At 46.4% G+C, this 139,821-nt stretch overlaps 3 protein-coding genes, 1 long non-coding RNA gene, 3 other non-coding genes and 3 pseudogenes across 9 annotated transcripts; 5 read left to right on the forward strand and 5 right to left on the reverse strand.

The window, feature by feature from the left end:
* Positions 1-4,328: 4,328 nt before the first annotated feature.
* TRNAT-CGU (transfer RNA threonine (anticodon CGU)) lies at positions 4,329-4,400 on the forward strand. Its single transcript has one exon. It is a non-coding gene; the product is annotated as a tRNA-Thr (tRNA).
* A 4,563-nt stretch (positions 4,401-8,963) lies between these two features.
* On the forward strand, positions 8,964-9,035 carry TRNAT-CGU (transfer RNA threonine (anticodon CGU)). Its single transcript has one exon. It is a non-coding gene; the product is annotated as a tRNA-Thr (tRNA).
* Positions 9,036-33,591: 24,556 nt separating this feature from the next.
* LOC120970744 (uncharacterized) lies at positions 33,592-35,420 on the forward strand (annotated as a pseudogene).
* Positions 35,421-36,657, forward strand: LOC109764115 (uncharacterized). Its single transcript, XR_006664925.2, has 2 exons — positions 35,421-35,652; positions 35,754-36,657. It is a non-coding gene; the product is annotated as an uncharacterized lncRNA (long non-coding RNA).
* A 4,705-nt stretch (positions 36,658-41,362) lies between these two features.
* Positions 41,363-41,434, forward strand: TRNAT-CGU (transfer RNA threonine (anticodon CGU)). The gene has a single exon. It is a non-coding gene; the product is annotated as a tRNA-Thr (tRNA).
* A 5,777-nt stretch (positions 41,435-47,211) lies between these two features.
* Positions 47,212-47,634, reverse strand: LOC141025713 (uncharacterized). Its single transcript, XM_073501626.1, has one exon. The coding sequence runs from the start codon at positions 47,632-47,634 to the stop codon at positions 47,212-47,214; it is 423 nt and encodes a 140-aa protein (XP_073357727.1).
* A 1,201-nt stretch (positions 47,635-48,835) lies between these two features.
* LOC109764101 (serine carboxypeptidase 3) lies at positions 48,836-53,645 on the reverse strand. The gene is made up of 9 exons (XM_020322956.3): positions 53,129-53,645; positions 52,751-52,919; positions 51,905-52,024; positions 51,003-51,146; positions 50,761-50,911; positions 50,315-50,403; positions 49,949-50,207; positions 49,495-49,628; positions 48,836-49,242 (listed from the first exon to the last, which is right to left on the reverse strand). The coding sequence occupies exons 1-9, from the start codon at positions 53,434-53,436 to the stop codon at positions 49,102-49,104; spliced, it is 1,515 nt and encodes a 504-aa protein (XP_020178545.1). The 5' UTR covers positions 53,437-53,645; the 3' UTR covers positions 48,836-49,101.
* A 12,118-nt stretch (positions 53,646-65,763) lies between these two features.
* LOC123494302 (uncharacterized) lies at positions 65,764-81,381 on the reverse strand (annotated as a pseudogene).
* Positions 81,382-83,297: 1,916 nt separating this feature from the next.
* LOC109764109 (cysteine-rich receptor-like protein kinase 19) lies at positions 83,298-100,168 on the reverse strand. 3 transcript variants are annotated; one of them, XM_040391700.3, is made up of 7 exons: positions 100,057-100,167; positions 99,853-99,975; positions 98,942-99,132; positions 98,574-98,829; positions 98,234-98,456; positions 98,027-98,147; positions 83,298-84,943 (listed from the first exon to the last, which is right to left on the reverse strand). In XM_040391700.3, the coding sequence occupies exons 3-7, from the start codon at positions 99,104-99,106 to the stop codon at positions 83,522-83,524; spliced, it is 2,187 nt and encodes a 728-aa protein (XP_040247634.1). In that variant the 5' UTR covers positions 99,107-99,132; positions 99,853-99,975; positions 100,057-100,167; the 3' UTR covers positions 83,298-83,521. The 3 variants fall into 3 exon arrangements, with proteins under 3 accessions (XP_040247634.1, XP_073356965.1, XP_073356966.1); XM_073500864.1 differs by lacking the exon at positions 83,298-84,943 and adding an exon at positions 89,727-90,208 and having other exon boundaries at positions 99,853-100,168; XM_073500865.1 differs by lacking the exon at positions 83,298-84,943 and adding an exon at positions 96,679-96,836 and having other exon boundaries at positions 99,853-100,167.
* Positions 100,169-101,353: 1,185 nt separating this feature from the next.
* LOC141025714 (uncharacterized) lies at positions 101,354-113,598 on the reverse strand (annotated as a pseudogene).
* Between the last annotated feature and the right edge of the window lie 26,223 nt (positions 113,599-139,821).

Consider the following 139,821-nt stretch of genomic DNA (forward strand, 5'->3'; position numbering starts at 1 on the left):
CAACATGTTACATCTCCTGTTTATGTCCTTGGCTTACCAATTACTCTATCCTAAGCATAGGAAGTGTCGGGAAGCTCCCAATGATCTATCTCATCCACGATCGGATTCTCATAGACGACATACCGAGGTGTACATGATGATCACGCATTCCCACCAGCGATCTATATGCGATTTGATATGATTCATCGACTCGTCGGTGATTAATGTCTGGTCCTTGGCGCGCTCATGTACTGCCCTGGCCGTTACTGTCGACATCAAGGCACTTTTGCCCTACCAAGCGGATCTGATACGGCTCAGGAACCTCTAGCTGCAGATATTGTTGCTACTCGTTTCAAGGATAGAGTAGGAATCGTGGGATTGTCTAGCTAGCACGCTGCTGTTCGTGGTGTCTCCATGTTCCTAAGCCACATGAGCATGGCCATTTTTGTTCTTTTGAGTTTTTGTAAAAAAAAAACTTGAGCGGATATAAATATGGAGTATTGGATTTTTGTGTTGTTAAATTTTAAAATTAAATCCATCTGCACGTTGAGAAGTAAAAAAAGATAAGGAAAACTGCTCTAGCCTCTAGGAAGTAAGAGCAACTCCTACACGGATCAATAAATCGCCCCGAAATGTCCAAACCAGACAGTCTGGACAGCCTTCAGTCATGCAACACGAGTCACCAAAATTATCAGGACCAGTCCGAACGTCCAAAATCCCACAAACCAAAACCAAAATAAGGGTGGTTTGGGAGAGTCCATGCGTCCACCACGTACACATCGTACAACACGGACTCACCCAAAACCCCTCCATCCGCTTGGTTTCAAACCGTCACTCGGCTCTCCAAACTGAATTCATGACAGTCAGAGTGGAAATGACAGAACACTGGCTGCCGCGTACCGCATTGATGCGGTCTAACCGGTGCGGCATTCACATTTGTGTGGCGATCCAGAAATCCACTCCGGTCGCTAGCCACATTGAAGTTGGGTCGGTCCGTCTGCTGCGGCTGTTTAAGCTAGCCTGTCGCTGCCGAGAAAACCTACATCGCCATGTCGCCCCTCCTCTCCTCTCATTTGCACACCGCAGTGATGGGAAAGTCCGATAGGAGCTCTGAATCATTGCGCCGCCGCCGACAGCCTCTCGGCCCGTTGTCGACAGCCTCTCGACAGCCTCTTGGGTGCTTCCTCTCGCCACCACCGCCAGATTAGCGACCAACTCTCAATTTGAGGCTGGCCAAGTCGAGTGGTTAGCCCAGTCAAGCCGCTAGGCCGGCGGCACAAGCCAGACTCCGCGGTCAACCGTTGACCCAAGGATGTTTTAGTATGAATTTCGACCGTTTTTGAAGATCTCTTTGAAACGGGGCGTGCATTTGGTGACTCCTCCATGATGCGGGACCCGTCATTGACATTTGGTGTGTCTATTTTGATGATTCCAATTGGAGCTGCCTTAACATCTAACATGAACAGTAGTGCTTTAATTAGTCACAACTATTACACTCCATATGATTGTGCCTCTGGTTTTTTTAATGGCAAGCATTTTTCGGATGTTTTCATTTATTTTTGTACTTTTCTTTGTAATACTAGCAAAATAGCCCGTGCATTGCAACGGGAGAAAAAATAACACACACTCTTAACACAATAACCATGATTCAAGACCACAATAGGTCCACATCCTTTATTTTAACAGATTTGTCCCTCATCCTTGATGTATCCAGCCTCATCATCATCAATCCACCACCAGCTTCTATGTGATAGCTTGCTTTACATTTGTTTACTGATTTTGCATTCTGTGGTTTGCTTTTCTACATCTGTGCTAGCATGATGAGCCATGAAGGATGTGCTGAAGTGTGCACGTACTGATTTACTACAAAAAACGAAGAAATTACCATTATCTTAATTCTAATTACATATTTTATTTTGCAGTATCCTTTGGTTTTTGTTTCCATATTCTGTTAGTACACATACAGCCGTGCTAGCTCGTGTATTCAGATGGATTACAAGCTTTGAGCAAGATAAGTAATAAATAAGAGCAATATACATGTTCATGTTGCTTACCCATATTCTTCATTTATGTGTTGTGGTGTGTGATTTGTCATCTATGGGCGGATTAGTGTAATAATGATTAACTATTACTTTGACTCTGCATAAATATTGATGATGGTTTACGTTAATACATTGCCTTTGTAAGGTCACTTGCGCTGTTGCGCATCATATTACATTAATCTATAAGGTGACGCTTGCAGTTTTGTGATGTTTTTGTGTCCTTCTATATGGTTAAGAAATGGTTTTCCCACTTCTCTATTACTGTGAACTGCCTATAAGTTTGCCATGATCATTAGAACTTTAGAAGTACCTATATGTGAACACAATTTGATCATTGCAAACTCATACCTTTGTAAAGTAGTAACACAAATTGGTAGCAAAAAGGATTGTATACTATGTGGTCATGCCTCCATTTTCTCTTCTAAATGGCAAGCATCACAATTGTTGGATGTTCCGTTCATTTTTTCAAACTATTCTCCTCAAACACATGGTGACTTACTATTGATCAGAACTCACTAACTGATGGATGCCTTACCCTTCACCAGAAGGGTTTTGGCGCTCGTCTACACGATTATTGTAGTAGTGTCTGGCTCATGGGGAGTGGAAAATATATCAAAGTATTAATGACATAGACATTTAGTGCGCTAGCATTCATTTATGTTATTCGAAATTATTATTTATATATTTTAGTATTTTTCTATCAACATGAAATCTTGGGCCCTTAAGATGTTTTGTGCTCATCTACCATCATTCATCATTACTCAATCTATTTTTATTTATGATTTTTTAAGGAAAGATTCATCTGGTCACCTACCTCCCATACTACACATTGTTTACACATTGTAGTGTATTTAATTCTCAATAAGATGGTTGTGCTGACGTACACATTTGACATTATCCAATCTATCTATCTTTATTAATGAAAGATGTGTCCCGCCACCTGCCTCCCTTGCTGACTATTATATAAGAGCGTGGTTAATAATACAGTCAACAATCAGCTATAAAGAGTTGCCATGTCATCTAGAGCCAACCTTGTAGCCGGCATGTACAATAGTAACTTCTATATGTGTACTATTTATTAGTAGTTGGCCCACCTTACAACCTCACAAAGCGCCTTGGGGCTTGTGCTAAAGCCGGCTACTAACCAAGAGCCCGCTTATCTTCTCTCCTCTCTTTTCTCTCCTCCAACTAAGCAAAGATATAATATTGTAGTTCTTATAGCCTGCTTATGTCATCTTATTGTACTTGCTCTAAGGGAGATGGTACACATCCTTAGCTCTGTACGTAGATACCATATATACTTCCTCTTCCCGTGCCACCAGTCAATGTTCCGCTCAAGTAAAAGTCTACTCCTCATCCATACAACATGTTACATTTCCTCGGCTTACCAATTTCTCTATCCTAAGCATGGGAGGTGTCAAGAAGTTCCCAATGATCTATCTCATCCAAGACCAGATTCCCGTAGCTAATATGCCGAGGTAGACAAGACAGGGACGCACGCTCACCAACCATCTCTATACGGTTTGATATTACTCATCGACTCGTCCGTGATTGTTGTCTTGTCCTTGGCACGCTCATGTACTGCCCTGGCCGTTAGTTTGGACATCAGGGCTCTTTCTGCCTACTTGGTCGATCAGTCATGGATCATATGGCTTGGGAATCTGTTGCTGCAGAGATTGCTACTTGTTTCAGGGATAGAGTAGGAATCCTTGGATTGTGTAGCTTTGTACGAGGTGAACAAAAATATTCAGCAATTGCGCCTTGTATTAGAAATCACACAATCGGTGTACATTCCTGTGATACGAGCTGATCGATCTTTATACATAGCATATAGCATTGTGGTGCCCGATCAAGAGGATGCTAGTGGCATGGGCGTCCAAGCGATAACATGTCTACAACTAGCACGCTGCTCCCTTGCTGGTTTATGGTGTCTCCCGTGTTCAAACATTTGAATTTCGTTTTGAGTGATTCGCAAAAAAAAAAAAAGAATTTCATTTTGAGTGGACCGAAATAATGGACTGTTGTGTTGTGGAACTTTATAAACTGAACTAAATCCATCTGCATGTACAGAAGTGAAGACAAAAACAAAACATCTGCTCTAGCCTCTAGGTAGTATAACACTCACATGAACAGTGTACTTTGATTGGTCACAACTCATAGAAAAAAAATCGCCTTTATGTATTCAAACCTGCGTCCGCGTTTATAATTTTTCGGCACATGCTGCAACCTTTCCGCATTCACTCAGGGGCCCCCATTGCTAAGAGCTATAGTATTAATAACGTAACATGATTTCCGTGAACTGCCAAAGCCTCCGTAGCATAGTGGTAGTGCGTTCCCTTCGTAAGGGAAAGGTCGTGAGTTCGATCCTCACCGGGGGCTCCAATTTTATTTTCTTACCAGTCTATTTCCCTCTTCATGCAATATGAACTTGCATTTTTTTTCATGTCACAACAGTTCCATTACCATGTGTTCTCATCTCACTTGGATGACATTGTACCAACGCGTTATTAACCTTTGTTGGCAAATTTGAGAACCACTTTTGTTTGAAGTTCTGAACATCGATTCAATTTTTTTCCCAAGGATACATGATGGAAAGAAGTATCAGAAACATAGAAGGGGTGGCAAGAGAGCCAGTACAAAGCTGCAAGGGGCTACAACATCGATTCACTGGTTTGCATTTTGTTTGGAAGAAAGGGGCGATGAGCCTTTGCGTGTAATTCACCGTCAGTAATCATGCAGATATGCAATAGATTGCACAAGAAAATCTGGTCCTTTCCAAGACGAATCTAAATCCAAAAGTATTTCTTTTGCCAAATCAGAGAGAGAGAGAGAGAGAGAGAGAGAGAGAGAGAGAGAGAGAGAGAGAGACATGGACAAGATTAAAAGCATCAGGCAAGGCTCTGAAACATCATCACCCCCATGGTGTCATCCATCACCACCATCAAGCATACATCATGCAGTTATATTTCAGGGCCAACATTGTTGTTATTAGGGCTATACATATCCAGCTGAAACGGTAAGGGGGGAAAGGAGGGCACATGGAAGGAAAACAGGAAGAAGCTGCAGACAGATCCTCCTTGAGACCTCAATGGCAATGCGCGCATGCAACCTAGCGAGTTTTCCCTTTTTAAGAGTCAGTGTTGTTCACATTGCGGCGTAGAACATCATCGATGGCTCCTCTTCCGGAACCGCCTATTTATTTTTCTCTTGCGTGAATCTCCTCAGCATTTCGATGGCAGCCTTCGGCTGATAAATCGGGACCATGTGGCCAGCATTGTGAACCTGCATTCGCACGGGCAGAAACAGATTACTTGTCGGTAATCTGACCGACTATGTGTATCTAGACTCATTTTTGTTCATCCTTGATTACTATTTAAGTAGTAACACAAGTATCAAAAACAATTGTACGCTATGTGGCTCGTCTATGTGATTTTTGTAGTAGTGTCTTGCTCATGGGGTAGAAGAAAACCATATCAAAAGTATTAACTATAAACATTTTTGTGCTAGCATTCATTTGTATTATTCACGATTATTGGTTGTGCTCAACATGAAATATTCGGCCCCTAAGATGGTTTGTGCTCAAGTACCACCATTCGTCATTAGTTATTTATGAAAGATTCATCCGGCCACCTACCTCCCATACTACACATTATTTACATATTGTAGTGTATCTTTTCTATCACCATTGAAATCTTGGGCATTTAATACTCAAGATGGTTTTTACTGACACACACGTTAGATATTATCCAATCTATCGATCTTTATTAATGAAAGATTTATCCAGCCACTTGCCTCCCTTAGTAAAGCGTTATATATGAGAGATGATACACATCCTTAGTTCTGTAGATGCCATATATACTTTCTTTTCCGTGCCACCAGTCAAGTATTCCGCTCACATACAACTCTCCTCTTAGCCCAAACAACATGTTACATCTACTCCTCATGTTCTCGGCTTACCAATTAATGTATCCTAAGCATGAGAGCTGTCAGGAAGCTCCCAACGTTCTATCTCATCCACAGTCGGATTAGTGCTCGTTGTCTACGTGGTCGGTCTATCGTGGATATGGCTTAGGTTCCTGTACCTACAGAGATCGCTACCACTCTTTTCTGGGATAGAGTAGGAATGGTGATTTTCTGAGGCGCTGTAAGTGTAGATTTTTTTTGTTGCAGCAATTACTAGTTATCATGATGCTAACAAAAGTCGATATGGTTGGTGTTCATTCCTGACAGGCTGATTGATCTTTATAGATAGCATTGAGGTCCACGATCGAGTGTGCATATAGTGTTCTAATCATGATGCGAGTGGCATGTGTGTCCTGGCGAACGTCTAGCTAGCACCCTTGTTGGTTCATGGTGTCTCCTGTTCCTAGGCCACATGAGCAGAACCATTTTTTTCCTCTGAACCTTTGAATTACTTTTCGAGCGGATCAAAATAATGGATCGCCGTGTTGTGCAAAAATAAATTCTTTCAATGTCTTCTAACTCGCGTATACGATCTACGTTTGGAATTTCTGGTACATGATGTAACCTGACCGCATGTATGGTCCCCGTTTTGTGAAGTGCAATATTTTGGGATACTGTAACTTGATGTGCGCTTCTGGGTGATCCAACGACTTTACAAATCATGAGGCAATCGACCGGACAGGGTTGGGCAGGTGCTTGCTCCCGCACCTGTGTGCCCCTGCGAATTTTAGGCAAGAGAACAAGTACAACGTCGCAAGCAGCTGCAGCATCAATTCACTGGTTTGAATTTTGTTTGGAAGAAAGGGCCGATGAGCCTTTGTGTGTAATTCGCCATCGGTAATCGTACAGATCATGCAACAGATTGACAAGAAAATCAAACACGATGGTCCTTTCCAAGACGAATCAAAATCCAAAAGTATTTCTTTTGCCAGATCAAAGCAATAAAGAGAGAGACACACACGTGGTGATGATTAAAACATCAGGCAAGGCTCCGAAACATCGCACCCCTCCCCTCCCTATGGTGTCATCCATCATCACCATCAAGTATACATCATGTAGTTACATTTTTCAAGGCCAACGTTATTGTTACTAGATGATGCCCCGCCCATTGTTGCGGGAATCTTGCTAAACAAATGTATAAATAGTTGCCAATAAAACCTCTAAGTAATGAAACACAAATGTAAGCTTAAAAACTAAACATACGAAACATATAAAAAGAAAAAAAAACTACAGTTAGAAGAATATCATTTCTAACAAAATATGAAGGATGAACTCTAATGCAAAAAATAACTTATGACTAATATGCATGAATCGATGATGTGACACCATTGCATGCATAGAGTAATGCAAAAAAAATGTAATTTATGTCTTAAATGAATGACTTGCTTATTGTCATGGTTGCAAAGAGGTAATGGGTTGTAGCTATTTAGGAATAGAAGATTAGGGCTATACATATCTAGCTGAAATGGTAAGGCCTAAGGGGAAAAGAGGGCACATGAAAGGAAGACAGGAAGCTACAGACAAACACTCCTTGAGACCGCAACAGCAACGCGTGCAGGCAACCTAGCAAGTTTTACCATTTTCAGAGTCAGCGATGCTTAGATCGCGGCGTAGAGCATCGTCGATGGTCCTCTTCCGGAACCACCTCCTTGAGTTTCCCTTGTTTGAATCTCCTCATCATTTTGAGGGCGACCTTGGCTGATCCATCAGAACCATGTGGACAACATTGTGAACCTGCATTCGCATGGGCAGAAACAGACTACTTGTCCCCCGCAAAAAAAAAAGAAACAGACTACTTGTCGGTAATCTAGACCGACCATGTGTATCTATACTCATTTTTGTTCCTTGATTGCTATTTAAGTAGTAACACAAGTATCAAAAAGAATGGTACGCTATGTCGCCATGCTTTTGTTTTTTTTTTTGAATGGCAAGCGTCATAATTGTGTTGGATGTTTCCTTTCACTTTCCGGAATATTCTCCTGAACTACACGATGATTCACTACTAATCGGAAGTAGCTGACTGCCGGATGTCCTAACCGTCACAGTAGAGGGTTTTTGGCGGCTCGTCTATACAATTTTTGTAGTAGTGTCTGGCTCATGGGGGAGAGGAAAACCGTATCAAAAATTATTAACTACATAAACATTTTTTTGTAGCATTCATTTGTGTTATTCATGATTATTCACGCACCACCATTCATCATTACCCAATCTATCTTTATTTATGAAGTATTTATCCAGCCACCTGCTTCCCATACTACGCATTATTTACATACTGTAGTGTATCTTTTCTATCAACAATGAAATCTTGGGCATTTAATTCTCAAGATTGTTTGTGGCCACACACACGTTGGACATTATCCAATCTATCTAGCTTTGTTATTGAAAGATTGTCCCGCACTTGCCTTCCTTACTGCCATTATATAAGAGAGGTGATACACATCCTTAGCTCTATAGATGCCATATTTAATTCATTAACCCGTGTGACTAGTCAAGTGTTCCACACACACATATATATACAACTCTGAACTCTCCTCCTCGCCCAAGCATGTTACATCTCTTCTTCGTGTCAACCACTCTATCCTAAGCATGGGAGGTGTCAGGAAGCTCCCGACGATCTATCCCATCGACGGCCGGATTATCGTAGCTAGCATACCAAGGTAGTCAAGATCGTCGCACACGTACAGCCCTGACCGTCGCCATCGACATCAGCCCGCTGGTTGTCTACGTGGTTGGCCCATTGCAGATGTGGCTTAGGTTCCTGTACCTGGAAAAATCGCTGCTACTCGTCTCAGGGATAGTGTAGGAACCCTGCATAGCAACTCGTGGCAAAAAAAATCGCCTTTTTGTCTTGTAGCTCCCGTATACGATCTGCATTTGGAGTTTTTCGTACATTCTGTAAGCTTTTGACGTTGACACTCACCGGAGAACGTATGCACATACCACTGTTAAGTCAGGTTGTTTTGCGCTCCATTCGTCTAAGCCTCCGTAGCATAGTGGTAGTGCGTTCCCTTCGTAAGGGAAAGGTCGTGAGTTCGATCCTCACTGGGGGCTTCTGTTTTTTGTTTTTCATTTTTTGCTGCGTATTTTTTCATCTATCTTCAGACCATTCTGTTATCTTCTTCATCTGCATCCAAGCACCGACTTCTCTGATCTCGCTTGGATAACATTGTGCCAACCCGTGGCAAATGTGAGGACCACTTTGCTTCCCATGGTATATCTGAAGTTCTGAACATCGATTCACCGATCTGCATTTTGTGTGGAAGAAGGGGATGATGAGCCTTTGCCTGTGAGTCTTAGTTCAGTAGTCGTGCAGATCAGGCAGCAAACTGCCCAAGAGAATCAAACAGGTTGTGGTCCTTTCAAACATGAAATAAGACCCGAAAGTGTTTCTTTGGCCAGATCAAAAGGGGGGACACACACACATGGACACGATTAAAACATGAGGCAAGACTCTGAAACATCGCCCCCCCATGGTGTGGTGTATTCCATCCTTCGTCATCTTCATCATCAAGAATACATTGTGCAGTTACATTTCAGGGTCAACGTTCTTGTTATTAGTGCTGGCTATACATATCCACCTCAAACGGTAAGGGGAAAAGGAGGGGCACATGGAAGGAAAACCGGAGCTACAGCAAACACTCCTTGAGACCGCACGCAACGCGTGCAGGCTACCTAGCAAGTTTCTTTTTTTTTTTTGGTCGGTGCTGATCGCGGCACAAAAAGGTCGATTGCTCTTCTTCAGGAATGGCTTCCTTGAGTTTCCCCTGCGTGAATCTCCTCAGCATTTCAAGGGCGGCCTTCGGCTGGTCCATCGGAACCATGTCGCCAGCATTGTGAATGGGTTACTCGTCAGTAATCTAGCACCAGTACATTGTCTTTTTTTTTTCTTAATCTACACAGGCCATGTACCTACTAGACTCGCTTCTTCTGAAGTAATTTTAGAACAGTACCTATCGAGATGAAGTGAAAAAAAGGTGCTTGACCACAAACCTTGAAGAAACTGAGTGCCCCGTGGCTCTTCAGAACTCCAACTTGGGCATTATCTACCAAAAACAAGATGCTAAACGCGTATGCTAGTTATTTCTTGGGGAGTTGTCATGGTAGAAAACTGGCAATGCCAGTTATGTAGCAATACAGTACAGGTGCTAGAATGATGTCTTTTATTATTTTGCGGGTAGGTGCTAGTATGATTTCGAGGAAACATCCCAGCTATGTGCGTCTACTTACCAATGGAAGGCACTGCAGTAGTACTTAATTAGTCATGACGAAAGAATCATGCAAAATGACTCTAAAAACATATTGACGCCAACACATCCTTATAAGTATGTGGTAGCATTCATTTATATTATTCGCAATTATTATTTGATGTAACATATTTTGCTATCAACATTAAAATCGTTGGCATTTGGTTCCTTTTTTTCTTTTGGAAAAGGAGGATTGCCCCCGGCCTCTGCATCTGAGAGATGGATGCGGCCATATTATTAAAAAGTTCAAAGCAACACGAAGTCTTAGATTCATTACAGATCGCAAACGGAGCAAAAAGAAAAAGAAAAACTCATTCCACACCCGGCAGGTATAATAGGACAAGAACCCTAGACTCTTATCCTATTATGAGACCACAATCCAAACCGTTTGAATATAGTCCATGCTACCATCTCCCACTAGTTATAGCCAGTAACCAAAGGCTCCCTGGAGTTCATACGAGTGAGTAAGGACCACGTACGGATCCATGCCGTAGCTCTAAAGATGACCTGCAAGAAGTTTAAAACATGTTGTCTGTTAAGAATCACATCGTTCCTGCAGTTCCATATAGCCCAAATAAGTGCACATATTCCAATTCGAATACGAGACGCGCTAATATGTTCTACTCCAGCTAACTGGAGGAGTTATGTTAAAGGCTATATGAATTGTTCGCCAAAGTAATTTCGCGAGAGGGCAACCTATGAATAGGTGTTGTATTGTTTTGTTATGATCACAAAAACAACAACGTTTACTGCCTACCCAACGCCACTTTAGTAAATTGTCTTTCGTGAGGACCACTTGCTTGTGAACAAACCACATGAAGATTTTAATACGCAAGGGAATCTTCACTTTCCAGATATGAATAGATCTCGGGATTGCACCAGTATTAATCATATCCATATACATAGATTTGACCGTAAACACTCTGTTTCTAATTAACTTCCAGTGAAAGGAATCAGGTTGGTCGGATAATTAAATCTCCATCAACCTCCGTACCAAATGTAGCCAGAAGTTTCAACGCTCCCCAACTAATGATCTCCTAAACTGAATATGTAAGGGTACCGATTGTAATATTGTGCCCACGTAATTCTCCCTACGTTGTACAATATTATAAAGGGTAGGGTTTTGTATGGCTAGAGGCGTCTCCCCTAACCACGTATCCTCCTAAAATCTTGTTGTCATTCCGTTGCCAACAATGAATTTGGCCCTACGAAAGAACATATCTTTCGTTCTCATAAGCCCCTTCCAGAATGGCGAGTCATTAGGTCTTGTGGTAACTTGGGCAAGGGATTTAGATTGCAAATATTTGTTGTGTAATATCTGTGTCCACATACCATCAGCCTCTACTGATAACCTAAAGAGCCATTTACTGATAAGGCTCTTATTTTTAATTTCCAGATTTTCAATTCTGAGACCCCCTTGGTCCTTAGGTCAGCAGATGATATCCCATCTTGCCACGTGATACTTCTTCTTAGCCTCATCTGACTGCCAAAAAAAATCTGGATCGATAAAAGTCCAACCTCTTCCACGCCCCTTTGGGTATTTGGAAAAAGGATAACAGGAACATCGGCATGCTAGTTAATACTGAATTAATGAGCACTAACCGACCTCCATAAGACATTAGCTTGCCCTTCTAGCAGCTAAGCTTTTTTTCAATTCGATATTCGATGCATTTCCATTCTTTGTTAGTAAGTTTACCATGATGAATCGGATACCCAAATAACTGAAGGGCAGATATCCTAATTCACATCCGAACAATTGTCTATATGCGTCTTGCTCCTCTTTAGCCCTACCGAACAATTGTCTATATGCGTCTTGCTCCTCTTTAGCCCTACCAAAGCAGAACAATTTGCTCTTGTGAAAATTAATTTTTGGACCCGACAGTTGTTCAAAGAGGCATAGCACCAGTTTCATATTCCAAGCCTTTGCAAGGTCATGCTCCATGAAAAGAATAGTATCGCCGGCATATTGTAAGATGGAAACCCCCCTCCCCCCCTCCCCCGTCTACCAGATGAGGAACGAGTCCACTGACTTGGCCATTCTCCTTAGCTTGTCCTATAAGAATGGTCAACATATCCGTCACTATATTGAATAAGAGAGGAGACATCGAATCTTCTTGTCACAAGCCCTTATGAGTCTGAAAATAGTGACCGATATCATCATTGACCTTTATTCCGACATTATCTTTTGGACTAGGGAACCCACCTGGTTCCTTCATGTCTCATTAAATCCCTTCGTGCGCATTGCCTGCTGAAGGAAAGGCCATTTTGATTCCTAAGATGGTTTGTGCTGACATATATCTTTATTTATGATTTATTTATGACAAATTCATTCCGCCACCTGCCTCCCTCCCTAGAGAGAGAGATGGTACATATCCTTAGCTCCTTAGATGCCATATATACTTCCTCTTCTCATTCCACGAGCTAAGCATTGTGCTCACATACAACTCCCCTCCTCGTCCAAACAACATTTTATATCTCCTCCTAGTGCGTTTTGGCCAATTAATTACCCTATCTTGAGCATGGGAGGCATCAAGAAGTTCCCTATGATCTATCTGGTCCTCACTCATTTTGCCCACCATTCCACGACCCGATTCTGACGGCTCACATACCGTGGTTTACGACTAACTTGTACATGCCCACCCACCATCAACATCTGACCTGCCATGAGTCGTCGACTCATTTGTGATCAATTTCTGGTCCTTGGCGCACTCATCTACTTCCCTGACCCCCACCAGCGAGGTTCGAACCCCACTTGCCTATGTGGACAATCGGCAGGAGGAGCTCCCTGGAGGCGGATATGGCTTCAATTTCTGAAGCTGCTGAGGTCGCTGCTACTTGATACTGGGTTGGGATATGAAACTACGAATCATGGGACAAAGCTGCTCTGTAAAAATGCAGAAAGAAGTCTGCCTTTATGCCTTGTAACTACACTTCCAATGTTCAGAAAAATACCAACACCGCACATCGGAGCCTAAAGGCCGTGAGTTCGATCCTCATCGGGGGCTTTCAAACATCGATCTTTTATTGTTCTGGTGGTGTGCTTCTTCTCAACAGTAGTTTTTTTCTTCTTCTTCATCCGCATCCAAGCAAACATCTTACATTTTGTTCATGTCAACAACACTTCAACCATCATCATCCAACTCGATTACATTTTGTGCTTTGGTCTCGCTTGGATAGCATACCTTTTCTTCCCTGTTGCATCAACATGGATATGAATGTAGCCCAAGGATTTTGCTGTTCCATGCCATCTGTCAGTCATCTTGTTTACAGATCTAAACATTGATCTGCATTTTGTTTGGAAGAGGGGATGATGAGCCTTTGTATGTGAGTCCCAGGGAATATGTCCTTCCCAATATGAAATAAACCAGAAAGTATTTCTTTTTTGCTAGATCAAAGCGAGAAAGAGACTCACATACATGGACATGGACATGGACATGATTAAAACATCAGGCAAGGCTCTGGAACATCAGCGCCCATGGTGTAGTGTATTCCATCCTTCATCATCATCATCATCAAGCATACATCGTGCACTCACATTTCGGGGCCAAAGTTCTTGTTATTAGGGCTATACATATCCGGCTGAAACACTGGGGAAAAAAAGAGAGGGTACATGGAAAGGAAGCAGGAAGCTACAATCCCTTTTTGAGTCAACGCCGATCACATTGCGGCATAAATCGTCACGGGCTCCTCTTCAGGAACCACTTCCTTGAGTTTCCCTTGCGTGAATCTCCTCAGCATTTCAAGGGCAGCCTTCGGTTGGTCCATCGGAACCATGTCAGTAAGCTACACCGGGCCATGTAAGACTGGCTTCTTCCGAATTAATTTGGAGCAGTAGGCAGTCAGATAATAAAGTGGAAAAAAGAGGTGCTTGTAGAGAAACCTTGAGGAAACTTATGCGAGCTTGGGCTTTGTTTTCCAAAAACAATGCCTCTGGAGATTCCACAAAGTCTTTCTGGCCAGACCACTCCATGGAGTGAACCCAGCTTGAGTTTCCTGCTCAAACATAATCGTGATAAGTTGATATATTAACTGCAATGCATCGAATAATCTGAGGACGATGTGTACGACAGTGAAGAACATGAGGCTAAGAATGAACTGTTTTTTGTTACACATGTTTCATAAAATGGGATGTAGTCTTTGTGTCTTATTAACCGAAAACTCAACGTACTGATATTCTCAAGCTTCTCCCAAGGCAACGTCTTACTACCATGTTTTTTTCAGTCTCAAAACAGTTATGCTAGTTATGGGTTGGGGAGTTGCGATGGTAGCAATACAGTACTGGTGCTAGTACCGTCCTGTGGAGGAAACATCCAGCCATGTGCCTCTACTTACAAATGGAAGGCACTGCAGTACTTGATCAGATATGAGAAAGCGATTACGCAAAGGGTTTGTCTAGGTCTCAGTCGACTCAGACTTGACGAAGTCTCAATCGACTGACGTCAGCACATATAAAATTGGATGTTATGACTTATCCTCACGGACGTAGTACTACTGCATCGTTTAGTTTTCTGTTTTAGGTGCGTGACTGGTTTGCTACTTTGGGCTGCATCTGTTCTCGTTGGGTTTTGTTCTTAGCTTGTCTTCTCTTTTTGTTGGGCTGGCTCCCTTACTTGGGCTTTGTTTTTTTCTTCTACAACAGCAAAATATACTAGTAAAAGATATATAAAATAGTTCCATGCCACAAAAAAGGTACTATGTTGCGCATGCGTTTCTTACAGTCAGCAAGACAGATGCCTTACATAGGCTGTTCTGCCAGCTCATGTCCTTTTTCAACTTCTTTTTTTCGTAGATCCAAAAGAAAAGTATGAAAAATTAATTTTAAAAAAGAAAAAAATCTAGATTGTGTAAAATTAAAATTCTTCGTGTTTTTGTTTGTGTAAATGGCCGTCCTATATTTGTATCATCTCGTATTTATAAAAAATATTTGATGGTGTATTAACAAAAAAATTGTTGTATATTCTGAAATGTGCATCGCACATTTGTCTAATTTTCACCGCATAATATAAAAAAGTTCATCGCGTATTTGAATAAAAAATTATCATCTATTTAACATAAAGGTTCACCATGTATTTATGAAAATAATAATTAATGTATTAAAAGTAAATCATGAAAAAAATGAAGAAACATAAATAAAATAATGATACGATGGTTGACCCCCTCCTAGTGGTAGATAAGCAACTGCCGCACCCCCATAAAACACCACGGAGTTGCAGTATGGACGCCACTTGCAGTTGTGGCCAGACATGTAGTTGCAGTCGAGGGCTATGATTGTAGTTGCATGCCTAGTGTCACACATGCAATTGTCCCCTCTCTCACCGCCCTCTGATAAAACAAAGGTCACTTGCAGTCGGATGGGTAGACATGCAATTGCAATCGCGGGTCACACTCGCAGTTGCATGCCTAGTATTAGACATGCAATTGCCCCCCCCCCTCCACGACAAAACAATGGTTAGTTGCAGTCAGATGGGAAGACATGCAGTTCCAGCTCGATGTGACAATTGCAGTCGCATGTCTAACATACAATTGCAACTGCCCCATCTCCCGCCTCCATTTGACAAAACAAACTCCAGTTATATCTGTGTTAGGGGACATATAGTTGCAATTGATGGGCTACACTTGCAGTTGTATGCCTAGTGTCAAACATGTAATTGCCACCCTCTCCTGCCCCTATCAGAGAAAAAAAGTCCAATTGTGTTTGTGTTAGGGGGACATGCAGTCGTAGTCAAGGGCTACACTTGCAGTTGCATGCCTAGTGTCAGACATGCTACTGCCCCCTTTCCTATCTCCATCTGACAAAACAAAGGTTAGTTGCAGGCATGATGGAAGACATGCAATTGCAGTCAGGGGAGACACTTGTAGTTGCATGCCAAGTGTATGCATGCAACTGCCGCCGCCGCTCTCCCACTGTCCTCCGACAAAACAATGTTCAGTTGCGGTCATGATGGAAGATATGCAACTGCAGTTGGGGCACGACACTTGCAGTTGCATGCATAATGTACACATGCAATTGCCCCCCTTCTCGCACTGCCCTCCAACAAAACAAAGTTTAGTTGTGGTCGTGATGGAAAATATGCAATTGCAGTCGGGGCGCGACACTTGCAATTGCATGCATAATGTACACATGCAATTGCCCCTCCCTCTCCCACCGCCCTCCAATAAAACAAAGTTCAGTTGCAGTCGTGCTGGAAGACATGCAGTTACAACCGGGGCTGACACTTGCAGTTGCATGCCTAGTGTACACATGCAACTTCAGTTGCGGTCAGGGTGCTACACTTGCAGTTGCATATCTAGTGTACACATGCAACTGCTCCCCCTTTCCCGCCGCCCAAAGACAAAACAAAGCCCAGTTCCAGTCGGAGGTGACACATGCAGTTGCATGGCTATTGGAAGACATGCAACTACCCCTCCCCGCAAAAACCACTAAGTTGAAGTCGCCTTGAAGACATGCAGTTGCATTCGAGGGCGACATTTGCAGTTTGTGCCTAGTGGCAGACATGCAAGCCCCCCCTCCACACACACAAAATAGTAAGACATGCAGTTGCAGTTGGTGACGACACTTGCAGTTGCACACCTAGTGGCAGACGTGCAAATCCCCACTCCCAATCACCGAACAAAACAACAGAAATTATAGTCGAAGCGGATATTCGCAGTTTCGCACCTAGTGATAGACATGCAACTTCCCCCTTGACAAAAACACCACTAGGCACTAGGTTGCAGTCACGCGGGGTAGATATCACATTCTCCCCCCCCCCCACCCCGCCTTGATCCTTTGGCTCTGAGACAAACCACGTCCGGAGGAAGAGAGGAAAAAGGTGGAGGAGTACCATGATCCACTACTTCCACACTTCTTCCACACTTAAAACTTGGTTAGCAATGCTTTAGTCAACAAGAACAATTACAATTATAACTTTAAAAGAAATAAAAATAGGAAGAATAAAATGATGCAGCAGACAGACAAAAATGAAAATGCATTATTATTGAAACAAAAGGGTAATGCATAATAAATAAAAGTAAAAATATATTATTGATTTCCTAAAAAGAGAGGGAAAACAAAACAAACGGCAGAAACTAAACCAGGAAAAAAGCATTAAAATAGAAATAGAAATGTAAGACAAGAAAAATAAAAAAGAATACAAAAAACAATACCAATTTCAAATGCTTTAGTAAAAACTGACCGCTCATATAAGAGCAAAAGGCCTGTGTGCATCCCTCGCAACTACAGGGCCGCAATAGAAAAGAAGGACAAAAGAGCATAGGCCAGGCCTGGCGTATTGATCACTCGCCCACAGAAAAAAAGGCTATCATCCATTGTGTACGGCACGTCCGCCCGTCATCGTCAACAAACAGGAAAAATGATACACTGCACGAATCTTTGCGTCAAGATCTTATGACTACCGAACGACCAAGACTTGACCAATCCTCATTCGATTGAGAATTAGCAAATCCCGAAAAAAGAAAGCTAGCAAGAATCACACTGTTAGAAATGGAAAAAAGTTTTAAAAGATAAAAGGCAAACAAAAAAATAGAAAAGAAACAACAATAAATGTGAAAATAAAATTCAACTTTTTTAGCAATAAAAAAACAGCTCATGCCATATGGAACAGAAATGGCAAGAAACAAAAAAAAGAAAAAAAATCCCACAAGCCGAACACAGGTTTAAAAAGTGAGATTCACTAGACAAGAAAAAAAGAAGAAGGGGAGACCAACACGTTTTTTTTTTTGAGAGAAGACCAACACGTACCTAAGGCCCAGAGAGAAGAAAAAGAAAGAAAGAACAAGGCCCAGGTAGAAACGGCAATACGGGTGCCAGCGACCTGTACTTGAATAGATACATACAAAAGACAAAAGTTCCAGTGGGAATCTTAGCACAAAATCTGACGATGGAAGACTCGACTGAGACTTTGTTAAAAATAAGTCGACTGTGTTTTAGCGCCTCCGTTACGCAAAATGACTTCAACATTAAAATGTGCATTTAATTCCTAAGATGGTTTAAGTATGTGCTAGCAGTCATTTATATTATTCACGATTATTACTTGGATATTTAACATTTTGCTATCAACATTAAAATCTTGGCCATTTAATTCGTAAGATGGTTTGTGCTGATGTACTATCACCATTGGACATTATCCCGTACATCTTTATTTATGATTTATTTATGACAGATTCATTTGGCCACCTGCCTCCCTCTCTCCCAAGAAAGAGATGATACATATCTTTAGCTTTTTAGATGCCATATATACTTCCTCTTCTCGTGCCACAAGCGAAGCATTGTGCTCAAATACAACTCCCCTCCTCGTCCAAACAACATGTTGCACCTACTCCTTGTGTGTTTCGGCCTATCAATTACTCTATCCTGAGCATGGGAGGCGTCAAGAAGTTCCCTATGATCAATCTCGTCCTCACTCATGTTGGCTACCATTCCACAACCCGATTCTCACGGCTCACATAGCGTGGTATACGACCAACTTGTACACACCCACCCGCCATCTATATCTGAGCTGCCATGAATCGTCGGCTCATCTGTGACCTATCTCTGATCCTTGGCGCACTCATGCACTTCCCTGACACCTACCATCGTGATTCTGTCTCTGCTTGCCTACGTGGACGATCGGCGGGAGAAGCTCCCTGGAGGCGGATATGGCTTCGATTTCGGTAGCCGCTGAGATCGCTGCTACTCGTTACTGGGATGGGATGGATACGAAACTACGAATCATGGGACAAAGCTGCTCTGTAAAAATGCCAGAAAGAAATTGGCCTTTATACCTTGTAACTACATTTCCAATGTTCTGATAAGTACCAAAGCAGCACATCGAAGCCTCAGTAGGATAGCCAAATGAATTTTTCTGCCCTTTTGCTTCCGGCCATTCTGTTTTCCTCTTCATAAGCATCCAAGCAAACACCCTTCGTCATCCAAATCAATTTCCTTTTGTGTTCTGATCTCGCTTGGTCAACCTTTTCTCCCCTGTTGAAACTAACTAAGAATGGTGAATTCTCGGTGAAATCCATGTATTTGGATGTTATCAACTCTAGTGTGCTTCCTAGATCGAAACATGTTTGGAAAGTTAAAGTTCATTTGAAAATCAAAGTGTTTATGTGGTTCGTGCATAAACAAGTTATTTTAACTAAGGATAATTTGGCAAAATGTAATTGGACAGGATTTACCAGATGTAGTTTCTGCGACCAACACGAATCAATCAAACATCTCTTTCTGGATTGTTCTATGGCAAAAATTATGTGGTGGTCGGTCCACATAGCTTTTAACATTACTCCACCGAATTCTATCAATACGTTATTTGGGACGTGGCTTGATGGGATAAATTATGATACAATGAGACACATTCATGTAGGAGTGTGTGCTTTATTATGGGCAGTCTGGAATTGCAGAAATGATTTGGTTTTTAACAGAACAACAAATATCAACCTTTTGCAGATTATCTTCAGAGCCACTGTGTTGACCCGTATGTGGTCGCTACTCATTTCGACGGAGGCCAGGGAGCGTTTGGTTACTGGGTCTACCCGATGGGAGATGGTAGCACGGGATATTTTCAACCGGTTTGGATGGCGGTCATGTAATAGGATAGGCATGTACTGCTCTTATCTTCTTATGCCAGCCGGTTGTGGCTTTGCCTTTTTTTATCTTAAGCTCTTATGGAGCCTTTTTTTTTCTTTGTTCGAGACTTGGAGACTTATGTTGGATATTTTGCTTATTAGTAATATTGGCCGTATGCATCATTCAGATGAGCATGGATACGAATGCAGCCTAAGGATTCTGCTGTTGCATGCCACAGCCTATCAATCATCTTGTTGGCAAATCTGAGAACCATTTTGTCTCCCATCATACATCTAAAATATTGATCTGCATTTTGTTTGGAAGAAGGGGATGATGAGCCTTTGTGTGTGTGTCCCAGGGAATGGTCCTTCCCATGATGAAATAAACCAGAAAGTACTTTTTTGCCAGATCAAAGCGAGAAAGACAGAGACGCACATACATGCACATGGACATGATTAAAACATCAGGCAAGGCTCTGGAACATCACCCCCCATGGTGTAGTGTATTCCATCCTTCATCATCAAGCATACATGGTGTAGTGTCTCTGGAACATCTCTCTTGTTATACATATCCAGCAGAAACTGTGGGAAAATAGGGTACAAGGAAGGAAAACAGGAATCTAGAGAGTCACTCCTTGAAACCGCAACGGCGACGCGTGCGGCTACAAAGACAGTAACCATGTGGCCAGCATTGGGAACCTGCACCTCGCACCGACAGAAAAACTAGGTTACTCATCCGTAATCTACACAGGTCACAGGCCATGTATGTTGGGGAAGGTAGCAGAAATTCAAAATTTTCTACACATCATCAAGATCAATCTATGGAGTAATCTAGGTACGAGGGGAAGGGGAGTGCATCTACATACCATTGTAGATCGCGATGCGGAAGCCTTGCAAGAACGCGGATGAGGGAGTCGTACTCGTAGCGATTCAGATCGCGGTTGATTCCGATCTTAGCACCGAAGAACGGTGCCTCCGCGTTCAACACACGTGCAGCCCGGTAACGTCTCCCACGCCTTGATCCAGCAAGGAGAGAGGGAGAGGTTGGGGAAGACTCCGTCCAGCAGCAGCACAACGGCATGGTGGTGATGGAGGAGCGTGGCAATCCCGCAGGGCTTCGCCAAGCACCGCGGGAGAGGAGGAGGAGGGAGAGGGGTAGGGCTGCGCCGAAAAGGAGACGTTCTCATGTGTCTTAGGCAGCCCAAACCTCAACTATATATAGGAGGGGAGGGGGCTGCGCCCCCTCTAGGGTTCCCACCCCAAGAGGAGGCGGCCAGCCCTAGATCCCATCCAAGGGGGGCGGCCAAGGGGAGGATAGGGGGGGCGCCACTAGGGTGGGCCTCAAGGCCCATCTGGACCTAGGGTTTGCCCCCTCCCACTCTCCCATGCGCTTGGGCCTTGGTGGGGGGCGCACCAGCCCACCTGGGGCTGGTCCCCTCCCACACTTGGCCCACGCAGCCTTCTGGGGCGGGTGGCCCCACTTGGTGGACCCCCGGGACCCTCCCGGTGGTCCCGGTACATTACCGATAACACCCGAAACTTTCCCGGTGACCAAAACAGGACTTCCCATATATAAATCTTTACCTCCGGACCATTCCGGAACTCCTCGTGACGTCCGGGATCTCATCCTGGACTCCGAACAACATTCGGTAACCACGTACATACTTTCCCTATAACCCTAGCGTCATCGAACCTTAAGTGTGTAGACCCTACGGGTTCGGGAACCATGCAGACATGACCGAGACGTTCTCCGGTCAATAACCAACAGCGGGATCTGGATACCCATGTTGGTTCCCACATGTTCCACGATGATCTCATCGGATGAACCATGATGTCGGGGATTCGATCAATCCCGTATTCAATTCCCTTTGTCTATCGGTATGTTACTTGCCCGAGATTCGATCGTCGGTATCCCGATACCTTGTTCAATCTCGTTACCGGCAAGTCTCTTTACTCGTTCCGTAACTCACATCATCCCGTGATCAACTCCTTTGGTCACATTGTGCACATTATGATGATGTCCTACCGAGTGGGCCTAGAGATACCTCTCCGTTTACACGGAGTGACAAATCCCAGTCTCGATTCGTGCCAACCCAACAGACACTTTCGGAGATACCTGTAGTGCACCTTTATAGTCACCCAGTTACGTTGTGACATTTGGTACACCCAAAGCATTCCTACGGTATCCGGGAGTTGCACGATCTCATGGTCTAAGGAAATGATACTTGACATTAGAAAAGCTCTGAGCAAACGAACTACACGATCTTGTGCTAGGCTTAGGATTGGGTCTTGTCCATCACATCATTCTCCTAATGATGTGATCCCGTTATCAACGACATCCAATGTCCATGGTCAGGAAACCGTAACCATCTATTGATCAACGAGCTAGTCAACTAGAGGCTTACTAGGGACACGGTGTTGTCTATGTATCCACACATGTATCTGAGTTTCCTATCAATACAATTCTAGCATGGATAATAAACGATTATCATGAACAAGGAAATATAATAATAACTTATTTATTATTGCCTCTAGGGCATATTTCCAACAGTCTCCCACTTGCACTAGAGTCAATAATCTAGTTCACATCACCATGTGATTAACACTGACAGGTCACATCACCATGTGACCAACATCTAAAGAGTTTACTAGAGTCAACAATCTAGTTCACATCACTATGTGATTAACACTCAATGAGTTCTGGTTTAATCATGTTATGCTTGTGAGAGAGGTTATTAGTCAACGGGTCTGAACCTTTCAGATCCGTGTGCTTTACGAATATCTATGTCATCTTGTGGATGCTACCACGCGCTATTTGGAGCCATTTCAAATAATTGCTCTACTATACGAATCCAGTTTACTACTCAGAGTTATCCGGATTAGTGTCAAGGTTCGCATCGACGTAACCCTTTACGACGAACTCCCTTTCACCTCCATAATCGAGAAAATTCCTTAGTCCATTAGGTACTAAGGATAAGTTCGACCGCTGTCATGTGATCCTTTCCCGGATCACTATTGTACCCCTTGACCAACTCATAGCAAGGCACACTTCATGTGCGGTACACAGCATAGCATACTATAGAGCCTACGTCTAACGCATAGGGGACGACCTTCGTCCTTTCTCTCTCTTCTGCTGTGGTCAGGTCTTGAGTCTTACTCAATACTCACACCTTGTAACACAGCCAAGAACTCCTTCTTTGCTGATCTATTTTGAACTCTTTCAAAATCATGTCAAGGTGTGCGTTCTTTGAAAGTATCATCAGGCGTCTTGATCTATCTCTATAGATCTTGATGCCCGATACTTAAGCAGCTTTATCCAGGTCTTCCTTTGAAAAACCCCTTTCAAACAACCCTTCATGCTTTCCAGAAATTCTACATCATTTCGGATCAACAATATGTCATTCACATATACTTATCAGAAATGTTGCAGCGCTCCCACTCACTTTATTGTAAATACAAGTTTCTAATAAACTTTGTATAAACCCAAAAATTTTGATCACTCCATCAAAGCGTATATTCTGACTCCGAGATGCTTGCTCTAGTCCATGGAAGGATCGCTGGAGCTAGCATACCTTTTAGCATCCTTAGGATCGACAAAACCTTTCTGATTGTATCACATACAACCTTTCCTTACGAAAACTGGTAAGGAAACTTGTTTTGACATCCATCTGTCAGATTTCATAAATGCAGCTAATGCTAACATGATTCCGACGGACTTAAGCATCGCTACGGATGAGAAAATCTCATCGTAGTCAACTCCTTGAACTTGTGGAAATACTCTTTGCCACAAGTCGAGCTTCATAGACGGTAACATTACCGTCCATGTCCGTCTTCTTCTTAAAGATCCATTTATCTCGGATTTCATGGCTTCTAACCATTTGTCGGAATATGGGCCCACCATCACTTCTCCATAGCTCATAAGTTCATCGTTGTCCAACAACATGTCTTCCAAGACAGGATCACGTACTACTCTGAAGTATTACGCATCCTCGTCGTCCTACGAGGTTTGGTAGTGACTTGATCCGAAGTTTCATGATCACCATCATAAGCTTCCACTTCAATTGGTGTAGGTGCCACAGGAACAACTTCCTGTGCCCTGCTACACACTAGTTGAAGTGACGGTTCAATAACCTTATCAAGTCTCCACCATCCTCCCACTCAATTCTTTCGAGAGAAACTTTTCCTCGAGAAAGGACCCGTTTCTAGAAGCAATTACTTTTGCTTCCAGATCTGAAATAGGAGGTATACCCAACTGTTTTGGGTTTTCTATGAAGATGTATTTATCCGCTTTGGGTTTGAGCTTATCAGCTTGAAACTCTTTCACATAAGCATCGCAGCCCCAAAATTTTAAGAAACGACAACTTAGGTTTCTCTAAACGGTGTCGTCTCAACGGAATTGCGTGGTGCCCCTTTTAAAGTGAATGCAGTTGTCTCTAATGCCTAACCCATAAACGATAGGGGTAATTCGATAAGAGACATCATGGTATGCACCATATCCAATAGGGTGCAGCTATGATGTCCGGACACACCATCACACTATGGTGTTCCAGGCGGTATTAGTTGTGAAACACTTTCCACAATGTCTCAATTGTGTGCCAAACTCGTAACTCAGATACTCATCTCTATGATCATATCACAGACATTTTATCCTCTTGTCACGACGATCTTCAACTTCACTCTGAAATTACTTGAACCTTTCAATAATTCAGACTTGTGTTTCATCAAGTAAATACACTCAGCATCTACTCAAATCATCTGTGAAGTAAGAACATAACGATATCCACTGCATGCCTCAGCACTCATTGGACTGCATACATCAAAATGTATTACTTCCGACAAGTTGCTCTCTTGTTCCATCTTACTGAAAACGAGGCTTTTCAGTCATCTTGCCCATGTGGTATGATTTGCATGTCTCAAGTGATTCAAAATCAAGTGAGTCCAAACGATCCATCTGCATGGAGTTTCTTCATGCATATATACCAATAGACATGGTTCGCATGTCTCAATCTTTTCAAAAACGAGTGAGTCCAAAGATCCATCTACATGGAGCTTCTTCATGCGTTTTATCCCAATATGACTTAAATAGCAGTGCCACAAGTATGTGGTACTATCATTACTTTTGGCATGAACATGTGTATCACTACGATCGAGATTCATTTTAGGTGCAAGACCATTGAAGGTATTATTCAAATAAACAGAGTAACCATTATTGTCCTTAAACGAATAACCGTATTGCGATAAACATAATCCAATCATGCTCAACGCAAACACCAAATCTCGATGGTAGAGGGAGCATGCGATGCTTGATCACATCAACCTTGGAAACACTTCCAACACATATCGTCATCTCACCTTTAGCTAGTCTCCGTTTATTCCGTAGCTTTTATTTCGAGTTACTAACACTTAGTAACCGAACCGGTATCTAATACCCTGGTGCTGCTAGGAGTACTAGTAAAGTACACATTCATATAACGTATATCCAATATACTTCTGTCGACATTGCCTGCCTTCTCATTTACCAAGTATCTAGGGTAGTACTGCTTCAGTGACCGTTCCCCTCATTACAGAAGCACTTAGTCTCGGGTTTGGGTTCAACCTTGGGATTCTTCACTAGAGCAAATGACTTGCTGTTTCATGAAGTATCCCTTTTGCCCTTGCCCTTCTTGAACTAGTGGTTTTACTAACCATCAACAATTGATGCTCCTTCTTGATTTCTACTTTCGCGGTGTCAAACATCGCGAATAGCTCAAGGATCATCATAACTATCCCTGATATGCTATAGTTCATCACGAAGCTCTACTAGCTTGGTGGCAGTGACTGTGGAGAACCATCACTATCTCATCTGGGAGATTAACTCCCACTCGATTCAAGTGATTGTAGTACTCAGACAATCTGAGCACATGCTCAACGATTGAGCTTTTCTCCCTTAGTTTGCAGGCTTAAGAAACTTGTCAAAGGTCTCATACCTCTTGACGTGGGCACTAGTCTGAAATCCCAATTTCAGTCTCCGGAATATCTCATATGTTCTGCGACGTTCCAAAACCGTCTTTGGTGCCACAATTCTAAACCGTTAGCAATACGCACTGAACTATCACGTAGTCATCAAAACGTGTGTGTCAGATGTTTCGCAACATCTACAGACGATGCTGAGGTTCAGCACACCGAGCGGTGCATTAAGGACATAAGCCTTCTGTGCAGCAATGAGGACAATCCTCAGTTTACGGACCCAGTCCGCATAATTGCTACTACCAACTTTCAACTAAATTTTCTCTAGGAACATATCTTAAACAGTAGAACTAAAGCATATGATATAATTTGCAAACACCTTTTGACTATGTTCATGATAATGAAGTTCATCTGATTATGAACTCCCACTCAGATAGACATCCCTCTAGTCATCTAAGTGATTCATGATCCGAGTCAAACTAGGCCGTGTCCGATCATCACGTGAGACGGACTAGTCATCATCGGTGAACATCTCCATGTTGATCGTATCTACTATACGACTCATGTTTGACCTTTCGGTCTCTTGTGTTCCGAGGCCATGTCTGTACATGCTAGGCTCGTCAAGTCAACCTAAGTGTTTCGCATGTGTTCCGAGGCCATGTCTGTACATGCTAGGCTCGTCAACACCCGTTGTATTCGAACGTTAGAATCTATCACACCCGATCATCACGTGGTGCTTCGAAACAACGAACCTTCGCAACGGTGCACAGTTAGGGGGAACACGTCTCTTGAAATTTTAGTGAGGGATCATCTTATTTATGCTACCGTCGTTCTAAGCAAATAAGATGCATAACATGATAAACATCACATGCAATCAAATAGTGACATGATATGGCCAATATCATATTGCTCCTTTGATCTCCATCTTCGGGGCACCATGATCATCTTTGTCACCGGCATGACACCATGATCTCCATCATCATGATCTCCATCATTGTGTCTTCATGAAGTCGTCACGCCAACGATTATTTCTACTTCTATGGCTAACGCGTTTAGCAATAAAGTAAAGTAATTTACATGGCGTTATTCAATGACACACAGGTCATACAAAATAATAAAGACAACTCCTATGGCTCCTGCCGGTTGTCATACTCATCGACATGCAAGTCGTGATTCCTATTACAAGAATATGATCAATCTCATACATCACATATATCATTCATCACATCTTCTGGCCATATCACATCACATAGCACATGCTGCAAAAACAAGTTAGACGTCCTCTAATTGTTGTTGCAAATTTTACGTGGCTTGTATAGGTTTCTAGCAAGAACGTTTCTTACCTACGTAAGACCACAACGTGATATGCCAATTTCTATTTACCCTTCATAAGGACCCTTTTCATCGAATCCGTTCCGACTAAAGTGGGAGAGACAGACACCCGCTAGCCACCTTATGCAACTAGTGCATGTCAGTCGGTGGAACCTGTCTCACGTAAGCGTACGTGTAAGGTCGGTCCGGACCGCTTCATCCCACAATGCCGCCGAAACAAGATAAGACTAGTAGCGGCAAGAAGAATTGGCAACATCTACGCCCACAACTACTTTGTGTTCTACTCGTGCATAGAAACTACGCATAGACCTAGCTCATGATGCCACTGTAGGGGAACGTAGCAGAAATTCAAAATTTTCTACGCATCACCAAGATCAATCTATGGAGTAATCTAGGTACGAGGGGAAGGGGAGTGCATCTACATACCATTGTAGATCGCGATGCGGAAGCGTTGCAAGAACGCGGATGAGGGAGTCGTACTCGTAGCGATTCAGATCGCGGTTGATTCCGATCTTAGCACCGAAGAACGGTGCCTCCGCGTTCAACACACGTGCAGCCCGGTAACGTCTCCCACGCCTTGATCCAGCAAGGAGAGAGGGAGAGGTTGGGGAAGACTCTGTCCAGCAGCAGCACAATGGCATGGTGGTGATGGAGGAGCGTGGCAATCCCGCAGGGCTTCGCCAAGCACCGCGGGAGAGGAGGAGGAGGGAGAGGGGTAGGGCTGCGCCGAAAAGGAGACGTTCTCATGTGTCTTGGGCAGCCCAAACCTCAACTATATATAGGAGGGGAGGGGGCTGCGCCCCCTCTAGGGTTCCCACCCCAAGAGGAGGCGGCCAGCCCTAGATCCCATCCAAGGGGGGCGGCCAAGGGGAGGAGAGGGGGGGCGCCACTAGGGTGGGCCTCAAGGCCCATCTGGACCTAGGGTTTGCCCCCTCCCACTCTCCCATGCGCTTGGGCCTTGGTGGGGGGGCGCACCAGCCCACCTGGGGCTGGTCCCCTCCCACACTTGGCCCACGCAGCCTTCTGGGGCGGGTGGCCCCACTTGGTGGACCCCGGGGACCCTCCCGGTGGTCCCGGTACATTACCGATAACACCCGAAACTTTCCCGGTGACCAAAACAGGACTTCCCATATATAAATCTTTACCTCCGGACCATTCCGGAACTCCTCGTGACGTCCGGGATCTCATCCTGGACTCCGAACAACATTCGGTAACCACGTACATACTTTCCCTATAACCCTAGCGTCATCGAACCTTAAGTGTGTAGACCCTACGGGTTCGGGAACCATGCAGACATGACCGAGACGTTCTCCGGTCAATAACCAACAGCGGGATCTGGATACCCATGTTGGTTCCCACATGTTCCACGATGATCTCATCGGATGAACCATGATGTCGGGGATTCGATCAATCCCGTATTCAATTCCCTTTGTCTATCGGTATGTTACTTGCCCGAGATTCGATCGTCGGTATCCCGATACCTTGTTCAATCTCGTTACCGGCAAGTCTCTTTACTCGTTCCGTAACTCACATCATCCCGTGATCAACTCCTTTGGTCACATTGTGCACATTATGATGATGTCCTACCGAGTGGGCCCAGAGATACCTCTCCATTTACACGGAGTGACAAATCCCAGTCTCGATTCGTGCCAACCCAACAGACACTTTCGGAGATACCTGTAGTGCACCTTTATAGTCACCCAGTTACGTTGTGACGTTTGGTACACCCAAAGCATTCCTACGGTATCCGGGAGTTGCACAATCTCATGGTCTAAGGAAATGATACTTGACATTAGAAAAGCTCTGAGCAAACGAACTACACGATCTTGTGCTAGGCTTAGGATTGGGTCTTGTCCATCACATCATTCTCCTAATGATGTGATCCCGTTATCAACGACATCCAATGTCCATGGTCAGGAAACCGTAACCATCTATTGATCAACGAGCTAGTCAACTAGAGGCTTACTAGGGACACGGTGTTGTCTATGTATCCACACATGTATCTGAGTTTCCTATCAATACAATTCTAGCATGGATAATAAACGATTATCATGAACAAGGAAATATAATAATAACTTATTTATTATTGCCTCTAGGGCATATTTCCAACAATGTAACTAGTAGACTCACTTCTTTTTGAATTAATTTTGGAGCAATATGTATCGAGATGCAGTGAGGAAAAAAGAGTAGGTGCTTGATCACAAACCTTGAGGAAACTGAGTGTCCCGTGGCTCTTCAGAACTCCAGCTTGGGCATTATCAACCAAAAACGATGCCTCTGAAGATTTTGCAAAGTCTTTCTAGCCAGACCATTCCATGGAGTGGACCCACCTTGAGTTTCCTGCTCAGACCTAAACAATGTTACGCTTGATAAGTTGATATATATCTTTAACTGCAATGCATCTAATAGTCTGACGATGGATGTCATACAACACAAGGAAGAACATGATGCTAAGCATAAACTGTATTTTAAGTGTCACACATGCTTCATAAACTGGGATGCAGTCTTTGCGTCTTACTCGCCTATGAAGGATCCATACTGAAGTTGTAATTTGCAGTGAAATCTCAACGTCTTGATAGTCTCAACCTTTTCCCAAAGCAACATCTTATTAGCACGTTTTTTCAGTCTCAAAACAACAAAACAGGATGCTAAACTGTTATGCTAGTTATTGGCTTATGGCCTGGGAGTGTGATGGTAGAAACATCCAGCTATATAGCACTGGTACTAGTATCCTGTCGAGGAAACATCCAGCTATGTGCGGCTACTTACCAATGGAAGGCATTGCAGTAGTACTTAATTAGTTATGACGAAACAATTATGCAGAATGGCTCTAAAAACATATTGACTTCAACATATCCTTATAAGTATGTGCTTGCATTTAGTTATAATATTCATGATTATTGTTTGGACATTTCACATATTTTGCTAGCAACATTAAAATCTTGGGCATTTACTTTCTGAGATGGTTTGTGCTGATGTACCACCATAGGACATTATCCAGTATATCTTTATTTATGATTTATTTGTCACAGATTCATTTGGCCACCTGCCTCCCTCCCTCCAGAGAGAGATTAGACATATCCATAGCTCCATAGATGCCATATATACTTCCTCTTCTCGTTCCACAAGCTAAGCATTGTGCTCAAATACAACTCCCCTCCTCGTCCAAACAACATGTTACATCTCCTCATGTTTTTGGCCTACTAATAACTCTATCCTGAGCATGGGAGACGTCGGAAGTTCCCTATGATCTATCTCATCCTCACTCATTTTGCCCACCATTCCACGACCCGATTCTCACAGCTCACATACCGTGGTTTACGACCAACTTGTACAGGCCCACTCGCCATCTACGTCTGAGCTGCCATGAATCGTCGACTCATTTGTGATCAATGTCTGGTCCTTGGCGCAGTCATGTACTTCTCTCACCACTACCATCGACATTCCAAATCTACTTGCCTACATGGACAATCGGCGGGAGGAGCTCCCTGCAGGCGGATATGGCTTCGATTTCTGAAGCTGCTGAGGTCGCTGCTACACGATACTGGGAGCGGGTACGTAGGAAACTACGGATCATGGGACAAAGCTGCTCTGTAAAAATGCAGAAAGAAATCTGCCTTTATGCCTTGTAACTATGTTTGTAATGTTCAGATAAATACCAACACCGAACGTCGAAGCCTCCGTACCATAGTGGTAGTCCCTTCCCTTCGTAAGGGAACATCCAACATAATTACCTTTTGTGTTCAACAATCAACATTGTCCCAACCTTTTCTTCCCTGTCACATCTCACTCAAAGATCACAAGACATGTATACGCATGCATGCAGCCTAAAGGGATTTTCCTGTTGCATGCCAGTCTGTTTGTTATACCATGATTAACCTTTCTGAGGACCACTTTGTTTCCCATCGTACATCTGAACTCCTCAACATCGATTTACTGACCTGAATTTTGTTTCTGACGAAGAGGTGAGTGATGAGCCTTTGCGATGCGAGTCGCAGTCAGTAATCGTGCAGATCAGGCAACAAACTGCCCAAGATAATCAAACAGGCTGTAGTCCTCTCCAAGGATGAAATAAAATCAGAAAGTATTTCTTGGGCCCAGATCAAAGCAAGAAAGAGAGAGGCACACACATGGACATGATTAAAACATCGGGCAAGGCTCTGAAACATCGGCCCCCATGGTGTATTCAATCCTTCATCATCATCAAGCATACATTTCGGGGCCAACGATTCTTGTTATTGGTGGCTATATACATATCCAGCTGAAACGGTAGTGGAAAAAAGAGGGATACATGGAAGGAAACCCATAATCTACAGCAGACACTCCTTGAGAGTGCAACGGCAACGTGTCATGCGTGTAGGCTACCTAGCAAGTTTCTTTTCCTTTTTTGGTTAGTGTTGACGATCACATCGTGGCATAAAACGTGATCGTCAATTGCTCCTCTTCCGGAACAGCTTCCCTGAGTTTCCCCTGGGTGAATCTCCTCGCCATTTCAAGGGCGGAGTTCGGCTGGTCGATTGGAACCATGTGGACAACATTGTGAACCTGCATTCGCACGGGCAGAAACAGGTCACTCGTTAGTAATCTACATAGGCCATGTACCTACCAGACTCGCTTCTTTTGAATTATTTTTGGAACAGTAGGTACTGAGATGAAGTGAAAAAAGGTGTGACCACAAACCTTGAGGAAACCGAGTGCCTCGTGGCTCTTCGGAACTCCAGCTTGGGCATTATCTACCAAAAACAAGATGCTAAACTCCAGCTTGGGGAGTTGTGATGGTAGAAAACTGGCAACGCCGGTTATGTAGCAATACAGTAGTGGTGCTATAGTATCCTGTCGAGGAAACATCCAGCCATGTGCGGCTAGCTACTTACAAATGGAAGGCACTGCATCACTTAATTAGTTATTATGAAGAAACAATTACGCAAAATGACTTCAACATTAAAATGTGCATTGAATTCCTAAGATGGTTTAAGTATGTGCTAGCATTCATTTACTATATTGTTCACGATTATTATTTGGACAATTAACATATTTTTCTATCAACATTAAAATCTTGGGCATTTAAGTCCTAAGATGGTTTTTGTTGTACCACCACTGGACATCATCCAATATATATCTTTATTTATGACAAATTCATTCTGCCACCTACCTCCCTCCCTAGAGAGAGATGATACATATCCTTAGCTCCTTAGATGCCATATATACTTCCTCTTCTCGTGCCACAAGCTACGCATTGTGCTCAAATACAACTTCCCCTCCTCATCAAAACAACATTTTACATCTCCTCCTTGTGTTTTTGGCCCATTAATTACTCTATCCTGAGCATGGGAGGCATCAAGAAGTTCCCTATGATCAATCTCGTCCTCAGTCATTTTGCCCACCATTTCACGGCCGGATTCTCACGGCTTACATGAGGTGGTATACGACGACACTGTACATGCCCACCCGCCATCTATATCTGAGCTGCCATGAATCGTCGGCTCTTCCGTGACCTATGTATGGTCCTTGGCGCACTGATGCACTTCTCTGACACCTACCATCGACATTCAAACCCCACTTGCCTACGTGGACGATCGGTAGGAGGAGCTCCCTGGAGACGGATATGGCTTCGATTTCTGAAGTTTCTGAGGTCGCTGCTGCTCGTTACTGAAATGTGGTACGGAACTACGGATCATGGGACAAAGCTGCTCCATAAAAATGCAGAAACAAATCTGCCTTTTAGCCTTGTAACGACATATCGAGTATGTAGATAAAGACTATCATCACTCGCCAACAAAGTTTTAGATAGCGCGCTATAGCGGCGCTACACGCATCCTGACTGTGGTGCGCTACGCGAAGCTCGATTTCACGTACGAAGAGTTAGCGTGCTAATAGCGCGCTAGATGTCACTTAGCGCTAAAATTGGGCCTCTAGCGTTAGCGTCCCGCGTCTCTGACCTAAAATTTTCGGTCCAAAATGAAATCGCTGCGCGGGCCAAAGCCCAAGCCTACCAATAGTCGAATACCCCCAACCCTCCTCTCGAGCCAAACCCTATCCCCACTCCCGTCCTCATCTCAAACAGGAACCATGGGGGCGGCCGACCAACGACCAACCATGGCGACGACCTTGAGCTGCCACTCCGGCGACTGACCTTCCTCGCCACTCCCTCCCAGCGATGGGGTATTCCACCAGGTGACGCAGCTCCCGGACGTTTCCTCTCGGCTGCTTCCTCCTGGCCACTTCCTCTGCTGACGGCGACGACCGCATCCACAAGGCGACGGAGCACCCCGCGGCGACGGTGTCCACCAGGCGACCATGAGCCAGCAAATCCCGTCAGCAGGTAAGCTCATCTATCCTCTGTTATCTCTTCTTGTGGATGCTTGTACTGCTACAGGAAAATGGTGAATAGCTGAATGCTCAAGATTCGCAATAAAAATGAATCTGCTGAAGTTTTCAGTTATATACAGAATACAGATACATTGAAAGTTTATTTGCTACTGATGTACATTTTTCTATCACGTACTTTGGATTGCCTTAATCTGCCTAAACAATAACTAATTTTATTTTGTTCGCTTCTTTTTGCATAGATGTTGGTGGCTCAAGCACTGCCTCAGTAGCAGCACCTTCACTCCCTCAAGTTGTTGATTCGGATGACCCTGCGTGGAAGTATTGCACTCTTCCAGATGTGAACAAGAAGCATTGGCAGCGATGCAACTATTGTGGCAAGATATGCACAGCTGGCATTACAAGGATAAAGTTTCACCTTTCACAAATAACGAATTGTGGTGTCTTACCATGCAAGAAGGTTCCTAGTGATGTCAGGCTGGAGATGATAGCTTTGCTTCTGAAGAGTGCTGAGCTGAAGGAAAAAAAGGTCGAGGGATTGGAGGCGCTCAGATCTAGTGTTGACTTAGATCACTCCGATGGAGAACAAGAAACTGATGAAGAAGATGGCAATAAGGTTGTGATTTTGAGGTCAAAACCAGGCACAAGCAGCTCAATGGGTGGCCCTATGGACAAATTCTGCAAGCCTGGTATAGAAGAAACTGTCAAGAGGAAGCAAAAAAGAAATTGTGAATCCGAAAAGGTTCAGTCGAAGGTGTCAACTCAGCAAAGACAACAAAGGAGGGATAGAGCTTGTGGATATATATGTCAATTTTTCTATGAAGCTAGCATCCCACATAACACTGTCACACTTCCTAGCTTTGCATGTATGCTTCAGGCCATTGGAGATGTTGGCACAAACTTCGATGGGCCTACTGCATATGAGATGAGTGGACCATTCTTGCAGAAAAGGAAGAAGAAGGTGTTAGATTCATTCAAACCACATAAGCAAGCATGGGAGCACACAGGTTGTACCGTAATGACAGATGCATGGACAGATAAAAAGGGCAGGGGAGTAATGAACCTAGTTGTGCATAGTTCTCAGGGAGTCATATTCTTGAATTCAGTTGATTGTTCATCTGTCCAAAAAAATGGCAAATACATCTTTGACCTCGTTGATAATTGCATTGAAGATATAGGGGCAGACAAAGTCGTTCAAGTGGTGACCGACAATGCTAGTGTCAATGTAGCAGCAGCAAGTCTAATGAAAGCAAAGCGGCCTTCCATTTTTTAGAATGGATGTGCAGCCCATTGTATTGATCTCATGTTGGAGGACATAGGGAAGCTTGGATCGGTTGACAGAATAATTGCCCAAGCAAGACAAGTAATGGTGTTCTTGTATGCTCACACAAGGGTGTTAGCTCTGATGAGGAAAACACTTGGGAAAGACTTGGTACGGTCAGGTGTTACTAGGTTTGCCACGGCTTATCTCAATCTTAAAAGCTTGCAAGATAACAAGAAGGAAATGCTTAAACTATTCAGATCAGATGAGCTACATGAAATGGGTTACTTAGAGAAGGACAAGGGGAAGATGGCTCACAAAACGGTGCAATCGGAAGCCTTCTGGAAAGGTGTTGGCGTTGCTGTCAACTACTTTGAGCCAATGGCTAATGTGCTAAGAAGAATGGATAGTGATGTGCCCGCAATGGGATTCTTATATGGTTGTATGTTGGATGCAAAAAAGGAAATTGCTGCGAGTTTTGATAATGATGAGAGTCGCTTCAAATGTGTTATTGATATCATTGACAAGAGATGGGACAGCAAACTCAAGTCGCCACTACATTTGGCTGGGTACTTTCTGAACCCCTACTATTATTATCCAAACAAGGTTGTGATAGAGAGGGATGGATCATTTAGAGCAGCCGTGGTCCATTGCATCACAAGGATGATTGAAGATCAAAAAACTCAAGATGAGCTTATTGATGAACTCGACAAATATGAGGCGGAGGAAGATTCATTTGGAATGGACATTGCTGTACGACAGAGAAAAAGGAAAAACTTTTCTCCAGGTGAGTGTTTGCTGAAATCTTGTGATGTTATTTCATATCACTTCCTCTGTTTCCCCTCTTTGTACTTGCCTAACTAATATAATGTTTCAATGTCTTAATGCAGCAAAATGGTGGCTGAATTATGGCACATGTGCACCCCTGTTGAAGGACTTGGCAATGAAGTTTTTGAGTTTGACATGTAGCTCCTCAGCTTGTGAGAGAAATTGGTCAGCATTTGAACAAGTAAGAAAGACAATTACAAGTTCACAAGTACAAAATATAGTTCCTTGCACTTCTCAAATTGAGGCCATGTGTTCCATACTTGATTTTGTTCACTTACACAGGTTCATACAAAGAAACGCAGCAGGCTACTCCATGATAGGATGAGTGATCTTGTATTTATCAAGTTCAACTCTAGGATGAAGCATAAGAGAGAGAACAAGAGTAGAGACCCAATAGAGAAGACAATCGTTGATGTTCTTGAGGACGAGGATAACGAGTTCATCACCGGCATTGTTGGAAATGATAATGTTGTTGAACATGTTGGTGATGAAGATCAAACTCAACAAGAGAGAGCTTCAACATCACAAGAACAAGGGAAAAAGAAGAAGAGGCCTACTGCGCCCCCTAGAAAGAAGAGGAAGAAGAGCTTGCAATCTCTCCTTAATAGTGTCGATGAGGAAGCTATACTTTCTGCCTCTTCCAATTCTTCTTCGTCGGAATCAGAAGATGAGTCTCCCTCGGCCCTTGCTGACTCGGATTAATTGCATGGTTGGGTGTACCACTTTTGTTGTTTCAAAGTGTGCTGGCGGTATGTCGTTATGTTGCTATGTCAAGTTAGTTGGCTGAACTTATAAACCGGACCATCTCATGTTGTTGATGTACCACTTTTGTTATTCAAAGTGTGCTGGTGGTATGTTGCTAGTTGCTATGCCAAACTTTGCTCTGTTATGTAATGAATTGAACCATCTCCTGATATATGTCCTTATTATGTATTGTACTATATGGAGCTGTTCTTTGCATTATGACTATGAGTTTAGGACTTGCTGCTATAGTTTATGAACTGCACTATGTTATGTGGCTGTTTGCATGAGTATGGTAGGAACTACATAATACAGTATCATTTTTCTATTAACTTGGCTGTATGCTAGTTGATATATGTCCATTTTCAAGTATATATATGTCAAGTTGATGACTGATTCTATGTTTATTTTTTCATTTTTTATTGATTTATACTGAAACGCTAAATGGGGCTTAGGCAGCTATAGCGTTTCATAGCTTTTGGTCAGGCCGACGCTAAGAGGCTTAGCGCGCTATCTAAAACTTTGCTCGCCAAAGCCTCCGTAGCATAGTGGTAGTGCGTTCCCTTTGTAAGGGTCGTGTGTTTTCTTCTTCATCCGCATCCAAGCTGACTTCCATTTGTTCATGTCACCACGCTTCATCATCCAAATCAATTTCTGGTCTCGCTTGGCCAACCTTTTCTCCCATGTTGCATCTCAAGACCACCTTGGTTGGAGCATGGATACGAATGCAGCCCATGGATTCTGCTGTTGCTTGCCACAGGCTGTCGGTTATCTTGTTGACAAATCAGAGGACAACTTTGTCTCCCATCATACGTGTAAATAACAGGAAGCTACAGACGGTAACCCCTTGAGACCGCAACGGCGAGGCGATGCGTGCGGCTACCTAAAGAGTCGGTGTCCATCATAGCGGTGTAGAACGTCTGTCGATGGCTCTTCTTCAGGAACGGCTTCCCTGAGTTTCCCTTCCTCGAAATAGGCTTTCGCCCCGCTTTATAAATAAAGCCACGGTCCGTACAATCTCAGTTCCACATCACTCGACATACAACGGCTGAGGCCACAGCACAATCAAGCCCAAGAAAGCATAAAAGAAATATGAAAAAAAAAACACCTAGTGGCGGCCGCAAAGCGGCACTAAGAGGAAGATAGTCGACGCGCCGAAGCCAAAAGCTCGTCCATCATCAAGCCAAGCCGGTCGCGATCACGCTGCCTCGAGAGCGGGTGCCAGTGCTGCAGGAAAGCAAGGAATTTGAAGGAGTCGGATGCCTTCCTCCGAAAAACCTTCTCTATCACCATCTTATTCCTAGTCGTCCAAAGAGTCCACGACATCGCCGCAAAAATAAGACAAAATAGGCGGCGATGACGTGTGGGCTGAAAAGCTCTAAGTTGGAGAAATTCAGTGAGATTTAGGGCCTGCCATTCAGGCCCCAACGCCTCGCGGACAAACGTCCAAAGAACCCTCGCCGCGGTACACGAGAAGAGGATATGGGTCCCGGTCTCTGGTACCGCACAGAGAGGGCATAGACCGTGCCGCTTAAGTACCTCTGTCCCCGAGGGGAGGCGATCCCGTAGTAACTGCCACACAAAGATCTTAATCTTCAAAGGGACGGGGGCTTTTGGCTGGTTCCCTTGTGTGATCTCCTCAGCATTTCAAGGGCGGCTTTTGGCTGGTTCATCGGAACCATGTGGCCAGCATTGTGAACCTGCATTTGCACGGACAGCAACAGGTTACTTGTCAGAAATCTAGACAGGCCATACCTAAACTTGCTTCTTTGAATTGTTTTGGAACTAGGTTAGGTATCGAGATATGAAGTGGGAGAAAAAGGTGCTTGATCACACACCTTGAGGAAATGGAGTGCCACATGGCTCTTCAGAACTACAACGTAATGGCATTATCAACCAAAACTGATGCCTCTGGAGATTTCGGTAAGTGTTTCTGGCCGGACCATTCCATGGAGTGGACCCACATTGAGTTTCCTGCTCAAATATAAACAGTGTTATAACACGCGATGAGTTGATATATTAACTGCAATAGATCGAATAATCTGACAATGGATGTATACAAGACAATGAAGAACATGAGGCTAATCATAAACTGTATTTTAAGTGTCACGCATGGACTTTGAGTTACTTCGAGACTTTTTAATAAGCACTTAATAAGATGGTTGCATGCATTATCATGATGCAGAGGCGGGGGGTACGCCTCCATTTCCAAAAAAAAAGGGCGTCACGCATGCTTCATAAATTGGGATACATTCCGATCATCAGATGTCATACAAGACAATGAAGAACATGATGCTAGCTAAGCATAAATTGTATTTTAAGTGTCACATGCTTCATAAACTGGGATACAGTCTTTGTGTCTTATTCACCTTTGAAGCATCGGGCTTCCTCTCTCAACCTGACTCACCCCTTCAGCCCGGTGGCTGACACACTTTGGGAACAAACCAAGCCCCCGCGTCGCCTCCTCTGGCGACTCGGAGGAAACCCTAGTTGCGCCGCCGCCGGCCACTTCCCACCCCTCCCCCTGCTTCGCCGCCGCCGGAGGGAACGCAGGCGAAGCCGTGCGTGACCCAGGGAAGGCGGCGGCGGGGCTCTCTTCGTCGGCTATGTTCCCGCGCCGGTGTCGCAGTCGCTAGGTGGTTCTAGATCCGCGCCGCTCCGGGGTGGCGGCCTCTCGTCCTGGCGGGAGGGCCGCGCGACAGAGGGCGTCGGTGGCGGTGCTGCTCGGCGGCTGTTGCCCTGTGGCGGGCTGCGGGGTCAGATCTGGATCCCTCAAGGTGCGGCGCCCTGCGCGAGTTCGTGGCAGCGCTGGGGGCTCTCCACGGCCATGGGGGCGCGGTGCATGCCGCCCGTGCTCCGGTGGTGCTGCCCAGGGCGCGTGCCGGCGTCGCCCTGTGGCTCGCGCTGGGGATCCGGGCAAGGCGTGCTTGGCGGCGGGGATGGATCTGGCTGGTGGTGGTCGGGGTGAGATGGTCAGGATACAGCATGACTGGATCTCCACTCTGGTCGACGCTGGTGCTCGCGGTGAGCGGTGGCGTCACCAGAGGTACCTTTTTGCTTGCTCCGGCGGGGACACTCGTCGACGAGTTGCAGGAGGTGGTAAGGTCTCGTGCTCTTTGCTTTGCCAGACTGGGCGGCCGGCGTAAGCGGTGAGGTTCGAGGTGCGATGCTTCAGGCGAAAGCCTGGTGTCGGCCTTGTGTCGACAGCGGTGACGGTGACGCCTTTGGGCGCCATTTTTTCCTTCTTGGAGGAGTCATTGTGAAGCTCCCGCGGCTCATCCTTACAATGTGCTTCGGGCGAAAGCCTAAGATCCACGGTTGGATCGGACTACGACGATGTCATTGATGTCGTTACCCCCTTGGGGGCGCAGTCTTGGAGCCATTGATCCGTTGTTGGTCGTTTCTAGTCTTGGCTCGAGCACGATTGGTCAGGCTGGGGATGTGGGGTGTCCGGTGGTGGTGGTGGAAGCGATCTATGGGTATGGCTACTGCCTTGGTCATCCTGGTGCTATCTGCTGACCTCTCTTTTGGGGGCTCGTGGCCGGTGAAGTCTCGGAGCTCAGTGCCCTTCGGCGACGCATGAGGTTTGGTTGCCTCGCATAGTGTTCTGGTTCTCTCTATTTGTGATGGTGGCCGTGGTGTGGCTCAGAGGAGGTGAAGGGCTGTCTCGGCGAAACATTGCCCTTCGGTGCGGTCGGCGGCTCTCTCTATCGCGTCGTGCCTCGGCAGTGGGATGCCCTTCGACGGTGGTTGCGACTCTCCTAGCTCTTCAAGGTGCAGAGTGATCGCAGTGCAGCAGGCAACTTCTTCTCTACGTCTACTCGGTGTTGATTCTCCCTTTGACTGATCCAACAATGCTAGTTTCCCATTTCTTCTCGGCCTGCTTAATGGTGTTGGGTGCTAAGTTCTTGGTGTTGGCTAATTGTCATAGCTTGTTTCTGGTTCTTCTCTGTTGTTCCTTATTCCTTCTTGTGTGTGTTTGGGTGCTACTTCCTGTAGCCGTTGTGTTGTATCTCAGTCCCTCTTATGATAATGAAAATGGTTCAGGCAGGCGTAAGCCCGCCGTAGCACCGTCAAAAAAAAAACCTTTGAAGCATCTATATGGAAGTTGCAATTTGCAGTGAAATCTCAACGTCTTGATATTCTCAACCTTTTCCCAAGGCAACATCTTATTAGCATGTTTTTTCAATCTCAGAACAAGATGCTAAACTATTATGCTAGTTATTATGGCCTGGGAGTTGTGATCGTAGAAACATCCAGCTATGTTCGGCTACTTACAAATGGAAGGCATTGCAATGACTCTAAAAACATATTGACCTCCACTTCAACATATCTTCATAAGCATGTGCAACCAATAGCATTCATTTATATTATTCACGATTATTATTTGGACATTTAACATATTTTGCTATCAACATTAATATCTTGGCCATTTAATTCCTAAGATGGTTTGTGTTGATGTACCACCATTGGACATTATCCAATAAATCTTAATTTATGATTTATTTATGACAGATTCATTTGGCCACCTGCCTCCCTCCCTAGAGAGAGAGATATGGTACATATCCTTAACTCCTTAGATGCCATATATACTTCCTCTTCTCATGCCGCGAGCTAAGCATTGTGCTCACAATTACAACTCCCCTCCTCGTCCAAACAACATGTTACACCTCCTCCTTGTGTTTTTTGGCCCATTAATTACTCTATGCTGAGCATGGGAGGCATCAAGAAGTTCCCTATGATCAGTCTCGTCCTCGCTCATTTGGCCCACCATTCCACGACCGGATTCTCACGGCTCACACACCGTGGTATACAACCATGTTGTACAAGCCCAACCGCCATCTGTATCTGAGCTGCCATGAATCGTCGACTTGGCTGTGACCGATGTCTGGTCCTTGGCGCACTCATCTACTTGGCTGACCCATACCATCGCCATTCTGAGTCTGCTTGCGTACATGGGTGATCGGCAGGAGGAGCTCCCTGGAGGCGGATATGGCTTCGATGTCTGAAGCCGCTGAGGTCGCTGCTGCTCGTTACTGGGATGTGATAGGGTACCAAACTATGAATCATGGGACAAAGCTGCTCTGTAAAAATGCAGCCTTGTAACTGCGTTTGTAATGTTCCGATAAATACCAACGCAGTACGTCAAAGCCTCCGTAGCATAGTGGTAGTGCGTTCCCTTCGTAAGGGAAAGGTCGTGAGTTCGATCCTCACCGGGGGCTTCACTTTCTATTGTTTTTTTGTCCTTTTGCTTCTCCTCATTCTGTTTTCTTATTCGTCCCCATCCAAGCAAGCATCCTACAGACTTCCATTTCTTCATGTCACAACGCTTCATCATCCAAGCAAGCATCCTGTCAGTTTTCTTGTTGGCAAAATCTGAGGACAACTTTGTCTCCCATCATAGGTGTAAACATTGATCAGCATTTCGTTTGAAAGAAGGGGATGATGAGCCTTTGTGTGCGAGTCCCAGGGAATAGTCCTTCCCAAGATGAAATAAACCAGAAAGTATTTCTTTTTTGCCAGATCAGAGCGAGAAAGAGAGAGACGCACATACATGGACATGGACATGATTAAAACATCAGGCACGGCTCCTTGAGTTTCCTGCTCAAATATATGGACATGGACATGATTAAGACATCAGCCAAGGCTCCGAAGCATCATGTCCACCTTGAGTTTCCTGCTCAAATATAAGCAATGTTATTACACGCGATGAGTTGATATATTAACTGCAATAGATCAAATAATCTGACGATGGACGTATACAAGACAATGAAGAACATGAGGCTAAGCATAAACTGTATTTTAAGTGTCACGCGTGCTTCATTAATTGGGATACATTCAGATGTCATACTCCCTCCGTCCGGAAATACTTGTCGGAGAAATGGATGAATCTAGACGTATTTTAGTTATAGATGCATCCAATTTTATCCATCTATCCGACAAGTATTTCGGGACGGAGGGAGTACAAGACAATGAAGAACATGATGCTAGCTAAGCATAAATTGTATTTTAAGTGTCACACATGCTTCATAAACTGGGATACAGTCTTTGTGTCTTGTTCGCCTTTGGAGCATCTATACGGAAGTTGCAATTTGCAGTGAAATCTCAACGTCTTGATATAATGATATTCTCAACCTTTTCCCAAAAGGCAACTGTCTTATTAGCATGTTTTTTCATCAGTCTCAAAACAAGAAAGCAAGATGCTAAACTGTTATGCTAGTTATTATGGCCTGGGAGTTGTGATGGTAGAAACATCCAGCTATGTGCGGCTACTTACAAATGGAAGGCACTCTAAAAACATATTGACTTCCACTTCAATATATCTTTATAAGTATGTGCTAGCATTCATTTTTATTATTCACGGTTATTATTTGGACATGTAACATACTTAGCTATCAATATTAAAATCTTGGGCATTTAATTCCAAAGATGGTTTGTGCTGATGTCCCACCATGGGACATTATTCAATATATCTTTATTTATGATTTATTTACGATAGATTCATTTGGCCACCTGCCTCCCTTCCTTGAGAGAGAGAGAGAGAGAGAGAGAGATGATACATATCCTTGGACAGATTCATTTAGCTCGCTAGATGCATATATACTTCCTCTTCTCGTGCCGCGAGCCAAGTATTGTGCTCGCATACAACTCCCCTCCTCGTCCAAACAACATGTTACATCTCTCCCCGCAAAAATAAAAATAAAAAAAGTGTTACATCTCCTCCTTGTGTTTTGGCCTATTAATTACTCTATCCTGAGCATGGGAGGCGTCAAGAAGTTCCCTATGATCTATCTCGTCCTCACTAATTTTGCCTACCATTCCATGATCGGATGCTCATAGCTAACTGTTGGAAACGAATATTTTGGCAATGCTACTCGATGTATTGATTGGTGCATAGCGCACGTATATATGGAGTACAAGGTGGGCCACAACCTCAACTATATAATGACTAGGAGGTGGGCCGGACTATACAATATACATGCACAAACCATATATTCAACACCCCCCGCAGTCGAAGCGTCGCCGGAGACGCAAAGACTGGACCTAAACTCCTCGAAAACAGAAGTAGGCAGTCCTTTTGTCATAACATCGGCAAACTGTTGCGCCTTCGGGACGTGGAGGACCCGGATGTGCCCAAGGGCCACCTGCTCACGAACAAAGTGTATGTCGAGCTCAATGTGCTTCGTTCGTCGATGGTGGACCGGGTTGGCGAAGAGGTACACGGCGGAGACGTTGTCGAAGTAGACGAGCGTGGCCTTGTGAACATCACAAAGCAACTCCTGGAGCAACTGACGAAGCCAAGAGCATTCGGCAACGGCGTTAGCCATTGCCCGATACTCTGCCTCGGCACTCGAGCGGGAGACTGTGGGCTGTTGCTTGGAAGACCAAGAGATCAGAGACGGCCCAAGATAGACACAGTACCTCGAAGTGGAGCGCCGTGTGTCCGGGCAGCCAGCCCAGTCCGCATCAGAGTAGGCGACCAGGTCGGTGGAGGCGGAGGCCGTCAGTGTAAGTCCCATGGACGGGGTGCCGCGTATGTTATGAAGGATACGCTTCACCAAGGTCCAGTGAGAGTCACGCGGAGCATGCATGTGAAGATAGACCTGCTGAACGGCATACTGCAAGTCGGGGCGCGTCAGAGTAAGGTACTGCAAAGCACCCACAATGGAGCGATAGAAGGCTGCGTCGGATGCGGGAGAGCCCTCCAGAGCTAAAACCTTGGCCTTGGTGTCAACAGGCGTGGGAGCGGGCTTGCAGTTAAGCATGCCAGCACGATCGAGAAGCTCATGGGCGTAACGCTGCTGGTGCAGAAAGAACCCATCTGGCCGTCGAACCACCTCAATGCCGAGGAAGTAGTGGAGGGGCCCCAAGTCCTTCAGGGCAAACTCATCGCGAAGACGAGCAGTAAGCCGCTGGAGGAGCGCGACAGAGGATGCCGTCAGGATGATGTCGTCGACGTAGAGCAACAAGTAGGCCGTGTCAAACCCGTGATGGTACACGAAGAGGGACACGTCGGAGCGAGTCGATGTAAATCCGAGAGTCTGCAGGAAGGCAGCGATGCGCTGGTACCAGGCCCGAGGCGACTGCTTCAACCCGTAAAGAGAACGGGAGAGCAAACACACATGGTCCGGATGTGTGGCGTCGACGAAGCCGGTGGGCTGCTCACAGAACACCTGCTCGGCGAGGTGGCCGTGCAAGAAGGCGTTGGAGACGTCCAACTGATGCACAGGCCAAGCTCGAGAGACGGCCAGCTGAAGCACGGTGCGGATCGTGCCCGGTTTAACAACCGGGGCAAAAGTGTCGGTGAAGTCCATGCCCGCACGTTGCCGAAAGCCTCGAACCACCTAGCGAGCTTTGTAGCGCTCGAGAGTGCCATCCGGACAAGTCTTGTCCCGAAAGACCCACTTGCCCGTGATGATGTTGGCACGAGGCGGCCGAGGGACAAGCTGCCAGGTACGGTTCCATTGGAGCGCGTCGAACTCTTCCTGCATCGCAGCGAGCCAATGAGGATCCCGAAGGGCGGCTCGAGCTGACGATGGGAGAGGGGACGACTCGGAGAAAGCAGCGAGAAGATACTCATCGCTGGTGTACCGCGTACTCGGGCGTAAGGTGCCAGCCCGAGAGCGAGTCAACGGGCGGGGCAGCGAGTCCGGGGGGGCGACGGGCGAAGACGAAGAAGAGCCCGCCACCGCCGATGCCACGGGCAAGGCCACGGGTGAGGCCGCCGTGGGTGTGGTCGCGGGCGAGGCCACAGGCGAGGGCGCGGGGGCACCGAGGAGGCCCGCGCGGCAGCCGAGGAGGCCGATGGCGGCGTAGGGGACATCGCGGGCGCCGGGAGGGGTGCAGCCCCTAAGGCAGCCAGCCGGGGAGGAACTTGACCCGTGGCGCGGGGGGCACCCTCAAAGCCGGGAGGCGGCCCGAGAGAAGCTCGCGAGCGGCCGTCACCGGGCAAGTCCGCAACATCCGAAGGTACCTGCTGAAACGGAAAAACCATCTCATCAAAAAGTAAACGTGTCGGGAAGTGATCACCCGATGTGAGATAGGATCATAGCAGCGGTAGCCTTTGGTGTTGGGGGGATAGCCAAGAAAAATACATGCCACGGACCGTGGTGCGAGCTTATGAGGTGTAGTGGAAGCGATGCTAGGGTAGCACAGGCAATCGAAGATGCGGAGCTCGGTGTAGGAAGGTGGCGTGCCAAACAAAAGATGATGAGGAGCAAAATTCCCGCGAGTGCGACAGGGACGGATGTTGAGGAGTAGTGATGCGGTGGCGAGCGCGTCGGGCCAGAAACGTGGTGGCACGTTGGCGTGAAAGAGGAGGGTGCGAACGCAGTCATTAAGAGTGCGAAGCACGCGCTCAGCGCGGCCATTTTGTTGCGAAGTGTACGGGCAAGTGAGACAAAAAATCGTGCCGTGTGTGGCGAGAAGGTTGCGGATCGCAAGATTATCGAACTCCTTCCCGTTGTCTGTTTGCAACGCATGAATGGGGCGACCAAACTGCGTGGAGACATAGGAGTAGAATGCGATGAGAGTGGCAACAGAATCCGACTTTCGCCGCAACGGGAAGGTCCACACATAGTGCGAAAAACCATCAAGTATAACAAGATAATAAAGATAGCCCGTGTTACTTGCAACAGGAGAGGTCCAAACATCACTATGAATTAACTCAAATGGGTATGATGCAACATGCGAGGAAGTGCTAAAGGGTAGACGAACATGTTTGCCGAGACGACAAGCATGACAAGTGTGATTGTCGATCTTATTACACGCGAATGAAAAACTGCGAAGAATATGACGAAGGGTGGCGGTGTTGGGATGACCGAGACGAGCATGCCAAAGGTCCACTCCGGCGGAAAGCGCCATGGGTGCAGCGACGGAGGATGTGGATGAGTGGACCGGGTAGAGCTCGTCGGGGCTGTCACATCGGTGGAGCACCATCCGTACGGGCATCCTTAACAGAAAAGCCAAACATGTCAAATTCAACGGTGACAGGATTTTCACGTGTAAGAGAACGAACGGAAACTAGATTTTTAATGATGTTAGGTGAAACGAGTACGTTAGAAAGATATAATGGCATGAAGTTAGAAGGAAAAGCAGCATGGCCGACATGAGTGATAGGCATAGAGGAACCGTCGCCCACAGTAATGCGAGCAGCGGTGTGAACAGGGTGAGCAGTAAGAAGGTTACCGGGGTTGGCGGCCATGTGAGCCGTGGCTCCGGTGTCCATATACCAGTCGCCACCACTAGTGTACTGCTATGACGTGGGGGCGGTGTGGAGGGCCGCTAGCAGCGCGGGGTCCCAAGGCGCGACGGCAGCGGCTGTGGCGGCGGCGCCACGAACCCACCGGCCGAAGGCAGCCCATAGGCCGCCGAGGGGCCGTGGAGTGGCGCCGGCGGATACGACGGAGGGGCCGCGTACAGAGCCTGATGAGGGGCCGGGCGGGCGCCAAAAAACCCGGGGACGGGGGTTCTGGCCGGCCTGCCAGGGCGCCGGCGGGAGCCGTTGCTGCGGCTGGCGCGGCGTCCCGCCGTGGGCAGACAACGGCTGCTGCTGCGGCTTGCGGCCACCTCGGCCGCGATGCCCGCCCCGGCGCTGGTGCTGCTCGGCGGGGGGCGGCGGAGGGGCCTGCGGCGGCGCCGGGTAGGGGAACCCGGGCGGCGGTGGCACCTGGAAGGGGCTCGGGGCGGGCCGCGGCGGGGGAGCCGGGGCGGTGGGCGGCGCACCGCCGCGGGTGCCGGCGATGAGAGCCGTATGAGTGGCCCGGGTGCGCGACATCCGCATCCTCCTCTCCTCCAGCTTCAGGTACGCGACGATCTTGGGGAAGGTTGGGTTGGTGATGAGAGGGATGTTGGAGGCGGCGTTCCCGAAGTCTTCGTTCAGGCCGGCGATGAGGGTGCTGAGGAGAAACTCGTCGGAGACCTTCTCGCCGAGGTCACGGAGCTCGTCAACAAGCTTCTTGAGGCGCATGCAATAATCGTCAACAGACGAGTCAAGCTGCTAGCACCCAAAAAACTCGCCGTGCAAGAAAACCTTGCGTTGGAGCGCGTTGTCGGTGAAGAGGCCGTTGAGCTTAGTCCAAACGGCGTGAGCGTCATCATCGGCGGAGACCACCGTGTGGAAGAGGTCCTTCGAGATGGTGGTGTAGAACCAGCGGATGAGAGTGGCGTTAATGGACGTCCATTCCTCATCGTCCTCCATGAAGCGGGAGTCCACGGAGCCATCGATGTGATCCCGGAGATTGTGCTCACGGAACACAAGGGAGAAGTACGTCTTCCAGGCATAGTAGGTGGAGGTGAGGTGATCGAGGACGACGGGAACCCGAGCGTGAATATTGAGATCGCGGATGACGACGGGATCGGGGCCTTCGAAGGGGTTGGTGCGGCGGCTGCGGGTGGTACCGGTGGAACCGGGGGAGGCCATAGCCGAGAGGGGGGTGCGGGGGCGCGTGGTGAAGCGGCGCGGCTAGGGGGATGGCGGCGCGGCGGGTGGCGGCGCTGCGGGGTGCGGGCGGAAGCGCGAGGCGGCGGCGGCACACGGGGGGCGGCGGGTGGCGGCGGCGGCGGCGGCAAGGGTTAGGGTTAGGATCGTAGGTATGATACCATGTTGGAAACGAATATTTTGGCAATGCTACTCGATGTATTGATCGGTGCATAGCGCACGTATATATGGAGTACAAGGTGGGCCACAACCTCAATTATACAATGACTAGGAGGTGGGCCGGACTATACAATATACATGCACAAACCATATATTCAACACTAATATACACGCCCACACGCCATCTATATCCGAGCTATCTTGAATCGTCAAATCTTCTGTGATAGATGTCTGGTCCTTGGCGCAATCATCTACTTCCCTGAACCCTATTGTCGAGTATTTGCCTACGTGGACGAATCGGTAGGGGAGCTCCCTGGAGGCGGATTTGACTTTCATAACTGTAGTTGCTGAGATCGCTGCTACTTGTTACATGGATGGAGTAAGACCATGGGATAAAGCTGCTCTGTAAATGTTGAAAGAATCGACTTTATGCCTTGTAACTGCATTTGGAATTTTTTGGCCGATGTTGTAACCCTTTGACGTCGGAGTAGCTATCTGGCGAACGTGAACGCCCCAAAGCCATCTGACGGGGATCAGACGGCGGCAGTTCTACACCAAAAACTCACGTGATTTAAGCAAACTTCCATGACAGTTCTGCAAATTCACCCCCCCCCCCCACCCCCCCTCCTCCACGCTTCAGAAACTGTCATCCTGACTGACAAGTTGGCATTTCTACCATTCTGTTTTCTTCATCATCCAACTCAATTACCATTTGTGTTCTGGTCTCTCCGCATTCATGCCTAAGGATTATCCTGTTGCACGCATGCCAGTCAGTTAGACCATAACTGCTTGTTGGCAAATCTGAGGACCACTTTGTTTCCCATCATACATCTGAACATCGATTCGTTGATCGCTTTTTGCTTGGAAGAAAGGGATGATGAGCCATAATTTGTGTGTGAGTGGCGGTGCTGCCCAGAGGGTATTTCCTTTGGCCAGATCAGAGAGAGAGAGGGACACACACACACACACACACACACACACACACACACACACACACACACACACACACACACACACATCGGCATGATTAAAACATGAGGCATGGCTCTCAAACATCGCCCCCCATGGTGTATTCCGTCCTTCATCAACATCATAAACCATACATCCTGCAGTTACATTTTGGGGGCAACTTTCTTTTCTTGTTATTAGGGACTACATATCCAGTTGAAACAGCGGAGAAAAAGATACATGGAAAACAGGAAGCTACAGCAGACACTCCTTGAGACCGCAAGGGCGACGCGTGCAGGCTACCTAGCCAGTTTCTTTTCCCTTTTTGGTCGGTGTTGACGATCACATCGCGGTGTAAAACGTGGTCGTAGATGACTCTTCTTCAGGAACCGCCTCCTTGAGTTTCCCCTGGGTGAATCTCCTCAGCATTTCAAGGGCGGCCTTCGGTTGGTCCATCGGAACCATGTGGCCAGCATTGTGAACCTGCATTTGCGCGCACACACAGATGTCAGTAATCTAGACATCTATCTAGACTCGCTTCTGCTCATCCTTAATCTAGTGGTTAAGTAGTATCAGTTTGGGTCATGTCGGCGTAACCGTGCTTTACTAGGCCATCTAGGCATGTTTACTGATCAACCAAGTTTCTTCGAAAAATGAAAGGGCCAACTTCTTTCGGATTAATTTTTGGGAGCGGTAGGTATCGAGTTAAAGTGAAAAAGGTGCTTGATCGCAAACCTTGAGGAAGCTGAGTGCCCCGTGGCTCTTCAAGACTCCAGCTTGGGCATCGTCTACTAAAAACGATGATTCAGCAGTTTTGGCAAAGTCTTTCTGACCAGACCATTCCATGGAGTGGACCCACCTTGAGTTTCCTGCTCAAACATAAACAATGTTACACTTGACATATTACATGACATACATCAAATAATCTGACAATGTGTAAGACAATTCAGAACATGAGGCCAAGCATAAACTTTATTTTAACATGTTAGGTTAAGTAGAATTCAGAAACTGGGATGCTGGTGTTCCTATTCATCTAAAAAATGACATGTAAAGATCCTGTCATGAAACAGCGAGCAATATGCAGCTACTTATAAATGGGGGACAACATTGCAGTACGTAATTAGTCATGACGAAGAAAATTTGCAAAATGATTCCAAAAAACATATCGTCTTTTTCAACATATCCTTACCGAGCCAATTGCATATAAGGTCATATTCCCCAGCATATATGAGCACATTGATCCCATCCTCAAGTAGAGCTGGGATGCCGACTTCCAAGTTCCTCATCCAGTCTGTGAGCATTGCTTGATAAACTGAAGTGCTGCATGAGACGAATTCAATGTCACCCACTCCAATCGCCTGTCTGACTGCTTTATCGCCGAAGAACTTCTCCAAGTTTGAGAAGTCGTAGCAGAGTTTCCCTTCGCACTCCTTCCTAACGTCGTAATACTGTAAAGAGGCCATCAACAAGTTTCAGTTTATAACCGCGAATAATATGTTTCTTAGTCTTAGTCTACTTATGCTATTAGCAAAGTTAACATCAATTTCTCACGTACATTCTTTGTACCAACAAGCTTCATGATAGAGTTGAAGATGGTATTGCAGACCATATATGCTGCCATGCAAGATGCTTTCCCATCTGTACCTGAAAACATAAGTATGTCGTCAGGGAGACATTTTCTTTTAACTTGGATAAATCCTCAGGTATCAGGATGTGATTTGAATGTGTTGTTTGGTTGTTAGAAACAAATGTCTTGTTTTTTAGAAAATACTCCTAGATACTGTGTGGACAACTTTATTTTATTTAACCAAAAAAGTGTATGCAACATTAGTTAACCTCATTTACACCCTATAAATGGATGCATTCATCTTTCAAGAAGTTTGACAGTTTAGAAATGTATACATGTTATTCTCAGGCAATGGCATCACAATGCTCTTATCTTTTGCAAATGATAACAAGGAAACAGAGCATGTAGTTCAAAAGCATTTATGTGGTACTGACCACAAAGTTTGATTGCAAATTCACATGGTGGGATGAATTTGTTGATCCTGTCATAGTCAGCTTTCTGAATAAGGTTCATGTCCAATGCATAGTCTGTGTAGGCTTTGTATTGGATTGCTGGATCTGTGAGACCATTACCGATCGCAAATCCCTATAATACAAATAAGAGAGATGCATATCAACAGAGAATCAAATCATCAATAGAGAATTAAAGGCAACACGAACTTCGGTAAGGATCTTACCTTCAAGTTTATGTGAGTGCCCTCATTTTTCTTGTTTCCCTGGTGAACTCGGCTTGCAAATGCTGGAATGTAGTGCCCAGCATAGGACTCTCCAGTTATAAAGAAGTCGTTCTTTACAAACTCCGGGTGCTTCTTGAAGAAGACCTGAAATGGGGGTTAAGAACAGATAATTACTACACAGTACTTCTCTGTTTTTGCTGAAGTCAACAAAATCTAAATAATCAGACCTTAGAACAATACTACAACATGCAGCTATATTACATTACATGATTCTTCTGGTCCGATCTGAGGGCTAAATTTTAGGTAAATTATCGTTTACCACCTCTAACGAAGATATGCAGTCAATTTTAGGGCTATATTCATATTTTTGCGTAAGCAAGTTCCCAATTCCAGCCTGAACAATTTATGCGGTACAGACGCACACTATCAGGCATGGGCATCAATGCACACTACCGACAGATTGAAGAGGACACACGGTTAGGCATATCAGTCGGAGGGTACCTGCCTAACTCTTGGACAGTTAGCCAAAAGAGGTGGATGGGGTACATATTTGTTGTTCTGGTGGATCAAGGGGTGCAGAAATAGCTAGCACTAAATGCAGAGTGTACGGAAAACATCTTGTAATGCACTTAATAAGATAAAAATGGGTTATGCTCCGGTTGGAGTGGGAGTGGGAGTATCCAATCGTAACGGAATTGTTGTGCCTTAAGAAGGTAGAACTGCACTATATATGAGCATATTATTAACTGATACGTGCCAAACTACCATAAATAAAAGAGTCCCCTGAATTGTTGTGCCTTACTGAATGAATTAACCAAGTTTCTACAGTAGCGTATCATCTCGTCACCATCAATTTATAAAGTACAGAAGAAGTAAACTGCATCTTGGACCGAAAACAGTACCTGGAGAAAGTCATACAGGTCGTTGCTGACCCCTGCCTCGTCGTGACGGGTATCGCGGTCGTCGGAGCTGTAGCTGAACCCAGTCCCGGTGGGCTGATCAACGAATATGATGTTCGAGATCTGCAGGCACAACAATAGTCCATGGATATGAGTACCATCAGCACAGGAGGAGGCAGACGAAACCACAGTGGCTTAGTAATTATAGCTGACATAATCCAGGAGTTGACTGTCTGTCTGCAGCCCAAGGACCTCAAACTGACCTTCTCGTCACCGTTAATTTAACCATGGTCCATGGATATATACAGTTACTAAATTCGGAAGCACTAGTCAGGCACATGAAAAACACTTCAGTTCAGAGTTCAGAGCAGTTGCTTTCACCCAGATTTAGGCGACAGTTTCAGGCTTAAAAAATTCCTGGTGACTATCTTTTATCGGTTACGTGCTAGGTGAGCAAAGCATCCGGTTTCTTTCTTTCTTGACGAAACGTATAAGGCATTTTATTACTAGAAGATTAATAAAGTGCACAATCGTAATTAAAGGGGATGAGATTGACTGGTGGATTGCCTACCTTGTCCCAGCCGATATATACAGTTACTAAATTCTGAACCGCTAGTCAGGCACAGGAAAAACACTTCAGTTCAGTTCAGAGTTCAGAGCAGTTGCTTTCACCCAGAATTAGGCGACAGTTTCAGACGTACAAAATTTCAGGTGAATATTTTTTAGCGGTTACGTGCTATGTAAGCAAAGCACTCGGTTACTTTCTTCCTTTCTCGACGAAACACACAAAGCATTTGAAGATGATTAATAAAGTGCACAATGGTAATTAAAGGGGATGAGATTGCCTACCTTGTCCCATCCGAACTTGTTCCAGACGAGGGACATGTTGTTGGCGATGGCGAAGGGCCCGTTCTCGTAGAAGACGGCGAGCTCGCTGCTGCAGCCGGGGCCGCCGGTGAGCCAGATCACCACGGGGTCCTCCTTCTTGCCCCGCGACTCGAAGAAGAAGTAGAACATCCTGCACAAACAAATTTCCTCAATTTCAGTTTCAGAACGCCCGTTCCCATCGCCGGCGCGCCGGGCCGCCGGCCGTTACGGGCTATATAAAAAGCCTTGGAATTTGGCGCAATAACAGAGCGGATTGGCATCAAAAGATCACGGATCCGCCGGAGCTAAAAAGGAGCGGAAACCAAGGCGCGACGGCCGGAGTGTCTCTGACCGACTGACCTGGCGTCGTGGGTGTTGGGGAGGCGGTAGTAACCGGCGTGGTGGCCGAGGTCGCTGACGCCCTCGGGGAGCCCGGGCAGCGTGACCCGGCGCTCCAGCAGCTGCCCGGGCGCGACGTCCTCTGCCCCCGCACCGACCTTGCCGCCGCGGCCGGAGGACGCCCCGGGGAGCAGGTTGAGCGCGCGGATGAGGCGCTCCGCCTGCGCGCCCGGGAAGCTGGCGTCCGGGGGCAGCCGGAGCGCGTCCGCCGCGCCGGCGAGGAGGCAGACGGCAGCGAGGAGGAGCAGGAGACGCGAGGTGGTCGCCATTGTGATGGTGGAGGACGGTTTCGTGGGGATTTGGCGGAGGTTCCGTCCACTCTCCCCGGGAATTTATAGCGTGCGTGGGGAGGAGCTTGCAACGGACTGCGGCTAGTGCTGTGCTCTGTTCTTGACTTGGCTTGGAAGCGCCTCCTGAGATGAGATTCCTCTGCTTTTTAAATTCTTTTTTCCTTTCCTTTTGTATTTGGACACGAACTGCTTTGTATAATGTCAGCGTGTTATTTAGTTGTTAATAACTCTGATATAAAAGTCCTAATCCTGATCCGAATCATGGTGCACGATGGAGTAGATCAGACGGTGCCCGTACCTACCGTGAGAAAGAAACTTCCCAGATCCAGGGAAGCTGGGCATAAATCAGCAAAGCAAAATTATCTTTTCGGACAAACCGGCAAGTTTTATTATTCCTCGAGTGATCTAAACGCTCTTATATCTTTTTACAATAAGAGTACTACGGATTCTTAGTCATGCCAACCTCGAGTAAATACATTCAAATTCTTAGCTATGCCAACCTCTGGTCCCACATCGATCCACGACGCGTCACGAGGAAAACTCGTTGCCGCCCCTGAGTTTTTGTCTCATCGGAGCAAACTTGATTAAACCCATGAGCTTGTACAAGTACCGTACGAGAAGTTGTCAATATAGACCGAAAGGTGCCGGCCGGTAATCTGTGTAGCAGATCACCGTCTCGAGAACAAAAAACGCAACTCTCACCCACTCCCCGGCAAGGTCTAAGTTGGCCAATCTTCATTGGTCGGAACTGGAGCCGATGGACAAAGTCGCGCTATCTACTCCGCGGGATAGCACCACCTGAGACAAACATGTAGAAAAAAAAAAACCCTTGCCTAGAGAACAGATCTAGTGACACACCACCTTTCATACACCTCCCACCAATCCAACACTGACCCGTAAATTTCCTCCCGGCATCTGCTCATGGACAGGGAGATCAGAACATGGACACCAATGCGAGAGCCGGCCATCCAACCGTAGTCGTAAATGTCCGTTTCTATTAATTTAGCTAGCTTCCGCCAAATCTATCTAGCGATTTAGCTAGCTACAAGTCATACCTTCCGCCAAAGCAATCAATGCATTTATGAAAAAACAGAAAAGAGATTAACATGTTGGCGGAAGCATTACTAATGCATGATTAGTAGTTGAAAAAAAAGTGGCTTCCACCAAACATGTTAGGATGTTTCAAAACCCTCCATCAAACGCTAATGCAAGTTAGCAATGGCCTTCGACATAGTAGGGTAAGTGGCGGCTTTTGATTGACCAGACGGATGTCCGGTTTGTCTCGGGTTTGCAGGAAAAAGTGTGTCTGGCCCGGCCTATGGACGGTACAGGACCGCGTTGGAGGGCGAAACACGTCGGGACAGCTCGGTCCAGACGAATGTGGACGGTTTGAGGGTCCGCATTGAAGATGCTTGGTCCTTGCTATCTCTTGGCAGGAGCGGCGTTCCATGGGCCGGAGCAAGGGGGCAGCCTCAACAGTGTGGCGGCCCCTTTCGGAGACGGCTTGGTGTATTCGGTACCGTACGTAGGGAGTGATGGTCTCTCGAGGCGACTCGGCTACAGCCTCGTCCGTGTGTTAGGGGTCGTGTCTCCTGATTTCATGTTTGGTGTTGAGTTCGTGGTACTTGTGCCACTTGTTGGTGCCGTCTTACTTTCTTTGACCTGCTTGTATGAGGGTTTGTGCCTTTATTTAAAGAGGGCCGAAAGCCTACCTGCTTGTATGAGGGTTTGTGCCTTTATTTAAAGAGGGCCGAAAGCCTGTTTCGAGAGAAACTTTCACAAGCTTGACGAAGTATACATAGTAGATCATTAGATTAGTCCGGATTAGAACTTGTGGAAGTGTCTAACTTCCACATACATGTATAAAGCCAAATTTAGCTCATTAGATTAGTTATGGAATATATTTTTATATTATATATACGCTTGATATGGCAGACCTTTGCGTACTATTGATGAACTTGGTCAAATTAAAAAAAAAATCTTAGAACTTCAATTATTTTGAAACGCATGGGGTAGCATGCAGTGTACCACGTCGATATTCATGCCCCCCTCCATTGATTCTGGAACTGTTTTCGTGTCGGCCGCAACAGAATTTTTCGCCATTACGCGCACTAGCATGTGTAGGAAATCGGTTGGGTTTGTTTGGCGGGTGACTGCATCTGCATGGACGGCCGGAGACTCTTGACTGCACTCTCGCTCTGGTCTGTGGATCTCGACCGTTCCGTTCTTTTTTTGGCTGCTGTCGCAAGCTGAGCTGAATCTTGTTGGCCGGGTCGAGAGAAGAGCGAGGTCACCGTCGGTTGTGGCTTGTTGGAGTCTTCTCCTGGCAGCAATAGCACCAGCAGGCTTTGGGTTGAAGGCCGCAACAACCACTGGTCGGTCAGCCGCTCAGCTTTACTGACATACCTACTTGAGTTAACCTGTACTGTACTTGTGTAGTAGACGTGTATGAGCAGCCGTGTGAGCCTGAATCTCTTTCCCCTTTCAGCCTTTCTGAATGTGGGCTGTGGCTTGGACGGCAGGAGAAGCGAGCGATGTGACTCGATCGGTGCTGAGCGCCGAGAGAGACCGGTAGAGCGTGTGGCTAGCTAGCTTCTGAAGGAGAGCAAGTAATCCGGATATCATCTTAGCAGCAAAAATAACACTAGGACGGTGACTGCATGGACGGCCGGAGGGTCTGACTGAATCCTGCGTGCCTCAACTAGCTCTGAATCTCGACGGCTCCACTCTTTTTTATCTGTTGCAAAGTGAGGTGAATCTGTTGGATCGAGGTCGGCGCGGCTTGTTGTTGGAGCCTTCTCTTCCTTCCCTGGCTAAGCAAAGTTTTTGCCTTGAAAGCTCCAACAACCGCTGGTGGCTCGGTGTGGTATAGCAGCAGCAGCAGCCGTGTGAGCCTGCATCTTTCCCCTTTCTGGGTTTGGATTGGAAGGCAGGCATGAGAAGCCAGCGACGCGATGCTCAACGCCGAGGGCTTAGCTTGTGAATATCTTGGCAGGGGAGTTATTAGTGCTATCAACAACAACTGATAATGCGGACGTTATGGTCTGTGAGCGACACGCATGGGTGGATGATGGATCGACGATAATTGATTGATCAATCTATCTATCTATCTGGCGCACGCGGTGGAGTGCACGCACACCCATTGGAGTACTATCTTTCTGTCAGCAGTGGTGCTAGACTAACCTGGATGTTCCTTGCACGCAGCATCAGCGGCATTGATTGATTGGTTGGTCCGGCCGTTCCGATCGGATCGGATCGGATCGATGCGATTGGTTCGCACTGGATTGCAGATTCAGACTTGTCCGGCAAGTTGCAGGCAGCAGAGAAGAGGTTGCTTCGCTTCGGCCACTCGCAAACTCAGGCAGGCAACATGCACACACGGAAAGAAAGAAAGAAGCTGCCCAGCACTCGCCCGTCGCCGTCGCTGCCTAACCAATGTGACCATGTGTCCATGTCCCTCTATGCCTTGCTTTTGCTGCGATAGGCTGCAGCACAGCCCAGGTCTCGACGAGGAGCGCCACTGGTCTGGTAGAGATGGACGGACGGACGGTTCACGCATGGCGGCAGGCACATCCTCCGGATAACTTTCATGTCCAGCATGCACAGATAATTTTTATCTACACTAACGCCCTTGTGGATTTAAAGGGGCTGCAGTCAACGGGACCCATTTACCACATGTTATTTTTTTCTCTTTTTTCGAAATTATATTATGTGAACTATGATCAGCATAATAAATAAATGCTCATGTACTTTTTAATTATCCAGTAACTAGAATAATATTTAACAATTATAAAAAAATTCATGATTTTAAAAGAATTTTCATATCTCAATAAAAAATAACTGGAAGATTTTAACAAGTTTTTTATATTTTCAAAATTTTATTCTAATTTTCAAAGTCTTCATGTTTTAAAAGAATAATATTCACATTGTCCTTTTTTCAAAATATTAGTATTTTTTTTCCCTTTCTCACGTGGCCCTTCCTCATGTTAGTGTTTTCCTATTTTCAGAAATTTGTACATATTATGTAAATTATTTTACTGGTAGTAAAAGTACATTTAGAATGTTACTATCCAATCAATAATATGATACAAAAATTCCTTCATTTTTTAACATTTTAATTTAATGTTTAAAAATATTTACGTATTATTCAGAAACAACCATGTAACTGAAATTAGTTTATGAATTATAAAAATGTATGTATAATTTTATAAGTGCTCATTTGAGGATCTATAAACTTGGGGGAACACTAGGCTATTAATTATTTTTGCACACATGTTTTTCAATTTATGGTTATTTTAAAAAAATGGCAACCACATAAACTTTATTGAAACACATGAACACTTTTTAAAACTAGAAATACATTTCCTAAAATCATGGAAACTGTATACACTACATTTATATTATTTCAAAACATTAAGATCTTGATAATTGTATTATTATTTATAATAAACATATACATACTTTTTAAAAATTTATTACTCCCTCCTACTCATAATGTAGTGAGTATATATTTTTTTCCAAAAGTGAAACATTAAAACTTTGACCATGTTTATAGAAAAAATTATGTACATTTGAAATACCAAATGCATATCATTGATAAACATTGATACAAACATTAAAATTATGTATATATAGAGAGAGAGGAAAGCAAACTTATGAAACTTCGCTGCGGCGGATGCAATCACGAGCGCTAGTGGGGTATCCCATATCTCCACTTTTCCAACCGTTACTTGCCCAGGTTTGTTTCTTCAAGCTGGGTGTGAGGGAGTTAGAAATTGATCCCTTTTCAGTCAAAACTGATTCAGTGAAGTATAGCAGACTGCTTGATGCTTGAAAGCTCTTCCCGCGGATGTCTCAGTTGCTTACCTTCTAGTTCCATGTTTGGCCATGAGATCAATGACAAAAAAATTGCTTCCGTCCTCGGTAAAGTAGTTCTGAAGCATAGTTCCGTGTTCTGTCAAATGCTGCGTGTAGAGTAAGTAAATAAAGGTAACGTGGTGCTAATGATCTTTTTATTGTTTGCCCTGGGAGAGTTTGCAATTCAGTTTATAAGAAAATGGAAGTGCAAGATACTTGTTCAATAGCATCAGTGCCAATAGAAGTGCAGTTCAGTTTGCAATTGTTTCTGTGGGGCATTCTCGCTTGGCTAGATTAAAACGGATATGTCCCAGTTTTACATTTAGTTACTGAAACAAAAATAATGTGTCCTTTAGCAAAAAAGGCATCAATGACAAACATCAATGTTGAATTTACACAATACCACCTTTAGCAAAAAAGGCATGACTGAAACAAAAATAATGTGTACTATGTAACAAAAGTAGGAAGAGAAAAATAAATCTATCTTCTCCTTGCATTCTGTGGTGCGTGTTTTGCCCTGTTTTACCAGCAGAAGAATATGAAGGTTAAGCTATGCCTAACAATCAATATTCCAAGTATCAGGTAGAATACAAAGGAAGAACTCCAAACCTGAATTCACATAGGATGGCTCATATATCAAAGGATCACCCCAAGTTCCATGAATAAATGAGCCCCTTTCTATGTGAAACAGCCACATGCCCATATCATTATTAAAAAATGCCATGTAAAAGTACCCAAAAAATTAAATGGTTATGAACATTAGCTGAGCAAACTTTTCTCCACTACAGCCTTGTTGTAATAGAATTAAGAAAGTAGCTGGAGACATGTACAAGGCTTGTCAGAACCTCTCGAGCACATCTTTCTTGTGCTGCTCTCATGTTCATGGGATGACTCTTGAAGAAATAGTAACATACCCATTAAATATGTCAAAGAAATCAGGTCCATGAATTATATCACCCAATTGGATTAACCTGTTGAGGAATGGAGAAAAGCAACACACAATCATTTGAAAATGAGATTAGGTTCTGAGAGACATTTCAAGTGGATTACAAGAACCTGCAGTACCATGAGCATCTATTTTACTATAGATTCTTAGTTCACTGAAGGATTTATTTACCTCTAGCCGATTTTTTCAAATCACTATAAATGCATTTAACATGTAGATACTGTTTGGATGTAATAACAATTAACTTTGATAATCTAATGCAAGCATTCCCCTAGTGCAGAAGCAATCCAACTGCAATGTTCATGGCAACCAAATGGAAATTATTTTACAGATATTATGTTTTCAATCTTTGTACCAAAATATACTGCAAAAGATAGCAGAAAAAGTGCAGCTGTGCTTTATGAGACATCTTACCTTTCGTTCCTGAATATTTCCTCTATCGGGAACGAGCTCACTTTGATATCCCCAAAAGTTGAATAGTTCTCACATGGCTCAGCCAATCATAAACACTCCAAATACACCAATAAAAGCATATGCATGAAAATACTCATGGATTAATTTATCTAGCTTCTATTCTTGAGATAATAGCTCTGCTCTATTTACTGTTGAAGTTTCTTCAAGATACACGAGATGAACCTGCATGTAAAGACACCGAGTTGAAGTTCTCTTTTTATTACCGAAAAAGGCTTTCGCCCCGCTTTATATATAAAGCAAAGATCCACATCACCCGCCACAAGCGCACGCCACCACCACACACACACCCAAGGCAAGGAACAAAGGCCCTGAGCGCAGCAACACCACCCCTAGCACTACTACCACGAAGAGATGAAACCGCATACGACGAACCGTGAACTCCAAGGCGGCGCCTTCAGGAAGGACACGACACCGGAACGCCGCCACCGCCCGATACAAGGATCAGATTTTCCCCCGGAGCTGCACGATAGGCCGTGAGAGCCACAACAACGCCTTCAAGAAGGGAACGAGCTTCGCCGCCGCCGGTCCGTCCGAAGACAGAACAGGTTTTCACCGCGGCCAACACTCACCGCCAGCGAACACCACACCCCGGCTACCACGCCGCCCACACGGCCATGGCCACCAGGCAGCACCAAAGCAACGGTCTCTGCCCAAGAGCACCGCGCTACCGCCTCTAGGGCCGCCGCCCCGGCATACAAGACCTTGACACCACCTTTCCCGAGACCCGCCGCTACCCCAACCAGAGAGACGGGCGGAAAGGTCCCACCTTTCGCACCCCTAGGCGACCCCCAGCGTCGAGACCCAATAGGCCGGCCAACACAGGCATCCATCGACCCGTCCTGCAACCCCGAGCGCGAGACGAGCTCGGTCTTGCAGCACCGAGAGGGGGACGAGGTCAGTCCTGCTGCACCGTGCGTGAGACGAGCTCGGTCCTGCTGCACCGGGGGCGAGACACGCGATGGACCGCAGCTAGGAGAGGGCCAGCCCTTTGATGGAAGAAGCGCCCGGGCGCCGAGGAGATGGGGTGCAGGCCGAGACGGACCGAATGCAGACGAGCCGACGCCGGAGAAGTCGGCCGCCGGGAAGCCACCACGACCCCGGGAGGCTGCCACCATGCGTCGGGCCTTCCCACGCCGCCGTCCCCGGCCGGAGCAACGGCCACACCAGACTGCTGCCCTACCCGCGTCGCCCGGCGAGCTCCAAGCGCCGGAGCCGCCGGGCACGCACCACCGAAGCCAAGCATCGCCGGCCGACCCCCACTGCCAGATCCGGCCGGATCCAGCAGGAGGCCGTCCGCGCGCCACCTCCCGAGAAGGGAGCGCCGCAGCCACCCGCCGCGTGCGGATCCCAGACGACAGCGCACCGCCAATAGCCAGCCACCCCGCCGCCCCGCGAGCCCGCCGCTGCGCCCCGCGGCCGCCCAGCGCCACAGTTCGAAGACGCCGCCCGCGCCAGCGCACCACGAGCAAAGGGGGAGAAGGGCCCCGCTGCCGCCGTCGCGCCCACCGGGCTTTGCCCGACCGAGCTCGCCGGCGACGGCGGGGAGGAGGGGAGGGAGGTGGGGTCGGAGGGGAGGGGCGGCTAGGGTTTCCCCCCGGCGGGCGCGGGCGCGTCGCGGGAGGGGAGGATGGCAGCCCATTCCCCTGCTCTCATCTCTTTTTATTTGGTCTGACATCCAGGTAAAAGGCGAACGCCATAAACTGACAACCATTAACACGAAGGTAAACAGAAGCAACAACAATTTATCCTCATGTTGAATCCATAGTAGGGAGGAGAGACGAGAGGTCAGGATGTAAATGGACAACTCGCTGGACATTGTGGGACTTGCCCGCTTTGACCACCACATAATACCATATATTTACAAAGCAAACTGACACTGATATACCATTGCCATTAGTAAAGGCCTAATTAGTGCCACCTCCAATGATTCAGTACAGAGCAAACATAGTACAGGAAATTGGGAACATCTCTAGATTCATCATTTATCTACAACATAGATTTTCAAAATTGAACCCAAAGGAGATGATTCTGGCTATGAAGATGTAATGGAGAGCGACGAATCTGCATCAATGAGGTGTCTGAAGCCCGAACCTTTCATCTACCTAGAAGAGAATGGCATGCAATGAGGTGTCTGAAGTCTAAACCTTGCTCCATATTATTCAGTTCTCAAGTTGTTGTAACCTGAATCTGCATCAATCCTCACCGCCTACTACTCCGGCGACGTATGGCATCCACGGGTCCCATCTACCACAGGCCGTGTCGCAGAATAGGCTGGGGAGGCAGATGAGTGCCAGTGGGAGCAGAGCAGAGGAACTGTAAAGTCAGTTGTTGCTCCTGCATCGTGCGGACATCTCAAAAACAATTCAAATCGTCGAAGACGAGGAGGAGAGAGGCGGCCACCTGGCCACCTGGCCAGCGAGCCAACCGCCGCACCCTTCACCGACCCGGCTTGACCAAGTCCTCCTCCACATCCTCGTTGGCGGCGCCTAACACCATCATCCTCCATCGAACCGTCTCCGTACGGCGGCAGTGACTCCGGCGGCTCCAAGAGCTCGAACATGGGCGCGAGCGGTCCATCGGCACCGAATCTCCTCCACCCGACGTCCTTATGGCGGCTCAGTCCCTGTGCTCCTTCTTGAGAGGAGGAGAGAGGGGGTCAAGGAGGAGGGATTGAGTTCAGCTAGAAGAGAAGAACGGGGAAGAGAGAAGACGTGGGAGAAGCAGCGAACGCGGACGCATGAGGGAGGACACGAGCAAGAGATAAAGCTCGAGGTCGCAAGAGGTAAAGAAAGAGAGAAGGGGTCGCGTGCGTGGAGGAGAAACAGAGAACGGAACGGAAGGGATGGCTTCGCAGGGAAGGAAAGGAAAAGATTTTACCAGCGCAGGTGTTATCTCGGCATGGCTCATACCACGCGCAAATCTCTCTCCCCATTGACGCCCTGATGACATGGCTACCACGCGCAAATCTCTCTCCCCATCCGACTCACAGCAGCAAAAGCCTTCCTTCCAATTGGCCAGCGCGGACAGTAGCGCCTCTGCACACGTGGCACGCGTGAGCGACCGCCCATGATGCGTATCTTAATATGTTTGATTGATGAACATCCACGGGATAACGGTGGAACTCCGGCTTCCGTTGCTCGCGCCACCATCTCCCAAACCCTCCATTTTCCAATCAGACGATAGTAGTAGTAGCGGTAAAGGACTGCAGGCCAATCAACCTAGCTAGCCTTACTGCTTAGCGAATCCTTCTTTTCGATTAACTTCAGTTTCCTATTCATAATTCCTAATTTTTAATTAACTATTGGGAGGGATCGTTACTTCCTCAATGATTTGGCCACAATAGCACTTGAGAGTAAAGTGTTGGAGAAGATTATCATTGAAGATTTCATTTCAAAGAATACTAAAAGAATGAGGATGTCCAAATAAATAGCAACCATGAGTTAGATAGGTATGACTTTTTTACATGTTCAATTGTTATGTGAGAGATTATATTATATACGTTACATTTTTTGTATGAGATATATGTACTATAGTTGCTCGTTAGTTCTTTTTTTCTATGAGATCGGGCCTATTTTTTTATTTTCACACAGGGTCCCCATTTTGCCAGCCCGGCCCTGCTGCACACGCAGCCACCACGACCGCCGTCGCCGAAGAAGAGGTCCGGGCCGCCGCCCCGGCGTCCGACCACCACACGACATCAAGCCCGCTGACTCCGCCCCGCCAAAGCAGCAGCACATCCCCACACGAAGGCGACCTGCAGGCAGCAAGACCTCGTCGTTGGACCCCACACGGAGGCATATCCGCCCCGGCTGGCCCCCCGCGCACCTCCCCTAGCTCCCGAGCTACCTGCAACGCCCGCGCAACCGCACTGCACGAAGCCGCCACGAGACTACCGCCGCGCTGCTCCTCCCCTCGGACCTCCGGATTGACACCAGGCTGCGTCGGCTGCTCCATTGATGCTGGAACTGTTTTTTTTTTCTTTTCTTTTTTGTCGGCTGTAACTGATTGTTTCGCCGTTACATACACCGAATACACGTCCGACGAGATGCTACAACGGTCGGGAACGAAATCGGTTGCGTTTGTTTTATCATATTTAAAGGGTTTAGATGAGGATAAATTTAGCATTTGGCCCCCTCAGTTCTGCATGTTTTATCATTTGCCCCCCCCCCCCCCCCCCCCCCCCCCCCCCCCGGAACTTTCTCCCTAGCTCCGCCACTGGAGGGGAGAGTAGGAACTAGGGACTGTCAACTGACGAAGAAGAAGAAACAGAGGGGAGGAGCTCCCACGATTCTCTTCAGCATTGCCTTCGTAATGCTTGAACATATCACAACGCTAATCCATATGATCGGCTTGCATGTCAATGAGGGTCGCACAGCTGGTATCAACGTGCTCCCTCTCTTGTCACGGTCGCTGCTAACGAATGGGTCTGTCTGCCTGCTATATGCTTCTGCCCTGCTTTTGTTTGCTGCAACTGGGCTGCGTACTACAGCTGCGCAAAGTTGGCTCCCGGGTGCATTTGCATCTGATGAACAGTAAAATAAAAAATGATTTAAAAATTCTAATTTTTTTAATAGATGTGCACGAATCCAGGTTCCTGTGATATGCAAATAGTTGCACAAGACCCCCTTTGCTCAGTTATGAAAGTCGCGGAATTAACATGCATCTTATTTGATGCACAGAAAAACATGTCTCCAAAATGTTTTAAAAGATGGTTTTTTTGTAGCATAAGTTTTGCTTTCTTATTTACCCAGAGCATTATGGAAAATAAATGCACAGAAATTTGCAAGCATGTAGAGCATTCAACAATGTTTGTTGCAAAGAGATTCAAAAATAAATAAACTTGCATACTATTTTCTTTACAGTTCACGAGAGGATGCATTTGAGCGAGCTCGTGAGCAGAGCGCGCTCCATGTCCGCAACGACTCTGTTACTAGGAACTCAGTAGCGTAGTAGCAGTGGTAGTATGCAATGTACCATGCCCGCATGTCCATATTCCTGTGCCTCTCCCGTGATTCGGGAACTGTTTTTGTGTAGGCTGTAACAGAATTTTTCACCGTTACACATACACGGCAGACGTGCAACGAAACCGGTTGGTTTTGTTGGCCGGGTGACATGACTGGACGGCCGGAGAATCTGACTCAACTCTCCCTCGACTGCTCTGGATATCGGCTCACCGCTGCTGCAAGCTGAGCCAGATCTGTTAGGCTGAGGTCGCCGCGGTCACGATCGGTTGCGGCTGCTAGCTGATTGGAGCTGCAGCGGCCAGATCGAGGAGCACCACTGGTAGTGGTAGTCTGGTAGAGATGGATGGACGGACGGACGGATCATGCATGCCCGGCAGAGGGCAGACACTTCTGTTTTTGACGCTCAAAGCGGGGAAACGAGACTCTACAAGGTCCTCAGTTTTGGCTCGAAATGGTTTCGATCCATTCATAGGGTTTCTTTTTCCCTTTATTACAGGTAACAGGTAAGTCTGTTTGGTTCAAAAGAAGGGATCTTTCCATGTACCAAGAGCAAGTATGGACTCTGTTTCGAAACAGAGGGAGGGAGCAGGAACCTTGAACTGAAGAAGAAGAGTATTTTCCTTTCCCAGGAGATAGGTGGCAACAGAACATCAGCTTCCATGCATTATTGTCTCCAACATCTCCATCTCAAAGGCGCAATGTTTGCATATCACAACGGTAATCCATCAGAAAGAAACTGCCGACATTTTGCTCAGTCGCCTGCCGCCGTCGCTGCTAAGAATGCGCCTGTCTCTCCCTGTCTGCCCCCTGTTGCATGCTTCTGCCATGCTATTGCTTGCTGCAAGAGGCTGCATGCTGCAGCCGTGCAAAGTTCAGAGAAGCACTAGCCAGTACTAGTCTTACGGAAGAGTGGCATTTTTACAGGAGAGAGGGGTAGAAACAACGAACGGATCGGAAGAACAGTTTCCGTTGCGTATGCCGCTAGGTATACACACGGAATGTTTTATGTCGCCACACGAATTCGGACAAATGGTTCGGTGGCAACGTGATCCGACCTCCATCAGCTTTACCCAAACGCCTATGAACAAACATACTCAGCAGTACACAGTGCAACAAGTAATCACGCTTCCACTAAAGGCCTTGTAGTGCTGCTCTAACATCACAGTGGTGGGCCAGAATAAATGGATACACATATTACCCTCACAAGGTAATTAAGCAAGGCTTAAGCGCCAAAAAAATTAAGGAGAGCGAACAATCTGATAAGCCTTTTCAACACGTCAACTCCCAACTTGTCTACGGGGTCGATATAGTGTGAAAAGGCGCATTGCAACCTCCGTCATTGTCGGTCTTTCGTCCACATCAAGGTTAAGACACTCCACAGCAATTTCTGTCAGATAGTCAAGAAGCTCCAAATCTCCTGCCACTGAAATTTCCTTATCAAACAACTCGGTTGATTTCCTCCTCTGCTTGTGATTATCAAGGAAATTCCTTACTAAGCTGTTATTATCAGCATGTGTAGCCTTCTTACGAGTAAGGAGCTCCAACATGACTACTCCAAAACTGTAGACATCACTTTTTTCGGTCAGCAAGCCTTTTTGGATATATACCGGATCCGTATAAGCCGTGTAAACTGTATCAACGATTATTCCAGTTCGTCCGTAGTCTGCCACGGCCATTCTTGACATGCCAAAGTCTGTGATCTTTGGCACAAACTTGTCATCCAAAAGTATATTTGCTGGTCTAAAATCACCATGTAGGATTTTGCAATTGGCATGTGAATGCATATAAGCTAGACCCTGTGATGATTGTGCAGCAATACTTAAACGCAAATCCAAGTTGAGAGGCACCTTGTTGCTGTGAAGAATGTCATCGAGGCTCCCTCTGGAGACAAACTCATAGACTAGCATTGGGGCGTCAACTTCCAAGCAACAACCTATTAACCTAACGATGTTTGTGTGAATGACCTCACTTTGGATGATGACTTCATTTGCAAATTGTTCTGTGCATAGCACACGACCACTATTCACCTTCCTTACTACGACTTGCACACCACCAACAAGTCCCCTGTAAACTTCTCCAAAGCCACCTTTTCCAATCAAATTCTGCTCCTTTAAAAATGGCATGAGCACTCCCTTTTTGAAAAGTTTAACACTTCTTACATTCTGCAATGCAAGCCCACCGTACCGCACGTAGTTTCTACGTGCTTTTGTGTTGAAGATGTCCAAATTGTTCAACTTGTAAAGCAAACCAGAGCTAGAGCTAGAAATGCTTGCACCTTGTGGTGGGATGAAATTTTGCTTTTTATCTTGCGCTCCCCACTGATCACGTGGAACTTGTTCTCGACCTTGCTGCCATTGATCTTCTTTAGGTGTCCCAACATATTCTGCAAGTTCTTCTGTTTCAGCATGTTCCTTGATGTCCTTTCCAAGGTACTCAGATGAAAGCTTTGTCATTATCTCTTGACAGTATTGTTCCTTTAGAAAACCAGCATGTTGTTCAACTGACGAACCACTGGTGCCAGTTTCGACGATACTTGTCATATTATGAAACCTATTATTTATATGGTGTGCAACTGGTCTCTTCTTTGGGTTCGAGTCAATGCACTCCATCCCTATCTTAATGCATACTCTCACTTGCTCCAACTGTGTCTCCCACTGATTCGATCCCTCCAACCGATTCATCCAAGTCTTAACTACCTACAAAATTGCAACTATAAGTTAAGATCCAGATAGTAAACAATGACGACAAGTGATATATGGCTACTAGATAGATAGATAGATAGATAGAGAGAGAGAGAGAGAGAGAGAGAGAGAGAGAGAGAGAGAGATGCTGGAAATTCTAAAACGGAAAGATATTAGCCATTATTATAACTTGAGCTATGTTGTGAAATGGATGTTATGTTTGTTCAAGCATAAGTACATTTCTCACATGTTCACATAGATTGACCTAATGGGTAAGCTGGGGAAGAACCCGCCCCCGAGTCGCTCCCGCGGGCGACTCCGGGCGGCTACCCTAGCTCCGCCGCCCCAGCTCCTCGCCTCGGCCTGGCGTTGCCGGCCAAAGGCCGCATGGCGCAGGCGGCGGCGGGGCGTCTCCTCCCGCGCGCAGGTGGCCCCCTCCTCTGCTCTGGCTCCCTCCCGCAGGAGTGCCCCCCTCTCCTCCCTCCCCCCTCCAGCGACGGCTTGTGGGGCTCCGGGGAGGCGGGTTGCTCTGGCGGCGGATCTGGGTGCCTCTGCCTAGATCTGGTTGGTGGTGGTGGTTGGTGGCGGCGGGGAAGGCTGGCGGCCTTGCTAAGGTGGGGGTGGTGCCGCCGGTGGCTGTGCTGCTTCGGTGGGGTGGTGGGGCTTCCGGTGGTGTTGGCCAAGGCATGGACGCGCATGTTCTGTGTTGGTGGCTGGCGCTCGGGCGTGTGGCATCGGTGGTGCGTGTCGAGCGGCTCCGACGCTTGGAGCTCGCCGGGCCACGCTGGTGGGCAGCGGCCGGGCGTGGCCGTTGCTCTGTCCGTGGGCGGCGGCGCGGGGAGGTCCGGCGTTGGTGGTGGCCTCCCGGTGTCGTGGCGGCTTCATGGTGGCTCGGTGGCTCTGACTGCGGCGGCGTCCGGCTTCTCCGGCGGCCGGCTTTCCCAGCGTCGGCTCGTCCGTGTTCGGACCGTGTCGACCTTCGCCCCATCTCCTCGTTGCCCGGTCACTACTTCCATCGAAGGGCTGGCCCTCTCCCAGCCGCGGTCCATCGCTCGTCTCGCGCCCGGTGCGGGAGGACCGAGCTCGTCTCGCGCACGGTGCAGCAGGACCGACCTTGTCCCCCTCACGGTGCCGCAGGACCGAGCTTGTCTCGCGCTCGGGGCTGCAGGACGGGCCGATGGATGCTAGTTCTGGCCGGCCTATTGGGTCTCGACGCTAGGGGTCGCCCAGGGGTGCGAAAGGTGGGACCTTTCCACTCGTCTATTTGGTTGGGGTAGCGGCGGGTCTCGGGTGAGGCGGTGTCTAGGTCTTGGAAGCCGGGGCGGTGGCCCTGGTGGTGGTAGCGCGGTGCTCTTGGGCAGAGTCCATGGCTTGGTGCTGGCCATGGCCGTGTGGGCGGTGTGGTAGCCGGGGTGTGCCGTTGGGTGGCGGTGAGTGTTGGCCGGGGTGAAAACCTGTTCTTTCTTCGGACGAACAGGCGGCGACGAAACTTGTTCCCTTCTTAAAGGCGTCGTCGCGGCTCTCATTGCCCGTCATGCGGCTCCAGGGGAAACTCCGATCTTCGGATCGGGCGGTGGCGGCGCTCCGGTGTCGTTTCCTTCCTGAAGTCGCCGCCTTGGAGCCCATGGTTTGTCATATGTGGCTTCTTCGCGGCGGTAGTGCTAGGGGTGGTGTTGCTGCGCTCATCGCCTATGTATCCTGTCCTGAGTGTGTGCGTGTGTTGTGGTGGCGTGCGTTTGTACTGGGTGATTGTTGATCGGTGCTTTATATATAAAGCGGGGCGAAAACCTTTTTGGGTAATGGATAAGCTGGTTGGTGTACGGAACACAACAAGGTACCCGTGTAAAGAGATATCGAGTTCAAGAATGGGCTACCAATTTAAAATAAAAATTGTACCCTACTTTAAGTACACATTAGGCCTAAGAGATCCACAAGTGAGGAGAAGTGTTGACATATATAGAAGCAATTTCCACATTTCCTCATAAGTTTGATCTTTTAAGTGGACTAGTGAGGCGAAAAGTGTAAGACGGATTCTACAAATGCGGTTGCAGTGCAACATCTCAGGCCAACAAGGCATACATGCAATTTTAATTTGTGTTGATAAAGCAAGCAATGTGTTACTAAAGGTGGGTGCTAAAAAATAGAGGATGTTTTAGACTATAACATGCTTGTTCAAGACATGATTTTTACAATTTCTCCTTTTATATTGTAGATATTTATTTTACAATTTCTATAAGGTAAACTAGAATTGAAGATATTTAGTTATTGAAAATTTATTCTTTAACATGGAGCAAATGCTTGAATTGTTCTTACACCCTCCTCCTCTGGATACCCCTTCTCTCCTGTAAGTATCTCCACGATGATAACACCAAGGCTATATATGTCTGATGCGAATGTGAATTTTCCGGCGAAGGATTCTGATGCCGAATATCCCCTATGAGAAGAATCTTAAATCCTGGTCAATGAATCTGCACACAAATATATATTTGTGCCAAACGAAGAAGAGTTTCCAAGCGACTGGCTTACAGTGATACACATGGGTTCATAGTAGAAGTCCGGGTTTGCTCTTTATCAAGGCACCTTGATAGACCAAAATCAGTAATTTTGGGTACCATGTGATCATCTAGCAATATATTAGCAGGCTTCAGATCTAAGTGGAGTATGCGCTTCTCGTGAAGATGAAGTAAGCCCTCACATATTCCCGTGATTATCTGATAACGCTTTATGCATTCAAGTCCCTGAAAAGCATCTGCAGAGGAAATGGGTTTCATATTCCGTCCCTTGGATATTGATAATGTAATGTAAATCTACAAATGCCTAATCATCCAAATCATTTTAAGTGGGTTCTCTTTTAAGCTGTTATAACTTATCATCAAGGAGTTAATTAAGAATAGCGAATCCTGGCATATGCTTTCTTCCCTTAGGTATGTTTCTAGACTATAGTCCGAAGTCGATCGTTGACAGATTTTTTTTCTTATTGTTAAATATGTTGAGTCAAACATATGTCCATGCGGACCTTAACCTGCTATATAGCAGGTTGCCTCTTCTTTCCACCAACTGGATTATTTTTTCTCAAAAACCGCTTTTTCTGCTGAATGCATTTACTTCAAGGAAGAAAAGGAAATTATTGTCCCTATTAGCCTTTTTAGAAAAAAAAATCTTATACGACCGGGTCGCACGCTTCCGAACGTGAGACCCGCTCCAGCGCCTGACACCTGGAGAAACGAATCTCAAAGCAATCATAAATCCCGTTCTATTCCCGACTTGAAGCCTTTCCGTTTACAAATCCCTAATCGCTTTTCCTTCGCCGGCACCACGCTAGCTCACTCGTCATCATCGCCGCCGCCGCCGCGGCTACTCTGCTGCTCCCTCTGTCGCGGAAGCTCCGGTGCCCCGTCCCCGCTACCCTCCCCCGCCGTCCACGACGACGCTCCTCGGCGCCCCCGGGAGCTCGCCCATGGAGGCGCAACTCCTCTGCTCGCTGCATCGCTAACCACCGGTGCTCCTTCGGTCCTTCCACGACCATCCTCCTCATCCGCCCCACTCGCAGCACCACCTACTGCTTGATTCTGTCAGCTGTGGCGTAGCTACTCGGCGTTAGAGTTGTTATCTGTTGCTGTTGGCTGCATCTTGGCACATGGGGCTGAACTGATATAATATGATGACTGAAAGAGTGTGCAATAGCTCTAATGCCATTGTTCTAACAGTTCCACGGATAAATATGCAAACTGTAAGTTCTTGGTGATCAGATAAGTTCTTTTCTGATTACATGCTAGGATAACATTCATTGACCACGGAGCAAAAAGAAAATGCAGGGTTTGATGTTCCGTCGACACTGACCGATGACGGTCAACAGGATGACAAAAGGAAGATCGAAGGATTGAAGGAACAGCAAAACGATCAGCAGATCTCCGGCTCAATCTGCTGTTCTACAATCACATGCCTCGCATGGTAATCGTAAGGTTATGCCCAAATGACAAAGTTGAAGTGTTGATCATATCAATGCAAATGTCACAAGAGTGGACACCGCATACATTACAAAATTCGCAAACTTTCATTCATACGCACATCAAATTCGTTTAGGCCACACAAAAAGAGCTTCCTTTGTTCAGTTTTTTACAGCTTAAGTCAAGCACCAACAATATACAGGGAAAATTCTGATGGAGTCGTCTAGTGAACCCAGGTGGCGAGACGGAGCGAGGCTAGTAACACACTGGCGGCGGGAAGCTTGGCAGCAGCATAGTACGCCGACGGTGAAGTGGAGGTGCCCATGAGCATCGCTATTGCCGGCGGGCACAAGCAACTGAAAATATTCCTTTGGGAATGGAGCACCTCCAGCAAGGGAGTCGCGCCCGACATCGAGGGGCATCCCTGGCGGCGATGTGGCGAGCAGCCAGGATCTATCACACCGGCGGCTGGTAGTCTGGGTCGCTGGAGGGATTTGGAAAGGGGAAAGTGGGGAAGGAGACAGCCGTTGCTTTAGGATTCGTAATCGCCAGGTGTCACAGGCGGAAGAGGGTCTCACGTTCGGGAGTATACGACCCGGTCGCATAGGATTTTTTTCCGCCTTTTTAGAGGATTCTCTCCCTTTGCTAGATTTATTACTGATTAGTATTTTGACCGAAAAGAGTTGATGCAACCTCAATGTGGCTACTTTTGGTCGGCATTGTTGGTTGGAAATCGTTTGGAGCCAGACTGCCGGCCGAAACGTTCCGCCGGACGCATGCGCTGCGTTGATGTCGCAGATCATGCGGCTTCGCGTGCCTCGCGTAAGTAAACTAATCGCCTGGACCCACGACCAACCGTTTTTCTCTCGCGCGTTTTTGTTTATCTTCTTCCCTCTTTGTTCGTCTCTCTCTCTCCTGCAGGTTCTGCAACGTGGCCATGCGTCGTCATGGCCGCGCCTTTCATCATGGGCGCGCGGGATGGGGCCGAGCACCTGCACTACTACGACGGGGGGCCATGGCCCGCGAGCTCACAGGCAGGGCGGCCATGGCTTTACACGGACGGCGAGCTGCGAGCACCAAGGGATACCCTCCCCCCTTCCCGGATGATGCAATGGTATTCTGAAAAGCTACAACCGATGCGGCAAAAAGCTTCAACCAGACACGATAGATGCTGGAACCAGCCACTCCCACAATAAAAAGCTACATCTGATGTCGCACAAAGCTTCAACCGGCGTCGAAAAAAGCTTCAAACAATGAACGACGATGCTAGGGCTAACTACTGCCAACACGGAAAAAGCTTCAACTGACCATGGAAAAAGCTTCAACTGTAGATAACAAAGATTCAACCGCAGTTCGATTTTGCTACCACCAGCATAGTTTTTTGCTACATCCAGCAAGGCGGAGTTGCGATCTTGCGACGGCGGCGACAACGATTTGCTGCAACCATCTGTCATTTTTGCTACGACCGGTGATACTTTTTGCTACATCCATTCAAACGGCGATGTCTGCATGGGGTGCCCATCGCGGATGTCCAGTTGTTGCATGGGTCGTGCTGCTACCGGCGACCGGCACCGGAGCTGCGACCGACACCACCACAGACGCGGCCCGCTCACCGGAGCTGCAATCGTCGCCACGGGAGCTGCAACCGCTGGCGCATGTTTGCTGGCGAGAAACCCAGGAGGCGACCGGTGACAATGACGATCGGTGATGACGACAGCGACCGGCGGCGAGGGCAATGCCAGAGGAGACGCACGGGAAGGTGCTTCGAGGCCCGCGCCTCGTCGTCCATGGCGGCAAGTGGGGATTGTTTCTAATAGAAGAGAGACGTCCAGAGGAGGAAGAGGGAATCATGCGGCTCCTAATCACTAGATCCTACGGTGCTGGTCCGACCGGCCCAAATTCGCCGGCGCCTAGCACTCGCCTTGTTGGTTGCCCCACGTATCGTCCTGGTCCAATGGCCCCTCCTTTCATTTTTCTCTATTTGGTTGCCCAATGGCCCCATGAAACCTAGATCGAGACTAGTTTCCCCCCCAACCCAAACGAGCTTTTTTTGTTGAGGAAAACAGCTTTGCTACACTTACAGGCAAGCTTTCACGGGATTGCAAGTTACTGGATGATGTGACAATAATTGACTGGGCAGCACTGGGCGCAGAGATGCTACATCGACGGAGCCTTACAGGGTTTTACAGGGTTCGTTCAAGGTGGCAAACTATGATTGGACAAAGGGATGGGAGGGGCCCCACCCACCTGAAAATCAGGGGGGGGGGGGGGGGGGGCATGTTTAGTTAGTTAGGAAGGGATCTGTAGAAGCCTGTATTACCCCGTGCGTCTAGCATTTTTGCATCGGGCCCCATAATTGAAATTCACAAAGGAAGAGGGATTATCTGGGGACACGTATGCCTGTAAGTGCAGCCCGTGGGATGCAGTCTGTAAGTGTAGTGTTTTCGAACCCCAAACCTATCCTGCAACCATCTTCCTTGCCCCTTGGCCGCCGCCGCCCCGCAATCCTACCGGCCGACGCCACCGCAAGCTGGTTGCTGCTCCTCCCCTCCTCCCCTGGTTGCTCCTCCCCTCGTTGCTGGCTCCTCCCCTGGTTGCTGCTCCTCTGGTTGTTGGCCTGCTGCTGCTCCCCTGGTTGCTGCTCCTCTGGTTGCCGGACTGCTGCTGCTCCTCCCCTGGTTGCTGGCTTGCTGCTGCTCCTCCCCTGGTTGCCGCCGGCTCCTGCTGGTCTGCTCATGTCAACTAGTCGACCATGAGTCTAGACTAGTCACGACTAGTCAAGAGTGGCTACCCTAGAACGACTCGTAGACTCGAAAACATTGATGAATACAACTGTGAACTAGCAAGATACTAACTTCACGATCTTTAACATGGTGTTGCCTCCAATGAGTAATAGGTCACCTTCCTTGACAGGCCATTGGATCAGAATGAATAGACGGTTAAAACTAGTTTGAGAGCATCTTGAAATTTTTAAATAGCTGTAATGACATTCGATAAAAATAAATAGAAATAGACCGTGCGATCATTACCATTAATATATTTATCGAGGCTTCCATTTGATGCAAACTCAAAACATAGCAACCAGTTCTGCACCTCAGCCATGACAAACTTCCCTTCGTGGTTTGCAGGTATCCCCTGCGTGTCAGAACAATATCCCAGGAAACGCACTATGTTTTTGTGCTTGGCCTTCACTAAGCACTCAACCTCTTTATGGAATTTATTCTCATGCACACCAAATGTTTTGGACAACTTCTTCACAGCGACCATCCCCTTTCCCACCATTCCCTACGGTGACAGCATGTATTACTTGTCTGCATATGTGTGGTGGTGATCGGATCAGGAGTGTGACAACTTATTAGCGGTAATTCGTACCTTATAAACAACCGCAAACCCACCGCTGCCAATTCGCTGATCATCGGAGAAACAGTTTGTGATGTCTTCTAAAAGGGATAACGACAGGTACGTCGGCTCTGCACTTCCATCAAGCAGCATGCGCTCTAGGTCAACTTTGCGTCGGACATTCATTTCGCCATCCATTCGCAATCAATGCCACGGTGCAGTACCTTCAAAAGAAGAGCAATACATGCCATTGTTTTGAGTCCACCAACCATATAACCGATTGCATAAGTAACCATGAAGCAGAGAAGAATAAAGATTACATATATGAGTGCATCTCACCCTCCACATTAGCTACTGAATTGCTCAAGTATCATAACATACAACTACTGTCTTTGCTAATTCGTATGTTTGAATCCTAATAGATTTAGGAAACAAGTCAACACTTCGGGCCGGGAACAGTTTGATTTTAATTGCCTAGCATAATATGGATCAATCCAGCGGATGATTTAATCACGGAAACCTGCAATACAAGGTCATAAATCTGCCGTAGAGCCTAGCAATTTTCTTGTCTGGCTTTGATTTTGTTCAAGGATAATAATTAGTTAGCGATTTAGAAGCACATCAGTCGGGAATAGAGCAGATTATTATATAGCTAGCTAGCCTGGTTTGGAATAAAAAGGAGGTAGGCCAAAGTTACTTCAAGATGAAAGATGAAGCCAAAACACTATGGATGCAGTATGGTGGATGCTGAACTAATAGAGGCAATCATCTCAGAACGGATCTTATCTCAGAAACTAAGAGAGGGAGAAGGGACGAGATGTACTTGTACATAAACATACCACGGCACTGTAGAACCCCGCCGCCGCCGAAGGGTGAGCAAAGCAGAGGAGCGGAGATGGATCAGATCTGGATCACGACGGCCCGAGGAAGAAGACGAGGATGACGACCCCATCCTGGCCATATTAATACGTGCTGCAGTACAGCAAGTTGAGCTGCAATCAAACATGGTGATGGTGATGGTGATGGTGATGGTGGGCCGTTGTATTATGGTTGGAGGTGTTGATACCTTTCCACCAACTTACTACTTACTTTGACTGGGCAGCTCGGCGCCGCTGCCTTGGTTCGCCGTCGGCGTTGCTCAAAAAGAAAAAGAAAAAGTTTTCTTGTGCAATGTGAGTGAAGTAGAAAAATACTTTTGCCAGAAAGCAGGGGAAGGAAGCAAGCACTACAATATCTGAATAGTCATGGTACAGACACGACTACACTGATTGGATTGTGACTACATGCACAGTTCGTGCATTCAAGCTTCTCCGCCATTCTCATGGACTCCGTGGCCGGTCGTCGTCCCGGGCGAGCTCCATGACCTCCTCCTCCTCCCTGTAGAACCGTTCCCCATTTTCCCGTTTTGGCACAGGAGGCAGTAACGTCACCATCTTACCAAAACCCTGCAGAGATTCTGGATGAAGTGAACCTGAAAATCTGGCCATGGTTTGCCTGAAGAGATCGAGTCAACAGTGCACTGAAGCTGTGCACTGAAGCACTAGCTGGTGGTTGTCCTAGGTAACAAGTGGTACTTTACAACATATGGGATAGAAACTATGAACTCAAGTATTTTACAAGGGAGATGCGAGTCCTGACGAAATGGTTATCTCACCACGCAAATTCATACACATGGTTTGGTGGCAGCATGATGTGGACTCCATCAGCATTAACCCAGCCTTATGAATATACTCAACTCCACACAGCACAACAAATAATTACCCTTACTAATTAAGGTCTTGTGGTGCTGCTCTAAATGGATCCACGTACCGAGGCCAGGAAATTAAGCAAGGGTTGAATACTAGAAAAAACCGAACCAGCAGTCCGATATAGCTTTCCATCATGTCAACTCACAGCATGTTTATGAGATTGATTCAGTATGGAAAGGCGCTTTGCAACATCTACCATTGTCGGCCTTAGGTCCGCATCATGGTTAAGACACTCCACAGCAATTCCTGCCAGATTGTCAAGAAGTTCTAAATCTCTTGTCACTGCAGTTTCCTTGTCAAACTCAGTTGATTTCCTACCCATCTTGTGATTCTCAAGAAAAATATTTACCAAACTGTTATTGTCAGAATGTGTGGCCTTCTTCCTCGTAACAAGCTCCAAGAAGATAACTCCTAAGCTGTAGACGTCACTTTTTTCAGTTAGCAAGCCTGTTTGTGCATATACAGGATCCATCTAAGCCCTGTCACCAACGAATATTCCGGTGAGTCTGTACTCTTCCGCAATGAACCTTGATATGCCAAAGTCCGAGATCTTTGGCACAAAGTGGTCATCCAAGAGTATATTTTCCGGTTTAACATTGCCATGAAAGATTTTCCAAGTAAATGGTGAATGCATATAAGCTATAGCACCTACTGATTCTGCAGCAATACTTAAACGCACATCCAAGTTGAGAGGAACCCTGTTGTTGCTGTGAAGAATGTCATTGATGCTACCTTTGGATAGAAACTCATAGACTAGCATTGGGTTGTCAACTTCCAGGCAACATCCTATGAGCCAAACGATGTTCCTTTGAAGGACTTGAGATTGGATGATGACTTCGCGTGCAAATTGTTCATTCTCTAGGACGGTACCACTAATATGCTTCATGATCACGACTGGTACTTTATCAACAATGCCAAGGTAAGCTTCCCCAAAGCCACCTTTTCCAATCAAATTTCAATTCTTCAAAAATGGCTTGAGCTCCCCCCTTTTAAAAAGTTTCACACATTTCTTCTCCAAGATAGGCCCACCGAACCTCGTGTAATTTCTACGTGCTTTTGTGTTGAAGATGTTCAAATTATTCAACTTGTAGAGAAAACCAGAATTAGAGCTAGAAATGCTAGCACCTTGTGGGATGACATTTTTCTTTGTATCTTGTGATCCCCATAATGACCACTGATCATCACCTGGAGCTTCTTCTCGACATTCCTGCTGATGATCTTCTCTAGGTGTCCCAACATAACGAAGTATTTCCATTTCAGCATGTTCCTTGATGTCCTTTCCGAGGTACTCAGATGAAGGCTTTGCATTTTTCTCTTGATATATTGTTTCTTCAGGAAAGTGGTGTACTACTGATGCCAGTTTCAACGGTACTTGCCGTTTTATCAAGCACGTCGTTTATATGGCATGCAACTGGTCTCTTCTTTGGGTCCAAGTCCATGCACTCTATCCCTATCTTAATGCATACTCTTACCTGTTCCAACTGTGTCTCCCACTGATCGGATCCCTCCAACCGATTCATCCAAGTCTTAACTACCTACAAAATTGCAAATGTAATTTAAAATGCAGATAGTAAACTATGACGACAAGTGATCTATGGCTGAAAGAGAGGGAGAGAGACTAAAACGGAAAAAGCATGCAGCTGATCGAAATTCTAAATGGAATATATATAAATTGAGCTATGTTATCAGTTGGACATGTGTCCACTTTCGGTTGACCTAACCAGTAAGCTGGTTGGTGTATGATACAAAACATGGTATTTGTGTAAAGAGGTCTCAGAATTCAAGAATGAGCTAGCACAATTTTTGAAAAACCATAGCCTACTCTAAGTCCACATTAGGCGTAAGGGAGCCAAAAGTGTGGATAAGTGTTGGCATATATAAATACATTTTCCACATTCCCTCGTAAGTTCGACCTCTTTGGTGGACCAGCGGCAACAAAAAAGTAAAAAGGTGCTATAAATACGATTTTAGTTCTACATCTTAGGCCAAAGAGGCTTACATGCAAGTTTAATTTGTGTTAGTTAAGCAAGCAATGTGGTTCTAAAGGTGGGTGCCCCAAAAATGGATGATGTTTACTATACCATGGTTGTCCGAGAAATGACTTTTGCAATTTCTATTTTTCTTTTGGTGGATTTAATTTACTATTTCTATAAGGTATACTAATGTATAAGATATATAGTTATTTGAAAATCTATCCGTAACATAGAGCAAACGATTCAATTGGTCTTACATCCTCATCTTCTAGATACCCCTTCTCTCCCGTCAGTACCTCCACAATGATAGCACCAAGACTGTATATGTCTGAGGCGTATTGAGTTTCCCTCCGAAGGATTCTGGTGCCAAATATCCCCTAAGATAGTAAGAACTTTAAATCCTGGTCAATGAATGTGCACACAAATATAAATTCGTGCCCAAAAAAAGCTTTCAAGAGACTAGCTTACAACGATCCACATGGGTTCAAAGTAGAAGCCCGGGTTTGCTCTTGATCAAGGCACCTTGAGAGGCCCAGCAATTTTGGTACCATGTGATTGTCTACAATATATTACCAGGCTTCAGATCTAAGTGGAGAATGTGTTTCTCATGAAGATGAAGCAAACCCTCATATATTCCCTTGATTATCTTATAGCGTTGCCTCCATTCAAGTCCGCGAGATGCATCTGCAGAGTAAAGGGGTTTCATATTTTAAATCTGCAAATGCCTAATCATGCAAAACATTTTCAATGAGTCTTTTTAGAGATATCTAACTTATCCTCAAGGAGCCAAGAATAGCGAACAAAGCTCAGTGAATTGTTTGTTGTCAAAATAGGTGAAACCAAATTTATCCCATGTGCAACTTAGCCTGCTATAGCAAGCCGTCTCTTCTTTTAAAAAATTGGGAGGAAAAAAATCAACTATCCCAAATCCACTATTCTGTTGCATGCATTTACCCCGTAGAAGAAAAAGGAAACTATCCGCCCCCTTGCTCTTTTTAGGGGATTTTCTCTCTATGCTGGATTTACATATTAGTATTTTGACCAGGAAGAGTTCAAGTAAGCCCAATGTTTCTACTTTTGATCAGCATTGTTGGTTGCCCCTGATGTCGTGGGCCAATACTATTTTATGGAGGAAATAATTTTACATCGATCAAAATCCTGTATTTTTCTGGTGAATTCTAGTCTACAGTAAGAATGAAAACAGAGTGAATACCACCACATAATTGTCCGACCAAATGTAATTTCACGTTTTACCAAAACATGGAAATGAATACCTGCACTATGCAAGATACTGACGTGAAGTAAATACAGCGCCATGATCTTTAACATGGTGTTGCCTCCTATGAGTAATAGGTCACAATTTTAACAGGCCATTGGATCAAAATGAATAGACGATCAAAGATCATGTTAAGTAGTTTTCCTGATTGCATCGGACTCTGCGACTGTAATGGCATCTAATAAATAAAAGAAATATAGGCATAAACATTACGATTATTACCGGCAATATAATTATCAAGGCTTCCGTTTGGTACATACTCAAAGCATAGCAACCAGTTTCGCTGCTCTGCCATGACAAACTTCCCTTCATAGTTTGAGGTTCTCCCTTGCGTGTCAGAACAATATCCCAGGAAACGGACTATATTTTTGTGCTTGGCCTTCATGAGGCACTCAACTTCTTTTGGCCTTCATGAGGCAATCAACTTCTTTATAGAATTTATTCTCAAGCACACCAAATGTTTTAGACAGCTTCTTCACAGCGACTATTCCTTTTCCCACCATTCCCTACAGTCACAACATGCATTACAGTTTGCAAGTGTGTGGTGGTGTAGTTGTGATCTGCACATGTTGTTCATCTTTTAAATCACTACGATTGAATCAGCAATGAGAAAGCTTCCTAGAGGTAATTCTTACCTTATAAACCACCGCAAACCCACCGCTGCCAATTTGGTGATCATGGAAGAAACAGTTTGTGATGTGTTCTAAAAGTGATAACGGCAGGCATGTTGGCTTCGCACTTTCATCAAGCAGCATGTGCTCCAGGTCAACTTTTTGTCTGATACTAATTTCGCTATCCATTGGCAATCAACACTATGGTGCAGTACCTTAACAGGAGTAATATATAACATTTCTTTAAGTCTACAATATACCCCGTTGCATAAGTAACCATGAAAACAGAATGGTAGAATGAAAATTACGAGTCACCACTTATTTCTGACCCGTTACAACTCACCACTTAATTAGCTTGCACATATGTATTGACTGAGTTGACTATTTAATCACAGGTACCTGGAATACAAGATCACAGAGTCTAGATATTTTCTTGTCTGATTAACTTGACTTTGTTTAGGTGATAAGGAGTAAGTGGTTTTAAACTACATCATTCAGCAAGCTAGCCTGATTTGATCTGGACCAGTTGTCTTTTGGGATACTATACTAGCAAACATGACAAGATATTAGAAACAGAAAGAAGAAGGTAGACCAAAGTCAATTAAGATGAAATCAAAACATTATATATTGCAGCATGGTGTTGATAGGGGCCATCCATCTCAGAAACTAAGAGAGACTGAGCGAAGGAAGCCACACGTAAGTACATACCACGATAACGAATATAGTGAACTAACTAGTCCTGTAGAAGCCGCTGGGCCGTTGAGCAGAGATTGATCAGATCTGGATCACCACGGCCTGCCTGAGCTTTTAGGAAGACGACGACGATCGACGACCCCAGGCTGCAGCATCAACGCTGCGATGCTAGTAGACCGTAGTTGTCAGTACGTTTTGAGGCCAGCTGATAATGCAGAGTTAACTGATTTTTTTTTGAAACGGGAATAAATATCACGGAGATACTAATTATACCCAGTCCCCGCAACAACGCATGTCCTAAATTATGGATGCACACAACCCAAAAAAAAAAAAAGAAAGATCCCGCTAAAGTGATCAATTCCTTGTAACCGCGGCACGAACCACCAACAAGACAACACCCGAAGTCCAAATTCTCCAAAAGCAACGCCTCCAAAAAGAAAACGGTGCACAAGCCGCCGTTGCCCGATCATGGATCTTTGGTTTTCACCCTGAAGAAAATCCGCGCTCTCAAAACAATGTCTTCAACAAAGCCACTGCCAGGCACAACCAATTAAGGCCAGACCTTGGGTTTTCACCGTGATAGCTAAGACTATGTACTCCTCCTGTGCCACCGCCCCCACTTGCCGATACCGCAGCTCCGAGTCACGAACCACCAAGCAAAGTCCTCATCACCTCGAAGGCTCGATCCGCCATTACTAGGCCTCAGACCTCCTCCACCATGACGTTCTCCGCCACTGTCTTCACCATGGGAATCGAAATACCGACATGTCCTACAATGCCAATAGTGAACGAAGCTTCATGTCATGCCCTCCTTAAGCCACATGGGCTGAAATAGGGGTGCACACAACCGAATCCCATCTGATCCAACAATCTATAGGCGCCAGGCACCCAATGGAGATCTCCGGTGGAGCCTTCCAGAACTCATCAACATGCTACTTCAGTGAGGGCCGACATCAAGCAGAACACCGTCTTGGCGCTAGAAGGCCCAGGACCACCTCCATTATCCAAGCAAAACCAGCAAGCCCCCACACCACCAGTCAGACAGCAGAGGAAGGCAGCCGCGGCCGCCTGCGCGGACGCGTCACCGCCGCTGCCTCGCCGCTTCGGCTCACGCCAGGCCATGACCAGAAGAGCCACGACAACCAGCGCCCCGATCCCCTGGCGGCAACCGAAGGGCAACAATGAGGCCAAGACCTAGGGATTCGAAAGATCCCCCAAATAAAGTCGCCTCCGCCGCCAGATCGTCGCCACAGGGGATCCCGCCCACCACCCCGACGCAGGGACGCCGCCCTGGTCGCCGCGTCGACTACCGCCACCGCTGCTGCAGCAGCTCCTGCGAACGCCTCCAACGCACCAGCAACCCTGGCCACCTTCGGCAGCTGGGTCCGCCGCCACCGCGGCGAGGGCCGGCGGCAGCGATGGCAAAGGGAAACATGGACGGGAGGACTTCTTATGCGAGGGCAGAGCTAACTGATACTCCCTCCATCCGAAAAAACTTGTCCCAAGTTTGTCCCTCAAATGGATGTATCTAGCACAAGTTAGTGCTAGATACATCTATTTGAGGGACAAACTTTTTCGGACGGAGGGAGTAGCAGATAATGTAGTGTTAACTATTTTGAAACATCCGTCGGTTTGTTTGAAATTCGGTTTTGTGGTGTTTATGAAATGTTTATGGTGTCCTAGGCCAAAATTCCTGTAATTTAATAAGCCTCCTTTTGCAATGGCATAATATACTCAAATGTTCATGTCCTTGCAGATGAAAATGCACAAGACAAACAAAGCTGCGTGATGTTGCCCGGAATTGAATCCATGCTGCGAGACAAACAAGCTACCGAATACTGACTACCGCTTGCTGTGACGGCCGTTGAAGCCCCCTTCTCCCAGTGTGGTTGCCCTTTCCCATGTCCTGGCTCCTTTACAATCTTGGCGACATGTGTCGCCGCCTCAACCCTCAACTCCTCCCATCGCCCTTGGCCCCTTGCACTGCCTCTCCATCAACCTCACCCTGGCATGCTCATGGGGGGACTTGGATGAGTACATGGGTGTACATATCTCCACACACATTATTTTACAGCAGAGGGGGTTAGTCCCCACGGGAAGTTCATATATCTCCACACAAATTCATACAAATGGTTTGTTGTAGAGTGAAGTGGACTCGATCAGCATTAGCCCCCCACAAATATAGTACTCAGCAGTGCACAGTGTAACAAATAACTACACTTACTAATTAAGGTGTTCTAGTGCTGCTATATATAAAATCATAATGATGGTAGGAATAGAAATGGAAGCCACAGATACAGACCAGGTAAGCAATGGTTAAACACCAGCTAAAAAGCGCAGAAAAAACAATCCTTCTCTTATACCAGCAGCTCGATAGAGGGCATGCTTTAGCGTGGTATATATACACTCGGAGAGCATTACAAAATCTGTTTACATAGTTACATGCGTGTCAAGTCGACCATCATGTGTTCATATTGCTTGTGTCTATCAGAAGCTTATAAGACACACCAAACATGTCGTTCAAACTGCACATGTAAGTGCATCAAGTTGTCAACTCACATATTACGGGATTGAATCAGCGCAATACGCCGCCCAACCTCTTTCATTTCCGGTCTTCGGTACGGATTATCAAGGTTAAGACATTTCACAGCAATTTCTGCCAGGTTGTCAAGAAGCTCCAGATCTCCTGCCACTGCGATTTCCTTGTCGAACACCTCAGTTGATTTTCTCCCCTGCTTGTGATTCTCAAGAAAATTACTTACTAAGTTGTTATTTTTACCATGTGTGGATTTCTTTCTTGTAAGAAGCTCCAAGACGACAACTCCAAAACTGTAGACATCACTTTTGTCGGTTAGCACACCTCTTTCTAGGTACACCGGATCCACATAAGCAAGGTCATCAAGATAATACATGTCTTCAATGAATGTTCTAGTGTCTTTGCCGTCTCTTGCAATGAACTTTGATGTGCCAAAGTTTGAGATCTTTGGCACAAAGTTATCATCCAAGAGTATATTTGCTGGTTTAACTAAGGTTTTCATACCCCCGTGTAAATGCAAAAAAGCTATAGAATCTGCTAATCCTGCAGCGATATGTAAACGCACAGCTAAGTTGAGAGGCAACCTGTTCTTGCTGTGAAGAATTTCATTGAGGCTACCTTTGGAGAGAAACTCAAGGACTAGCATCGGGACGTCAAATTCCACGGAACAGCCTATTAACCTAACGATATTTTTGTGAACATGTTGAGATTGGTAGGCAACATCCAAGGCAAATTCTCCATTCTTTAGCCCAATACCACTAATAAACTTTCTTACTACAAACGGTACTCCATCATGAATGCCTAGGTAAACTTCCCCAAATCCATCTTTTCCAATTAAATTGTGATCCTCCAAAAATGGCTTCAGCTCCCACCTTTTAAAATGTTTCACACATTTCATATAGTCAAGGCCAGGCCCACCATGCCTCATGTAATTAATTCGTGCTTTTATGTTGAAAATGTCCAAATTGATCAACTTGTAGAGCAAACCACAGTAAAAAGTACAAATGCTTGCACCATCTGGGATGACATTTTGCTTTGTACCTTGCACTCCCCATAATGGCCATTGATCGCCTGGAGTTTCTTTTCGATCTAGCTGCCAATGATCTTCTCTAGGTGTCCCAACAAATTCCCCAAGTTCTTCTATTTCAGCATGTTCCTTGAAGTCCTTCCTGAGGTACTCGGATGAAAGATTTCCTATTTTCTCTTGACCAGATTGTCCCTCTAGGAAACTAACATGTTGTTCGACTGATGAACTGTTGATGCCAGTTTTGACTACGCTTGACAGTTTATCAAGTCTGTCATTTATATGAAGTGCAATGGGCCTCTTCTTTGGGTCTGAGTCCATGCACTCCATCCCTATCTTAATGCATACTCTTACTTGCTCCAACTGTATCTTGCATTGATCTGATCCCTCCAACCGATGCATCCAAGCCTCAACTACCTACAAAATTACAATCGTGAGTTCAGATCTATATAGGAAACTATGCCGATAAGTGATCTATAGTTACTAGAGAGAGATTATGTGGATGAGCTCTGTAATCTTGTTTCTGACTAGTTTTTTCGTGTTTTGTTGTAAAAAAAATTGGTACTCGGTCACTAAGACTTATTCTTTTTTAATAAAATGGATGTGTGCATCACAGAGTTATCCCCTTTTTTGAAGAGAGAGAGAGAGAGAGAGAGAGAGAGAGAGAGAGAGATAGAGAGAGAGAGGGAGGGGGAGAGAGAGATGTTCGAAAGTCTAAAATGGAAAAATAGCCATTATTATAACTTGAGCTAGTTGTCAGTTGTGTTTGTTGCAAAATAAGTGTATTTCTTACCTATGCCCACTTTTATTTGACCTAATTGGTAAGGTAAGTTGGTTGGTGTATGAAACACAACACAATATATGTGTAAAGTGGTCTTGAGTTAAAATATATAGGCTACTACAATTTTCTCAAATACGGCCTACTTTAAATCCACTTCAGGTGTAAGGGAGCCACAAGTGGGTAATTTTTTTGGCATATATAAACGCATTTTCCATGGTTCCTCATAAGTTCGACCTTTTAGGTGGAATGGCAAGGACAAAAGTGTAAGCCGGGGTGCTACAAATGTGATTTTACACTAGTAGAAAACAGGGCATAGGTCACAGGGCAGTTTTCACATTAGCCCCGGTTCAGTCACGAACCGGGACCCATGGGGGCATTCGTCCCGGTTCGTGAGCCCAAGGGGCCGGCCGGGGCCTCGTGGGCATTGGTCCCGGTTCGTATGGAACCATTTGTCCCGGTTCGAGCCACGAACCGGGACTAATGGTCCTCGCTCCTGGCCCACAACCATTTGTCCCGGTTCTTGGCATGAACCGGGACAGAAGGCCCGGATTTAGTACCGGTTCATGCCACGAACCGGGACCAATGAGGTGCCTATATATACCCCTCGCCCGCGAGCAGAGCACTCCAGTGCTCTGTTTTTCTCTGGCCGGCGAGGGGAGGGCTTTGTGGTGCTCTAGCTCACCTCCTATGCACATGAGGTGTTCGATGAAATGCCCGAGCCACACTAGTTAAGCTTTGTCCTCTCGAAGCTCGACCTCAAAGCTCCATTTTCCTCGAGATTTGTCTAGGTTTAGCGGCCCGTCACGTCCCATTCCCGTCTTCACTGCCGTCGACCGCCCGCGCCGATCTCGTCGCCGGCAACACCGTGGTGAGCCTCTTGTTCTTATCTTCTTTTTGAAAGAAAAAAAATTCGTACTTTAGATAGATACTTGTCTAATTTTCTTACTATTTTATTCCTTCTTATTACATAGTGCGATGGTTTTGGTATCCGCCCCCGTCGGCCCTCGTCCTGTCTATGATTCGGATGTGGTATATATTATCTTTTTATAACTATTCGATTCATTTATTGTTTATGACAAATATACCGACCAGCGTGACATAGATTTTATTTATCTAGGAGGTGGTTGAACCGGAAATTCTAACCGACCCTATTGTCGAGAGGTTAAATTTAGTTGAAGAAGAAAACAATTACTTGAATGAAAAAATAAAAAAAATTGAGGAGGAGAAGATGATATTGGAGTTGCATGTTGCGGATGTCGTCGATGATCACAAGATCAAGATGGATGCAATGCGCTTGAAGATTAGAAAGATTAGAAAATATGCCATTCATACCGAGGCTTGGTATCATTATGCCGTTGGATCAATTGTTACCTTGGTTGCGATTATGATCGCATTTGTTTTCGCATTGAAATGTTTTACATAGTTTCAATGTATGGTTTAATTAATTAGATGCTCTGGAGAGCTATATATATATTGTTAGATGAGAACTATGTATGTACTTTGGTTCTAATGTGATGATGAACTTCTATTAATTTGGTCACTTAATTATCTATTCATGATGTTCTGTAATGGTTTTTGACACACTTAATTATATATAATGCACGCAGATGAACCGGCAATGGATGTACGGTGACAGACACACCTCCGAGTACATTAAGGGCGTGCATGATTTTCTCGAAGTGGTTGAGGCAAACAAGCAGAATGGTTTTATGTGTTGTCCATGCCCTACATGTGGGAATACGAAGTCTTACTCTGACCGGAAAATCCTTCATGCCCACCTGCTTTACAAGGGTTTCATGCCACACTATAATGTTTGGACGAGGCACGGAGAAATGAGGGTTATGATGGAAGACGGCAAAGAAGAAGAGGACGATGACAACTATGTGCCCCCTGAATACGGTGATGCTGCAACGGGGGAAGCTGCTGAAGATCAAGAGGAACCAGACGATGTGCCCAATGATGCTGCAAGGGGGGAAGCTGCTGAAGATGAAGAGGAACCAGTGCCCGATGATGATGATCTCCGCCGGGTCATTGTCGATGCAAGGACGCAATGCGAAAGTCAAAAGGAGAAGCTGAAGTTCGATCGCATGTTAGAGGATCACAAAAAAGGGTTGTACCCCAATTGCGAAGATGGCAACACAAAGCTCGGTACCGTACTGGAATTGCTGCAGTGGAAGGCAGAGAATGCTGTGCCTGACAAAGGATTTGAGAAGCTATTGAAAATATTGAAGAAGAAGCTTCCAAAGGATAACGAATTGCCCGACAGTACATACGCAGCAAAGAAGGTCGTATGCCCTCTAGGATTGGAGGTGCAGAAGATACATGCATGCCCTAATGACTGCATCCTCTACCGCGGTGCGTACAAAGATCTGAACGCATGCCCGGTATGCGGTGCATTGCGGTATAAGATCAGACGAGATGACCCTGGTGATGTTGACGGCGAGCCCCCCAGGAAGAGGGTTCCTGCGAAGGTGATGTGGTATGCTCATATAATACCACGGTTGAAACGTCTGTTCAGAAACGAAGAGCATGCCAAGTTGATGCGATGGCACAGTGAGGACCGTAAGAAAGACGGGAAGTTGAGAGCACCCGCTGACGGGTCGCAGTGGAGAAAAATCAAGAGAAAGTACTGGGCTGAGTTTGCAGCTGACCCAAGGAACGTATGGTTTGGTTTAAGCGCGGATGGCATTAATCCTTTCGGGGAGCAGAGCAGCAATCACAGCACCTGGCCCGTGACTCTATGTATGTATAACCTTCTTCCTTGGATGTGCATGAAGCGGAAGTTCATTATGATGCCAGTTCTCATCCAAGGCCCTAAGCAACCCGGCAACGACATTGATGTGTACCTAAGGCCATTAGTTGAAGAACTTTTACAGCTGTGGAATGGAAACGGTGTACGTACGTGGGATGAGCACAAATAGGAGGAATTTAACCTGCACGCGTTGCTGTTTGTAACCATCAACGATTGGCCCGCTCTCAGTAACCTTTCAGGACAGACAAACAAGGGATACCACGCATGCATGCACTGTTTAGATGACACTGAAAGTATATACCTGGACAAAAGCAGGAAGAATGTGTACCTGGGCCATCGTCGATTTCTTCCGACCAACCATCAATGTCGAAAGAAAGGCAAGCATTTCAAAGGCGAGGCAGATCACCGAAAGAAGCCCGCCATGCGTACCGGTGATCACGTACTTGCTATGGTCAATGATTTACACGTAATCTTTGGAAAGGGTCCCGGCGGACTAGCTGTTCCGAATGACGTTGAGGGACACGCACCCATGTGGAAGAAGAAATCTATATTTTGGGACCTACCCTACTGGAAAGAGCTAGAGGTCCGCTCTTCAATCGACGTGATGCACGTGACGAAGAACCTTTGCGTGAACCTGCTAGGCTTCTTGGGCGTGTATGGGAAGACAAAAGATACACCTGAGGCACGGGAGGACCTGCAACGTTTGCACGAAAAAGACGGCATGCCTCCGAAGCAGTATGAAGGTCCTGCCAGCTACGCTCTTACGAAATTAGAGAAAGAAATCTTCTTTGAATGCCTGCTCAGTATGAAGGTCCCGACTGGCTTCTCGTCGAATATAAAGAGAATAATAAATATGCCAGAGAAAAAGTTCCAGAACCTAAAGTCTCATGACTGCCACGTGATTATGACGCAACTGCTTCCGGTTGCATTGAGGGGGCTTCTACCGGAAAACGTCCGATTAGCCATTGTGAAGCTATGTGCATTCCTCAATGCAATCTCTCAGAAGGTGATCGATCCAGAAATCATACCAAGGCTAAGGAGTGATGTGGCGCAATGTCTTGTCAGTTTCGAGCTGGTGTTCCCACCATCCTTCTTCAATATCATGACGCACGTCCTAGTTCATCTAGTCGACGAGATTGTCATTCTGGGGCCCGTATTTCTACACAATATGTTCTCCTTTGAGAGGTTCATGGGAGTCCTAAAGAAATATGTCCGTAACCGCGCTAGGCCAGAAGGAAGCATCTCCATGGGCCATCAAACAGAGGATGTCATTGGGTTTTGAGTTGACTTCATTCCTGGCCTTAAGAAGATAGGTCTCCCTAAATCGCGGTATGAGGGGAGACTGACTGGAAAAGGCACGCTTGGAGGGGGGAACTCAATAATATGCAGGGACGGATATTCTTGGTCTGAAACACACTACACAGTTCTACAGAACTCTACCTTGGTGACCCCGTATGTCGATGAACACAAGAACAGTCTGCGCTCCAAACACCCGGAGCAGTGTGACGACTGGATTACATGTGAACACATCAGGACTTTCAGCAGTTGGTTGGAAACACGTCTCAGAGGTGACACCACTGTTTGTGATGAGTTGTACTCGTTGTCTAGGGGACCATCTTCGACTGTATTGACTTACAAAGGATATGAGATAAATGGGAATGCATTTTACACGATCGCCCAAGATCAAAAGAGCACCAACCAAAACAGCGGTGTCCGCTTTGATGCAGCAACCGAGAGGGGAAATGACACATATTATGGTTACATAATGGACATATGGGAACTTGACTACGGACATGATTTTAAGGTCCCTTTGTTTAAGTGTAAATGGGTCAATCTGTCAGGAGGCGGGGTACAGGTAGACCCACAGTACGGAATGACAACAGTGGATCTGAACAATCTTGGGTACACTGACGAACCGTTCGTCCTAGCCAATGATGTGGCACAGGTTATCTATGTGAAGGACATGTCTACCAGACCGAGGAAAAGAAAAGATAAGGAAGCGAATACATCATACGATGAGCCAAAGCGGCACATAGTTCTTTCAGGAAAAAGGGACATTGTGGGAGTGGAGGGCAAGACAGACATGTCTGAAGATTATGAAAAGTTTCATGAAATTCCTCCCTTCAAAGTCAAGGCTGACCCAAGCATCCTGGTAAACGATGAAGATTATCCATGGTTACGGCGCAATAAGCAAATGACACAAGCGAAGAAAAAGTGAAGACTTTCTCCCGCAACTATTATGATGATAGCATGCCAACTTTGTAATAGACGAGTATGATACCATTGTCCGTTTTGTACAAGAAGTGCATCTAGTTTTTGCCGTAACCCTCTCAACTTTCTTGCACATGCTATGTGAATGAAATGATGATACCATGCCAACTTTCAACCTTTTCAGAGTTCATTTGAAATGCTTTATAAGCCCTGAGTGCAGAGAGGTTGGGCCCGTAAGCCTGCTTTAGAGAGGAGCTCGACAGCTCAGGCGCACCGCACCTTATAAACAGGTGCGGCTCTCTCTTAGCTAGCGAGGTGGGACTAAACTCACCACCACGCCGCTGTGCAAGGCCATTAGTCCCAGTTGGTGGCACGAACCGGGACCAATTCCACCCTTTGGTCCCTGTTGGTGCCACGAACCGGTACTAATGAGGCTGTGGCCCCACGAGCACCTTTAGTACCTGTTCGTGGCACGAACCGGTACTAGAGTTCTTACTAGCTAAGCAGTTTTTTAGTCCCACCTCGCTAGCTGAGAGGCACTAGGAGCGGTTTATAAGCCCTGAGTGCAGAGACGATGAAGAAGAGGCGCAATGCTCACCTTGCTTAGCTTCAAGCCTTGAGGAATAAGGTAGACTGCATCGAGCTATGTGCAGTGCAGTCTACACTATTCCGAAAGGCTTGAAGCAAATCAACGCGCATTGCGCCTCTTTTTTATTTTTAATCATTAAAAGCAAAAAGAATTTTCATAAAGAACTTTTTTTGATAGAAACTTTAATAGCAGAAGAATTATCATAAAGTAAAATAAATAAGTAATTAGAAACAAAATAAAATAAAATCAATAAGTTTTTTGTTGTAAGTAGAAATAAAACAAAATAAATATAGCAAAAAAGAAAATAAAAAAACTAAATACAGCAAAAAGAATTTTCATAAAGAACTAATGGCACTAATAGAAAGTTTATATGTTTTCTAAAACTAATGGCACTAACAGACAGTTTATAATTTTGCTGACCTAAAAGCAAAAAGAATTAAAAAATAAAGCAAAAAACAAAAGAAAATAAATAATGCAAAAAATTTAAAAAACTGCCACCTATTGGGCCACCACGGCCTGAATACGACTAGAAACCCAACCTGGGCCAGGATTCACGCCCGCAGAAGGCCCAATAGGCCAACAGACAGCACAATGTGACATTAGGCCCGTAAGCCTGCATTTGAGAGGAGCTCGAGAGGGCAGCCGCAGTGGAGCTTATAAACCACTCCGAGCCCGTCTCAACTAGCGAGGTGGGACTAAACTTTTGGCCGCGGGCAGCGCAAGGCCTTTGGTCCCGGTTGGTGGCACCAACCGGGACCAGTGCTCCCCTTTAGTCCCGGTTGGTGCCACCAACCGGGACCAAAGGCCGCCGCTTCCCGCCCTTTGGGCTGCTGAAAAGAGGCCTTTGGTCCCGGTTGGTGGCACCAACCGGGACTAATGCCCACCTTTAGTCCCGGTTGGTGCCACGAACCGGGACTAAAGGCTTTCCTATATAAGTCCACACTTAGGAAATTTTCGACATACCTCGCCAGTTGCCCCCGACGCCGCCAGGCTGCTCGTGCTCGCCGTCGCCACCCGCTCCTCATCGCCGTCGCCCCGCGCCCTTGCCTCGACGGGTCGCCGCCCGGTGCTCGTCGCCGTCGCCCTGCCCCCACACGCCGCCCCGCCTTGTGCTCCCCTGCTCGCGCGCGCCGTCTCGGCGCCCCGAGCCCCCCTGCCCGGCCCGTGCGTGCTTGCCGGCGCCCTCGCCGCCCCCGCCCCGTCCCGGCCCCGTGCGCCGGCGCCCTCCCCGCCCCCGCCGTCGCCATCGTCCTAGCCGCCCCCGCAGTGAGAGCCGCCGCCCCGGCTCTGTTTTTTTACTTTTATTAGTTTAATTTTTTTGTTCATATGTGATGTATATGTGTATGTGGCTATAATGTATATGTGAACAAAATTTTTTTTGTATGTATGTAGATGTTCAAAATGTATGAATATATATGTCAAAAATGTTTTTTTGTTCATAGAAAGTTTTTTGTTCATATATAGAAAGTTTTTATATATGACAATGGATATATATTTGATATATATATGAGAAATGATGATCCACATGGAAAAGTTTTATATATGGAAAAGTTACAATTTTAGAAAAGTTTTATATATCTAGCTAGGAAGGGAAGAAGAAGAAAAAGAAGGATAGGAAAGAAGAAAATAAGAAGAGGAAAGAAAGAAGAAGAGGAGAGGAAGAAGAGGAGATATAAATAAGAAGAGGAAAAAAGAAGAAAAAGAAGAGGAGAAGAAGAAAGGAATAGAGGAGAAGAAGAAAAAATAGAAAATATTTCTATTTTTTCTTCTTCTCCTCTATTCCTTTCTTCTTCTCCTCTTTTTTTTCTTCTTTTTTTTCTTCAATCCTCTCCTCTATTCCTTTCTTCTTCTCTCCTCTTTTTATTTCTTCTTCGTTTTCTTATGTTTTATCGGGTCTGTCGTCGTCGATATATATCCCTCCCGATAACTTCAACACGAGGGGGGATAACTTCAACACGAGGGGGGGTCGATATACCCCCTCCCCGATAACATTATTTTCCCGTATATATATGTCGTCGTTGTCGATATAACCCCCTCCTGATAACTTCAACACGTGGGGGGGGGGGTCGATATACCCCCTCCCCGATAACATTATTTTCCCGTGTATGTATGTTGTCGTTGTCGATATTACCCCCTCCCGATAACTTCAACACGAGGGGGGATAACTTCAACACGAGGGGGGTCGATATACCCCCTCCTCGATAACATTATTTTCCCGTGTATGTATGTCGTCGTTGTCGATATAAAACCCCCTCCCGATAACTTCAACACGTGGGGGGGGGGTCGATATATACCCCCTCCCCGATAACATTATTTTCCCGTGTATGTATGTCGTCGTTGTCGATATATATAACTCCCTCCCAGATAACTTCGACATGATGGACGGTTGATATGTATACCCCCTCTCGACCGTGATAACTTATACCACGGGAGCACCCCCCGGCCCTCTCGCTCGACCAAAACTCTCGAGGACACCCAAACCCTAGAAAAAAAGATGTCGGTCTCCTACCCCCTCCCGCCGCGCCCCTACCCTTGAAGCGTTGCCTAGGCCACCCCAAACCCGGAATAAGCTAGGTCTACGTTTGCACTAATATATCCACCTGCTGTCATGTTTGTGTAATAATTGCCATGTTGTAATATTTGCAGAAACAATGGAGCACGGACGAGATGAGCAAGCAGAAGAGGTGTTGGGGGACATAATCTTAGCCGGAGGTGATATCTTGTCGTATCTTAACGACAATGATGGTCTGGAAGAACAGGGTGAAGAAGCAGGCTGCGGTGATCGAAGAGTGGAGGAGGAAAGACATGATTATGATGGCTCCGGTGACCCAATGCTGGTGCAAGAAGGAGCCCGTGGTGACGGCTCCGGTGACCGAACAGAGTCCGGCCAGGTAAATATATTAGTTAAGCCTGTGCTGACTAGCTAATTGATGCATTCATTGGTTTGGTATGTACACATATTAATTAACACTCGTCTTTCTTCTTTTTTCTAGCCCTCCGGATCGAGCACAACTGCGGAAAAGAGACGAGGCCCGAAGAGAAAGTCGCGCTCGGATGGAAGGTTTGAGATCACAGCAATCGCGCGCGACGGCCAACCGATTGAACCCCTCTGGACAAAGGATGCTTTTGCTGCTCAGTGCGGGGTTCTAGTTAGGGACAAGATCTCGATCAGCATCCACCAATGGTATAAGCCTAAGAAGGAAGACCCTGAGGTGTCTTATGTCAATGATATGCAGAAAGATGATCTTTGGACTGAGCTGAAGGCAAATTTCACCCTACCGCCAAAGGAGGATCCGGAGAAGCCAGTTATAGAGCAATTAGTCAAGTCTCATGCTCTTAAGAAGATGGCAGACCTATTCAGGAGGTGGAAGAATGAGTTGAAAACGTTTGTCGACAAAGAAGAGACACCTGAATTCATCGACCGGTATGAGAAGATCAGAGATCACTGGCCCGCATTTGTGGCCCACAAGACATCGGAAAAGAGTAAGAAGATGTCAGCGACAAACAAGATGAATGCTGGGAAGAAGAAGCTTCACCATCGCACGGGGTCAGGTGGCTACCTCAAAGCCCGGCCTAAGTGGGCCAAGTCTGAGAGGGATCTGCTTGATAAAGGGATCGAACCACAGACAATGAACTGGCCAGACCGTTGCCGGACTTGGTTCTTCGGGGCTGGCGGAACCTTGGACCCTGTATCAGGGAGGTGTCGTTGGATGGACGAGCAACTTGCAATACCCGTCAAGAAGATTCAGCACTATATCGATGTAGCGCAGCAAGGGACGTTCGTTCCAGACAGAGAGAACGATGAGCTCACAATGGCCCTCGGGAATCCTGAGCACCCTAGACGGACACGAGGCATGCCAGGCTCCGTTTCGTGGAAGGCTGGTTTTCCGGACGCGGGCGGTTACAAAACCCAGGAGAGGAGGAAAAAAGTGGAGCAGATCCAAATTCAGCGTCTGCACGAAAGGGTTCAAGTGCTAGAGGAACGAGACAGCAATAGAGATGCCGAAACTGCCCCCGAAGCTACACCGCCATCTCAGCTTAGAAGCAGCGTGGCTTCCACCGAGCTGCCTCATCTGGAGCATGCGGCTACTCCTAGCTACCCCGTGGATGCTATCACGGAGTCTCAACATTGCCACCTTATGGAGGAATGGCAGAACTTGAAAGTCAAGGCGGCTGTTGGCTCTGTTTTACCTACTGAACCCGGCGCAACCTACCACTGCCGGCCGATTCCTGAAGGATATGCTAGGGTGATGGTGGATGAAATAACGGAGGGATTTGAAGACCTCTAGCTTGACCACCCTACCGGTGAAGGGGAGACTCGGCTGGGTTTAGCTCTGAAGACTCCATGCCTATGGCGGAAGGAGCTCATCAAGCTTCCGAACTGGACGGCTCCGGCGAGTAAGGGCACTCCGCCTCCTCCTCCGCCTCCTCCTCTGGCGAGTGATCAGGGCACTCAGCCTCCTTCTCCGCCAGCGTCGGCGCGCCAGAGCAGCCAGCCTCCTCCTTCTCCGCCTTGTCAGCAAGGGCGGAAGAGACCCGCCGCCGCTGCGGCTGCTCCAGCGCGTCGTAGTCCTTCTCCTCCGCCTCGTAAGCAAGGAAAGAAGACAGCCGCAGCCGCTCCGTCTGCTCTGCCGGCGTCTAGCAGTACAGCTGCCATAGGCGGGAGGCAATACAGATTCGGTCCTTCTCTGAAGACTCCAGAGAAGTTGCCATATGAGAGGACCGAGGAGGAGAACGCGAAGATCGTGCGAGCCGAAGTGAAGAACTTCTTTGAAGGGGTCAAAGCAAAGAAACATCCACCTCCGGAGGAGAAGGTAGATCCGGTGAAAGCAAAGCGCACTCTGGCTGCCCTAACAAAACCACCAAACTCTCCGCCAAAAGGCAACTATGAGCGCGTTCTTGCAAAGGCATATGCCGAAGCGGAGCGGTCGGGAAGTACTGTCAGTGATAAAAGGATGAAAGAACGACGAGCTGGGAAAAAAATTGCCCAGCTCGGCGAACAAGAGAACCAATCGTGCCCCCCGCTCAAGGTGTCAAAAGACATCGTCGCTAATGATCCGGGTATGGTGCCCGGTTATACTGATCTTGGAGATTACCTGCCCGACGATGTACATTATGAAATCATGGAGGTGGACGAACACAAATACCATTATGGGAAGCCTCTCGTCAAAGATGTCAAATCTCTAAGCACGATGATGCGAAGACTACATGATTGGTACATGAAAACCTGCAGAGAGTCTGATGGGATGAGTACTTTAACGCTGAGAGTTAAACCGGAGCATGACCTCGTTGGAATTGAACTGCTGAATGTTCCATTTGAGGATTTCTTCCAGTTTTACAATCTAAAGTCCCTCGATAAAACAACGATCACTTGCTACTGTCTGTAAGTAGTACTACTTCTGTCATTAAGTCTCTCTATATAGGTCAGCTCTTTCATTGCATGTATTTATACTTATCCTCACTATATTATGCAGATTGAAGATCGCCGAATTGAAGAAAAGACAAATCGGTGATATTGGGTTCATTAACACAAATCTCATAGATGATTATCAGGTTAAATTTCATGCCAAAGATACCGAGGCCAACTTGCTACAATCGTTGGTAATAAATCAAAACAAAGATATAATACTCTTTCCTTACAACTTCAAGTGAGTGTTACTGTCTTCTGCATATTCGGTTTCCCTTTATTAGTCCAGGTTATGGTAATGTAATTGATGACTTATGCATGCATGCGCAACTTCCACTATATTCTCCTAGAGATTAAGCTTGAGCTGGGAGTAGTAACCGTCTTAGACTCGAGACGAAAAGATCCCCAGGACTATGCGAACATGACTCAAATGCTCCAGAAGTAAGTTAAATCGATCATTATCCATCATATCAGCAACTTTGTTCATTTCCTAATATCAAGTAATTGTTTTCTTTGTCTGGCAGGGTTTGGAGAAAATTCACCTCAAAAGCCCCGGGACTGCCGAACCAGCTGCAATTTAGACACCCGAAAGTAAGTACTATAGTAGCATGTTCCGCGCATCTCCTAGTGATTCAAGCGCTAGTTTGATCAATACCATTTAGCATGCTTGCTTATCAGTTTGATTGACCTCTATTTCTTGTAAAGTGGTTGTGGCAGCAACCAGGGAATAATTACTGTGGATACTACATTTGCGAGTCCATCCGCTACCATAACTGTGAGCGGGGCTACACTGAAGAACAATATGAAGTGCGTAAGCAATAATATTCACAATTTTATTTTATTACCATCATTTGTGTTGAGTTTCATTTATTCATATATATATATGTATTGACCCCCTTCTTCAAATTAGATTTTTCGAAAGCGGGATCAACTCCTAGCACCAGATCGTATGCGAGGAATTTAAGAGGAATTGACGGCATTCTTCCTTGACCACGTGATCGCTGAAAACGGAGAATACTATGTGGACCCTGTGTTCCTACAATATAATTAGGAGATTGTATTGTAAGAGATAATTATTGTATATATGTAGCCGGTAGTGTCGGATAGATATACGAGAACTTGTTGTTCGACCAATATCTCGGAGAAGGAGAGGTGGTCGATATCACTTCTCTCTGTATGCATATATATATGTTCATGACGATCTTCTGTTTCCTTCATTTGATTACTAGCTAGCGTGTCTACTCCTCTCCATACGTATATAGTACGTAGCGTCGACAAAGCTCGGAGATAAGAGAGGACACTTCTCTCTATTAATTAGCTAGCTAACACAATATATGAAACACCTAAATTAACCCCCCCAAAACCCCTAAACCACCCCCTTTAAAAAAAACAAAAACCTCAGCTCCTGCCAGGTGCTGACGCGTGGATGCCTATTGGTCCCGGTTGGTGGCACCAACCGGGACCAAAGGCCCTCCTGCCTGGGCTCCCCGCACCGGCCACGTGGACGGCCTTTAGTCCCGGTTCGTGTAAGAACCGGGACTAAAGGGCTAGGGCATTAGTAACGACCCTTTAGTCCCGGTTCCAGAACCGGGACTAAAGGCCCTTATGAACCGGGGTAAAAGCCCCTTTTCCTACTAGTGTTAGTGCTACATCTTAGGCCAACAATTATTACATGCAAGTTTAACTTGTGTTAATTAAATAGTAACATGCTTTATGTGGAAAATATATACTTAACATGGAGCAAATGCTTAAACTCTTACATACTCATCTTCTGGATACCCCTTCTCTCCTGTTAGTATCTCCATGATTATAACGCCAAGACTGTATATGTCCGAGAAAAATGCGACTTGTCCTCTGTAGAATTCAGGAGCCAGATATCCTCTACAGAAAGAGTGTCCGATCAATGAATATACACGAGTATAGATTCACGTCGAACAAAAGGAAGAGCTTTTAAGAGGTTGTCTTACTGCGATCCACATAGGTGTGACGTAAAAGCTCGGGTTTGGTCTTTATCCAGGCACCTTGATAGACCAAAATCAGCAATTTTGGGTACCATCCGATCATCAATCAATATATTAGCTGGCTTTAGATCTAAGTGGAGGATATGCTTCTCGTGAAGATGAAGTAAGCCCTCACAGATTCCCTTGATTATCTGGTAGCGCTCACCCCATTCAAGTCCACCAGATGAATCTACGAAAAAAATTGGCAAACATATGGGATACCTGGATCACCACAAAATACGAGAAGCTAGGTTGTATAATGACCTATATTAAATACTAAAGTATGGGAATAAATCTTAGATCATACCTGTAATATACTTATCGAGACTTCCATTTGGTACATACTCGAAACATAGTAACCAGTTGCGCAGATCTGCCATCACAAACTTACCTTCATAATTTGCAATTCTCCCTTGCGTGTCAGAACAATATCCTAGGAAACGCACTATATTCTTGTGCTTGGCTTTCATCAGGCACTCAACCTCTTTGTGAAATTTATTCTCATGCATATCAAGCGTTTGGGACAACTTCTTTACAGCAACCATCCGTTCTCCGACTATTCCCTGCATTCACAACATGTATTCTTTATTTATTTGTGTGTGTGTATCCGCGCGCGCATGGTGCGGTGATAAATTGTGATCAAGAATGAGAAAGCTTACTAGCGATAACACGTACTTTATAAACCACTGCAAACCCACCACTACCAATTTGCTGATCATCAGAGAAACAGTCTGTGATGTCTTCTAAAAGTGACAACCATAGGTATGTTGGCTCTGCACTTCCATCAAGCAGCATGCGCTCTAGGTCAACTTTGTATCTGATACCAATTTGGCCATCCATTTGCAATCAATACCACACCACAGTACCTTCAAAAAACAAGATCAACAAATGCCATTGTTTTGAGTCCACCTTGCATATACCCGATTATGCAAATAATGATGAAATCCAGAATGAATAACAATCACATATGTTACTTGAGTCCACCAACACGATTATTGTACATATGCCATTTTTATATATATGCATTTCGACAACATATTAGCTAGTTACTCAAGTATAATAATAATCATCATAAAAGGCAACGATTGGCATGTCTGAATCCTAATAGTATAGGTTAGTCACCACTTTGGGAACAACACATTTGAGTTTAGCTAATACATATGAGAAGCTGATGACTTAATCACAAGAATCTGCAATACAAGATTATAGATGTATCATACTCCCTCCATCGAGAAATACTTGTCGGAGGAAGAGATGTATCTAGATGTATTTTAGTTCTAGATACATCCTTTTTATTCATTTTTGCGACAAGTAATTCCGGACGAAGGTAGTAGAAACCAGCAATATACTTTTCTTCAGCAAAAACAATATTCTTTTTCTTATTATCAGGAAGCAACTTTGTTTAGGGATAACCAATTAGCAATTTTAATTTAAATCATTCAGCAACATAAACATATCCTTTGTTTAATTTAGTTTGAAAAGTATTGCTAGACACATGTATGCACAGTAGAAATTAAGAGAGAGAGAGAGAGAGAGAGAGAGAGAGAGAGAGAGAGAGAGAGAGAGAGAGATATGTACATACATACCGCGGCGGAAGCGAAGTAATTAACTAATCCTGTAGAAGCAGGCGGCCGGTGAGCAGAGACCGACGAGATCTGGCGCTCGCTTCGAGGAAGATCGACGACGATGACCTGATCAGCCTGCCTAGCCTGCAGCGTCAACGCTTTGATGTGTTATATATGACCTGATCTATGCTTTGGCCAGATGTATGTAACACACATCCAGACAACCTGAGGGTAATGATGAGCAGGATTTGGGGATCGGAAAGAAGACTTTGAGAGGAGGAGGAGGAAGAAGATGCAAGGGAAAGGTTCATAAAGTTTCTTTATGATTGATGATGATAAACAAGCTGCGCCCTACCACACACACTGGCCTCTATACCCCACGCTGGCTCAACCACTTCCGACCCAGTCAACCAGGAGCTGCTACGACTAGTCGCCGGCCGCCGTTGCCACTCTGTCGCGATTAATCGCCACCGGCCGCCATACTCGTCGGCAGCGGGATGGGAAGGTGGGTCCCGGGGGTGGCCGGGACACGGCATGCCACAGATGACGACTAGAACGAATCACCCGTCCGTGCCATGGACAAAACAGCCTAGATCTGGAGGCAATGAATCTGAATATCTGGCAACTGTTAACGAATAATGAACCTGATGATGAGACGACGCAACGTGTAAAAGCAACTCATTTACGTGTGACGGTCGCTTTTAACGAATGCTTCTGCGACGGACTGATGCAGCTGCCGCCGCAAAGTCCAGAGAAGCACTACTAGCTGCTTATGCTGAACCATGAACTCAAGAATGGTTCAGAGAAGCACTAGCTGCAAAGCATTTTACAGCAGAGGGGGCAGAAACTATGAACCGGAGAATAATAGCTTTGAGCTACATATATGCTGCTCGGTATACTGACAAAATGTTTGTATCACCCCACAAATCCATACAAATGGTGGCAACGTGATGCGAACTCCACCATCATTAACAAAACCCTATGAATAGGCTCAACAGTACACAGTGCGAAAACAAAAATTTACCCTTTGCTATGGTATAAGGAAGGGCAAGAATAGATGGATCCACAGATCAGAGCAGGTAATTAAGACAGGGTTAAACACCAGAAAAGCTGAACGACCAATCCAATGTAGCTATAAGAGCACCCACAGTGCGGTGTTTTTCAGCCTCTAAAGTTGCCTCTAAAGGCTTGGAGCCTGCCCCCAAACATTACAGACGTCGCCTCTATTAGGCCAATTGGTTTGATGCCAACATTTGGCATTGCCAATATTTGGCAAGCCAATAATTGGCAACTTCTTGTGAGCTTGGCACCAACGCTAGCCTTGGAGGCTGCCTCCAAGGATTACACAAACCATATGGTCCTACCTGTCTGTATGGTTGTGTCTAGGTCCATCATAACTGATCAGTCAGACTTCCAATAAATTTGTTGATTATTCTATTGTGGGTACAATCCTTGGCGTCACAATATGCTACACACTGCATCATTTTTAGCTCTGCTTAGAGGCTGAAGATGGGGCCCGGTATAGAGGCAGAGCCTCTGTCCACTTCCGGTGCATTAAAGCATCCCAATTGGCATGTTGTCTACGGGATCCATTCAGTATGGAAAGGCGCTACCATTCTTGGTCTTTCGTCCGGATCATGGTTAAGACACTCCACGGCAATGTCTGCCAGAATGTCAAGACAATGCATATTTCCTCCCACTGCAATTCTCCTATCAAACAGATCAATTGATTTCCTCCCCATCTTGTGATATTTAGGGAGCGCTCGGTTCCTCTCCGCTCTCTTAACTCTGCTCCCGGAGCGGACCTCACTTTAACGGAGCTGCAAAGACCGAGCTCCACCAACTCCGCGGAGTGGAGGAGCAGAGAGATTACGAACGGGGCCGTAATGAAATTCGTTACTAAGCTATTATTGTCAGAATGTGTGGCCCTCCTCCTAGTAACAAGCTCCAAGATGGTAACTCCAAAGCAATACACATCACTTTGTTCGGTCAGCAGGCCTGTTTTTAGATATGTCGGATCCATATAAACCATGTAACCAGCGATTATTCCACTATGTTGCGCAACCATCCTTGACATGCCAAAGTCTGAGATCTTAAGCACACACTTGTCATCAAAGAGTGTATTTGATGGTTTAAAATTACCATGTAAGACGCATAAGGCCCTTGAATGCATGTAAGCTAGAGCATTTGATGATTCTGCTGCTATACTCGCAAATCCAAGTGGAGAGGCACCCTTCTACTGTGAAGAATGTCATCGAGGCTACCTCTGGAGAGAAACTCATAGACTAGCATCCGGGTGCCAACTTCGAATCAACAACCTAAGAGCCTAACGATGCTTCTGTGAATGACAAGGCTTTGGATCATGAGTTCATTTGGAAATGGTCCATTGTCCGGCGCAGTTTTTTTTTGAAAAGGAGGTTAAAACCCCCGGCCTCTGCATCAATCGATGCATACGGCTATCTTTATTTATTATTCAACAAAGGTCTAACAAGAACATATATCAAGCCATCTGAAGCCACCACTCAGACCTACAAAACTTGATAATGTGGGGTGCTCTCACTCATCATATCTAAAACCGATGTCGTCGCTCATCCATCCACATAACGTATCGGAACTAAAGCCGGTGCAGCGGACCTAAATCGTACACCACATGCACACGTTTTAGAAGCCGCCATCATCATCAAACCACTGGCCCATCTTCAGGAGAGAGATCCGCATCATCCTTGCCAGTCTGTCCATCCGTCGATGCCACCACGGCGCCCAACGGCGCCACCGTCCTGCGCTCGTCCATCCAGACGCGAAGATTCTGCAGGATATGTCGTGTGTAGCACCTGCCGGCTAGGCATGACTTGAAATCTCCACCGAAGCTCCATTCAAGACGAAGCCGCTCCACCTCCTGCCTCTGTCTTCCAGCGCTGCTCCACAAACGATACTCCCAAGAGAGAAATGACACCGCAGTGCCCCCATTGTCCGATCTGGAAGACAAGATTTAGGGTTTCCCCCGAAGCAGCACGAGTGGGTCGACAGAAGTTACACGACGATGCCTCCATCAAGGCAACGACACAGAACGCCGCCATCGCCTGCCATCGGCTCGGTTTTCACCGGCAACTCTGTCTTCCCGACTCATAGCCGGGACTAGATGACGGATCTCGGGATCTGACCATCCAGCCTCCAGCGGAGGAAATGGCCACCACCGCCGGCTGCACCGGCCAGATCAGATCTGACCAGAGGCGTCGCCGAACAGTCCACCAGGCCCTCCACGTCCCCGCCGCCGCCGATCCGACGCCCGATGGCATGCCGCCGCTGACCGTAGCCACTGCCCTTCCCGGTACAGTGACGCGCCGCGCCTGTAGCTGGCGCCGCCCGAGGCAGGGCCAGCCACCACGCCGTCGTCTGTCGCAGCCATCGCCGCCGCGCCACATAGATTGGATCGGCCGCGCCACCACGTGTTTAGGGGCCTCGCACCACCTCTAAGACGCGGGAGAGAGGGAGTCCCCCGCCACCGCCGTTGGCCTCCGGCGGCGGCAGAGGGAGGGGAAGAGGAACATCGCGCCTCCGGCGGCTAGGGTTTGGGTGCCGCCCGAGTCGCCATAGTGGGGCCTATGCGGGGGCTGTTGGACCACTAATCAGCTTCTTTATTGCGACTAGTACATCCCCAACAAGTACCCTGTAAACTTCTCCAAAGCCTCCTTTTCCAATCAAATTCTTATCCATTAAAAAAGGCTTGAGCTCACCCTTTCGTAAAGTTTAATAAGTTTTACATTCTCCAACATACGTCCACCGTACCACATATAGTTCCTGCGTGCTTTTGTGTTGAAGATGTCCAGATTGTTCAACTTGTAGAGCAAACCAGAGCTAGAGCTGGAAATGCTTGCACCATGTGGGATGACATTTTTTTTTTGCATCTTGCGTTCCCCAGAATGGCCATTGATCACCTTGAGCTTCTTCTTGAACTCGCTGCCAATGATCAAAATATTCCACAAGTTCTTTGGTTTCATCATGTTCCTTGATGTCCTTTCCGAGGTACTCAGATGAAAGCTTTGCTATTTTCTCTTTAGAGTAATGTTCCTTTAGAAAACCATCCCGTCTTTCAACTAGCAAACTACTGGTGCCGGTTTCGACAGTACTTGTCGTTTTATAAAGCCTATAATTTATACGGCTTGCAACTGGTCTCTTCTTTGGATTCGAGTCCATGCACTCTATCCCTTTCTGCACGCATACTTTTACTTGATACAACTGTGTCTCCCATTGGTCTGATTCCCGCAGCCGATTTATCCAAGTCTCAACTACCTACAAAATTGAAATTGTAAGTTAAGATATAGATTGTAAATGAGAGTAGGTGGTCTAGAGAGAGAGAGAGAGGGAGGGAGAGAGAGAGAGAGAGAGAGAGAACATGCAGGAAATTTTGAAATGAAAAAAAAAATCCATTATGAAAGTGAGCTTGTTGTCAGTTGGATGTTATTTTATTAAAGCATAAGTGCATTTCTCACCTGTGTGGCTGTGTCCACTTTAGTTTGACATAATGGGTATGCTGGTTGGTATGAAACACAACACAGTATCCATGCAGAGAGGTCTCCAGTTCAAGAATGGGCCAGCACAATTTTAGAGAAAATCGCTGCATACGTAAGTCTGGGTCTAAGGAGCCACAAATGCAGAAAAGAGTTGGCATATATAAACACATTTTCCACATTTCTTGCTAAGTTCAATCTTTTAGGTGCAGTAGCAAGCGGGGTGCTACAAATGTGATTTTAGTGCTACATCTTAGGCCAACGAGGCATATATGCAACTGCAAGTTTAGCTTGTGTTAATTAAGTAAGCAATGTGGTGTTAAAGCTGGGTGTCTAAGACACGAATCTTACAATTTCATTTTTATTTTGAGTGAATTTATTTTACAATTTCTGTAAGTTAAACTTAAGTAAAGATATACAGTTATTTGGAAGTATATCATTTAACATGGAGCAAACATTTAAATTGTTCTTACATCCTCATCTTCTGGATACTCCCTCTCTCCTGTCAGTATCTCCATGAAGATAGCGCCAAGACTGTATAGTCTGACGTGAATGCGACTTTCCCTCTCAAGAATTTTGGTGCCATATATCCCCTATGAGAAGATATTTAAATTGTGGTCAATGAATGTGCACACAAATATATATTTGCACAAAATAAAAATAAAAAAAGAGCTTCCAAGTGATTAGGTTACAGCGATCCACATATGTTAGAAGTAAAATCCCGGGTTTGGTCTTTATCAAGGCACCGCGAGAGACCAAAATCAGCAATTTTAGGTACCATGCATGTGATCATCTACCAATATATTACCAAGCTTCAGATCTAAGTGGAGAATGTGTTTCTCGTGAGGGAGTTCTGCACTAAGAGTGGTAGGAGTTCCCTGCACCGCGAGGATCCTGCACTAAGGGCTCATTTGGTTACAGGGGATCCTCCCGGGATCCCTGCCTCTTTCCTAGGTGGAGAAAACACGGGCTGAATCAGTCCCGGGAAGCCCACCTCTGCATTTGGGCGCTCATGAGATCGGGGCACCCTCGCCCCTTCCACGACTCTTCCCCGGGAGAGGCTTCCACGCCTCGAGAGGTCGGGGAGCAAACCCCCGCCCGCTCTTGCGAAAAACTAGCGACAGGGCTGTGACAGAAAATCCCTCCCGCCATCCTCCCTCCAGCTCTCCACATCTACGGCGGCTGTGAAAGGAAATCCCTCCGCGTTTGGTGGGGAATCACATGTGCACGTGAGAATTTCCCCCGGGGGCTTGTAGCCCTGGGCTTTCTTCTCCTTAATATTCCCTCCGTTCGGGTTTATTAGGTCTCTCAGCATCACAAGCATGTCCCTTTTTATAAGGCCTTACTTTGGAAAGGTGCATGCATGCAACCATTCATTGGTTACATTAAAAGCCATTGTTGTTGGTGTCATGGCTGGAAAATCAATACACTTCTTGCGTGCTTTTTCATTGGTTGCATGCATGTGAGAGAGTGCATTGGGAGTGAAATGAAAGAATTAATGTAAATAAATTATTATGTGTCTTGGTTTAAGAGAAGTTGTCTTTAGGCCTAATAAATCCGGACGGAGGGAGTACCAAACAAGGCCTAAGAGTGGTAGGAGTTCCCTGCTGGTGCTAGAGTGCTAGGGATGCCAGAAACTCGTAGTACTCACTCTCACACACACGTACACTTGCACAAGTAGTACTAAGCTTGAAGTTCGAGAGGAATGCTTGATTACATCGAAGGATACAAGTCCTTTTATAGGACAAACGAGCTGCACATTACGTGCACAAACTAGTCCTAGTGTGTGAACATGGACTTCTGAATCCACCCGCACCGTCAATCCGCCATGCATTAAGTGCATTCTATCCTGTCCTGCCATCCTGTTCCGCCACATGCAGGGATAAGCCTCTTTTCTTGACTTTTTGGTTGCTTGGAGACGGGGTTAAAACCCAACATTCTCCCCTCAACCCTGTCGTCAGGTTCGATGTTGATGATCTCGATCTTGTCGAGCAGCTCCTCGAACCGGACGTGACCAAGTGCCTTCGTCAGGATGTCTGCCTTCTTGGGATTTGTGTAGCCCGTACACCCTGCTCGTGCTTTGCCACCAGAGTGAAGACCTCCTGCAAGTCCTCCCCCGTGTGATGTATGTAACCTTTTATAACGAGCGACACCTTGTGCTTGATGATGGAGGCGTGCTCGTCCTTCTTGATCTCGCACTACTAGGGAAACCCCGGCCCTAGCAGGGGCGCTACAACTAACTTTTAGCAGCATCGCCAGTTTGACCCAGCGCTACTGCTAATACAGTTATCATGAGCGTTGGGTTGGACCGGTGCTCCTGCTAAGTAGTAGCAGCGCGGGCTGTTGCCTGCGCTACTACTATTCGTCTGTATTTTATTTCTTCTATTTTATACCGTATTTATACACTATTATATAAATTTTGATACAGTAGCAATTAAGAGAATGTTATGTCATTATGACCATGATGAGTTATTCAGTGGGTGGAAGAAACGCGGATTAGATTCAAGTGGATCCATAAATACGGAGAATGGAGACCATAAATACGTGATGAGTACAACCTAGGACCTACTCCTCTCTCTTAGCTAAAATAACATAAAATAGGTAAACTGGTCCATCTCCATAATGGAGAATGGAGATCCACCTGTCTGCAACTTGTGGCTTGCGAACATTCATGTAGTCTCAAATTGGTTGCCTGCGCGAATTCATTACTTTGCTCCCTTCTTTGAGATTGAGCCTTTCATCTTTTAAAAAATCGAGTATGCACTGTGGTAAGCCGTGGGTGGAGTTGGTCATAAGCTAACCATATGCATATGACCATCGGTAATCATCATGTCAGGCACAACCTCCTTCGGAAGCTTCTGTTGAATAACATAATAGTAACGTTTATAGTTAGCAATGTATTTTACTTAAGAAGAATGTATGCAACCATATTTAACAAAATCATACCATGTTTTTTGCAATGAAGTTACCATCATGCAACTCATGGACTAGTGGCATGTATCCACTAAAATTTGGGCTGACTTGATAATTGGTCTTAAAAGTCTCAACATCATTTATAAATTAGACAAGTGATCCTTTCTCCTCACAAGTTAGCTCGGAACCATAACTGTAGTACGTCTTCTCTACAGCCTTTCGAGTATTTTTCAAGAAAAGAAATAAGTTGTCAATTATATATAAACAAGTTTAGTAGGGATGAACACCAATTATTTTTAAATAGATAATATAAATTATTTAAAAAAATTGTTTGACAAACTCACATAGCGGTAGAACTGGAAACAAATAATGATCAAATTAATGCAAGAGCAATGATCAACAATAAATATGAACGTGACACATCGATGCGAGAGCAAAATCAGCAAATGTTTGTGGTTCTTGTTAGCCTTCTCGTTCGTCAATCATCCTCATTTACTGAAAAAATTGGGTCACGGTCATCCGACTTGATTCGACACGCCCCAGGCAGGTGGGCGGCAAGTGTGCGGCCATGACGAAAATTAAATATTTGTATACCAAACTTCTACACTTATTTATTTTACTACAACATTTGGTATATATATCTTATTTTTTAGTTGGTATAATAATTTAGTTCGTATGCTTAACCAATGTTCTTTGTTACTAGTTGAAATGTACTCCATCCGTTCCTAAATATAAGTCTTTTTAGGGACTCAAATATGGACTACATACAGAGGAAAATGAGTGAATCTACACTCTAAAATACTCCCTCCGGTCCTTTTTAACTGAGCATATCAGATTTGTGGTAAGTCAAACTTTGTAAAGTTTGACCAAATTTATATTAAAATATATTAACATCTACAATATCAAATATATATACTATGAGACTACATTTCATAATGAATCTAACAATGTTGATTTAGCATTATGAGTGTTGATATTTTTTTCTATAAATTTTGTCAAAGTAGAGATACTTTGACTTCGGACAAAATTTATATACAAATTAAAAAGGACCAGCACTACAGGAATCTGCTACTTTGCCGTCTGCCACGGCGGACGGCAAAGGCAAGGGTGGCGGACGGCAAAGAGCTTTGCCGTCTGCCGCGGACGGCAAAAGGCTCCGGCAAAGTAGGCTACGGTAAAGAGCTTCTTTGCCGCCTGCTTTCTGAAGTGGACGGCAAAGGGGCCTTTGCCATCAGCGGCGGACGGCAAAGAAAGCCGACGGCAATAAATTCGCTGTTAGTCCGTTAGGCGTCTAACGGCAGCCTTTGCCGTCCGCGGCTGACGGCAAAGAGCTTCAAGCCTTTGCCGTCTGCCACTGTAGGCAAACTGACCAAATGGGTCAGCTGCCAGGAAGCACAGGTGGTTGCCACGTGGCTTATTTGCCATCCGCGGCGGACGGCAAAGAGCCCGTTGCCGTCGGTGGCAGACGGCAAAGAGCCTGTACAGCCCTGTTTTTAATTTAATTCATTCAATTTGACAGCAATTCATAGATATACAGAGATATACACAGCAATTCACATATATACACAACAAGCATATCCAACACACAAGTTTCATCATATATACATACATAACCAACACATATATAGTTCCATCCTTACATATTACAAAAGTTTCACATTATTCATCCTACACCGTTGTCCATCCATCCATATAACAAGTTCCAACCATGCAAGTTCATTGATACAAAATAAAAGCACAAATGGAAAAGAAGCACTCCATCCATGCAAGCTTCCGTGAATTAAATCAAATCTGCAAAATGATAAACAAGATGTTAGAAAAACAAGAAGAAAATGAAGAAGAAGAAGAAGACTATAAGAAATAAGCATACTTAAGTAAAATGGAGCTAACCTAGAAGAAAATGAAGAAGAAGAAGAAGACTAGAATAATACTAGAAGAAGACTAGAATAATAATAATAATAATAATAATAATAATAATAATAATAATAATAAGAAGACTATAATTAAGCTTATTATATAAACTTGGTCATTTTGTGCTAACATAAGTAATTTTGGAGTTAACCTATAGGAAACTAAGAATATTAGAGATAACTTAGCATATTAGAGCCAACTTAGGTAAAATGGAGCCAACCTAGCTAATTATGCCATCTTTGAGTGAACTAAGCATATTAGAGCTAACTTATAGCTAACTTATGTCATTTTGGAAGAAGAAGAAGAAGACTATAAGCTTATTATGTAAACTTGGTCATTTTGTGCTAACATAAGTAATTTTGGAGCTAACCTATAGGAAACTAAGCATAGTAGAGATAACTTAGCATATTAGAGCTAACATATGTAACTAAGCATATTAGAGCTAACATAGGTAACTAAGCATATTAGAGCAAACTATATATAGATCATTTTGGAGATCTGACATACCTGACATAGTTCATTTCTCATTGTTCTTCTCCTTCTCCTTCCTCAGCCTGATGCGCCAAGAGCGGCGAGGCGGTGGAGGCGGTGGAGGCAGTGGGATGTAGTCTTCTACCACAATTGGCGTGGTCATGTCGCCCAGCTGTGGGATCGCCGGCGCCACCACCATCGCCAGGTCATCCTCAGCCACCACCATCTCTTGCCCATGGTGCGCCACCACCATCTCCTGCCCTTGGTCGGCCACCACCATCGCTAGGAGGTCATCCTCAGCCTGATGCCCACTCTGCTCCTCTTCTTCCCCACTCCAGTCCGGATCATCCTCCTTGCTGTCTTTGCTGCAGCCCGAATCGCTACTGCTTTTGCTACAGCCAGAATCGATGTTGCTTTTGCTACAGCCAGAATCGCTGCTGCTTTGGCTGTAGCCAGTGTCGCTGCTACTGCTCCCATTGCCTGTCCAAATGCAACAATTAATGACCGTTAACAATCGATGCAAGACAAAGCCAAATGTAGAGGAATAAGAAGAGGCAGAACGTACCGGCATCATCGTCGTCAGCGTAGCGCATGCGACACATAGTCGCATTGAACACCTTCACGATGAGCATGTTGGCGTCGTCGTCGTGCCTGAAGAGAAGGAAGTACCCCAGCCGCAGGTCGTAGGCACGGTAAAACTTCTCCCAGCCATGACACAGGTACATGTGGCCCTCCTTGATCACCAACTCCACGTCCCACAGCCTGCGAACCCCGCTGCCGGCCTGTCGCAGCTTCACATTATTTGGCGGATCTTCACCCAGCATGTTCATATAAGTGTCAGGCAGCCTCTGCAGTTTGGGACAAGGAGTGATGTAGCAAACAACAGAGTTATCATAATGAGATGGGTGAAGGGGAGATCTCTCCTTCTATATACCTGCCTCTTGGAGGAAGTCCCAAGTATGATACTGAAGAACTCGAAAGCATCCAACTCGTACTTCGGTGTGGCAGAGCGGAGACAGCGGTGACGGCCTCCCCCCATCTCTAATAAGCAGCAGAAGAGACCAATTAGTATCTAGCTAGAAGCATATCTATAAACATAGCCAAGTTTCTAGACATGAAAGAAAACTGAGAAAAAAAAGCAATGCACTTGTGCTCAACAACATCAACAACACTTAGTTAATTTGGTAGGTTAGTTGGCAATGGCAATTGGCACCCTTCAAAACTAGGGATTTCTTTAGACATGAAAGAAAACTGACATGTTGAAAAAAAGAGCATAGTAATCTAAAAATAGGGGGAAAATACACTTCTTCTTTCTCCTCTTTATCTTCTTCTTTTTTTCATCTTTCTTCTTTCTTCTTAACCAAAACTAAACCTATAGTTCCTTCTGGTGTGATCACATTGGAATACTTGTGGCAACAAATCATAGTTGCACCATATTTTAGGTGGCCCTAGGTGCCACACACCAAGCAAACAAATAAATCTCAAATCGGAAACTAAGGGTGTAGTGTCGTAAAATCAATTTACTTTGTATGCAAATCAGAATGTATAGTTTGCCTTTCCGCAAAAAAGAAAAGGAAAAGACGGGTATATTTTTTTTTCTTGTATATAAAATAACTCGTGCACCAATATTTACTTCACTGAAAGATTTTTCACTTTGAAGGGAAATAGTTTTTGTTCCATCATCTCTTAATAGTTTTTGTTTCACCTAAACTAAAGTAAACCTAAACTAAACCAAACCTAAAATAAACCTAAACTAAACTTAAAATACAGAAACAAAAACAAAAAAAAACAAGAGATCTCACCGGGTGGAGGAGGGGGCACCGGAGGGGTGGGGCGGCCGCGGTGGTGGAGGAGAGGGGCGCTGGGGCGGCCGGGTGGAGGAGGGGGCGCCGGAGTGGCGGGGAGGCCACGGTGGTGGAGCAGAGGGGCGCCGGGGCCGCCGGGTGGAGGAGGGAGCGCCGGAGCGGCGGGGCGGCTGCGGTGGTGGAGCAGAGGGGCGCCAGGGCCGCTGGGGTGGAGGACGGGGCGCCGGAGTGGCCGGGAGGCCATGGTGGTGGAGCAGAGGGGCGTCGGGGCCGCCGGGTGGAAGAGGGAGCGCCGGAGCGGCGGGGCGGCTGCGGTAGTGGAGCAGAGGGGCGCCGGGGCCGCTGGGGTGGAGGAGGGGGTGCTGCGGCGACGTGGGTGGCGTGGGGCGGCGGCGGCTCGGGCACGGGCGGCGTGGCGCGACGACGGGGATGGCGCGGGGCGGGGAAGGGGGTCACCGGGGCTGCTGGGGCGGCGCGGCGACGGGGGTGGCGCGGGGCGGCGGCGGCACGGGGGCGGGATGGTGCGGGGCGGCGGCGGCTCGGGCGCGGGCGGAGAGAGAGAGGGACAGATGTGGGGCGCAGGCGGGCGTCGATGTTGATTTTAGTTAGGGCACGGTTCTTTGCCGTCCGCCAGCAGACGGCAAAGATCCTAGCTAACGGGCGTTAGCTTGGCCACTTTCTTTGCCGTCTGCTAGCGGACGGCAAAGAGGGGGGCCGTTAGGTTTTTTTCTAAACAGCTCGTTAGTGGGGCCCACCTCTCTCTTTGCCGTCCGCCAGCCGACGGCAAAGATTCTTTGCCGTCCGCTAGCAGACGGCAAAGAATTGGCTGATGGCAAAGACATTCTTTGCCATCAGCCAGTTCTTTGCCATCCGTTTTTCGCAAGCTGACGCAAAGAGCTTCTTTGCCGTCCGCCAGCGGACGGCAAAGAATAGGCAGACGGCAAATAAGCAAATTCCAGTAGTGCAGAAGGAGTATGTCTATATATGTCCATGTGTAGTTCGTATTGAAATCTCTAAAATGACTTATATTTAGAAACAGAGGGAGTACATCACTAATCAATTTGTTTATGGTAAATTTAAATTAAGTGATGTAATATAAGTTATTTTTGAATTATTTTTGTGACAATTCCAAAAAATTATATAGTGCACGCATCCATCTTTGTATGTATATGCATATTTCATGTTTAGTTTTGTTTCATTAATACTGTGTTAGAGATTTCTAAAAAATAATGTCCAACTAAGATCTTAATAGTGATTTCTAGTGTATTATTAGATGTGCATATCGATAGATCCTTGTAGAGTATAAATTATGCCATTTTCAAATGTGTTACAAGTTGGATTCGGTAATAAGTTTAACGTACGCATGGTATTGAAATAGTACCGATCACCGACAAACATAAACTTATCACTGACTTGGTTATGCTTACATTCAGTTTGTTTATTTGCTCTATTCATCTCAACATTTGGTTTCATCTCGTGTATACAATAGTCGATGCTAGTTTATAAAACAAAAGGTTTTGTACGAATTAAACCTAGACATTGAGTGATTGTAGAACATGCTGGGGGTGGCCCATCTACCAAGAAGCCCGTATTTGGGCCGGCCTACAGGGCCTAGCGGCAGGGTAGGCCCTTCGGTCCTTGTCCAATCTCTGGACAAGGCATCATCTTGGCATGCAAGTTAAGACCCTCTCGAGATGTGGCCAGTCCCCTTTATAAGGCGAGGCTAGGGGTAGATCGAGGGCATATATTCAATACCTCAGATGACGGTAGCAACCGTCATCTCCAATTTGTAACCCCCTCACACAACGCGTTTCCACCATTAATCAAACCCAAAGCTGGAGTAAAGTGTTACCTCTGCCATGAGGGACCAAAATTGGGTAAAACCACCATGTGCGATCCCCTCAGGTGACCCCCTTGGGGAGCCCCGGCAGCGTGACCTACCACTCCAGCAGCTCGCCGGGCGCCACATCCTCTCCCTCACCAACTTTGACGCTGCCGCAGCAGGAGGACGCCTTGGGGAGCAGGTTGACCGTGCGGTTGAGGCGCCCCGCCTGCGCCCACGGGAAGCTGGCGCTAGGAGGTAGCTAGAGCATATTAGCCGCCGCGACGCAAAGCATGAGTAGGAGGAGCAGGGATACGAGGTGCGAGTTTGCCGCCATTGCGATGTGATGGTGGGGAGCGGAGAACAGTTTCGTGGAGATTTTCTAGAGGTTTCTCTCTGCCCGGGAATTTATAGGGTGGGGAGGGAGGGTGTTGGTAGTGGTGCTTGCAATGGACTACTACTGTGCTCTGTTATTGATTTGGCTTGAAAGCACACAGATTCCTCTCCTCTTTAAATTCCTTTTTTCTTTCCTTTTTTGACGAGAAAACTTCCAGTCTATTCATTTTCAATCATGGTAGTACAACGAATACCAGAAATAATAAAAATTACATCCAGATCCATAGATCACCTAGCGACGACTACAAACACAGAAGTGAGCCAAAGGCGCGCCCCTACTTTGAATTTAACTTAACGGAGCGGCGGATCCACCGTCATTGCCCCTCCCTCATGGAACCGAGCAAAACTTGTTGTAGTAGACAGTCGGGAAGTCGTTGTGCTAAGGCCTCATAGGACCAACGCGGCAGAACATCAACTGCCGCCAATGAAGAGTAGCGTAGATCAGGAGAATCCAACCTGAAAACACATGAACGTAGACAAACTACGACCAGATCCGAGCAAATCCATCAAAGACATTATATAACAGACACACTAAAATTCTCACTTCGAATTCTTAGGCATGGAAAATATTATATTTTTCATGACAATTTAAATTGGCGCGAGCCAAATTTTGTTTGCAAGCGCGACAATTTTCTTAAAAAATATGCTAAAGCTACTGCTAAATAGATAGCAGTACCGCGTGCCTCTGACCGGCACTACTGTAAAGTAGCAGTAGCGCGTCCCCCTGTCCCGTCGCTGAATCGGCGGGCTAAGGAAGAGGTGCCGCCACCCTACCTCCTAGAAATTCATGGGAGAGGGAGCCGGAACTTATTAACAGAGTACCATGCAATAATTCATGTCTGAGCCTGTCACTACCAGAAAAACATGCGTTGCCGACGGCCAAATCTATGCCGACGGCCCCCGTCGGCATAGATGGTCATACCCCGACGGCCCAGCTAAAGCCGTCGGCGTAGAAAGGCCGTCGGCGTATGTCCATCTATGCCGACGGGGGCCGTCGGCATAGATCAGCCGTCGACGTTGCTTCAAATATGCCTATGGCGGCCGTCGACATAGTCCAGGCCGTCGGCATATCACGTGGGCCCGTCTACCCGGGCGGCGATGGCCGTTTGACGACGTCAGGCTACGCCGACGGGCTAACGGTGGCCGTCGGCATAGCTATGCCGACGTCATCGATCCGCGGCGCCGCCACGTCATTGATCCGCGTCGCTCGCACACTACAAGAAATATGTCAACTAGTGACCTTCTGTCAGTGACCCTGGAAGAATTGGTCATAGATCTATGACCATTTGAGATCAATTGGTCAAAAGCTGCTCGGGGGGCTCCAAACCCTCAACTATATCGACCATTTTGGCCATAAAGGTCATTATTTCCTTACACGAAATGGTCATAAAGCAGACAACACTGATCCGCTGCCTTATTTCTAGTTGATCACGACCAATATAGATGGTCACAACCTTGTAAGTTGTGGTGGACTGCTATGACTAGGCGCCCCCTCATCAGTTTTGCCTGTGTCATGTCCATGTGACAATTTTTGCCCTAGGTTGTGAAGCAACCTATATTTCTGTCATTCCCAAAATTCCCAAAAAATTGGGCATTCTTTACTATCCAAATCATTGCCTCATGACAATATTCAACTCCATTTGCCTCGTAAATCTTCCTCGGAAAATTTCCAAAGTTTTTGTTCAACTCGAACTGTTGTGAAGGAAGTACTAGCTAGGCATATCCTAATGAGCTGAATTTTTGCCACATCTTCTATATTCCCAAATCATTGCTCTCCACAAAATTTGAGCCCCATCTAACAATACATGTGAGTGTGGCTTCAACATTCATATTTCTGTCCAGTGTGGTACGTTGCAAAGCAAGTGACACCTAGGCTCGTCCAATTGAGCTGCAAATTTTCCAAGATAGTGTCCTTCGTAGATGATCATCCTCAGCCAAAACTCAGGCCCATTGGTCATGTGCATTTCCCGTACCACTAATCAAACACTTGGGTGCTAATTCATGTTTGAGCATTGTTCGGTCTCCTCGTGAGATTCTTCTGTTGTTATTTTCTTCCAAGCATCTACCTGGGGAGTGCCAAACCTACTAGACATGCCTAGGCTTCCCAGAATGCATGGCAACGCCACGGTCATGCGGTGACCACGCGGCGGGCATGCGAGTCTACGCGCTTTGGAGTTGGGGCCCTGGGCCATTGTCCAAACCTCAACGTATCACCACCAAACCATGTATTTATGGTTAAATAGATACTTATGTACCTAGAAATGATTTTTGGAAAAAATAAAGAGCAAACTATAAGGCAACTGCAGTTCAAGTTTGACCCGCTTCCTACTGAATCGGCGGAAATTTGTCTTTTTTACCAGAGGTGGATAAAAACTTTTTACACCCAACCATTTTGTCAATTGTGCATTAAACATGGCATAGTATTTTATAAAATTGATTTGGTCCATTTTTGCAACAATTATTTGGTAGTTCCTTCACAAAAAAACCTCGTTTCGGGCACTCGAAAAATGGAAAATGAATTTTCCGTGCAAAGAAAATGAAAACTCCCTTAGGCAACATTGTTTGGAATTCCAAGATGCACCCTTGTGCACAATATGACATCATTTGAACAAACTATGGCATGAATGTGGCCATAAGATTGATCATTTGGCTTGAAAGTCATGAATCTTCACGCATGGTAGCTCATTTCTGAGAACACTTTTTAAAATAATTGTCGTATTACAAGTTTATTATTTTTCCTGGAAACTTGGTCACATATGATGACACAATGCGAAGGTTTTCCAATTTTTTGATTTTTTTTTTGAATTTTTTATGCCCGTTTCAAAATGCGGTCAAAACGACGGGCTTGACCGTTCCTAGCTAGTTGTTGAACCATGGAAACCTTTTGATGTTTCTCTGATTAAATAGATAGTTATGTACCTAGAAATGATTTTTGGAAAAAAATAAAGAGCAAACTATGAGGCAACTTCAGTTCAAATTTGACCCGCTTCCTATTGAATCAGCGTAAATTTGTCTTTTTCACCAGAGGTGGATCAAGGCTTTTTACACCCAACCATTGTGCCAATTGCGCATTAAACATGGCCTAGTATTTTATAAAATTGATTTGGTCCATTTTTACAACAATTATTTGGTAGTTCCTTCACAAAAAAACCTCATTTCGGGTACTCGGAAAATGGAAAATGAATTTTCCGTGCAAAGAAAATGAAAACTCCGTTAGGCAACATTGTTTGGAATTCCAAGATGCACCCTTGTGCATAATATGAGATCATTTGAACAAACTATGCCATGAATGTGGCAATAAGATTGATCATTTGGCTTGAAAGCCATGAATCTTCACGCATGATAGCTCATTTCGGAGAACACTTTTTAAAAATAATTATCGTATTACAAGTTTATTATTTTTCCTGGAAACTTGGTCACATATGATGACACAATGCGAAGGTTTACCATTTTTTTGTTTTTTGTTTTTGAATTTTTTATGCCCGTTTCAAAATGCGGTCAAAACGGCGGGCATGACCGTTGCTAGCTAGTGGGTGAATCTTGGAAAACTTTTGATGTTTCTCTGATTAAATAGATAGTTATTTACCTATAAATGAATTTTAGAAAAAATAAAGAGCAAACTATGAGGCACTACAGTTCAAAATTGACCCGCTTCCTATTGAATCGGCGGAAATTTGTCTTTTTCACCAAAGGTGGATCAAGGCTTTTGACACCCAACCATTGTGTCAATTGTGCATTAAACATGGCCTAGTATTTTATAAAATTGATTTGGTCCATTTTTACAACAATTATTTAGTAGTTCCTTTACAAAAAAAACCTTATTTCGGGCACTCAAAAAATGGAAAATGAATTTTCCATGCCAAGAAAATGAAAACACCATTAGGGAACATTGTTTCAAATTCCAAGATGCATCCTTGTGCACAATACGAGATCATTTGAACAAACTATGCCATGAATGCGGCCATAAGATTGATCATTTGGCTTGAAAGCCATGAATCTTCACGCATGATATCTCATTTCTGAGAACACTTTTTTAAAATAATTGTCGTATTACAAGTTTATTATTTTTCCTGGAAACTTGGTCACATATGATGACACAATGCGAAGGTTTTCCAATTTTTTTGATTTTTTTTTAATTTTTTATGCCTGTTTCAAAATGCGGTCAAAACAGCGGGCTTGACCGTTCCTAGCTAGTTGTTGAATCTTGAAAACCTTTTGATGTTTCTCTGATTAAATAGATAGTTATGTACCTAGAAATTATTTTTGGAAAAAATAAAGATCAAACTATGAGGCAGCTACTGTTCAAATTTGACCCGCTTCCTACTAAAACGGCGGAATTTTGTCTTTTTCACAAGAGGTGTATAAACACTTTTAACAACAAACCTTTTGGTCAATTGTACATTAAATATGGCCTAATATATCATAAAAATGATCTGGTCCCATTTTGCAACAAATATATGGTAGGTCATTTACAAAAAAACTCAATTTGGGCACTTGAAAAATAGAAAATGGATTTTTTGACCAATTTAGATGGTCATAACGTTGTACTCTATTCTGATTAGTATGTGGATGTCTCATGCGGATCATGCATCGAACACTATCGGATGATCGTGGATCCAACGGCAGTCCTCAGCCCTTCCACACCATCCCCGAAACCCTAGCCTTGCCCTGTGGTCATTTTGCATCCACCCCCCGCCTCCTTTCTTTCCCTCGCTCTCTGCTCCTCCTCTCCCCTTCCAGATCCGGCAGAGCTCCTCTCGATCCCCCTCCTCTCCCCTCAACCGGCGGCCAGATCCGCCTCACCCACTCACCCAACTACCTCTCCGTCACCGCCATCTAGGCCGGCAGCCATCTCCGGCGCGCAAGGCATCGGTGACCAGGGAGGAGGCATGGAGATGAGCTTCGGGGGCGGGGCCGGAGGTGGAGGGGAGTGCTCGTCGTTGTCCGCAGTGGCGGTGGCGGTCGCGGCCGTGTCGATGGCCGAGGCAGAGGAGCGGCGGCTGCTCAAGGGGGAGATGGCGGTGCACCCGCTGTGCGAGCAGCTGGTGGCGGCGCACGTCGGCTGCCTACGCGTGGCAGCTGGTGGCGGCGCTCATCGACGCGTAGCTCGCGCAGTCCAGCGGCCTCCTCCACTCCTACGCCACCCACGACCGCCCCTTCCTCTCCCCGCACGACATGGATCGACTGGTGAGTCGTGTTCATCCTCATGTGCGTGTGTGCATAGACGTCGTCGTCGTTGACACCGGGTGTTTGTGTCTATGTGTGCAGGCGCAGTACCTGATGTTGTTGTGCTCGTTCAGGGAGCAGCTGTTGTGCCCATGGCGCAGACGAGCCGAGCGCCGGTGATGAGGGTGACAGAACTAGGAGCAGTGCCCTTCTCCTCAAGCTGCAGCAGCCGGCCTTGTCCTGCTCGAGGAGCGGCAGGGGCGCACCCAACCACCAAGGTCAAGGTCGCCGCCGTCAAGGGATTCTTCAACCTGGACCTCGACGTCCACGGCGCCGTCGTCCAGCCATCCAAGGGAAAGGTGCTCCCCTCCCTCCCCCATCTGTTTGATTCGATTCGATAGCTATGGACTTGGGTTCCTCACACCTCTCTGTTTGCTATGTTTATTGGTGCTCTGCAGGAGAACTCAACTCACTTGTTGCAGGGAAGGAGAGGAGGGTGACGCACGGCCATGGAGAGGAGCAGCAGCATCAACTCAAGGTCCTTTCTCCTCTCTTGTTTCTAAGTTAGCTAAGCATAATCTGTTGTTTAATCCAAATTGTGTTATCAAAAGTTGCGCAGAATGTGTTGCTTTTGATTGTTATTTGTTCAAAGACATTCAGCTGTGTTGCGATGCTATCATTCTACTCCTAAGGCAAACACATAAGGATGTGCTAGTAATATAGTTGTTCAAATCATATATTTGCTTGGCTGCTTTCCTCTTCTGTTTTAGTGGTTCGCTGGATTGCGATGTTGTGAACAACCACTGATGCTGCTGCTGTTCAAATCATATATTTGCTTAGCTGTGTTGCGATGCTATCATTCTACCCCTAGCATGAAACTATATGCTCTGGCATTTGTGATTCTGTGAACAACCAGTGATGCTGCTGCTGCTGTACACCATAAATGATGTGATTCTATGCACAACCAATGATTCTGTGCACTATAAAATTTAGCTCACTTTCTTAATGTGATGCTGCTGCTGTACACCATAAATTACTGAACATTTGTCAACACTCCAAAAATGCAGTATTTTCTACTAGCCTATTAATGTTAGCAGTATTTGCTGCTGGAGTATTTAAAATTAACTGAAACTGTTCCTTTAATGCTCGCGTAAACTTTTTTAAAGATGAATCGGAGTACTCCTTTAATGAAGGTTTTGTGTAGTCTATTGCTTGCATCAGTACTTTTAAAAATAAATGAATCTTTTCATTTAAGTGTACTCTGAACAGCAGTAGTATAGCACTTGCTGCTGTTGTTAAGCTTGCATCAGTACTGGTTGCAGTAGTTTAGTGTAGGACAACAGTAGTATAGGACTTGCTGCCGCTATTAAGTTTCTCTTTCTCTTCTCTCTTCTCTTCTCTTTGTCTACTGGAGTAAACTTTTCCAGTATACTCCTAGGAGTAAATTTTCTCTGCTGGAGTAGGAATTGCTCTCAGGAGTAGCAGTAGTGATTTGTTTAAGAGCAGCAACAACAGCAGTGCATATCAATTTATCATGCTGACAACAATAGTGCAAAGCCAATTTGGAACTGATGCATATCAATACCGTACTACACAAAGTTCATCAAACATCATGCAAGTTCGATGCATATCAATTTATCATGCTAACAATAGAAGCATGTGGACCTATCATCGTGATTTCGTATTTCAGTTTGTGGCTTAAGGAACCGAGCAAGGGAAACCATTATACCTTGTTCCTTGTTTTGTAAACTTTAATTATGTCGGATCATTCGATGTCAAGTAATGGTTCTTTGTTCTGTGTTATGGTAAATGAAAATATGATTATAACAATTTCTTTTACTTAGGCGGGCTAGGTAGAAGAAAACGCAGAGTCGAGCTAGGTAAAAGAAGAAGATGGAGAGGGAGAAGGAGGAGGCATGGCAACAAGAAACCGAGTACCTTGCCACTGCTTTGCTTGCAGGTGACATCCATTAATCTCACTTAGGTGAATCTATAATTCTATTAGAATGCAACCTTTTGGGAATTCTGGACTTTTCTTTTGTCGTAATCTAATGATGTTAGATGTCTACTGGTTTTTGTATATGGGCAAGATGAATTGAATCCTGTTGTTTTCTTTTTGATGTACACACATGCAGATGATTGACACTCATGAACAGCAAGCAACCATACTAGTTACTAACTAGGTGTTCCAGAGATTATTGTATTATTTATGTTCTTTTTACTCCCAGAATTATTGTGCGCTCATACTGTCATCACATTGCCTGTTTTTTTACTACATGTATCACAAGCATTGTACTTCTGTGTTTGCTTAGGCGGATAACTACTAAGTGTTTCCAATTAATGTGTACTTGTGAATTCTAAGCTTATATTGGTGTCTTGCGATCATGTTCTAATTAATGTGTATAGTCCAAGCACTTGAATCTGTCTAAATGCATGCACACAAGTTAAGTTATCTTTTGAGAAATTGTTGGTGCATTTTTTTTGTTTCACAAATAGAAAATAACTTGCTCCTTTCAGCTGTGGCATTCCCATTGTTGTCTTTATGATGTTGTTTGTGACATGTTGTTAGATGTGCTTTTATTTTGTTTCTAACCATTCTATTTTATAACAATCAGATGATAGCCTTCATTAATGTTTCGTCGCGAGCACTATGACGAAGGAGTCGACAGAAGCAAGGCATGCATGATCTGGGCATGCATGCACACTCGTATCTTTGCTTCAGGACTTTGTTGTAATGCTGAATTTTCATGGAACTTGGATGTAGTGCTGATTTTGCTGAGATTTTGATGTATATTTGCATGCTAACAAAATTCAAATGCTGGCATATTTGTTTTGTACATATTCTTGGAATACTATTCTAATTGAAAAATATGTTGGCATTGAATCCGGGCTGGTTTTATGTTGATGATATAAAAATTATTTGATAAAAATAGGCATGTGGCTGGAATGTGTATTGAACAAAATCTGTTTGCGCGTTGAAAAGTCTATGGCCCAAAATATGTTGATAGTAACAAAGGCTGAAAATTAAAAATAAATTGGACGGTAAAAAATAGAGGCCCAAGAAAGAAATGGATCACAAAAAGGCCACGACCCATGAAATAAAAAGGCTATAATGTTGGGCTTGGCCCATGTGGTTGTCCAGAATTAATAGGGAAAAAAATATGCCTATTATTGGGCTCGGCCCATGTAAAACTCCGAATCGGACCGGGCTGAATCTTGTCAACGACCTTTTCATTTAGTCGTAAATCTGCCACGTCAGCTTGCCACGGTGGATCTGACGTCATGTGGTCGGATTGCTAGTGACCAAAATAATTAGTCGTTAAATCTACGACCTTTTTTTGGTCATAAATGTCTACGACCATTCCAGAAGAAAGGTCGTTAATTTCAGTTTACGACAACCAGCTTTTTACATTCTGTTTTTGGTCACAAAAAGGTCACAAATGGAAAACAATGACCATTCAGTTACCAATAGTGGTGGTCACAAGTTGACATATTTCTTGTTCTGGCAGGTCCCGTGGGGTGGCATATCTATGCTGACGGCCTTACCGTCGGCATAGGCCTGGCCCATGGATTTTGCCACATCATCGATCCCCGCCCTACGCCACGTCATCAATCCAAGGCTGTAGATTTCTAATAATATTTTAATATTTTATTTATTTTATTTTTTATTTTTTCCAAAACTAATTTCATTAACTTAAATGTACAGAAAACATATATCGATTGCCCCCCACACGGGCCTTGCTTCCGTCGTGTCACGGAGAGGTTAAACGGGACGGGGTACCTGTGTGGGGGGGGTAGCAATGCCGCCAGGTGTTGCGGTGGGCCCTCCTACGGTTGGGGAAACGTGGTGGCAGGCACCCGTCACGCGGATCCGGGGTGTGCCCTCCCCCTCACGGGCGTCGCTGCCGCCGTGCCCCGGAGAGGGGAAACGTCCACGTCGGGCCGACGCGGAGGGAATCTTGGGGTGGGTTGTGCCGGGAATGTGTTGGGGGTGTAGCTATGGCTGGGCTATGACAACTAGGTGAAAAGGTCCACCGGTCAAACTACGTCCAGCGAAAGTCAAAAGGCTAGACTCGGCGGTCGTCTGTGTCAGGGTTAGACGGGACGAGGTACCTGGAGGGGTAGCAATGCCGCCAGGTGTTGCGGTGGGCCCTCCTACGGTTGAGGAAGCATGGTGGCAGGCGCAGGCACCCGGCACGCGGCTCCGGGGAGTGCCCCCCTCACGGGCGTCGCTTCCGCCGTGTGCCGGGGGCACCCCCCGGAGACGCGTGCCGCCTCTTCGGACATGCCACCACACCGTACGACATGTATGAGGTCCCGGTGCGACGCTCCGGTGGCATTGCTACCCCCCTAGGGCCCCCGTCCCGCCTAACCCTGTAGCGTTTGACCAGGGGATCTAGCCCTTTGACTTTGCACGGACGGGCATTGACCAGTGGAACTTTCCACCCGGTTGTGTTAGGTCAGCCCATAGGAACAGTTTGGAGCAACATCCGGGCCAAAGCCACAGTAAGATCCCCTTCGTGTAGACCCGAGCGTCCATTTCCCCCCTCCAGGTGCCGGCGGCGGCGCCGTCCGTGAGGGGGGCACACCCCGGAGACGCGTGCCAGGCGTTTGCATCCGCCACAACACTTCCAGACTTGTGAGAGGCCGCCTACGCAAGATTTGGCGGCATGCTAGCTCTTGGAGGCCGCCGGCCACAGTCATAAACACGCGAAGAGCAATCCGCGTAGAGGGAAGTGTTCACATATTTCTCCATCACCAAAAATTATGAAAAATTACCATCAGTCCTATAGCACATGTGCCCACATCGTGTAAAAAACTCATGATTTTATCGCACTCCGAGTATTTAATAATATTCACACCGTATCGTTACCGCAGAACGTCTACTACCATGTCATCGCCGTCCGTGAGGGGGGCACACCCCGGAGACGCGTACCGCCTCTTCGGACATGCCACCACACCGTACGGCATGTATGAGGGCCCGGTGCAACGCTTCGGTAGCATTGCTACCCCCCAGGGCCCCCGTCCCACCTAACCCTGTAGAGTTTGACCACAGGATCTAGTCCTTTGACTTTGCACGGACGGACTTTGACCGGTGGACCTATCCACCCGGTTGTGTTAGGTGAGCCCATATGAACACTTTGGAGCAACATTCGGGCCAAAGCCACAGTAAGATCCCCTCCGTGTAGACCCAACGCGTCCGTTTCCCCCCTCCAGGTGCCGCCGGCGCCGCCGTCCGTGAGGGCGGCACACCCCGGAGACGCGTGCCGCCTCTTCAGACATGCCACCACACCGTACGACATGTATGAGGTCCTGATGCGATGCTCTGGTGGCATTGCTACCCCCCTAGGCCCCCCGTCCCGCCTAACCCTGTAGCGTTTGACCACGGGATCTAGCCCTTTGACTTTGCACGGATGGGCTTTGACCAGTGGAACTCTCCACCCGGTTGTGTTAGGTCAGCCCATAGGAACACTTTGGAGCAACATCCGGGCCAAAGCCACAGTAAGATCCCCTCCGTGTAGACCCGACGCGTCCGTTTCCCCCCTCCAGGTGCAGGCGGCGGCGCCGTCCGTGAGGGGGGCACACCCCGGAGACGCGTGCCGGGCGTTTGCAACCACCGCAACACTTCCAGACTTGTGAGAGGCCGCCTACGCAAGATTTGGCGGCATGCTAGCCCCGGAGGTCGCCGGCCACAGTCGTAGACACGCGAAGAGCAATCCGCGTAGAGGGAAGTGTTCAGATACTTCTCCATCACCAAAAATTATGAAAAATTACCATCAGTCCTATAGCACATGTGCCCATGTCGTGTAAAAAACTCATGATTTTATCGCGCTCCGAGTATTTAATAATATTCACGCCGCATCGTTACCGCAGAACGTCTACTACTGTGTCATCGCCGTCCGTGAGGGGGGGCCACACCCCGGAGACGCGTGTTGCCTCTTCGGACATGCCACCACACCGTACGGCATGTATGAGGGCCGGTGCGACACTCCGGTGGTATTGCTACCCCCCCCCCCAGGACCCCCGTCCGGCCTAACCCTGTAGAGTTTGACCACGGCATCTAGCCCTTTGACTTTGCACGGACGGGTTTTGACCAGTGGACCTATCCACCCGGTTGTGTTAGGTCAGCCCATAGGAACACTTTGGAACAACATCCGGGCCAAAGCCGCAGCAAGATCCCATCCGTGTACACCCGGCGCGTAGGTTTCCACCCTCCAGGTGCCGGCGGGCGGCGCCGTCCGTGAGGGGGGCACACCCCGGAGACGCGTGCCGGGCGTTTGCAACCGCCACAACACTTCCAGACTTGTGAGAGGCCACCTACGCAAGATTTGGCGGCATGCTAGCCCCCGGAGGCCGCCGGCCACTTTCGTAGACACGCGAAGAGCAATCCGCATAGAGGGAAGTGTTCAGATACTTCTCCATCACCAAAAATTGTGAAAAATTACCATTAGTCCTATAGCACACGTGCCCACGTCGTGTAAAAAACTCATGATTTTATCGCGCTCCGAGTATTTAATAATATTCACGCTGCATCGTTACCTCAGAATGTCTACTACTGTGTCATCGCCGTCCGTGAGGCGGGAGGCCACACCCCTGAGACGCGTGCCGCCTCTTCGGACATGCCACCACACCGTACGGCATGTATGAGGGCCCGATGCGATGCTCCGGTGGCATTGCTACCCCCCAGGGCCCTCCTCCAGCCTAACCCTGTAGAGTTTGACAACGGGATCTAGCCCTTTGACTTTGTACGGACGGGCTTTGACCAGTGGAACTCTCTACCCGGTTGTATTAGGTCAGCCCATAGGAACACTTTGGAACAACATCCGGGCCAAAGCCGCAGTAAGATCCCATCCGTGTAGACCCGGCGCGTCCGTTTCCACCCTCCATATGGCATTGCTACCCCCCCAGGGCACGCAGCTCCGGGGTGAGCCCCCCTCACGGGCGTCGCTGCTGCCGTGTCACGGGCGTCGCACCGGGTCCCGTACACACGATAAACTAAAAATCTAAAAAATGTAATAATTGAATTTATTAAAAACTCCGGTATTCATCATGGAAATCGGACAACTACGGTGAAATTTTCAGTGCCCGGGCACCAGGCCGGCTGCCCGGGCACTGAAAGTTTTACCGTTATTGTACGATTTCTTCATATAAGTCTAATGAATACCGGAGCTTATAACGTATGGATTAGTGAACTATTTAAACAGGTAAAATTTCTTGTCCCTGGGCGAGGTGGGCCTAAATTATGCCATTTAGCAGCCTCCTATCTATGCCGACGGCATAGCTGTCGGCATAGGGTGCCATGTGGCATGGCAATCTATGCCGACGCCGTCGGCATAGGGTGGCCTTATCCGTTCGGGCAGCGCTCTATCCCCACCATTGTGTCCACTTGTGCCCTATCCCCACCCGAGCCCGACCCCGCCGTCGACCCACGCCGCACCCGCCTGCGCTGCCGCCTCCACTCCGCGCCGTGCGCCGCACCCGCCGCCGCGCCGTTCCAGCGTCCCTAGCCACCATCGTCGCCTCCACTCCGCGCCGCGTCACCATCCCCACCCGCGCCACCGTCCCCACCCGCGTCGCGCCGCCGCCTCCACTCCACGTCGCGTCATCATCTCCACCCCCCTCCGCCGGACGCCCTCTCGCCGGAGGCCCCTGCCTCTGCCCCGGCCGCTGCTCCACCCCCTCCTCCGCGTCGTCGCCCCGCCAGGCCTCGCCCTGCCCCGTCGGTCGCCACCTCGCCCCGACCTGCCCTGCCCCGTCGGCCGCCACCTCGCCCCCATCCTGCGCTCCCCCACCGCCCGCCGCGTTGCCCCATCGGTCGCCTCCTTGCCCCGGCCCTGCCTGGCCCTGGCCCTGCCTCTCCCCGCCGGTGAGACCTCCACCTTTTTTTTCTTTTGTTCTTAGATAGATAGATTGTTAGATATATATATATATATATATATATATATATATATATATATATATATATATATATATATATATATATAGATTGATAGATAGAGATAGATAGATAGATAGATTGTTAGATAGATAGATGAATGTTGCAATTTTTTTTGGTTCGATGAGATGAATCGATGATGATGATGAATATTTGTTGATATTGTTAGTTGTGATGATGATGATGATGAATATTTATTTAATATTGTTAGTTGTGATGATGATGATGATGATGATGATGAATATGTGATGAAATAGCCCTACATGATTCAAGAATAAATGAATGCATGTTTATATGTTTTAAATATGCTTTATGAGTTGTGATGTTCTAAACTTTTGTCGCGGTGGAATTTGCAGGTTTTGTAGAGTTTCATGTCGGTGGAGTGATCGTCATCGGAGTTGTTGGTCACGGATCGTCCCTCCTCTGTTCGACTACTTCCTCTACAGCCGAGGGTGAGCTACGAATCCACCTACACCTCCTACGCTCTTTTAATCATGTCACTAGATTTCATTCTCAAGTCAAGTCGCGTAACCTAGGCATCTCCCGTCCGAAAGGGTTGCATCGATAAATATGCATTGAATTGCATATTTATCACCGCAACTCTTTCGGATTGTCCTGCATTTTCCACGGACAGCCCGAGGATGTGTAGATTGGGTATGTTCTCTATGTTCTACCCCGTTCCGAGACAGGATTTCAGCGGCGCCTCCTCATTGTTCTCCGGAGCACATTCTCTCGGCTATTTGCCGAGACGTGTATCTGGAGAACAATGGGGAGGTGCTGCCAAAATTTTGTCTCGGAACTGGGTAGAATGGAGAACGTACTCAATCTACACATCCTCGGGTGGGATTAGGACCCATCTTTACCTATTAGAGATGTAGGTGGATTCAACGCGGTAGAAACTAAAAATTTGATGTGATTAATTTAAGTGAATCCTTAATTATGTTGTGTGGCTTGCAAAAAAGCAGAGGATGGCAGATAATCAGTGGATGTACAATGGTTTTATCCGTCGGAATCGAGTAACATCAGAGTCGATCATGAAAACCGATGTGTATTTGAAGGAGATATTTCGTCGTCCAATGAGAATTATCCCACCATGCCCCTGTGCGAGATGTGCCAGACGTCACCGTAGAAATCAGACGGACATGAGTGAGCACCTTCGCACGCACAGATATATGCCAAACTTTGACATGCCGTCGATAAACATAGCCGAGCAGGACCGTGGTAGAGAGGAGGTGATGCGACAACGCATCGATGGATATGAGGACGACGGGGTCAGGGACATGCTAGATGATGTCATTGTTGCAGAAACGGCAAATGCGACACCTTCAGAGAATGAACTGGAGGATCCGGAGGCAACCGCAAAGGCCTTCTTGGAGGTCTTGGCCTCGTCGAAGAAACCTCTTTATGCGGGTGCGAAAATATCTCAGTTGGATGCCATCTCGCAACTGATTGCAGTCAAGGCTGAGTACGGCTGTAGCCAGAAATGCTTCGAAGCATGTATGATACAAAGAAAATCATGTAGGCACTCTCTATGGATTATGAGAAAATAGATGTTTGCCCGAAGAATTGCCTTTTGTTTAGACACGAGTATGCGGATGGCAAGTACTGTAGGAAGTGCGGTTCGTCTCGGTACATTGAGGTGGTCGGTGAGGATGGTGAGAAAAAGCAGCCAACCATCCCCGTTAAGGTTCTTCGGTATCTTGATTTTATAAAAAGACTGCAGCACCTTTTCACCACGAAGGAGTCTGCCAAAATGATGAAGTCGCACAAGGAAGGTATAAGGTACAATCCAAAAAAATCGTACATCCATCGAAAGGGGAAGCATGGAAGTCGTTCGATGAAGAATACCCCGAGGAAGCAGCCGAGGCTGGGAATGTCAGAATAGCCATATCAGGTGATGGGTTGAATCCATATGGTATGTCGTCCAATCCATATAGCTGCTGGCCCGTGTTTGTAATTCCACTCAATCTTCCTCCCGGTGCCCTAATGCAACGCAAGACCATGTTCTCGTCGCTCATCATTCCGGGGCCTGAATACCCGGGAAGCAATTGGGTGTGTTTATGCAGCCGCTAGTGGATGCTTTGCACCATTCTTGGTACTTTCCGAGGTTGACATACGATCGGGATCTGCAGAGAAATTTCTTGATGAAAGTTTGGTTGCACTATTGCATGCATGACTTTCCCAGCTATGCTCTATTCTGCGGATGGTGTACAAGTGGGAAGATGCCTGCCCATTGTGCATGCAGGCTCTGCGAATGATTTGGCTGAGTAAGGGTGGCAAGTATGTAGCCTTTGACCTGCATCGACAGTTCCTCCCTCCAGACCATCCAGACAGGAAAGACAAGAAGAACTTCACGAAAGGCCAGGTTGTTCATGAAGTAACCGAGATTCCAACATTTTCAGGGGAAGATGTTCTTGCTCAGCTAAAAGCTCTCAAGCCTAAAGTCAAAGGCAAAGGCTTCGAGGGATATGGTGAGACGCACAACTGGACTCACATTACCCCCTTCTCGCAGCTTCCCTATTTCAAGGGCCTCAAACTTCCTTACAACATCGATGTGATGCACACCGAAAAGAATGTGGTAGAGTCCCTTTTCCGCACGATCCTCAACATTCCTGATAAGACGAAGGATAACGTAAAAGCTAGAGCCGATCAACAGAGAATTTGTGATAGACCACGTCTAAACATGAAGCCTCCCACACGCGCTCGAAAAAACTGGTTCATGCCAAATGCTGACTTTGTCCTTAAAACGCCAAAAAAAAGGAAGTACTTATCTGGCTGAAACACATTTTGAAGTTCACCGATGGTTATGCATCGAATATAAGTAAGGGAGTCAATCTTTCAACAGGCAAAGTGACCGGCCTGAAGACTCATGACTACCATGTATGGATTGAGCGGATAATGCCGGTGATGGTTCGAGGCTATGTCCCCGAGCATATCTGGCGAGTGCTTGCTGAGCTAAGCCATTTCTTCCGCACGCTCTGTGCTAAAGAAGTAAGTAAAGACGTGATTGAAAAATTGCATAAGAAGGCACCGGAGTTGATAGTCAAGCTAGAGAAGATCTTTCCGCCAGGCTTCTTTACTCCAATGACAAATCTCATTCTGCACCTCGCGAACGAGGTATTGTTGGGGGGCCTGTGCAGAATCGCTGGCAGTACGGCCCTGAGAGACAGAACAAGTATCTCCGACAGAAATGTGGAAACAAAGCTAAGATTGAAGCTTCCATAGCTGAGGCAGTTATCCTAGAGGAGGTCTCAGACCTCAGGACATCATACTATCCGGACCACGTTCCCCATCTGCATAACAAGGTGCCTCGATACAATATAGAAGAGCCCAAGTATCAACCCAGACTCCATCTATTCAACGCGCAAGGTGGGAGGGCTGGGGCCTCGAAATCTTATAACATGCCACGACAAGAGTGGGAGGACCTCATGTTCTATATCTTGCACAACATCAAGGAAGTTGAGGAAGTGTGGATGAGGACCTCATGTTCTATGTCTTCCCCATCATCATGTTCTATGTTCACTTAGTCCCGGTCTAACACCGCTTTTCTTTTTTAGTGATTTCGTTCAAGAGGAATGGACGGGAATGAATCCTCCTACTGAGGCGAAGGCACTTACTCTTCTTCGTCATGGAAACCCTGGACGTAAAAATTTTGTTGCTTGGTTCATGGAGAAAGTAATTTTCCACACTTCCCTATTAAATACCTAATTCAACATTTATTAGTTAACCAAACTAATGCATGCAGCAATTTCAATTATACTTGTAGGGAAAATATCCGAACATATCTATGGATGACGAATTGAGATGGGTTTCCATGGGTTTTGACCCTGCCGTCATGACATGTAAAAAGTATGATGTGAATGGGTATCGCCTCCATATAGAGGAGCACCAGAACAGCCGGCCCGATCCCAAAATTCAGTAGACTACTACGAAAAGGGTACAAAATATATACGAGATTAAATCCCGCAAGGGGCGCGAGACCCTAAGTCTGCCTGTGTTCAAATGCCGTTGGTTCGATCCGCGGGAGGGGGTAAAACATATGCCTTCCACTGGTTTGGTCGAAGTTAAACCATCAACTGTCTCTGCCGGAGCCGATCACTTCATTGCGGCTACCCAGGCTACACAAGTATATTATCTGCCTTACCCATGCCAGAAAGAGTACCTAAAGGGTTGGGAAGTTGTGTTCAAGGTGTCGCCACATGGTAAGCTACCGGACCCGAATGAAGATGATTACTACAACATTAACCCCATGACATACGAGGGAGTGTTCTATCAAGAGCAACCTGATGATGATGATGTGGTTAGAAACGATGACGCTAGACCATTGGGTGATGATGATGTGGATCCAAACGACGACGATGCACGGAATGATGGTGAGACCATTGTCAATAAAAATGACATACTTATGCTAGAAAAGTTAAACGAAGACGCTGACGACGAGGAAGAGCCTCCACCTCCGTCAGACAACGAAGATGATATGATTGATAGTGATGATGAGACCGACCGAGAAAGAGGTTACAACAGTGATGATTCGTATGGGTTCTAGCAGATGTACGTTTCAAGTCTTCTTTTTTGCATATGAATTTTTATTAATGTGTTTATTATTCTTATTATTATGCCTTTTCCTTCATTTCATTAATTTACTAATTGCTTATTCTTTTTCCAATGTAGGTTCGTGGAACATGGGCAAGGGGAAGGCCGACGGTGTGGGTTTCCTACGCAAGGTCGTCGGCCTGCCTAGTCGGAGTGGTCGAGCACGTAATCCTCCCCCCGGCTACTTGACGATGACTCCTCACAGGGAGGTCGAGGGAGAGGTGCCCCTAGAGGAGGAGGGGGCGGGGGGAGAGCCCCTAGAGGGCGAGGTGGTGGGGGAGAGCCACTACAGGGGGTCACGGCCAGAAAGAGCGCACCCTCACCGACTTAGGGGTGTTGTCTTCGAGGCCCTCCTCTAGTGAGGTACCCTCTGGCGAGGAAGAGGAGGAGGAGGAGGAGGAGGTGGAGGAGGAGGCAGGCGAGGAGGAGGAGGGCGAGGAGGAGGAGGAGGAGGTTGGGGAGGGGGAGGCAGGCGACGAGGAGGGTGGTGGCGGGGATGATTGTGGTGGCGGGGATGATGGTGGTGGCGGGGAGGGGGTTGGCAACAAGTGGTGGCTGTGTGGTAACACAAAGCTACCAAAGCAGATTCCTGCTACTGAGGAGCAGAAGTGGCTCATTGAGCCCACGGGGAAAGAGTAAGTGGCACTTTATAATAATTTCATTATTTTGCTTGTCACATGTTCATTCCGGTTGTTATTTATTTTGCTTGTCACATGCTAATTCTTCATTCTTTTGCAACAACTGGATATATTCTAAAGGGGTCCGTATTCCCAACGGCCTCATCACCGTCTTGCTGAAGTTACACTGGCCGGGGTTGTACTGCCCGGATCCAGTCAGGCACCCGGACCATCGGGTTTTGGCCACGAGCTGGGACCAGTGGGAAGCAGCCCTCCACGCGGACCATGGGACCCATGCCAATGCCGTGATCACTACTTTCTGGGTGAGTTCTCTTCAGAAGCACAAGTCCATTCTAGTTTCATGAATGATTTAACTCATGGCTTCTTCCATTCTTGTTTCATGCATGATTGTAGAAATTCTATCGAGTTCTTCCGGAGCACAGGGCCAGAGCCGACCAGATCGTGCTGCGCCAATGCAAGAAGAAGGCCCGCCAGATGCAGTACGAGGTGCGCTATGTGGCCATCTTGACATACTATCACGATTCTTTTGGTGTGAAAATGACCAAGGAAGAAGCGCGGAGGATGGGCATTACCTTGGAGAGGCCCGAGTACTTGGCGGTAAGTATAAAAGATTTTTCATTCCGATGTTTGTGGTACATTTCACCGTTCCGTGTTGACATGCCATCATGCTTTCATTATGTAGGTGTGTCCAAATTGGTGTTATGGAAAAGACGAGTCCTGGGCGGCATTGGTGGATCTTTGGTGTGATGAGGCTGGAGCCTGGGCGGCTACGAGAAACAGAAATAAGGCTAACCGAGGGAAGGAGGGAGTACATGCTCAGGGAAACCGAAACCACTTTCTCCACAAGCGCTTAATGTATGACTAACCCCATTAAACATTCTTCTTCTTCTATTTACCGTCACTTTCTTATGTATGACTAACCTTTGTTTGGTGGTGTAGGAGGAGAAACGGAAGCGGACGCTCTCACACATGGAGGCGTGGGAGATCGCCCATACGCGGAAGGACTCCAAGCCTGGCGACCCCAAGTACTACGACAAGAAGACCGCACAGAGGAAGAAGGCCTACTCCGATGGGTAATCTCAGGTTACATCCTGACACACCTGACCCCATTGCGGCAGATCTGGACGATAGGGCGGTGGTGGGCATGGGGCCCAAGGAGCACGGTCGGGAGGCGGTTCTCGATGCTGTGATCACTCCTACTATCTCCTACACACAGCTCCGTCGGATCGACCCGAGCCTGAGCCAGCGCACGAGCACGCCAATGACCAGTGCACAGTCAAAGTCCCTCTTTCAGGAGCGACAATCTGTAAGTATTTTCCCTCTTATCTTCATTGCTCACTTTATTTTCCGCATTTAGTAGTTTTATGAGTTCCATCATGTCATACCGTAGGCCTCCCTGGAGTACACACGCCAGGAGACCATGGTGTGGCACGAGAGCCTTTATGCATACCATGAGCAGAGGGATCGCCAGATGCAGCACGCTTTTCAGGAAATGGCGGCCGGCAGGTGTCCTCAATTGCAACCAGCACAAGGTCCTCCAGCACAACCAAGGCTGCTGACCTTTGAGGAGTTTGTGGCACAGAACGCTGGCCCCTCGCCGGTTAGTTCATCCCCAATCTATTCACCCAAAGCATATCATGCCTTTCAACACAGGCATATATCCCGTTAATATGTCTTTTCAACATCCGGGGAACCGGTGGATCAACCGTTGGCGGTGGTCTTTGCAGCACTCCTGAGTCACGGAGCCCGACCACTCCGATCCACGGAGGCGAAGGTGGAGGCGGTCTTGGCGGTAGCGCTGCCGCTAGCAGTGACGACCTAGGCTTCGGCGGTCTTGGCGGTGACGACCTCCGTGGTGCTCGACGTCCTGGCGCTTAAGCCTTTCGGTTACTTGTGTGCTTATGCTTATGTTTCTTTAGATGACTTGTATGTGGTGATGATGATCCTTTAGATGACTTGTGTGTGGTGATGATGATCCTTTAGATGACTTGCGTGTGGTGATGATGATCCTTTCGGTTACTTTTGATGGTCCTTTGTGATGATGCTTATGCATATATTGTTGTGACGGTGCCGGATGATACCTATATGTTCTATATGTGCATTTCCATTATATATATCTGTTGTATATTTGAATTGAATTGATCTGAAAAGAAACAGAAAAACAAAAAAAAATTCAAATGCAAACTAGAGCTGGCGCGAGTGCCCAGTTGCTGACACGTGGCATCTATGCCGACGGCCTAGCCGTCGGCGTAGTTTCAAACTAGGCCGACAACTAGGCCGTCGGCATAGCTGCCACGTGTCAGCAACTGGGCACTCCTGGGGCAGGGCTATGCCGACGGCCTAGCCGTCGGCGTAGTTTCAAACTAGGCCGTCGGCATAGCCCCGCCCCAGGAGTGCCCAGATGCTGACACGTGGCAGGCTATGCCGACGGCCTAGCTGTCGGCGTAGTTTCAAACTAAGCTGACGCCTAGGCCGTCGGCATAGCTCTACTTCCAGGAGTAACGCCTGCTCGCCATGTGGCGCATCTATGCCGACAGTCTAGCCGTCGGCATAGTTTGAAACTAAGCCTACGGCCTGGCCGTCGGCATAGATGCGCCATGTGGCGAGCAGCCATTGGTCAGCACTTGACGGCGGCCGCCGTTAGGCGGTAACCAATGTTTTCATGGCGTCCATATATCGTCGCTATATCGATGATATAGCGGTATGGCGCAGTCGTAGCCTGGGCCGTCCAGGCCCGCGATACGTTTGGCCTATGGCGTCCGCCATAGGCCCGTGGCATCCGTAGGTTGTCCACATGACGCGTTTTCGTTACCATACCAGAAATCGGACGTCCTCGACTCGGTGAGCTCGTGCGCGCGGGAATAGCAGCCAGCGGCGGGAGAAATTGGCGCGCGCGGGAAGCATTAGGCAGCGGCGGAAAGGAGAGAGCTCTCCAGGCTCCAGAGGTAGAGAGAGTGAGAGGAAGGGAGAGAGAGAGAGAGAGAGAGGGGGGAGGGAGAGAGGCCATGGCAGATTGAGATCGTACCTGGAGTCCTCGACCTCGTCCTCTCCGGCCAACGGCCAACGGCAGCTAGCTCCGCCTCCGGCCTCCGCACCACCTCCCCTCCACCCCTGCGGCCCCTTTCCCCACCTCCGCCAGCCCCCTCTTCCCACCCCCGCCACCCCCTGCCCCCCTCCTTCCGCCAGCCCCTTTCCCTTCCAGATCCAGCTGCAGGGAAGCACCTTTGCTCCAATCCAGCACAGCTTCTCATCTCCTACGTGCATCAGGTATGCATGTAGAAAAGAAGAGAGAAGAAGCAAGTGGGAATGCAATCTGTACAACTTGGGCAACCAGCAGGTATGCATGTAGTCATGTACAACTCACTCGGGCAACTCATTTGGTACAACATATTACAACAAGAGTATGAAGTTGTGATTTAATTTGCTATCATTCGCCATAAGGTTGTGTCTATGATGTCGGCACGCAATATGCCATAAGCGTTATAATGTTATGAAGGGGGTCAGTCGCCATAAAATGCGTTACGCCATGAAAACATTGGCGGTAACTATGTCGACGGCCAGGGCCGTCGGCATAGATGTACGGACACCGCCGGGATAGAGCCTATGCCGACGGTCTCCCGGGCTACGCCGACAGATATGTTCCTGTGTGGCATTTTTCGATCTAGGAGTCTCTAAAATGTCAGGGTTAGATTACATTGAGGAACCCTATACAGAAGAAACTAAATCAGGTCTAAACAGTGTGGTTTTTCAAACTTTCTTGTATGCCGCTTTTTTTTTGCCACAACCTCCTCGAATTTCCAAACATCACCAAATTTTGAAAGTACATTGTGCACCCGAGCATCTTGAATGCCAAAAAATTCAGATATTTTTGAATGTTTTTGCTATTTTTATCGATTTTACCATTGACAGGCGGGAGCATCTGAGCCCGGGCTCCGAATCGCTAAGTACCACGGTACGTGTCGATATTCATGTGCTGCTCCATCTATTTTGGAACTTTTGTTTTTGTTTGGGTAAGCTGTAAGTGATTATTTCTTCCATTAGATACACCGATACGCGTCCCGACGAGATGCTACAACAACGGGAGGGAAATCGGTTGTGTTTATTTGCCGGGTGACTGCATGGACGGCTGGAGATTCTGACTGAACTCTCCCTCGACTGCCCTGGATCTTGGTTCAGGGCTGCTACAAGCTGAGACGAATCTGTTGGGCCGAGGTTGCTGCGGTCACGGTCGGTTGCGGCTGCAAAGAAGCTTTGTCTTGAAAGCTCCGCTCCAACAACCCCTGGCTGGCTTGGTCGGTCAATGAGTCAACTTTGCTGACCTACTTCAATGAACTAACCTGAACTTGCAGGGGCTGCCGTGTGAGCCTGAATCTTTTCCCTTTCTGGGTTTGGCTTGGAGTTTGGAAGGAAGGCAGGAGAAGCATTAAATCGGATGCTCAACGCCGAGAGGGAGAGATTGGTAGATAGTGGCCAGCTTCTGAATATCTTAGCAAGATAATTAGCACTGACTGATAACGCAGGCATTCATCTGTGAGCGACACGCATGGTGGATCGATAATTGATTGATCGATCTATCTGGTGGAGTGGACGCACACCATACCGCTTGCTATCGTATCTATCAGTGGTGGTGCTTGCCTTGGGTGTTCCTTGCGCATAGCATCGGCAGCGGCATTGATAGATTTGTCTGGGCCTGGCTGATCGGATCGATGGATGGATTGGTTTCTAACTGTTGTACTGGATTGCAGATTCAGACACTCTGTGGCGAGTTGCTGTTGCAGGTGCAGCAGAGGTTGCTTCGCTTCCGCAGCTTGCAAGCTCGACACAGTACTGGTGGAGTGGTGGTACGTAATAATTGCAAGAAAATGGAAAGAAAAACCAAGGCAGGCAGGCAACGTGTACACGGAAAGCAACTTGCCCCACTCTCCGCCCGTCGCCGTCGCCGCTACCGAATGAAGGTGCCCGTGTCTGCATGTATCTATGCACGTGTGACTGTCCCCGTATGCTAGGAGAGGCTGCTCCTTGGAGCTGATGTGAAATAATTGTAATGAATAGCAACTATTGATGATGGTGACTATAATATATAGGTCATCTTTGGTTCAATGAGTTAGAGTTAGTTTAGATTAGTTTGCACTTAACTAACCCGGGAGGGTTAGTTTGGGTTAGATGCATCTAACCCATCCAACAAATCTAACTCACCCAAAAGGTGCTTATTTGGATTAGTTCTCTTTGGGACCACTAAAAAAACACATTTTTCTCTCCCTCTTCCCGCAACAGATTCCTCCTCACTTCCTCGAAACTTCTCGTCCTCTCCCTCCCTCCCTCCCTCTCGCATCGCCCGTGAAGGCGCCTCGCTGTATCCGCGCTCCTGTCCACCGCCGGTAAGCAGCCCCGCCCTATCCTCCCGTTCCAACCCCCTCGTCTCCCCGCAGCCCGTCCGCCCGCCGGTAAGCAGTCGCAGCTCCTTGCGCGGCCCGTCCCCGTCGGCCTCGGCCAGCATGACTCCTTGCGCAGGGACGACAGATTCGGTCGGCGGGCTGCGCGAGAGGCCAGCGCGGCTCCTTGCCGGGCGCGTCCCCGTCTTCCTCGGCCAGGGCTCGCTCCGCCAAATCCGGTAGAAAATAGGGTCCAAAGTAGCCAAATGATTGAGAAAGAGCATTTACTGTCAATCTAACCCTGTCATTCAAACACCTCTTTGGTTAGAGTTAGTTCAAGGTTGGTTCATGGTTAGAATCTAACTCTAACCTCTAACTATCCAAACAAGGTCATAGTCTCTCAAGAGGCATTTCCTACGGACACGTCTATTTCACAAGGCACGAGCGGAACGTTGCTTCCTGAGCGTCCCGAGCGAACTCGCACGTTTGTTCTGGACAGGAGATATTAATCTTTCTGAAGGAAAGTCCAAAATAAACTTTGAAGTTGTAGACGAAAGCTAGATTAAACCCTGAACTTTGAATCCCGAAAATTGGCACTCTGAACTTGTAATCCCACTTTATTTTGGACCCTAGACCTGTTTGGCACACTGGGAATACTACAATCACGGACAAGAATTTGGGCCGGCCCACTGTAACACAACAAGAATTTCTGAAGCTTAAAAAATGTTCGCACATTTCTAAAATTATTTAGAAGTTAAAAAATGTCCCTGTTTTATATTTTTGGCACAAATTCAATACATTTTGCGTTTCATTTTAAAAAAAAATTCAAAATTCTATTCGCATTTTAAAAAACTATTCATGATTTTAAAAAATCACATTTTTCAAAAAACGTTCAGAATTCCAACATTTTTTACATGTTATGAAAAATGTTTCTGATTTTCGATTTTTAAATAATGTTTTTGGAATTTTATAAATTGTTTCGTGAATAATGATTTTAAAAAATGTTTCGGATTGTTGGCTGTCAATTCGACTGGACCGGTGATACGTCTTTAATGTATTTATAATTTTTTTATTGTTCCATGCTGTTATATTATCAATCTTAGATGTTTTATAATCATTTTATAGTCATTTTATATCATTTTTTGATACTAACCTATTGACATAAGGCCAAGTGCCAGTTGCTGTTTTCTGCATGTTTTTTACATCGTAGGAAATCAATACCAAACGAAGTCCAAATGCAACGAAAACTTTACGGAGATTTTTTATTGACCAGAAGACACCCAATGGGCCAAGGCAGCGCCTGCGGGGTGCTCCGAGGGGAGCACAACCCAGCAGGGCCCTGGCGTTCCCTGGTGGGTTGTGCCCACCTCGGGTGCCCCCGGACCGCCTCTTTGCTCTATAAATACCCCAATATTCCAGAAAACTTAGGGGAGTCAACTAAAATCAATTCGAGCCGCCGCAGAGTCCAGAACCACCAGATCCAATCTAGACACCATCACGGAGCGGTTCACCACTTCCATTGGTGCCTCTCCGATGATGCGTGAGTAGTTCTTTGTAGACCTTCGGATCCGTAGTTAGTAGCTAGATGGCTTCCTCTCTCTCTCATTAGATTTTCAATACAATGGTCTCTTGGAGATCCATATGATGTAACTATTTTTGCGGTGTGTTTGTTGGGATCAGATAAACTTTAAGTTTATGACCAGATCTATCTTTTTATATCCATGAAAGTTATTTGAGTTTCTTTGAACTCTTATATTCATGATTGTTTATAGCCTTGTATTTCTTCTCTAATATTTGGGTTTTGTTTGGCCAACTTAATCTATTTATCTTGCAATGGGAAGAGGTGCTTTGTAGTGGGTTCGATCTTACGGTGCTTGATCCCGGTGACAGAAGGGGAACCGACACGTATGTATCGTTGCTACTAAGGATAAAACGATGGGGTCTATCTCTACATAGATAGATTTTGTCTACATCATGTCATCATTCTTATTGCATTACTCCATTTCTACATGAACTTAATAAAGTAGATGCATGCTGGATAACGGTCGATGTGTGGAGTAATAGTAGTAGATGCAGGCAGGAGTCGGTCTGCTAATCTTGGACGTGATGCGTATGTAATGATCATTTCCTGGATATCGTCATGATGATTTGAAGGTTATCAATTGCCCAACAGTAATTTGTTTACCCACCGTTTGCTATTTTTCATCTTATTTGCCTTTGCGATTTATTTAATTTTTTTGCTTTTATTTTCAGATTTATTAAACCAAAAATACAAAAATACCTTACTGCGTTTTATTTTTATTTAATTTTTCGATCTATCAATTTACTATAATTTTATTCACGTCCGTTTGCCTATCTTAGGGCGCCGCTACCTGAAAGGGATTGACAACCCTGTTTACACGTCGGGTTGCGAGTATTCATTATTTGTGTGCAGGGGCTGTTTACGTTGTGTTGCTTGG

The sequence above is a fragment of the Aegilops tauschii genome, chromosome 6 (genome assembly GCF_002575655.3).
Source record: "Aegilops tauschii subsp. strangulata cultivar AL8/78 chromosome 6, Aet v6.0, whole genome shotgun sequence".
NCBI classification, from domain to species: Eukaryota; Viridiplantae; Streptophyta; class Magnoliopsida; order Poales; family Poaceae; genus Aegilops; species Aegilops tauschii.

Bases quoted from the DNA above. Each gene is read 5' to 3' on its own strand.
- LOC109764101 (XM_020322956.3), bottom strand. From the start codon at position 53,436: ATGGCGACCACCTCGCGTCTCCTGCTCCTCCTCGCTGCCGTCTGCCTC. The intron at 50,912-51,002 runs GTAAGATCCTTA...TTTGTATTATAG, and splicing joins GCACTCACATAAACTTGAAG to GGATTTGCGATCGGTAATGG. The intron at 50,404-50,760 runs GTCAGTACCACA...TTATGTTTTCAG, and splicing joins ATTTGCAATCAAACTTTGTG to GTACAGATGGGAAAGCATCT.
- LOC141025713 (XM_073501626.1), bottom strand. From the start codon at position 47,634: ATGGCCTCCCCCGGTTCCACCGGTACCACCCGCAGCCGCCGCACCAAC.
- LOC109764109 (XM_040391700.3), bottom strand. From the start codon at position 99,106: ATGGATGGCCAAATTGGTATCAGATACAAAGTTGACCTAGAGCGCATG. The intron at 98,148-98,233 runs GTAAGACAACCT...CTCTTTCTGTAG, and splicing joins TCACACCTATGTGGATCGCA to AGGATATCTGGCTCCTGAAT. The intron at 84,944-98,026 runs GTAAGAGTTTAA...GTAATTTTGTAG, and splicing joins GGTATCCAGAAGATGAGTAT to GTAGTTGAGGCTTGGATGCA.